The 144,179-nt window shown below is 35.9% G+C and overlaps 9 protein-coding genes across 10 annotated transcripts; 2 read left to right on the top strand and 7 right to left on the bottom strand.

The window, feature by feature from the left end:
- The first annotated feature begins 20,726 nt into the window (after window positions 1-20,726).
- Window positions 20,727-22,343, top strand: LOC141723464 (uncharacterized). Its single transcript, XM_074525282.1, has 4 exons — window positions 20,727-20,930; window positions 21,493-21,553; window positions 21,641-21,794; window positions 21,976-22,343. The coding sequence occupies exons 1-4, from the start codon at window positions 20,775-20,777 to the stop codon at window positions 22,016-22,018; spliced, it is 414 nt and encodes a 137-aa protein (XP_074381383.1). The 5' UTR covers window positions 20,727-20,774; the 3' UTR covers window positions 22,019-22,343.
- A 36-nt stretch (window positions 22,344-22,379) lies between these two features.
- Window positions 22,380-26,726, bottom strand: LOC141723463 (plastidic glucose transporter 4). Its single transcript, XM_074525281.1, has 13 exons — window positions 26,168-26,726; window positions 25,510-25,630; window positions 25,247-25,314; window positions 24,954-25,086; window positions 24,781-24,880; window positions 24,586-24,698; window positions 24,338-24,431; window positions 24,051-24,204; window positions 23,831-23,923; window positions 23,645-23,718; window positions 23,147-23,235; window positions 22,950-23,064; window positions 22,380-22,718 (listed from the first exon to the last, which is right to left on the bottom strand). The coding sequence occupies exons 1-13, from the start codon at window positions 26,355-26,357 to the stop codon at window positions 22,593-22,595; spliced, it is 1,470 nt and encodes a 489-aa protein (XP_074381382.1). The 5' UTR covers window positions 26,358-26,726; the 3' UTR covers window positions 22,380-22,592.
- Window positions 26,727-42,438: 15,712 nt separating this feature from the next.
- LOC141723469 (uncharacterized) lies at window positions 42,439-43,433 on the top strand. Its single transcript, XM_074525287.1, has one exon. The coding sequence runs from the start codon at window positions 42,553-42,555 to the stop codon at window positions 43,177-43,179; it is 627 nt and encodes a 208-aa protein (XP_074381388.1). The 5' UTR covers window positions 42,439-42,552; the 3' UTR covers window positions 43,180-43,433.
- A 184-nt stretch (window positions 43,434-43,617) lies between these two features.
- Window positions 43,618-49,079, bottom strand: LOC141723466 (uncharacterized). The gene is made up of 5 exons (XM_074525283.1): window positions 47,229-49,079; window positions 47,051-47,112; window positions 45,228-46,955; window positions 44,701-44,833; window positions 43,618-44,533 (listed from the first exon to the last, which is right to left on the bottom strand). The coding sequence occupies exons 1-5, from the start codon at window positions 47,362-47,364 to the stop codon at window positions 43,812-43,814; spliced, it is 2,781 nt and encodes a 926-aa protein (XP_074381384.1). The 5' UTR covers window positions 47,365-49,079; the 3' UTR covers window positions 43,618-43,811.
- Window positions 49,080-49,219: 140 nt separating this feature from the next.
- On the bottom strand, window positions 49,220-50,690 carry LOC141723468 (uncharacterized). The gene has a single exon (XM_074525285.1). The coding sequence runs from the start codon at window positions 50,459-50,461 to the stop codon at window positions 49,688-49,690; it is 774 nt and encodes a 257-aa protein (XP_074381386.1). The 5' UTR covers window positions 50,462-50,690; the 3' UTR covers window positions 49,220-49,687.
- A 138-nt stretch (window positions 50,691-50,828) lies between these two features.
- LOC141723467 (DEAD-box ATP-dependent RNA helicase 10) lies at window positions 50,829-58,275 on the bottom strand. Its single transcript, XM_074525284.1, has 14 exons — window positions 58,141-58,275; window positions 57,818-57,958; window positions 56,723-56,846; window positions 56,571-56,640; window positions 56,212-56,274; window positions 55,116-55,190; window positions 54,383-54,502; window positions 52,982-53,023; window positions 52,825-52,899; window positions 52,135-52,281; window positions 51,802-51,939; window positions 51,526-51,637; window positions 51,370-51,458; window positions 50,829-51,139 (listed from the first exon to the last, which is right to left on the bottom strand). The coding sequence occupies exons 2-14, from the start codon at window positions 57,954-57,956 to the stop codon at window positions 51,017-51,019; spliced, it is 1,317 nt and encodes a 438-aa protein (XP_074381385.1). The 5' UTR covers window positions 57,957-57,958; window positions 58,141-58,275; the 3' UTR covers window positions 50,829-51,016.
- A 619-nt stretch (window positions 58,276-58,894) lies between these two features.
- Window positions 58,895-61,263, bottom strand: LOC141659842 (uncharacterized). Its single transcript, XM_074466769.1, has 4 exons — window positions 60,642-61,263; window positions 60,364-60,539; window positions 59,554-59,598; window positions 58,895-59,455 (listed from the first exon to the last, which is right to left on the bottom strand). The coding sequence occupies exons 1-4, from the start codon at window positions 61,261-61,263 to the stop codon at window positions 58,895-58,897; spliced, it is 1,404 nt and encodes a 467-aa protein (XP_074322870.1).
- A 3,718-nt stretch (window positions 61,264-64,981) lies between these two features.
- On the bottom strand, window positions 64,982-71,042 carry LOC141723470 (elongator complex protein 5). 2 transcript variants are annotated; one of them, XM_074525288.1, is made up of 9 exons: window positions 70,762-71,042; window positions 68,635-68,727; window positions 68,392-68,540; window positions 68,183-68,229; window positions 67,386-67,455; window positions 66,543-66,769; window positions 66,355-66,441; window positions 66,012-66,087; window positions 64,982-65,795 (listed from the first exon to the last, which is right to left on the bottom strand). In XM_074525288.1, the coding sequence occupies exons 1-9, from the start codon at window positions 70,926-70,928 to the stop codon at window positions 65,602-65,604; spliced, it is 1,110 nt and encodes a 369-aa protein (XP_074381389.1). In that variant the 5' UTR covers window positions 70,929-71,042; the 3' UTR covers window positions 64,982-65,601. The 2 variants fall into 2 exon arrangements, with proteins under 2 accessions (XP_074381389.1, XP_074381390.1); XM_074525289.1 differs by having other exon boundaries at window positions 66,355-66,455.
- Window positions 71,043-73,368: 2,326 nt separating this feature from the next.
- Window positions 73,369-75,446, bottom strand: LOC141723471 (small ribosomal subunit protein eS7-like). The gene is made up of 6 exons (XM_074525290.1): window positions 75,320-75,446; window positions 74,627-74,711; window positions 74,451-74,524; window positions 74,244-74,364; window positions 73,793-73,975; window positions 73,369-73,709 (listed from the first exon to the last, which is right to left on the bottom strand). Exons 2-6 carry the CDS (start codon window positions 74,699-74,701, stop codon window positions 73,590-73,592), a joined length of 573 nt encoding a protein of 190 aa, XP_074381391.1. The 5' UTR covers window positions 74,702-74,711; window positions 75,320-75,446; the 3' UTR covers window positions 73,369-73,589.
- Between the last annotated feature and the right edge of the window lie 68,733 nt (window positions 75,447-144,179).

Consider the following 144,179-nt stretch of genomic DNA (forward strand, 5'->3'; position numbering starts at 1 on the left):
GTACTCAAAGGTATAGAGAACTGAGTTCTCGATAAGTCAAAAAGACTTATCGACAAGTCATTTTAGAGTTCTCGAGTGAGTCCTCGATAAGTCTATTTACAGACTTCTCGAATGACTTCTCGATAAGCTCTATTATGACTTATCGATAAGACCATGTAGAGTTCTCTAATAGTGTTAATTCACAGAGTTCTCGACAAGGATATTTTGAGACTTATCAATAACTCAGAACTAAATAATTTAATTCAATGAATTATTTTAGACAAATACTTTTGGAAAATTTATTTTGATTTCAATTTGATTCAATTCAAATAAATTAGAATCATTTTTTAGTCCATTTTCGGACAAACTGGGCATTTTATCAGAGTTCTCGATAAATCATTTCTTAGTTCTCGAAAAGAATTAATAAAATGACTTATCAAATGTATCTTTTTCAAATTCAAAATTACTTCTCGATAAGTTTAATATCAAAGGTTTATTTGACTTCTCGATAAGCATTTTACTTTTTCTATAAATACCCAGACTTCTCGATACATACACTGTACTTACACTTTTTCGAGATCTCAAGTGACCTAGCTTTCAGACAAAAGGCGATTTCTCTCTCGTTTTTGCTCCTTTCTCAAAACTTTTTCTTACCCACTACTTCTAAACACTAAAACGGCACAAAACATTGTTAGAGCTATCATTCCAGAGAAGGGAACCAACTTTATTGATTTTCTTGATGCTAACCAAGCCCCTGATAGTTTCAAGGGGTTTGTGAAGTTTCTTTCTGAATCCTATATTGCAGGTGCTTTAACTGCAAGTCCTGTGTTGTATTTGGACGTTCTCCATGAATTTTGGACATCAGCTATAACTAGGATAATTGTTCTAGAGAATGTCACTTCTATGGTAGTCACCTGAACAATTGGAGGCCAAGAAATTGAGTTTTCAGCTGCTGATGTGAATACAGCCCTGGGATTGACAACTGAGAACTATGGAGAGATGCCAACTACAGATGAGCTGAGTGAATTCATGGACTTCATCAATTACAGTGGCTCAATCAACTTGGCAAGCCTGAACAGGACAAACCTTAGGAAGGAATGGTCCTTTGTGTTTGATTCTGTAGTGAGGGCTTTCACCTGCAGAAAAACTGGCTTTGACAATAACTCAAGTGTGGTGCAGAAGCTGGTGTTCTCTATAGCTCACAACATGCATCTGAATGTTGGGGCTCTAATTCTGGAGGAGTTGGCTACCAGGCTTACTATGCCTTTGAAGAATAGAGGTAAAGAAATCTTTTTGCCAGGGTTTATTATGTCTACTTTAGCTCATAAAGTAAATGACATACATTTGTTAGCTGGTATTGATAGTAGTAGAATTGGCAATTGTAAGCAAGTGTCCAAAATAATATTTAGCTCATTTACTACAAAGAATAAGGTGAGTGTAAGTCTTAGAATCACTCCATTTATGTTGGAGAGATTCAGGATTTATCCTTACCCTATGCCAGGCATGAGGGCTCCTCAATTTGCTAGTTCAGCTATGGAACCTGAGCCTGTGGAAGTACAAACACAGGCACACCAACATGGACCTTCCAAAACTGCAGCCCCTTCTTCTAAACCACTAGATGTTAGCAAACCAACCACTTTAGTCTCTCAAAAGACTGAAGTGAGTAAAAAGAAGAGAAAAGAGCCAACCCTTGCTGTTATAAATGACAGTGAAATAGTTCAAACTGAATCAGAGTCACCCTTGGTCAAGAGACCAAAGAAGAGTAAGATACCTGAGTTGACCACTCAAAACACCTCTGTGTCCTCCCAAAAGGGCACAGTTGAACAAATGGGGAGTAAACAGTTACTAGATGCATCCTCTCAATAGGGTGTATCTATTAAAAAAAGCATTCACCCCAATGCATCCTGTACTGAGTCAGCACAACCTGCACCTAGAGTGTATGGTAGAAGAAATAAGTGTTAGGTCACACACACACTGTAGAGGGGGTGAATACAGTGTATAGTACACTCAAATCGAACTTTAAGAACTTAAGTAACAGAAAACAAACTTTATTGAAACAATAAACTCTATTACAGTATGAAACTGTTACCTCTCAGTGATGAACAAATATCACGAGAGCTGCTAGGGTTACAATGAATAATCTTCTCTAATAATGATAACACTTATAGTGTAAACCCTATATCTGTGTTTATATACTACACAGTTACAAGATAATCGCTAATTGATATGGAATATAATTCTGCTTCCTAAAATATATCAATCAGATATCTTTTCTTCCAAGTATTCCATTCTTTACGGAATTCCTTCTTCATGCATATCTCTTCTTATGTTTATCTTGATCTTCTTTCCTTTAATCAGCTACTGTCCTTATCTGATTGTCCTTCAGCACTTAAGTTCTGATATCTATCTTCTGATGATTATCTCCTGATAACATATGTACTAATATCCTTAAGTCCTGACTTCCAGTATAAGTACTGATCAACAGTTAAGTACTGATTTATCCTGTTCAAGTAAAATCTGAAAGCTAAACATAAAATATATTAGCCATGACATTATCAAATATATCTAACAATCTCCCCTAACTTATAAATTAATATAATATACAAGTTTAACAGATATTTGATGATGTCAAAAACATTAAGTACAAATGCATGAGAATTAGACTAGATAACTACAACTTACAGTCCTCAAAGCTTTTACCAATTTCAACTTCTGATAACAACTTCAGTCTGTATAAATATCAGAATTTAAGCAGTTGTAGATCTTCGACTTGGCTTCATCATTTTCTGATCTCTCTGATGTCAGGAGTTGTTCTGAGATAGTTCTTCAACAAACATTTCTCAGCATATCTTAGTTCATCAATCATTCTCCTTTTGACATTTTTAAGCTCTGCAGTATCTTCACCAGTTTGAAAGATTGCAGCTCTGAGATCATTGATCTTTGCTTTTCTCAACTCCTGATCTAGTCTTATGACATAAGCTTTGTCAGACTCTAGATTGAATTCAAGTCCCTTAATACCAAGATATGTTCCGATCTGTGCAGTATTAGGCTTCATATCAACAATATCACCATTGTGATTCTCTGTACTTTGGAACATATATGCTGTCAGACTTAACAGAATAAAGCCTTTTCTGTCTCTGAATCTGTTCTTTTAAGTAGTTTGCAGCAGTCTCTGTTATTCTGTCATCCACTTGAAGTAAGAAAAGTACATGCCCCAATTCTTCAAAATACTTCAATGGAATGGCATTTTGTCTTATATGATAAACCCTACCATCTGTCATGAAATACAACATGATGTATTCTTTCAAGTAGGTATGGTAAACCATCTGTACAGATTCCAGTTGATTCAATCTCTCAGGAGTTGCTCCAATACCTGGTTCACTCAAGGAAGTTGGATCATTGGTAGTGTTGTGTACTCTTCTTTCATCAGCACTTCCCAATCCAGTTTTATCTCTAGCTTCCTTTCCAGTAACTACTCTTGCTTCAAAACCACTTGCAGTAGTCTTCAAAGATTGAGTCTGTTTTGCTTTAGTGAATCCTGGTAGGAGTGTCTTTGATCTATTTTCTAATATCAAGTTAACTTGAGCTCTGTCAGAGGTTACTTGCTTCTTCTGAATATCAGAACTTACAATTTCTTGACTCTGAACAACTTGAGCCATGTCAGAGGTTGTTTTAAGAACTTTTCTTGAAGTCAGAGCAAGATCATCTTTTTCATCAGTAATTTCTTCTTCCTCAGGAGGTACATAAACCTTGATAGGTTCACCAACCTTTTCTTTACCCTTGGATCTTGGATCTATCTGTGGTTGTGATCTAGCCAACGTTGCTTCAGTATGTGTCCTTTCTTTGATCACAATGCCTTTGACTTTTGGAAGTGACTTTTTACCAGAAGCTTCAGATTTAGATGTGACTTTCTCTGATTTAAGTCTGGCTTCTTCTTCCTTTAAACTTTCCAAGTTCATTCCTGGATTTTCTTGAAGAAATAACTGTCTTGACATTTCCTCATCAAGATCTAGAAGTTCATCAGAACTTATCCTTTTACCAGCAATAGAACTTATTCTTTTCCCAGTAACAGAACTTGTCCTGTGACTACCTTGTCTTGATGTAAACCTTCTACCTTGACTATGACCGCTACCCATTCCAGAGTATCCTTGATCATCATTTCCATCATCCTTTCCTTGCAGTGTCTTGTTAGTGTTGCATTTGGACTTAATTACCTTCTCCCCCTTTTTGGCATCAGCAGGTAGTAAAAGAGAGATAAGTAATTCCACTGAGGATTGGATTTCAGTAAGTTGCGATTGCTGAGAAGCTTGATTTGTCAGAATGTCATCAATCTGCGCTTGTTGCTTCTCTTGAGTTTTCTCAATATAAGCAATCCTGTCAATGGTAGGTTGAAAGAACTTTTTCTTATCAATTTTCCAAACTTGTTCTTGTTTGATAAAGTTCTCCTGAATCTTGTGTAGCTCTGCATGAGTAGTTGAATGAAGACCTTGTAGATGTTTAATACTCAATGCAGTGACTCTAAGCTGGGTTTTTAAATCATCAGAATTTAACATTTCATCAGCTTTAGTCAAGTGCTCAGCAAGATGTATTGCAGTTGGAACACATGAAACTGAGTTCCATTCCTTAGTCCACTCCTGACCTGCAGGAGTTTCACTCCAAGGTACTGGTGCATCCCCGATAACAAACTCCTTTACCAGTTCAGCCTTAGGAAGAGTCTGTTGAGGAGTATGTCCTGAAGGACCTGCTTCATCAGCATCTACAGTTGAAGCAGCTTCACCAGTATCTCCAGCATTTGCAGCATCAGAACTTAAAGAATCAGTATCTTCTGATAAGACAACAGTATGAGTAGCAATGGAGGCTTCAGCATCCTCTAATTGCTGATCTGATACTAAGTTCTGATCAACAGCCATATATCCTGATGCTCACATAAAGTCTGATCATCAGTATCTTGATGCAGAGAAGGTGTTGTTGATAACTCTGGAGTTTGAACAGCATCAGTAACAGGTGTTGTGGAAGGATTATTTGCTGTTGGAGCTTCTAAGAGAAATACTTCAGACACAACCAAGTGTTGAACATCAATATCAGCACTTGTGCCTGGATCAACAAGAGACACAGATGGTGAGTTAGCCTTGTCAGATACAGCTTCCAGAGATGGAGTTGATGGAGAAGAAGTGACTGGAGCAAATTCCTTGTCTTGTGAGATCAGAGATTCCTGATCCCCTTCCTTAGCTGCTTCCTCTTCATCATCTGAAACTGGCCTTTGTGCCCTCTGTTTCTTGTACTTCCTTGTTGATTTGGATTCCTTGGGAGTTTCAGGAACTATCATTCGTCTAAGCCTCTTGAGAAGCCTAGAACCCCCAATTTCAGAATCCTTCTGAGAAACCTCTTTCTCAGCTTCAGAAACAACAGGTTCTCTAGAAGAAACCTGTTCCTCAGAATCAGATTCATCTCTCAATACAATCCTCCTTCTCTTTTGAGATGTTGGAGGAACATTTTTTGTCCTCTTTGGCTTGGAAGATGAAGGTTGCACAGTAGGTGCTGAAGATGAAGGTTGAGCAGTCTGTGAAGTGGAGAGATAGGATTTGAGATATGTTCTGAGGGTAGGTTGAGTAGAATGAGAGGTAGGTAATGAGATTGATGGATTTTGGGTGTTTGGAGTTGGTTGGACATCAGAGTAAACAGATCTATAAGTATCAGGATCAGCATTTACCAGGATCTGTTTTACAGACTTAGGAATCTGTAATGGTCTAACCACTTTTTTCTTAGTATCAACATTTACCAGGTCATTAAAGTATCGTTTTGCAACCTTAAAAGGTGGGGTTTGAGTGCTGACTAAATGAGGTTCATCAGTACAGTAAGTGTAAATAAGTTGACAGAATCTAGCAAAATAAACAACATCTCGATCCTCTGTCATCCTATCCCCAATAAAACCAATTATTCCAGTTGCAAAATCAAAATGAGTTTGATGAATAATAGCATACCCTATGTGCTGACTCAGAATTGGGATAGCATCAAAATTTGAACATTTGTTCCCAAAAGCTTTGGTGATGCAATCAAAGAAGAAACTTCATTCTCTTCTAATATTAGCCCGTTTCAATTGTCCAAGTTTCGTCAGACTCTTTTCATATCCCAATTCAGCCATTAACTCCCGAAGGGCTGAGTCCTCTAGAATTGAGAAAGTACAATCTTCTGGAAGATGTAAAGCCCTGCGTACTATACCAGGAGTGACTACAAAGGATGAATCACCCACTTGGAAGATAATACTGGGAGTTCCACATTGACCACCATCATCAAAAAGTCCAGTCCTCCAAAACCTCAGAACTTGTTGGCTTGAAAAGAATTCAGGCTGTGTTAATGCATACCCAACCTCACTATGTGCAAGAAGATCTTGTACAAAGTGCAATTCAGATGGAGCTTCAGTGTGATCAAGAACTGCAGCATAGTTGTTGGGGACAAACTTAGCTCCATCAATGATTAAATCCTTTGGTGCCATGTGAAAAAAATTTGAGATTCAAGTATGCCTATTAGGTGGTTGAGATAATGTCTGTATGAAAAACCAACGTGAGAAAGAAAGAGAAAGAGAGTAAAAGTAAGGAGAGAGATAAAATATAGAGAAAATAAAAGATTAAAGAAATCTTCTCTCTGTTGTATGTATACTCTGAACAAAAATGTTACCGTTGGACACCTGTCAGACATGCAGTAATAACGGACAGTTACTAGGCTCGAGAAAACAGGAATCATTACTTACCCAGTTGCCTAGTTTCAAGGAAAAACCGTTCCATGTATCAAGAGAAACAGTTTTAATTCAAAATTTAAACCGTTAGCACTGATTGAATTATTTTTCACTGCATCATTGATATTCTGAAAATACATCACATGAAAATGACCAAGATAAATTAGGTAAATAAGTGCTGAAAATGAATCAGAACTTAATATAAAACAAAATTTATACGGTCATCAGAATATCAGTCAGGATTTATCAACACAAGATAAAATAACTCAGAGACAAAATCTTGAAGTAAAAACAACTTTCATTAATATATCAAGACAATACATTTATGAAATGGAAATTACATCAATACTTATACAAGATTTTCTCTAAGCTTCTAATCCTAACATCAACAGCCTTAGTCCTAGCTAAGAAGCCTGGCAAAGCTGATGATGAAGAAAAACAGGAAGAAGACGAGATTAAGTCATCTTCTTCTTCCTACTCTCGACAAACAGAATGGCGAGTCGGATGATTCGCTATTGCTGGCGGAGACGATGAAGATGAAGTTCTCTTCGAACGGCCACCAGATCACGTTTGATAACCTTTGGAAATTGAATCCAGAGATTGTGAGGAATGTTGGTGATTGGGTATGGAGTTGGAATTCCATTCAAAAAGACATGAACAGTCTCATCACCATAATTGTAGAACCAGCCAAATTCAGCCATTTGTGATGATAAGTGAAAAACGAGAGTGAGTTTGTGATAAAAGTGTGATGGGAAGGCTGATGTGAAGTGGTTGCTTATATAGGCAAGAGAATGCCAGGAGACGCAAAGAAATTGAATGCTGACAGGTAGACTTAATTCTATCTCGTCTCCCTAGACTTTGAAAAAGAATAACATTCATTGGAAAGAGGAATCATGGTTTAAAACGCACAAGAAACAAGAAACAGTGGACTGTTCAAGGACGAATACCATTAATCCTAATCATAGTGACTATTAATCTTCCACTTCAACATATTCTAGTTCAAACTGAGACTGTTATCAAATTTTTATTCACAGATAAGCCAAGTAAAGGATTAGACTGAGAAATCAGAACTTAGACCTATACCAGAACTTAACAGTCATCAGAACATAATTTCTTAACTCGAAAAAGGAATGCCCATCTTAGTAAATCCTCATACAAGTTCTGAGTTATAGACTTCGGAACGTAATCATCAGAACGTGTAACTAGAACTTGTCCTCAGAATTTGTGCAATAATGACATAATGACTGTTTATCTAAAATAACATAGACCACCACAGAAATTTTCATCATTCAGATGGAGTGATTAGTGTGTGCATTAAGCTAAATAATAGACAAAGAGTAAAGTCTGATTCACTTCAGTACATCTTAGAAATAAGGCATAACTAAAATTTTGCTAAAGAGTTGTCACTGTCCTGAAACCTACTGATGAATGAGTTCATGCTTGAGTCCACCTCAACTATTTTGTGCTAATTTTATGCATCTTTTGATATTCTATTTTACAGTGGCTTCTCAGTGTAAGTGAGTCACGACTGTTTATCAGAATTTATGCTATTATCAGAGTATTTCTCCAGTAATCATAGAGTGTGAAAAGTCACCAAGAAAATATTTTGCTTTTCTAATGCATATCTACTTAATACCAGCAATGCACTTGGGTCGTCCCTTCCACATTTTTACTCTAGATCTCAAAGGAGTACCTGATTTTATTCTTTGATCTTTTTGCTTTTTCTTTTGATAAGTGAGGTTTATCAGCACTTAGTACATTCAGCAGTTTTACTAGTATCAGAACTTCACAGATGAGTAGCATTATTCTAATTTGTGACTTAGTAAAAAGATATACAAAGTAAACTTAACTAAGCTCAATTATCAGAATTTGCTAGTGTCATAGGGTTTCCACTGAAATAATTACTTCTTACATGGAATCATTTATTTATTGAAGACTACTAGGTCAGTATCTAGCACAGTTATCCTCATAGGATTGAATAGGTACTTGAACAGACATATCACTTATCAGAGTTTAGAAACATATATCAGACAACAGTCAGTACTTAAAGACATTTATCAATTAAGCACGGAATACACAATGAGATTAATTCTGTAAATACTGAGCATAAAGTCTGATAACACAGAACAAGACTAAGCAGATTTAGAGAAAGAACTTGAAACCATTCCAAGTTCATTTACCAATCTTGTAAAAGTAGCTTCACACAGTGGTTTTGTGAAGATATCTGCTAGTTGTTGATCTGTGGGAACAAAATGCAATTCCACTGTACCTTCATCCACATGTTCTCTGATGAAGTGGTACCTGATGCTGATGTGCTTTGTCATTGAGTGTTGAACTGGATTACCTGTCATAGCAATAGCACTTTGATTATCACAGTAAATAGGAATTTTGAAATATGTCAACCCATAATCCAGTAACTGATTCTTCATCCAAAGAATCTGTGCACAACAGCTTCCTGCAGCAATATACTCTGCTTCTGCAGTTGATGTGGAAATTGACTTTTGTTTCTTGCTGTACCAAGAAACCAATCTGCCTCCAAGAAATTGGCAGCTTCCACTTGTGCTTTTCCTGTCAATTTTGCAACCTGCAAAATCTGCATCTGAGTAACCTATTAGTTTAAAATCTGATTCTCTAGGATACCATAATCCCAGAGCAGTTGTTCCTTTAAGATACTTAAAGATTCTTTTTACAGCTGTTAAGTGAGGTTCTTTTGGATATGCTTGAAATCTTGCACAAAGACAGGTAGCATACATGATATCAGGTCTACTAGCAATTAGATAGAGTAGAGAGCCAATCATACCTCTGTAGTCAGTAATATCTACTGATTTACCGGTATCCTTATCCAGTTTTGTCACAGTGGCCATTGGAGTGGATGCACTTGAACAATCTTGCATTCCAAATTTCTTCAGCAAGTTTCTGGTGTACTTAGTTTGACAAATAAAAGTGCCTTCTTCATTCTGCTTGACTTGAAGGCCCAGAAAATAGCTAAGTTCCCCCATCATACTCATCTGATACCTTGACTGCATCAGTTTGGCAAACTTCTTGCAAAGTCTGTCATTTGTAGACCCAAAAATGATATCATCAACATAAATCTGGACCAGAAGTAAGTCCTTTCCATGGTTGAGGTAGAACAGTGTTTTGTCTATTGTTCCTCTGTTGAATCCACTTTCCAGAAGAAACTGAGCTAAAGTCTCATACCATGCTCTAGGAGCTTGCTTAAGTCCATAAAGTGCTTTATCAAGCCTGTAGACATAATCTGGATGTTCGGAGTCTACAAAGCCTGGAGGTTGTTCAACATATATCTCCTCCTCCTCCAATTCTCCATTGAGAAAAGCACTTTTCATATCCATTTGAAAGACAGTAAACTTTTTGTGAGCAGCATAAGCCAAGAATATCCTTATGGCTTCTAACCTAGCAACTGGTGCAAATGTTTCATCATAATCAATTCCCTCCTGTTGAGAATATCCTTTTGCAACCAGCCTTGCCTTATTCCTTGTAATTATGCCATCACTGTCAGTTTTGTTTCTGAATACCCACTTTGTACCAACAACAGATCTATTCTTTGGTCTTGGTACTAGGGTCCAGACTTTGTTTCTTTCAAATTCATTCAACTCTTCCTGCATTGCTTGCACCCAATCAGCATCTTGAAGAGCTTCTTCCACTTTCTTTGGCTCAGTCTGAGAGAGAAAAGAATTGTAGAGACATTCATTTGAAGTGCCTGTTCTAGTTCTGACACCTGCATCAGGATTTCCAATTATCAAATCAGGTGTATGTGATTTTGTCCACTTCCTTGCAGATGGAAGGTTTTCTCTAGAACTGGATGCTCCCCCATGATCCATGCTATCTTCATTTTCTGATGCTCCCCCTGAAATTGTGCTCTCTGAGTTGGATTCTTCAGTATTTAGATTTTCAGCACTATCAGAACGTGGCTTATCAGAACTTGACGAATCAGAACTTGAAGAGCCAGATGTTTGTTCTGATGTTTCTTGAGCTGTGGTAGGATCTTGAGTATGCTCCCCCTGCATAGGTGCATCTTCCTTTGACGTAGTCTCCACAGTTTCAATAACATCAGAGTTTAATCCATCAGAGTTTACAGTATCAGGACTTAGACTATCAGGATTTTCTGTATCAGAATTTGAGTCTTCATTTTCAAATCTCAGCTGATCATGGTCAATGAAATCTTCAAGACCAGTAATCTTTTTGTCATCAAAAGAGACATTGATAGATTCCATGACCACTTTTGTTCTCAAATTATAGACTCTGAAGGCTTTTGTGGAAAGTGGATATCCAACAAAGATTCCTTCATCAGCTTTTAGATCAAACTTTGATAGCTGTTCAGGATGAGTCTTGAGAACAAAACACTTACATCCAAATACATGAAAATATTTCAGATTTGGCTTCTTTTTCTTCACCATCTCATATGGTGTTTTTCCATGCTTGTTAATGAGTGTTGCATTTTGAGTAAAACAAGCAGTCTGCACAGCTTCAGCCCAGAAATAGGTTGGAAGCTTTGCTTCTTCAAGCATTGTACGTGCAGCTTCAATGAGAGTTCTATTCTTCCTTTCAACAACTCCATTTTGCTGTGGAGTTCCAGGAGCAGAAAATTCCTGCTTTATTCCATGGCTTTTGCAGAACTCTTCCATTATCAAATTCTTGAACTCAGTGCCATTATCACTCCTTAAAACTTTCACAGAATCTTTGACCATTTTATCCAGATATTTGATATGATCAATCAAGGTTGATGCAGTTTCACTTTTTGTATGCAAGAAATACACCCATGTGTATCTGGTGAACTCATCCACTATGACCAATGCATACTTCTTCTTTGCAATAGACATGACATTTACTGGACCAAATAGATCAACATGTATTAGATGATAAGGCTCAAGAATTGATGATTCAGTCTTGCTGTTGAATGAAGATTTTCTTTGTTTGGCTTTCTGACATGAATCACAAAGGCCAATTTGGAGCAAATACTGTGTTTGGCAATCCTCTCACAAGATCTTTCTTGACCAGTTCATTTATATTGTTGAAATTTAAATGAGAGAGTTTCTTATGCCAATTCCAGCTTTCTTCAATTGATGCTCTACTCATTAGACAGATTGCAGAACCATCAGTACTTGTTGAAAGCTTAGCTTCATAAATGTTACCACGCCTGTATCCTTTCAGAACAACTTTGCCTTTAGATTTACTCACAATTTCACAGTGTTCTTCAAAGAAATCAACATGATAACCTCTGTCACAGATTTGACTTATACTCAGTAGGTTGTGTTTAAGTCCTGAGACTAGAGCTACTTGTTTAATTATGACATTTCCAAGATTGATATTGCCATATCCCAATGTTTTTCCAATGTTGCCATCTCCATAAGAAACACTTGGGTCAGCTTTCTCTACAAAGTCTGATAGCAGGGCCTTATTTCCAGTCATATGTCCTGAACATCCACTGTCCAGAACTAGAATATTTTTCCTGTTGCCCTGCAATCACAAAGACCACTAATTATTAATTTTAAGGACCCAGACTTGCTTGGATCCTTTGGCCTTATTAAGTTTGTTAACATTTGCAGCGGATTTAGCATCAGAGTTTATGTTAACATTTTTCTTATCAGAACTTACACTATCAGACTTTGAATTAGAATTTACACTAGAAGGAACAATGGAAACTTTCTTCAAAGAAGGTTTTATTTGATAATAATCATAGTATAATCATAGTACAAACTATGATATTCCTCACAAGTATAAATGGAATGCCATAAACTACCACAGTGAAAACAAGGATTTTGTGGTTTGTATCTAACAGACTGACTCTTAACTCCTGATTTTGAAGGTAAGGAGTTAATATTCTTATTCTTCCTGCAAAAAGAAGCCAGATGTTTAGAACTTCCACAGTTATGACATGTTTTCCTAGGAGCATCAGGAACAGGTTTATAATCATTGCTTTTATTCACACCTTCCTTTCCATTCCTATTTTTCCTAGGTGATTTTACCTTGTTTGCATTCTTGACATCTTTCAGCTTATGCTTAAGCTGCTTCTTTGTCATTAAGCCTATGTTCACTTCAGCTGTCTTTTCCTGTTTTAGTTTATCAGAAGTTAATTTCTTTGTAACTTCTGATTTTTCATTTTCAGACTTTATAATTACAAACTTAACAGGTTTTAACTTTGGCTTTTGTTTATCAACAGACTTAATTTCTTCAGTTCCTTTATCTTTCTTATCTTCTCCATAACCTAAGCCCTCTTTCCAGTTTCCACTACTTAGCAAATTTTGAGTTGTTTTGCCAGAGTTAGTCCAAGTTCTGATAATCTCTCTTTCCTTTTCTAACTCAGTTTTTAGAGATTCATTTAATTTTAGCACTTCATTCCTAACATAAAAAGCATCATCTCTATCCTTCTGAGTTTGATGGAACATGACTAACTCTTTTTCTAAAAAATCATTCCTTTTCTTAAATGCAAGATTTTCAGAAGTTAATCTTTCACATGTTAAAGTTTGATCTCTATAGCTAACAAACATGGTTTTAAGATATCTTCTCAACTCATTAATATCATCAGTATGAAAAGCATAAGTAGTCTGAGGTACCTTTGTTTCAGCAGCTTCAGAACTGCTCTCAGCACTTTCTTTATCAGCATTTGCCATCAATGCATAGTTTTCCTCACTTTCAGAGTCTGAGGTGTCTGTCCAGCTTTTCTGCTTTGTGACAAGAGCCTTGCCTTTGTCACCCTTTACCTTCTTGCAGTCAGGAGATATGTGGCATTTCTCACCACAGTTATAGCATTTAACATTGGTGTAATCTCCTCTGTCAGACTTTCCTCCTCTGCCTTCAGATCTTCTGAAATTCTTCTTATCAGAACTTATGCCTTTCCTGGAAAACTTCTTTCCCTTCCTGAACTTCCTGTATGCAATCTTTGTGATTCCTTTCACCATAAGAGCACACAGCTTCATCATCTCCTCATCAGCATCAGTCTCAGGCAAGCTTTCAGAATCTGAGTCATCATTACTCTCAGAACTTGATGACTCGGTATCAGACTTTATGAAAAGAGCTTTTCCCTTGTCTTTCTTTGAGGAAGCTGCTTTGGGGAATTCTTCTTCAGCCTTAAGAGCAACTGTCCTTGACTTTCCTCCTTTCCTCTTGCTTCTTTGTTCCATCTCCAGCTCATGAGTCTTGAGCATTCCATAGATTTCGTCAAGAGTTGTTTCATCAAGATTGTAGTTGTCTCTTATTGTCGTTGCCTTCAAATCCCAGCATTCAGGAAGAGCTAACAGGAACTTAAGGTTTGAATCTTCAAGATCATACTCTTTATCAACCAATGACAAATCATTCAAAAGTTTGACAAATCTATCATATAAATCATTCAATGACTCATTAGTCTTTGAGTCAAAGTGTTCATACTCTTGAGTGAGTATTGTCTTCCTGTTCTTCTTAATTGTGTCAGTTCCCTGACTCCTTGTTTCCAGAGCATCCCATATTTCCTTAGCAGTCTTGCAGTTGATTACCCTGTTTGACATTACATTATCAATGGCACTATGCAGTAAGTGTCGTACCTTAGCATCCTTAGCAATTGATGCTATGTCTTCAGCAGTATAATCACTCTTCTCCTTTGGTACGGTCTTTGCTGCTTCACCTGCAACTACAACAGCGAGTTTGGTTGGTTTGTGAGGGCCTTCCTTGATTCTATCAAGGTATTCTGGATCTGTTGCTTCCAGGAACATGGTCATCCTTACCTTCCATATGGGATATTCAGATGGTCTCAGTATGGGAACTCTGATGGTCTCATACCGACTCTGAATTTGTGTCTTTGGTGGTTCCTCAGTTTTGGTAGGCTTAGTTGGAGTTTCTGTGTCCGACATGATTGTGTTTGGATCTTTAACTGTATGTATGTTAACAGATAGGCTCTGATACCAATTGTTAGGTCACACACACACTGTAGAGGGGGTGAATACAGTGTATAGTACACTCAAATCGAACTTTAAGAACTTAAGTAACAGAAAACAAACTTTATTGAAACAATAAACTCTTTTACAGTATGAAACTGTTACCTCTCAGTGATGAACAAATATCACGAGAGCTGCTAGGGTTACAATGAATAATCTTCTCTAATAATGATAACACTTATAGTGTAAACCCTATATCTGTGTTTATATACTACACAGTTACAAGATAATCGCTAATTGATATGGAATATAATTCTGCTTCCTAAAATATATCAATCAGATATCTTTTCTTCCAAGTATTCCATTCTTTACGGAATTCCTTCTTCATGCATATCTCTTCTTATGTTTATCTTGATCTTCTTTCCTTTAATCAACTACTGTCCTTATCTGATTGTCCTTCAGCACTTAAGTTCTGATATCTATCTTCTGATGATTATCTCCTGATAACATATGTATTGATATCCTTAAGTCCTCACTTCCAGTATAAGTAATGATCCACAGTTAAGTACTGATTTATCCTGTTCAAGTAAGATCTGAAAGCTAAACATAAAACATATTAGCCATGACATTATCAAATATATCTAACAATAAGGATGACACACACATTGAGGGCACATCATTTGAAGCTCTCTCATCCATTCAAGGGGAGTTGCCAACACTCACAATTGAGCAAACTTCTCTAATCTCTCAAATTTCTTCATCATATAGAGCACTTGAATCTGATTCTCAAGTGCACCAACACTCAAGTGACATGGTTCATGAAACTGTGATCACCACCCAGAACCAACATCTAGATAGTGAGAGGCTACTAGCTGGGGTAGACCTTGATGACACCATCAAAAATATGGGGGTTTCATCAGTTTTTACTGAAGACCCCATGGTCACTCTTGCACCTTTATGTGCACAATCATCTTCACAGATGAATAGGTTTGAGGGTAGTACTCTTGAGGGAGAGCTATCTAAATCCTCTCCAATTCAATTGGAGGTTCCTCTAGAAGGAACAACTCCCCTCAAAACCCTAGCTGAAATTGCCTTGGTAGTTGAAGTTAGGAGTACAATTGTCAATGACCCTGTTATGGAAGAGGCAAGTTCATCACATTTATGTGACAGTGCTATGCAAGGTGCACAAAGGTTTGAGGCTGGTGTACATGACAGTAACCCAGTCAAATCCTCTCCAATTCCAAAGGAGGTTCCCATTACCTGTGGTGAACAACAAACTGTCAAAATCACATATTTATCTGTGAGTCAAACTGTGACTTCTATCACAGGTGGTAATCTGGACATTTCTCAATAGCCATCCACATCTCAATCCAACCAACCACATGTCATGGCTCAAGTTAGAGCTCTAACCACATTGGTTGAGAGTCAACAGCATGATATTCAGGCCCTAGTAGAGTCCCATAAGCATTTACAAATGCAGAATACAGTTGCTTTGGGAGCCATTATGGGAAAACTCAACATACCACTGCCAGTATTTCCTGAAGATGTAAGACCTGAGATTCCTACTACCCTACTCAGGCCTGTCACCAAGACTAAGGGGGGGATAGATGCAAGGCTAGCATAATCAAAACTCAAAAGTCAAGTACAAGGTCTAGAACAAGAGAGGCTCCTTATGGCTGCCCAAGGTCCAGGAATGACACAAGAGTTTGACAATTTGCTCACTGGACTAAGGAACTCTCTCAACAACAACTTCTTCACTTACAAAAAGACCTTGGAAAAGACTATCAATTACATCAGGGTGCTGCAGCTCCCAGTCAAGGACCAGTTTTTGGAGAAAAGGATAGTGATCAATCTTAATGATTCTGGTGTAGACAGATGTATGCAAGTCAATATCAATTATCTAATATCTAGAAGAGCATCTGAGGTGGATATTTTGATTAACAAGGTCAGGATAATCACCAATGAAGAGAAAATGCTACTAGCAGAGTTGAAGAAGGCTCATGAAGCTGCATTCCCAGAAGCATATCTACATCCAAGCAAAGGGGTGCACTATATATACTCTACAACCAAGCAACTGAAATATTTCCAAGTACCTAAAAACTGTGTCATGGCCAACAGAAGACTGATAATGGTGCTTGAGTCTGGGCTGAAAAGTAAGAAATTGAAGACTAGTGAAGATGAAGCTATGATCAAGATTCTGAGGAGATACATTGATAACCCTGAAGCCAATTTGCCTAAAACTCAAATCAACAAAGATGACTTGGGTGATGATGAGCAGAAGAAAGATGGTCAAAACCCTTCTGGCTCAAACTCAAGTCAATCTAGCAAGGCAATTGGTGAAAAACGTGATAGTGAGAAAGAGAAGGAGAAGAAAAGTGGATCTGAGACTCAAAGGAGGGGTGGTAGGAGACAAAGACAAAAAAATGATACCTCACAACCCCTCCAAACCCTAAATATCCAAATACCAATTGCTAAACCTTCACATTCAACCTCATCAAAAACTGCTCAACCTCAAACCTCTAAGTCTAAATATTTCTACAAGCTCACTGCAAACTCTCTCATCAAAACTCAAATCACTCACAGCCATACTTCTCTGAAAAGACTCAAAACTGTACCTTCATTCAAGCCACCCCATAAAACACACTTCAAAATAGTTGGAATAGGTCCAAAAGAAGCCAAGGTCAAGAGAAGATTCAGAAGATAAAGAAGACAAAGAAGAAGACAACTGATAGCTGAATTTCTCAATAATCATGGATTTGGTAAAAAGGCCATCTGGAACAGATATGATCAAGATGATTTCCAACCTCTAAATGTTGTTGATTCAGATGAAGACTACTTCCAACAGCTAGCTGAAAGAATGGTCAGAGTTTGGGTTGTTAACATCAAAGAAGTTAGAATCTACTACAGTGATGGGTTCTTTGAACAACTTGGAAATAGACTAATGGATTATCTCTCAATTGTTGAACTGAAAAGGGTGATAAGCTTGATGAATGGTAAAGATTCAGCCACTAAGGCATGGAGAACAGTATTGGCAGTGTTTGTGGTTAACAGAGAGGAGATGAGAGATGCGCATAGAGCTTTGCTAGCTGAAAAGAGGAGAAAGTATGAGCATGACATTGATGAGTATATTAGAAGAGTTGAAGGCAGCAGGCAAGAGAAGAATATCAAAGGATGGAAGATTTCTAAATATAAAAGCTGGCTCTTTGTCAAGATACAGGATAGGGATGTTAGCTAGTTATCCTAAGCCAGATTTACTGAAACTAATAGAGGCTCTAACTGACACCACCATCCTAGAAGAATTAGAAATACTTGTGCAGATTAAGAACATAATTGAGAAAGGATCAGAAAGCTCAGTCTTTACTTAATTATTGTAAACTATCAAATGTTCAATGTACAAGTGTTGTATCAGCTTTTGTATTTTTTTTATTTTCATTCTTTAACTTGGGGTTAGTCTTGTTAACAGGCATGAATTTGTGATAAGCAATCTTCTCACAAATTGGGGGAGATTGTTGTGCAAGACATGTCTGTATCATAACAAGACTAAGTCATATCGACAACCCTAAGATTAGTTGTATTGTAACCTTAATCTGTAATTTATACTTGTAACACTTAATGTCTGTAAAATGTAAATGGAGCAGACTGGAGCATTTTTCCCTAAACAGTGTCAAGCCTAAGAATTCTATCTGGAAGAAGATCAACAAGGTCATGCCTCAGAAGAATTATGAAGAAGCTTGGAGTTGAATAATTCTGTTTGGTGAAAAACATTCTAAGTCAAGATCTCTATAAGTCACAGAATTAGTGTTATAGAGAAGTCATTCGAGAACTCAGAAAGACCTATCGAGAACTCAGTAATTGTCTATCGAGAACTCAGGAAATGCTATTGGAGATATCGATAAGTCAGATACCCATTCGAGAACTCAGAGATATCGACAAGTATACATTCATTAGAGAACTCTGAGTTATCGATAATCCAAAGTCCATTAGAGAACTCTGAGTTATCGATAAACCAAAATTCACTAGAGAACTCAGAGTTGTCGATAAGTCAAGTCAACAATGAAGTTTCAGAGATATCGACAAACCAACATGCCTATCGAGATGTCGAGTTCTCTACAGCTTAATTGGAGATCTCGAAGTGAAGAAATTTCTCTAAGTACAGAATTGCAGAACAGTTCAATATCCAAGGTTGCAAATCAACAAACAATTCACACAGCTGGATTGACAAGTCTATAAAAAGCAGCTTGAGAGATGTGCAAGATTAATGGTGAAGATTAACTGAAAAAGGAGAATCAACCAATAGACAGTGGATGAAGATATGCTAATCTAGATATGGAAATCTCACTTTTCCTTTAAATAGAAGTGATTAGTGACAGGTTAGAAAAGTGATTAGCACTTCTTATTGTTCACTATGTAAACCAAACTTAACTATCATATAAAGTTAACTGAGGTCCTTTGTTTAAGATAGGACTGAATAGATTAGAAATTGTATTCTCTCTATCAAGAAATAAGCTAAGTTCTAAACCAAGAACTTAGAGATTTTGTACCAAAACACTGCTTAATTTTTAATATAAAATTAAGTGAGTTTCGAAGATCTTTGTTCTACATATTTGCATTGTTATTTATGTTTAACATCTATTCTACAAAATCATTGATAACAACCAACTGCTAAACTCAAAGTCGATCAAAAAGTAAACATTTAAGCCAAAACACATTCACCCCCCTCTGTGTTGTATTCATATCTAACAGATGATCTTAGTTTTACTCCATCCGTCTCAATTTATATATCATATTTAATTTTTTGTTATCAAATTGACACAAATTTGGCTGAAAATTTTATATTGTATATGATAAAAACAAGTATAAAATTTATATTATTAGAAAGTACATGTAATTTACTTTAATATGTATTTCTCAATTTTTTAAATAATGGAAGTTTGGTGTTAAATTTACTGTTAAATTTAAGTTAAATTCGACGATAACAAATCAAATAAAACGGATAAATAATGACGAAGAGAAAAAGAGGTGTATTTTTAGAACATAAAATCATCATATTTATATAAATATTTTATAAAAAATAAATTGAATCGTCCCTCAACTATCACTGTTTTATTGTTTGGGTCCCTGAACTAAAGATTCTGTATTTCAGGTCATTTAACTTTAATTTTTCCGGTTCAAGTCCTTCCAACGGATGTTAATTTTTGCTAACGTGGCACACGCCTTTTCGCGAGTTCTTGAACTGTTCAGAGAATCGAAGACCAATCGAAGGTGTTAGTGAGCTCCAAATCACAAGTTATAGTAATCAAACTGAAGCCCAAATCAAGGTCTACCGATTTCTAACCTCAGATTTTACGATCGATGTAATTTCAATTATTGTGGCATGATTGTAATGCTCGACGGATTTTTTGAATTTTGACTAAAAATCTTAAGTCGAGTCCATTTTTCGATTTCAGTGATGCAAAAGTGTAAATATATTACTCTCTCAGTCCCGGCCAATTGTTATCGTTTGTGGGAGAGTGTTCGGCACGTATTTTAAGATGAATATAAAGTATAGTTCTATAACTTTTTTTAATTTTTTTTTTCTGAATAAAAATAGAATGTTTAAATTTTTATTCAGAAAAAGAATTTTTTCAAAAAAAATTATAGAACTATACTTTCTGTTCATCTTAAAATGTGTGTCAGACACTATCTTAGAAACGATAATAATTGGGAGGGACGGAGGGAGTAATTGTGTAACTAATGCTATTTTTATTTTATTTTTTTCAAGGTGTTTTAGCCATTCCTGAATTTTTCTCAATTAAAATTTTCCGGTGATCAGATTTTTTCAAATAAGATTTTGACGGCCGTTCAAAATTTTTTTAACGGAGAGGCCTAATCAGGTAAAATTTGAAAATTAAATAATGTGAAAATACGAAATCATTTTTTAGGGTCCAACAATAAAACAGCCATTATCGTGGGATGATTTAATTTATTCTCTCATATTTTATTTGATAACTAAGTTTGGAAAAAAGGGTACAGTAATATTAATAACCCCAAAATTATATGAGTATGTACAAGAGCCCGGTTAGATAGCTCAAACAGTAAAGGTCTTATTCTATGTCATCCCAGATCCTGGGTTTGATCTTGCCTCATTGTCGAGAACCGATACTCATTTATAAGGCTATATGCCAAAATTAGTAAAAAAAAAAATATGAGTCTGTATAATGTATGTCTCCGATTCTAGGGCGTGCACGATGAAGGGGAAAATGGAAGGAGAAGACTCGAGGAGAGAAGCTGCAATTGCATCATCTCCCTCTTTACGTCCCGATTTCAAGCCCAGCAACCCCAAAATCACTCAATCTCAGCTTGCTAAATTTCAAGTAATTACTCAATTGCCCTCCTAATTTTAAGTTTATAATATTTATCAATTACTAGTCATTTCTAAGTAGCAATGCTTAATATGATTAACGTCTGGAATTGAGTTTATTAATTGAGCGCGCTCTCTTGCATAATTGGGGATGTTTTAGGAAATTTAGGTTGCAAAGTGTTTGATATTAGCGTGATATACAGAAATAATGATTGTAAAGATGCAGAAATAAATATGATAAACAATTATGTATTTAATACGTTGTTGCTGTACAGAATTACAGCTGGGCTAAGACATTTTTCGGGTTTTACATTTATCATACTAAGTTTTTCGATACGTTTTAGCTTATTGTTGCAATCAAGAGGTGATAGGAGTTTACTCTTTCTGTTAGAAATCTGACCCTTGGGGGAGGGGCTAGGAGTAATGATGATCAATTACATTTTGGTGTATGTTTCTCGTTTTTAAATAGGGCCGTGTTGTTGTTTTTGGGAAGATTCTGGCAATGCTGTACCGTTTTTTCGGCTAGGGTTTGCTTAAGTTATGTTTTGGCGTCTGAACTCTTTTTTGTGTAATAGGAGCTTCACAGGAGGCGTTTGCAACTAAAATCAAAACCAAAGACTAAGAAAAAATCAAAAGGTTTGTTGTAATTAAATTTTTATTGATTATATTGTACAGTCTATTTTGCATGAATGCTCATATGATTGACGGGGTCGTTTAATTCAGGGAAAGACCACTCTGTCAAAGAAAGTGCAGATGATTTGATTGAGCATTCTTGTGTTTCCATTTCTATAGACGACAATCTCAAGAGTGTTTCCCCGCAGCAACAGGATTTTCGAAAAGAACCAGCAATACAGAAGCACAGGAAGCTACATTGGGGGTAAAAGTTATATTCAAAATATTGTTTTAGCATTCTGGATATTATAATGTTTCAATCTTCCTGAGTTGATTTGCATAACCTTTGTTTCACCAAATCCAGTGCTTAGTATCGTTAAGTCACAATTTATAGTTCATTGTTTGGTTTTCTAATTCTTTTTTCTTTGGTATTGATATTACTGTAGACTTGACACAAAGGAAAGATGGGAGAGGAAATCCAATATGTAGCTCCATCTCCTCTTTGGCGCAATGCAGATTTGCTTGGACATTTGAACACGTTGAAATAGGTCTCTTTTGCCTCCTGGCCCCAGAGCTCTCCCAAAAGTATTACAAGACGGCATTATCAATGTTACCGTTATGTCATGGGGAATCTGGATATACGTATAAATAGAAAGTGGGAGTTGAGTGTTTGAGTACACTGCACTACTGCAGCTATTTGAGTTCAGGAAAATGTAACTTTATCTTGTACATCACCATGGATGTGTATATGTGATGGATTTGATAGTCGTTGGATCCATTTGATTTATGGTCAGTACCATTTTCTACAGCAAAATCTTTTAATATCGAGAGTAAGCAAGCAATTTACACAATCGCCCGCAGCACTTTAAGAATCATTTATTTAATTATATAAATTAATGTTAAATCATGACTACAATTTGGGCCACATATTCAGCAGAGACGAGGAGCCTGGGAGCAAACCAAGGTGCCGCACAACCTGTATGTGTTTGCAGTTTGTGCATCCTAATCATACTGCTGGGTTGAGATCACGTTCAATCTCCTACTAAAATCCAGTCTTTAGCCTCTACAACCTTACGAGGCTATATGCAAGACATCGCACACAGACTGAAGCAAATCCTAGATATGCCTTGCTAATCCCAAACTTGTTTACAACACTCAAGAAGTAGAGGCCTATGACAAAGTTGGATACCTGTTCAAAAGAGGGAGCAAGAAATCATGTATGAGACCTTTTGCACGAGAAATTTAATAATATGCGCTTGATGAGTAAGACGATGGGGGCTGCAACACATAGTACTATTAAGTCGCAGTGCCTTTGGAATGCCATGTATGCCCTTGGATATGTGAAGTGAACTGGTGCAAGTCTATGCACGAATTTGTGTAATAGCAATACCTAGATATTGAAGTTTTTGTGTATACCTACCCAGTGCATGCCTAATGACAAGGCAACTGTTTTTGCTCTAATCCGGGAGGCAAATGTCTCCTCAAGTATTAGAGCAGGTCCAGGACCAGCACCAAGAGAGAAGGACAACACATACCTAAAGCGAAAAAAGGAACAATTTATAACATTTCATAGAAAAAAGGCCTCAAGGAAAGTGATAAAAGCAGTATACAACTCACAGAACAGTCCCAACAACAGAAAGTGTGCTGGAATAGGGCGCGAGAACATCCCAGGAAAAGGAGATTGACAGTAGCAGCACCGAAGCAACCTTCATAAACATTAAGAATTTGCTTAATTTGCGTTGCATTAATACAAGATATCATCTATGGTGTAAAAATCTATAAAAATACGAGACAAGGGTAGTTCATCTCATCTACAGTTTGACAGTTGCTTAAGATACTGAGCCATGACAGTGCATAATATGAGAAAGAGGAACAAAAATTGTGGCAGTGATCATCAATAAAACTCAACCGTCCATTATAGGCTGGAAAAAAAAGGGATTTCCATTACCAATGTATTCAGACTTGTCTTAGTAATATTCATCCTCCACCTGCAGTATTATAAATGAAACACCCTATGTGATATTTTTAGGAGTTCTTAGGCTTAACAAAATTTGTTTGTGCAAGTCTATGAGATACATGCCTACAAGAACGAAATGTAGTTGTACGCTACAATACCATTCCCGCGAAGCTTATCACAAGTAGACTCTTCCTTCCTTGCTTGTCCATCGTAGAAGATGCTACAGTCGTGCCTGCAACATAATTGCAAACCAATCACTTCAACTATTAAAAGATACTATGAACTTGCATAACTAAAAACATTTGATGTCCCAACCAGAGCACTGGCAACATAAGAGACTTTACCAGCACTGCAGAAAACAGAAGCTGAGTAATATACAACAGCGTTTATGCCAGCCAACTGTTTGAACAGGAAGAGTGCAGCACCAATATTGACAACTGCACTGAAAATTGTATCGATCAAAAATCATAATGTTCTATTCTATTATCTAGGACTCTAATTAAGTTCTATTCTATTATTTCCTCCAAGTTTTGATCTGTAACCTTCCATTTTTTGAATTTGTACCTTTCCAGTACCGGCTACTGAATAGATTAGACCAGCTAGCTTCTGGTTTTGTAGAACCTTGATTATAGGCATCCAAATCATTCATAACTTCCGCGACTCTTTCTTTTCCATATAGTGTTTTTACAGCAACTTTTGCTGCAGAAATCTTTCCTTGCTGCAATGTCAAAGGAATGTGAGTCAACATTTCAGTCATCTAAATAGAATCCAGCAAACATGTAAAGACACCTGAATATATCCTTAACATTTCATTTTAAAAGAACACTTGTCGAAACTTTGTAAATAAAAACCTGATAGAGCCAGCGCGGACTTTCTGGAGAAACTGCCATACCTACTGCCAATAGGACAGAAGGGATGGCTGCAATCCCAAACATAGTCCTCCACCTGACCCAAGAAAACAAAGAATCATAATTTTTACATAAGAAGAAATATTTCAATAGCTGGGCTATATCAGTGTTTAATTACATAATGTCTCAACACAATCAGTCAGCTAACAAAATATTTCCTCCCTGAAATTTAAATGTGCATCAGGAAATACCATAGAGGGTTTGACGTTAATGGCACTCCAGCCACCAGTGCTGCAAGAATTCCAACACAAATAAACAGTTGGTTGATTGATCCCATAGTGCTGCGCATTTCACTTGGTGATATCTGACCCCAATATTGACAAATCAATATAAAAATAAAATCATAGATACAATACAACTATAAAATTGTGCTCAGATGTTACGACCTCAGATATGTATAGTGGCACAATGATATATGAGATGCCAATACCAATTCCAGCAAGTAAGCGGCCGATTATCATTGTCTGAACACTCTGAGCCGTGGCACTGGAAAATTAGGACCCATCTATGACTAATGATTAACAATAAGGATAAGATGCACATTAGCGGAAAAACAGACCATAGGAATGCTCCAACTGCAAGCGGGATTGCATCTAATTGAAAGGTCTTTGTTCTGCCAAATTTGTCAGCCAATGCTCGTCCAGTAAATGAGCCAACAGTGGCACCAGCAAGAAGTGCGCTGACAACCCATCCTATTTGTTAAATCACACCATGAATACCGAAATCTTATCCGTTAATAATGATAATTTTACTTGATATATAGCAAATGCTCATATTTGACTTGGAGAGAGCATGTCTTAACAGGACTAATACAGAGAGCATGAATCTCATCAGAACCCAATGGAGACTTACCTTGTAATACATCGTTTTCGGCAATTTTAAGATCCTTGGAAAGGTATTCGAGAGCGCCATTGACTACCCTGAAGTTTATGTACAGGAATTTCTTAGAGAAACTTATGCTCGTTGATTTGAAATCAATAAAATTGGGTTTAAAAATTAACACGAATCAATGAACTCAGGCTATATAGTAAATGTAAACAAACAGTTTGTAGACAACTTATGTTCTTCCAATTTTATTTTTATTTTAGAATCAATAGAAGGTATGGAGTTATTACGCTAAATGATATCCAAATAAAATGGCTCCCAAACAAGCAATACCAACATAAAGCAGTACTGAACCAGCAGATTTTCCATGTAATTTTGTGGGAGCAACATCATCAAATTTTTCCTCTACAACTGGAAATTTGACAACTAGTTAGCCTGCAGCTGGAGAATTCAAGAATCAAACCATAAAAGTAAAATTTTCTGGAAAACAAGAGAAATGTGATTCTCACAGTAACAATATCAAGCGCATTGAAGCACTACATCGGATTCAATCAACAACCATAGAGTGTTACTCCCTCTGTCTCATCCAATTCTATACAGTTTTGTTCGGTGCTCGACACACATTTTAAGGTGAATATAAAGTATACTTCCGTAATTTATTTTTAAAATTTTATTTTTTTGTATTAAAATTTAAACATCAAATTTTTATTCAGAAGAAGAATAATTCAAAACTACTTACGGAACTATACTTTAGAGGAGCATTAAAATGCGTGCCGAGCCCCGTACAATCTAGGGGGACAGAGGGAGTATCTAATAGTCCTAATTCGCCAAACCAAATAAAAAACAAACTGTATCCTGCTCGTGAAGAAAAAATCTATAGTAAAGTAAAAATAAGCATTAAGCAGGTATGAATGATGAACAAGAAGCAGTCGAAAAAAAGGAAGAAACCTGCAGCTTGAGGCTTGATTGATCTGGGCTTGACCCATGCAGTGAACAAACTCGGAACACAGTTAATGTCAGGGCGCATAGAAACTGATTGAAGGCGCAATCCAAGTACAGAGCTTTTCCTACTTGAATCTGCATAAACTCCAACCTCAAACCTCACATTTCTTTTCACATCAACACTTAATGCCTGCATTTTCACAAATTTTCCTGACAAAACACATGCACACTAATATATATATAAACGAATAAATATCATTTACACTAATGAAAACTAACTTGCATGATATGCAACTGATAATTAGGAGCTAGGAACGATTGAAACTAAATTGATTAATTAAGTGAGCAAACATAGGAGTGTCGTGTTCTCGTTCTCGTTAACTCAGCTACCTAGCACGGCCGTACGGGACAGTACAAAAGTGTTGAAGTTAAATATATTTGTAGTTAATATTAGGAACAGGAAAAATACCAAAATGGTATGATAACAAGAGATAGAATGTCAAGCCAATATCTAATTATCCGTCGTTATAATTTTAAGGAAGATGCAAAATTTGATAAAATTCTTCCTCTGCACATATCTTAAAGTTGTAAAAAAATTGTTAATTCTACCGGAAATTCGGACAAACGTACTAAGGTTAAACATTATCCAAAAACTTTTTTTGGGTTGAAAGTCCAACCTTTGTGACAAAAAGTCTATGTAGTGACATGTCTTATATCTCTTTTCCCTTTTAAGCAACTAGGTACCTTTGTTTGCGCGGTTCGCTATCTAGCCAAAAAAATTATTATTTTATTATTTATTACGATTAGCGTTAAATAAATTAGTTTATCATTTTTTTTATGATCTGAATATTTTATTTTTCGATGAAAATTAAGGTGTCGAGTTTAGAAAAATGTCTCTCAAATAATATTGTCACGAATAGTTTTAATATGATGTTAGTTAAATTTTTTGTTGAAAATGTATTTAGCCTCAAATTTTACAATCATGCATTTGATAAATCCATATAATACTTAAACGCACAACAAACATTCTACGATCCAACTTGTACTTATAGTACTAAAGTTTTCTTTTTGGTTCTTGTGTGTATATGAAAATCGAACGCTTAGATGTTACACAATTCATCAATGTTCTTGATTCTTATAATGAAGATAATGATGTTCTGGTAATAAAAATTTACCTACATATTCTTTTATTCTCAAACAGTACTCTAACTTGATAGTAAAAGTTTGTAATATTTATATTTTTTATAATGAATAGATAGACAAATACTTTTCATTTAGTTTAAAATTTTCATATTTTTTATAATGAATAAATAAACAAAAATAATTATTGTGAGAAATAATCATAGAAAAACACTAATACGTTGTATTCCGTAAAAAATATAAATCCCAAATTTTGATCAAAGTGCTTATGCAAGACAATTGACACAACTCCCCTATATTAGGCGTTCGCCCAAAAAAATTGATTTTTTTCATTTTCAACCACAAATACAACTACATAATATCACTTATATCATAAATGAAGATAATATGGTTATTGAGATTGTTTATTCTATTACTTCCTTATAATATAATCAGATGAGATTTTTGCATATATTTCTTTCTCAATATTTTTGAAATTAAAATAAAATCAAAATAATTATTTTTGGGGAAAAATATAAATATTTTAAAATTTTGAATGAAGTTTGTATTATAATATGAAATATTTAAAGGTAAACCAATCTAAAAATATATCATAATTAAGATAATTTATTATATATTTTCTACATTAAAAATGATAAATATATGTATAATTCTTTATATAATTTAAATAAAAAAACATGTATTGTGTGATTTATTAACCCAACTTTTGAATTAAGTAAGATTCAAAAAAATACAGTAACTATGACTTTTTAAATATAATTATTTTCGGAAAAAATATAAATTATTTTAAAATTTTGAATGAAGTTTAGAATATAATATGAAACATTTAAAGATAAACCAAGTCCCGTTTATTTTTATTCTAAAATTTTGTAAATATTTAATACATCTAATTAAGTTTCAATTAAGTTTTGAATGATATGAATCAATTATTAACATTTAAAATCAATTTAAAATGTTTAACCACTGTATTATTAACAAAAATATTTATTTTAAACTATATTCGAATTACCAGGTTTAGAACATGTCTTGATCTATTTTTTTAAAAAAAATCTGACTTTGATGATGAAGCCCCTGGACCAGTCAACTTTGATGGTAGTGGTTTCACTTAGGTTTGGGCCAGTTGAACCTCATGCCTCAGATGTATCCTTGCAGTTTTAGTTATGTAGTCTGCGTAGTTATAGTAGGTCGCTCTAGTCTGCTAGACATAGGTTGTAACTTTAGTTGGTTGTTGAAATGAGACTTGTTGTTGTTTGGTTTTCGGCTTGTGTGCCTTTAATAATATCCCTACTTATAAAAAAATATTTATTGTATTGCAAACTCTTTCATTGTCCAAGCTGCTACAATCAGCTTGATGTCAATACCCCAAAAAAACTCATCTCATATTTCAGTGAATGGTTAAGTATATATCAGTATGGCCATGATTGATCCTGTTGAAAGGAATATGTCCTAAGTCCAATCATGTATTAGGATTTAGGAATAACTTTTATGTAATCTGTTTTGATTTCATTGATATTAATAAAAGACTTGTTTTGTTTTTATTACGGGCTTTATCTATTTAAGTGTTTAAATAAGATATATCATAGTTTAGAGTAAAGCTTTTTATGGATTATGATGAGATCATAATAGTGAGACCTAAAAAGACGATAACTCTAAACTTAAATAGTTCATGGTCATAGGATTACTAACTGGTAATTAATAATCCGAAAAGATCGGTACATACTATGCTTGCTTCATTATGAAGGATGTCTGTTCTCATAGATATTTGTGTGGTGACACTATAGCTAGTATGTAGGTGCTTATTATAGAATAAGTTCACTGAACATTACTCGCACAACTGAACAACTGATGGAGTTCACTCACGTGTCAGCAGTTGTTCACATAGTGATAGTTGTACAAGTATCCTTAGACTTGAGGTCATCATAGTCATCTTGTGTACACTGAACTATGCTTTGGTTTAGTTCTTAGTCTCTAGGGACAATTATTAGGGCTCTTCTGGGTATAGGAATTTGTACACGAAGATAGTGTATGATCAATAAAGGATCTACCCCTTCCAGTGAAGGAAGCGAATGTTCAAGGCTGATCCACTGATGCTAGTTCAGGAATCTCTGGCCAGAGTGAATGAAATTAGAAAGGAGTTTCTAATTTGCATAGAACTACGCATAGTAAATGGTAAGAAAGTGGTTAAATTAGATAGGCTTGACACGAGATTCATGCCTTGTATTTAATCGGGACATTGTAGGGTAGAAGGAGTTTATTGTACGGTAACTATTCACTGAATAGGTTCTTGGTATTCTAAGCAGTGAATTCATATTATCCGGATAGCCGCGATATGCTGAGAAGTATCCCTCACGATGTAGAATAAATGTGATTAATTAATTAATCATATTTAATAAATTAGAGAATTTATATAAATAATGATAAAATAGTTTTATTATTTATTTCTACTACCGGCTTAATATTGAACCTACATGGTCACACCATAAAAAGAGAATGATTTAATGGTGGAGGAATTAATTAATAATGGCTAATAATTATTTATTTGTGAAATAAATAATTAATTGGCAAATTTAATAATTGATTAAATGAGATTTAATTGATTATAAATTAATTAAGAAAAGTTCTTAATATTATTAATTAAGAATTTAATTTTTGGAAATTAAATCAAGAGAGATAATTATTTCTAAAGTGTTTAGAAAAAGGATTAGTAATTAAAAGGTGTTTTAATTATTAATGAGAATAATAAATGGGATAATAATAATAATATTTATGAGAAAATTTCAACTGAAAATTTTGCCTATAAATACACTATTATAGACCCTATTTTATTCTAACCCACACAAAACCCAAAAAGTTTGGAAAACCCAATTCTCTCCACCTTCTTCCTCCTCCTTAACGTCGTTTTCTTGGTGGATACCGGTGGAGTGCTTCACACTTGAGGAGCAACTGCTAAGGATCTCTGATCGTTGTCTCCGAATTATTTTAAGAGGTTAGATTCAATCCCTCGAATTTTTATTCACGATTTATATGCTTTTATTTGGATTTTGTATGTGTAAAAGTGTTTTGTCATGCCCCCGCTGCGTTAAAAATCCAACAATGGTATCAGAGCACAGGTTGTATGCATATAGATCTGTGGTAAAAATTTCAGAATTTTATGTGCTTGTATGAATTAATTATGATTTTTTCAAGTTATATCATGGATTAATTTTGTCTGATGAGAAATCGTTTCTCAGAATAATTTTGATTGTTGATCTGGATTCTACAAGTGTTGTAGATCGTCTGGGTATTTTTTTCATAATTTTAGGATGTATAGATTTTTTATTATGAATTTTTGAAGTTCTTGTAATTAAAATTCGTAATTAAATAAATCTTATATATATATGAATTGTATGTATATATCTGTATCTGCTGTGCTGGTTTGTATTTGCTGTCTGTGATTGCACGGGAGAAAGAGACAGAGAAAGTCAGATCAGGCGGCGGCACGGTTTCCGAGAGAAAAGGCGGCGGCTGCTGCAGAAAATAAAAAATAAAAAATAAAATAAAATAGGGGTGTCATGCATTCCGGGAATGCGTTACACATCTGTGGCGCATTCACGAAATGCGTTACACCCTTTAATGGCTTAAAAGGGGTATAACGCATCACCGGAATGCGTTACAGGGCTTGTAACGTGTTCCTGTAATGCGTTACAGCCCGTCTGTTGATTTTAAAATTGATTTTCTGGGAGTTTCGTAACTCCGTTTTGGACGTGCAATATACCGTTGGATTCGTTTTTCCGAGACGGATCTAATGGAGTGATCAATTTTAGTTTATATAAAAGTTTTGAACTATTTATATTCCATGAAGTGTTTTAAAGCTGTTTTTGATCGTTTGAATTGATTTTAAATGCTTCATGTGATACATAGAGATGTATAATGCTTAGTTCTATGTGCTAGATGATATAACATGACTACCTTGATGTTTATTCATGTTGATATATGTGATATATGCTTATTTTATCATGCGATGATAGATTTAGGTGAACTTAAATGAACATAAGGCGTTTGTTAGACAACCTAGTATAGTGAAATTGTTTCATAACCTTAAGAATAATATTATGAATACAATCATGAGATTCTTGTGTTTATGAAACACGTAATTGAATATGAATTTTTGATATGAGAGAAAGGATGATTCTGTCAACAACAGATTTCTATCTGTAAGAAAGGGTTATTAAGTGACGCCTCTTGACAATGCTCCACCCGATCTGGGAATCATCTGATTATTGATTATTGATTTGAAATATTTAATTTAAAAGGAAGAATCTCTTTATAATACGATTATGATTGTAACGTAATATAATCCCTCTAAAATTAAATAATATCAAGTAGTAATTGGCCAATGATACAACGGGCTTGTGTCGGTCATAGCCTTCCAACATGATAGAAAAGTAGTTCTTATTTTTGAATCATTGTCGGTTCGTGCTACAACCGAGGGCTTTGATTTCGAAATAAGAAATACTTGTCTATTACATAGAGATGTGTACATTGAATAAGAATCTAAAGGTCGGTACGTGCTACAGTCGTGGGCCTTTGGGGACTGATTCAACTGTACGAAATGTTGGGTTAGACTTGATTTAGAATATTGAGTTTGTCGTGCTACAGCCGAGACTTAATTATTCAAGAGGCTAAAGTTTGATTAGGGAATAACATAAGATGTAATTGACAAGAGTTGTCTGCCTATTGAACATTGCATGGCGGTTCGTGCTACAGCCGGGGTTGTGTAATGGAATGTAGGATCCCTATTCCCACTAGCATTATGAATGCTTAATTTTTTCACGTAGGGGGTTGAATAAATTAGGAAAACTAGTGGGAGTCACTTATGAATAAAGACCCGATTCATATAGTGTTTTGAAATGAAATCGAATATTTGCTAAGTGTTGTTATGTGTTTATCATTTACAGATTTACAATATACATTATGTCTTCTGCACTATCACTCAGGAGCATACTAGATGCTCACAAATTGACTGGTCCTAATTATGCTGACTGGCTTCGAAACTTGAGAATTGTTCTCAGGATTGAGAAGCTGGAATACGTGATTGACTCACCTAAGCCTACTGAACCTGTAAGTGATGCACATAATGATAAACATGTTGTGTATCGTAAGTGGATAGATGATGCAAATGTTGCTCAATGCATCATGCTAGCTTCCATGAACATTGAGCTACAGAAGCAACATGAGCATATGGATGCTCACACTATCCTCATGCATCTACAAGAGTTGTATGATGTGGCGGGGAGGACAGCTCGATATGAGATATCGAAGGAGTTGTTCGGTTGTAGGATGTCTGAGGGATCATCTGTGAATGACCATGTACTTAAGATGATCAATTTGATTGAACGTTTTGGACAACTTGGTTTTGCCATGGATGGGGAGCTGAGCCAAGACTTGGTCTTGCAATCGCTTCCGAGTTCGTTCTCGCAGTTTGTTGTGAACTTTCACATGAATAAGTTGGATGTCAACCTGCCTGAACTCCACAACATGTTGAAGACTGCGGAATCGAATTTTCCCCCTAAGAAGAGTTATGTTCTTCTAATTGGTGAAGGTTCCAATCCTAAGAAAAGGAAGAGGAACTCTTCCAAGAAGAAGAAAGTAGGTGAGAAAATTCCGGTTCCACCAAAAGCTGAAGACCCCAAGAGCAAAGTTGTTTGCTTTTACTGTAACAAGGTGGGGCACTGGAAGAGTAACTGCAAGGTTTACCTTGCAGAATTGAAGAAGAAGAAGAAGGGTAGTGAGACTACCGCTTCTGATTCAGGTATGTTCATGATTGAAGTGAATATATCATTAAATTAAATTTCTACTTGGGTATTCGATACCGCCTGTGGTTCTCATATCTGCAATTGTTGCAGGGACCAAGGAGAAGTAGGACTCTTGAGGAAGAGGAGGTGATTCTATTGATGGGAAATGGAGCAAGAGTTGCTGCTGAAGATGTAGAATCATTTCATTTACATATGCCTACGGGCAAGACTATTGTTTTTAAAATAATTGTTATTTTGTTCCCTCGATTGTGAGGAATATTATTCCCATGTTAGACTTGGCTGAATTTTCATTTATTATTGAGAATAATGAATGTTCTATTCTTAGAGATATTATTCTTTATGGACGTGGTGCTTTAAATAATGGTCTGTATATATGTGACATAATTTACTTCAGATTGAACAAACTAATAAAAGAAAAGGGATGATGAAAATCTCACTTTAAAGTGGCATTGCAGTCTCCATTTAGTAGACATGGAGAGAGGGCTGCAAATTTGCTAGGAATGGTACACACAGATGTATGTGGACCAATGTCTAAGCAAGCCATGGGTGGATTTTCATACTTCATTACTTTCATAGATGATAGATCTAGATTCGGATATGTGTTTGATGAAACACAAGTCTGAGGCCTTTGAAAAGTTCAAAGAATAGAAGTATGAAGTGGAGAAACAACCAAATATAGTATTATAACTCTTCGATCAAATCGAGGTGGTGAATACTTTAATGGAGTGTTTCTAGATTATCTCAAAGTAAATGGTATAGTCTCTCAGTGGACTCCTCCAGATTGGTATCTGAAAGGAGAAATCGAACTTTGTTAGACATAGTTCGGTCCATGATGAGCTATGCAAATCTTCCAGTATTCCTATGGGGTTATGCATTGGAAACCTCAGCATATTTACTGAATATGGTGCCTTCCAAAATCTGTTCCTCAAACTTCGTATGAGATATGGAAAGAAAGGAAACCGAGTCTTAAACACGTTAAGATTTGGGGATGTCCAGCTTATGTCAAAAAAAGTTAACCCAGATAAGCTGGAATATCGATCCGGAAAATATAGTTTTGTGGGATATCCTAAAGAGACTTTAGGGTATTACTTTTGCACCGATCATCGGGTGTTTGTCTCCAGACATGCTACCTTCTTGGAAAAGGAGTTTATCCTTGAAGGAAACAGTGGGAGCAAAATTGAACTTGATGAAGTTCAAGAAGCACAAACTACTACGGATCAAGTGGAAACACCTGTTCTGACTGAACAACCTTTTGTGGAACAGCCCATTCATAGATCAGGGAGAGTGTCTCGCCAACCTGAGAGGTAATATGGCCTTGTCATTGAGAATGACAATGAGTTGTCGATCATTAATGATGACGACCCTGTGACCTATAATGAGGCTATGAGTAGTGTTGACTCAGAGAAATGGCATATTGCCATGAAATCCAGAATGGAATCTATGTATACGATATACAAAAGATAGATTATAGCAGATGGCCAGGTGGAGACCTTTAAGGCCAGGCTTTTGGGAAAAGGATTCAAACAAAGGCAATGGATTGACTTTGATGAAACCTTTTACCTGTAGCCCTGTTAAAATCAGTTCGGATTTTGCTTGCGAATGCTGCTTACTACGACTATGTGATCTAACAAATAGCCAGATGGTTTTCTTTTCAAGGGAAATGAAAACCTAGTGTGTAAGCTGCTGCGAACCATATGTGGTTTAAAGCAGGCTTCTCGAAAGATGGAACATTCATTTTGATGAGACAATCAAAGAGTTTGATTTTATCAAAAAAACAAAGATGAACCATGGGTCTACAAAAGGGTTAGTGGGAGCGCGATAACGTTTCTTGTATTGTATTGAATTAGAGTTGACACATATAACAACATAGCAGGCCCACTCACAAAGCTACTTTATGAAAGTCACTTTGATCGTCATAAAGACAAGATGGGTATTAGATACCAGAGTGATTGACTTTAGTACAAGTGGGAGATTGAAAGGAATATGTCCTAAGTCCAATCATGTATTAGGATTTAGGAATAACTTTTATGTAATCTGTTTTGATTTCATTGATATTAATAAAAGACTTGTTTTATTTGTATTACGGGCTTTATCTATTTAAGTGTTTAAATAAGATATACCATAGTTTAGAGTAAAGCTTTTTATGGATTATGATGAGATCATAATAGTGAGACCTAAAAAGATGATAACTCTAAACTTAAATAGTTCTCGGTCATAGGATTACTAATTGGTAATTAATAATCCAAAAAGATCGGTACATACTATGCTTGCTTCATTATGAAGGATGTCTGTTCTCATAGACATTTGTGTGGTGACACTATAGCTAGTATGTAGGTGCTTATTATAGAATAAGTTCACTGAACATGACTCGCACAGCTGAACAACTGATGGAGTTCACTCACGTGTCAGCAGTTGTTCACATAGTGATAGTTGTACAAGTATCCTTAGACTTGAGGTCATCATAGTCATCTTGTGTACACTGAACTATGCTTTGGTTTAGTTCTTAGTCTCCAGGGACAATTATTAGGGCTCTTCTGGGTATAGGAATTTGTACACGAATATAGTGTATGATCAATAAAGGATCTACCCCTTCCAGTGAAGGAAGCGAATGTTCAAGGCTGATCCACTTATGCTAGTTCAGGAATCTCTGGCCAGAGTGAATGAAATTAGAAAGGAGTTTCTAATTTGCATAGAACTACGCATAGTAAATGGTAAGCAAGTGGTTAAATTAGATAGGCTTGACACGAGATTCATACCTTGTATTTAATCGGGACATTGTAGGGTATAAGGAGTTTATTGTACGGTAACTATTCACTGAATAGGTTCTTGGTATTCTAAGCAGTGAATTCATATTATCCGGATAGCCGCGATATGCTGAGAAGTATCCCTCACGATGTAGAATAAATGTGATTAATTAATTAATCATATTTAATAAATTAGAGAATTTATATAAATAATGATAAAATAGTTTTATTATTTATTTCTACTACCGGCTTAATATTGAACCTACAGGGTCACACCATAAAAAGAGAATGATTTAATGGTGGAGGAATTAATTAATAATGGCTAATAATTATTTATTTGTGAAATAAATAATTAATTGGCAAATTCAATAATTGATTAAATGAGATTTAATTGATTATAAATTAATTAAGAAAAGTTCTTAATATTATTAATTAAGAATTTAATTTTTGGAAATTAAATCAAGAGAGAGAATTATTTCTAAAGTGTTTAGAAAAATGATTAGTAATTAAAAGGTGTTTTAATTATTAATGAGAATAATAAATGGGATAATAATAATAATATTTATGGGAAAATTTCAGCTGAAAATTTTGCCTATAAATACACTATTATAGACCCTATTTTATTCTAACCCACACAAAACCCAAAAAGTTTGGAAAACCCAATTCTCTCCACCTCCTTCCTCCTCCTTAACATCGTTTTCTTGGTGGATACCGGTGGAGTGCTTCACACTTGAGGAGCAACTGCTAAGGATCTCTGATCGTTGTCTCCGAATTATTTTAAAAGGTTAGATTCGATCCCTCGAATTTTTATTCACGATTTATATGCTTTTATTTGGATTTTGTATGTGTAAAAGTGTTTTGTCATGCCCCCGCTGCGTTAAAAATCCAACACCTGTAAATGCAACAAATATCAATAAGAGAGAGACATTTTAATCTCATCAAATAGGAAATAGGTCAATTTTACCTACACTCTTAAAAATAATGGTCACCTAACTTTGGAGACTATCAGGTTGTTAGACTGAAATCTCAAACATATCTCGAATGAGTTTTGTAAGAGAGTGATTATGAGTGACAATCCAGTCATTGAAGGCTTGGAAAGATCAGTACATGTAAAATCAACATGGATGTTATTACAAAAATAGTATATATTTCTTTGATTTCTCGTACAAATCTGGCATCTCCACAAACATTATTCAAAACTTTACCTTCAGAAGCCATCTCCGGCATATATTCCACTACTTCAGAAGTGGTAAAAACAACGGATATGTTACTGAGATGTTATTAAAAAAATGGTATATACTTCATTAGAGTGAATGAATGGTTTATATTAGATGCAAGGTCTACAAATTCATCCATACAAAATCTGTCAATGAGATTTGTGTATCAAAAGTTCCAAATCTTCAAAGATCTACCGACTGCAGCTTCAAATACTTCCTCTCTAACAACCAATCCATTAAACAATGAGCTGTAAGGTATTTTCTTGTGACCACATATGCTCGGAGAAATATTGAACATGTATCGTGCTGTAACTCTGCAACTTTATAAAAAGTACTAATTAGATATTTGAATGAAGATATAGTAAGAACAAACCCAACAATATATATACAATTGCGACTTCAAAATGATCAAGGCCAACTTCCCAGCAAACATAGTTTTCTCAATAGATATAAGCTCAATGGTATTCTGGCACTGCTAAACTTTATTTTACATGCCTAATTACCGTCAAGAAGCTGAAAGGGTTCATTGTTATCTACTCAGCCTTCACTACAACCCTTACTCAATTCTATTACAACATTTATCATATTTTTACAAATCAATGATATAACTCTTATTAGTCTCGCACTTCGCGAACCAAACCAAATCATCGCCTATTTAGAAAAAAAATACATAACTTCGAAATCGTCCAACATGAACCTCACTTTATTGTAATATTTTCATAATCACATATATATCTTCAATGATGGTTGAACTATTATAATGATAAAAAAACTCATCCAAACTAAAATTTCACCTCTTAGAAGAATTAATATCTCTTATTGATATCTTTTGATCCTCCACTTAAGTACTTCGTTTAAATTATAAAATATGGCAATTATAGTTAGATTTATGGGATGTCTGATGCCTCTACGTGTTTCTAAGTACTTCACTTTTTGATACATCTTAACTCATTTAAAAGACATGTACGATAAAACAAAATAAACTATTTTGCATCTAAAAAGGAATAATTTACTGCCTAAAGTTTAAAAAATATCATACATTTGTTGCTGCTGAAGGGACTCAGTTTAGTTGATCCTAATATTTTAGTTGATTGTATACTTGAATAGTTATCTTGCAGGAGGTTTTATCCCTCCAAGACCCATTTTAGCTGATAGTGATACTTACTGTAGAATAATCTAGCAATAGAATCAGAAATACATAAATCAACTTTAAAGCAAACCACACATACACCGTATATATCAATCGAAGAGCAGGGTCCAGGGGAAATCTAAAAGAGTATAGTGCTCTTTTTGCAAAGAATCCCAGCTTGAATATGGCAAAAATAGTAGCATTAAAAGCAGTCCAGTAGCATTAAACAGTAGAATTAGTAGTTTGCAGTAAAAGCCAACTGTGATATTAGTATTAATTTTAAACAAAGGTAATCTTAAGTCAAAAAAATGATGTAAGTTTAATTATAGAGGGTTGAGTTCTTATTATTTACAAAAAATAAAATATGAGGGTGCCTATTAAAATTAACTACAGTGTTTTTATTAATATTGTGGCTTATCTCAATTTTCCTTGTTCCAATGGTGAAAATATGAAGAGTGCTTTAAGAGCTTGTTGCAAGAGAATTAAAATCTGAAAATTCCTTATCTATGGTGCATGGAACAATGGTCGAGACAGGTAAGAGACTTAAAATTTGGTTGACATACAAATTTTTATAGTGTGTAGATATATATAGTGCATAGTTATGAGAGAAGCCTGACACCTAGACAGGAGATGCGACTATTAGAAGAACTTAATAAAAAATTCATACATTGTTATACATAAACCCGCTATTAGAAAAATCAAAATAACAGCAGATTATGAATGCCATTGCGTAGATATATACAAACCTCATATGTTGTAGTGCCACCAAAAGTTACAGCCTAATGTAGAGTTACCTTCTATATGACACCATCTGCAGATAAAATACATACAACCCTTGGACCATTTTGAAAAAATTCCCTTATTTTCGATGACATGTATTGAAATCACAGTAAAATAAAGTTTCAGCTATTTTGTTATGACATATGTAATGCTTGATATCGAGAGCATCTAGTTATGCACATGCAACAAAACTGACAATGCTGATAATATTTGGTCATGGATTGTAATTTTTTTTTCTCGCTATTAGCAATTGCAACTTTTAAAACCATCGATAATTTAAATGGAATACTCTCTCGGGCAACGCCTGTCTAATATATGCTAAAAAATCAATCAAAGATAAATCATAAATAAAGTTAAGATGTATAATTGTACCACAAAAAAAAAAATCAATCAACTAATTTATGCAAAAAATACAAATTCAAACATGTACCACTAACAAATACTAAAAATATGTAAAAGAACTATGTTCAAATCTATACATTGACTAAACCATGCATGATAACCTTGACTGATACCGTATTGATGTATTAATCAGCGATTCACACATTAAGCTTCTTTGCTATTTGTGTATAAGATTGAACTAATAGGTACTTGACAGTTCAGTTCAGATTATAAACAAAAGCACATGAAAGAAAATGCTAGCGAATTGATATTTTGCTCAAATTACCAAGACAGTTTATTTCACCAGCAGCATCACGGGTCCATATTAATTCTCAATATGTCTTATATATGTTCACACACCAAAAGATAATTAAAAAAACCAATACTACTTAAACATTCAGACATACATTTCAAGAAAAAACCTACAATATGACATCGTTCGACCCCTATAATAATGAGAATAATGTGAGGAAGACCTTCGTATATCTAGCCAGGCCAAAAAAAATCTTTTGGAGTCCTACTCAGCAGCAAGACCCCCAAGATCTATTCATAATTATCATTATTGAAGCAAGTAGATTTCTTTTTTAAGGTCCTGTAAATCAAAACAAATTAAAGTAAGTAACATATATATTATACACATATACATATATGAACATATATAAACACATAAATACAAAAATTAACCAAACTATCTTTAACCAAACTCCTTCAAAAATGGTCATTCAATTTCATGATGCTTCTGTGAACTTCCATACCAATCTTTGTAAAAGGGATGAAGTAGTAAAATGTAAGAAGTACTCGACATGTATATCGCATAACTATATTTTATATAACCTGAAAAACAGCATCGCACTGATACAAAAGCAGTAGCTCCATCGTTGATGATATATAAAGTACACCATGACTATGCTGCCATTTAGTGAAACACCGATAAGAAAAATAGAAAAGCACAAAATAAATAATCTCCAAACAACTTAATTCTAAAACAATTCATTCCTTTCTTAACAAAGAACAAATACACTAATTTGATCTCAATCTATAACAAATACCAAATACTAACTGATTCATATATTTGCACCATATTTTGACAACAAAATAGTAAGGCAAACACAACTGAAAGATATACACAAATAAAATAATTATTAAAACGTACGTACAACTTCAAAATTAAGGTCTTAACTTTACCCAAATTTTCTATCAATTATCCATACACGTAGAATCAGAATTCAAGAACATGCACCAAAATTATTCGTTGATGATAAAATTTGGTCATATTCACTTTTATTTTCTCATACCAAGAAATCTTTTTTAATTTTAATAATTGTAATTACGTAAACTCACACAAACAAATATTACCAATAAAAAGTGAAGAAGAAGATGGTGCCTTTCTATTTTTTTATGACATTTAACCAAACCCAACAGGTGTCCAGTTCATTCACCAGCACTATAAATTGATTCACTTTCTGCACTAATTAAAGAAAAATAAGTATTGTAATAGAATTAAGTAAATAACGAATTTGAAGGTTTTTCCAAATTAACATATATATAAATAAATACACACACGCACATACCTCAATTAACACTTTTTCAATGATTTAGGGTTCATCATCGTCTCTTATCTGCACAAATCAAAAAAATATGAGTAAACGAATATATACAAACATCAAAGCAGAAAATATGAAAAATTGAGATATATGGGAAAAAACGGAAATCAATTAAAAATAAGATAATGAATTGAAGGCGTGGATGAGTATTATAGAATCAAAAAGATACATAAGAATTCAAATTTTGAATTTTGATTGTGAGCGATGAAAAAATAGGTTGATTTCACGTGTAAATAGGATCGATCAATTAAGATCAGTTGAAATGATAATGGGTTAATGGGTTATAATGGATTTAAATGTAAAAGGTACATGGATATGTGTATAATATAAAGTTTTGTGTATAAAAAATAAAATGGATTATGGGTCATGGGTAAATTTCTGGATAAATCTTATATGCACAATAGTAGTCTTTAAAATTATATAGAATATAGAATCCTGATTAATTATCAAAAAAATATGTTACCTCTAATTTAATCCTAAAATACATGTAATAAAAAAATTAAATTGACTCATAATTTCCCTCTCTCTCAAAATAAGATTTTTGTGAATTGGGCATATCTTATGTTGCCCCAAAGAGAAAGAGTTACTTGCATAAATTATATTACTAATTTTTGTATAAAAACATTAGATTAGTATTAAAGAAAATAACTTTTCTTCTTTGCTCATCAAATATCATGCAAAAAGTTTATATTTTGAGGTACTTTTCACTAGGAAATTAAAGCCAGTCTTGTAACAAAATGGAGTTTGGAGAGTGGGTTATCGATGGGATGTCGGGGCCAGCTATAGTATCGGCGATCATGAAATGACCCGATATCCGTCCTCATAGCAACTAGCAACTAACAACATCAACATCCTCATTTTTATTTACCATCTCCCCCATTGCACTAGAATAATAGGGAAATTGTTAGAGCCCGAAAAGATATTACAAAATTATTCTTTAATGTGTTCTAAATCTTAATATTTCCTCCGTTCTTCTTATTTTTTTATAATTTGTAAAGATTGTCTGGTACGATATTTTAAGGTGTACATAAAATAAATTTTCATAATTTTAAAAAAAATCAGAATAAAAATTTTAAACATACATTTATTATTAAAATTCATAAAATCGTAAAAATAAGTACGGAAACTATATTTTATATGTACTTTAAAATTTAAAATACGTGTCGCACACTTTTTCCGGGACGTAAACAACGGAGAGGATTGGTGGGAGGAATTAAGAACTATCCACGGGATGGGATACTGGAGGAATAATCCGTGATTAATGCTAAACAAAAGAGGATCATTATCATAAAGTAAAAACTTCCAAATATGACCAAATCAAACCCTAAAAAATGATGCCAATTGGAATCTAATGCCTCTTTTCAACCCTTTCCGGATCCAACCCGGACCTACCTTTTTAATTACAACGTTACAATCTCTAAAATACCTTGTATACCCCGCCTCTCTCTCTAAATTATACAAGGACTCTCTCTCTGCTCTGTTTCTATTAGACCGTTGGAACCTCAAAAAACACACTTAAAAACCCTCACTACAATTTATTAAACATCTCTCTCTCTCTCTCTCTCTCTCTCTCTCTCTCTCTCTCTCTCTATTCAACAACAATGGCAGAACTAAAACACCATTATCTCGAACCCCAGTTCAATATGATCGACTCCACATCGCTATTTCTCTCCCAATTCAACTCTGATCAAAACTTGTTACAACTCAAAACAGAATCAATTTTCTTGGAAAGAGGGCCTAATTACAAAGCATACGCTGATCTCCGCGAATCAAAGCTCCGATCAAAGAACAAATCTCCACCATTAGATCAAGAACCTACACTAACTCCACCAAGAAAGCAAGTCAAGTTCCAGGGAAGTCTAATTCCAGGGCCTCCGAGGCGAAAAATATCCTCTGTTTTAGCTCAATCAGTGCCTGATTTTGCATCTGTTATGAGGAAGGAGAATAGGAAGCCAATGATGCCAATGGCACCGGTGATGGAGAAGGCAATGACACCGCCAGCAGCGTCGAGATCCGGGAAAATGTATGGAGTTGGAGCGAGATCATGTGGGAGTAAGTCGGTAAATTCGGGTGAGAAGAGGAATGGTGGAGGCCTAATGGGGAGGAAGAGTTATGCGAGTATGGAGGAGTTGAAAGGGTTGTCGAATGCAGCTGCGAATGCGATTAATAATGGTGGAGAAACCAGAGGAGGGAGGTTTGGGAGGACTATTTTGGGATATAAACGCTAAATCATACTTATCGAATTTATGATCATCTATATATAATTTTTTTTGGGGGGGGTTTGGGGGAGAGGATATGAAGATCGGACTTGAGTTTATTTCAATAGGATAGTTTTTGCTACTTGGCGTATATTTTGTTCTGTATTAGGAGAATGTGATAGACTTATAGGTATTGGCTTGAGTTTGATTGTTAATATTGCAAGATATTTGATTTGATTTTATCTTCTTTTATTGTAATCTCAATAAAATTATGATTTCTTTGATGATTTAAGTATTATGGATGTATTCTTTAGTAAGGTAATTGCTTGAATTGTTTGTAAGTTATAACAGGATCATGGTGATTTTGGTTTCAATGTTTCATGTTAGAGCTAAGCTTTCGCATTAATGTTTGGAACTCAGAAAGTACATTTTCATTTATAGAACAAAACTTCAGCTTTCACAACAATGTTTGAAACTCCAAAGTACATTTTCATATATAGAACAGAACTTCAGCATAATGTCTGTCATAAACGACTGTGAGCTTTAATAACGCTGTAAAAGCAAAATTAGGCAATTACTTGTACATGGACGGGAAATTCCTTTACAGGACTAGATGTATTCACTTGATTAGGCCTAAAGAAAAGAGCGAGGAACAGGTTAGATTACATTACATTAAGAGAGGAATCGGATTTGGCTTGTGTAAAGTCAATTAGCATTTCATCCACTAAAATGTGGAAAATGTCTTCATCAATTGCAGCACCAGTTTCAAATAATTCATTCTCGAAGCATCTTTCAAGGCAACAACTCATCTCCTTCTCTATATGTTCGTCTGTAATCAAGCTAGGCAAGCCTTCCCAACTTATGATCTCCTTGACAATCTCATTAGTCAGCATTTCAGCACTTACGCATAACAGCTTGTTTCTCGGTGTTTTGTTGCCATACTTGAAGCAAGGACCATATCTCATATCCATGTACTCAATAATGCAGTCAAAAAGAAGTCCTTGAAGTGAGGTTCTTTTGGTGTTGAATCTGGCAAAGCTACTACAACTTGTACATAGAACACTTGCAAGAGTGTCTAATTCATCAGGGAGAAAACAGGAGATGAAAAACCTTTTATTCACGTCATAATCATGTTGCATTGAACTCCCGAACAATAGTTCGGTATTTAAAATGACTTCTTTTGCATAGTCGAGCTTGCTTCCTTCAAGTCTAGAGCAAATATTGTCAACCCTGCATAACAACTCAGAAGTACGGTTGAGAAGTTCTGTAACTAGCTCTAGACCAGGCCGTCCTTTGCTTAATGAGATTGCAGGATCTGAATAAGTCTCTGAATGTTGCGGTTTAATGCAGCACAACCCCACTGATCCATCATGATGTTTATACACTGTAATTAGAAGAAATTACCAAAACAAATAAGATATAACTCAATTTGTTAGAAGACATAACAATTCTCACTTCATTGTGGGAACTGCATAAAACTTAACTAACTTCATTGTGGGAACTGCATAAAACTTAACTATCTGAATCCGAAATAAACAATCATTCACTTACCTGAAGTATAATCCGTAAAGCTGAAAAGGTCACTCCCACATGAAATGGGAACTTCAAGAACAGATACCGGGCTCAGACTATTGCTGCTGTCATTTGAGTAGCTTTGCAGATCTCTTATTCTTTTCGGTTTGGGCTGCAAGAGATTAGAAACCAACTTATAATTAAATACGTGCAGAAATTGCTGAAGTACAGTATTTGCTTCATCCAGAGGGAAATATGGCTGATTTTAGATAACAACACATCTTTATTTGCAACTGGTTAAGTGATGGAAACAAGGAAGGTCATGCCAATACATATAGAAAAACTTTTGATTTCCATCTGAAGACTACTTTAAACTTTGGGGAAAATCCCAACTGCAATTTCATCTTAGTTTGATGATTTGAGACTTCTCCTGAATTGTCGGCTGTGATTAGTTTTTCATAAACAGATTTGTAAGGATCAATGTATATGAATTGGCAGGTATGTCAAGCTTAAGGTTATTTCTAGGTTTGGGAATAGGTTCAAAACTGATTGGAAGTAAAACAAACCTGGAACTTCAGTTGTACATTTGGGGTAAGACCAGAGTAGGATGTAGCATTTTTCCCACATGGTCGAACAGCCAGATCATTTGGATACAAAGGCCTTTCACTATTCAAGGCAGATATAAGCTCTTGAATAATTATTGACGATGTTCGCTCTGATGGAGTGCTCCCGAATGCTAACTCATCAATCTCGTGATTGATCAATTCTTTCAGTTTTTCTTCTACAAGGGTACCTAAAGCTAAACTATCTCCTGTCAGCAATAAATTTTTCTCATAGCTAGTATGCCCTGTGATATTGTTGCTGGAAAACACTGCTTCGACCATATCACTTGTTTCTTCAGGGATCTCCACTTTTTGCTTCATAGGGGAACTGAAAATGAAGGAGATAACATCATTGTGCACGTTGACCCTGCCAGCAGCTTTATTACTTTCTAGCTCACAGGCAAATTTGTTTCCGATGCAGACCCGTGATTGAACATTCCCTCCAATTATTTTCTCAATCATTGCATCTGATTTCATATGAATTTGATTTCCAGAACGTACAAAACCTGAACCTTCACCTGTTCTGATGACCTTCAATGATCTCTTTCGAACAGAAGGTACACAATTATCTGTCAAGTCCCTTGTATGCCTCTCTGTCTCATATTCACAGACATCCACTTCAGTAGGCAGATGTAGCTGTCCTCCATCACTAGAACAACGATTCAGGCCAATGGTATACCTGCTCTGGTTGCTCCTCGGGAAATTACTTAACTTTGATCTAGCTGAAATCCTGTCCCTCACCGCAGACACCTTATTTTGCGTTGGAAACTTTTGATTGGACTTTAAACAATTTAAATCCTGTTGGCTCTTGCTCTGTTGGCTTGTCAACTGCCACCGAGTTTGGGCATCCCTTTGAGAAGCCATCCCATGTGATATAACTTCAGTGTAAGATGGTGCATTGTGCATGGCTTGAGCTGCAAAAGCAGTGAATTTTTCTTGATCTTTCTTGAGTACTTTCTCCTTTTCTGACTCGAAGGAGGGCATAGGTGATCTTGGTCTAATTCTGCTTAATCCTTTCGAAGAGTGGTTGATATAATGTGAATTAGGTGGCTGTTCTACCAAATTTTGCCTAGAGTTCACACTATCAAGAAGATTGTCACCCCTACTGAATGACTTGGAAACATCTGTGAAATAAGAACTTTCTAACAAGCTATCTGTCGAAGCTTTGGTTGCCTCAGTTTTGACTGTTTTGGTAAGAGTATGAGGCCTTTTACTACAATCATGTAGAACAAACTTAGCTCTGTTCCTCGATTTTAACCCAGGCTCCAAAATTCTAGTAGCAGCATCAATCAGTGTAGATGCATGTCTCCCAGAGAGACTCATAGAACTCTTAACCGGTGAAGCAAATTTCTGATGATGTTTTTTCGATCTTGACAGAACATTCCTAAATGGTGCAGCCTCAGCTCCAAATCCTGTCACAGCATATCTTCTGCAAGACTCGGTCTTCTGAAGCTTCTGAGGCCTCAATTCATGCTTACTGCCTAAATCTTCGGAATTTCCAGCTGGGCTACCTGATAAACAGTCATTATCTGATACCGAATCACTTTCAGTTTCTAAAGAAGAAGGTATCTTTAGCTTATCCCTCTGCACAGCGGGCATAGAATCCAAACCCATAAGCCTAGCAACTAAACCCGGAGTTAACATGCCATGGTTTTGTCCAGAATCAGGAACCACAATGCTTTTATCAGCAATCTAGCATATGTCATATAAATCAATAAAAAAATTGCAAAACAGGAAAAAAGAGTCACTTAAATATAAGACTGCATAATTTCTGAGTAGATAACTACCAATGGAAACTTGGGCAGCTTGTCATCAGATCCAAACTTCTTCGACGCCAGATTTGTACCAGCTAACACCAAATTAAGCCAGAAGAGTAGAAAACACTAATATCTTCAATTTTCATATTAAATAACAAGAACAGCCAGAAAAATACAGAATTGTAAAAAATTTGAAAGAAACATAAACCTTGGGTAAGCATTTTCTTCTTTCTCGCAAACCTGCGGTTCCAATGAAAAAGCTGAAAGAATACACCAGTGCAGCTACCTGGCTTATGAGATTTCTTCTCTGTAACAGCTACTAAGGAAGACACAGTTTCACTCATTTTCTCCCAAGAAAAAACACAATCTTAAACCCTAATAATGAATAAACGCGGGGGCTCGCACACACACAAACACAAATCCCTTGAGCCCTATGAACACTCATTCACTTCTCAGCTCAAGAAAAGAAAAATACCCAAAATTTCACTTATAATCTATAAAATGAAACCAAAAATTTTCCTCCCCCTCTATAACAATAATGATATCTTCAACTAAAAATACAAACTCTGCTTATAAATTACAAGCAGTAATGTAAACAAACAGTGAGCATTTTGGAATGATGCTGCAACACAGTAAGTATTTGGTATTGATATCACAACAGCAGAGTTTAACGGATGATCTTTACCAAAAATGTTGAGTAAGCATTAAAGCATACATTTCGGTAAATATTTAGTAAGGAACAAAGTAACAGAAACAGTAAGAACTGTACAAAATGACTGCACATTTGTTTGTCACATCAGAAGGGCCATTGTGCTGAGGTTTCAAAGACTGATAAATTTACTGTTAATAAAAGTAAAACAGACTGGTAGTAAATTCATAGAAAGTATACACTGTTTTACTTTTACTAGAAAGAGGAAGATACATGACACCGACACGTGAATTACAATGTACTACCATGTACAGAGCTTAAGCACTGACATTGTAGAGGACCAGACAACTCTCTTTTCCTTCCACTGTGTGTGCATTGTTGCAGGCTTACAGCTGATGAGGCTGTGCCATACTGCCATAGTGCCATGCATGCTCATTGACTACAATACTACATGGGTGTACTAAGGTTACTAATTAGGACTCCAATTAATTTCTCGTGTTAAACCTGTCTGCGGAACATGCTTACAACAATCACTGTCAAAAATTTTGCCATTACAAACAAGATTATCTTTATTTTTCTTTGAAAATAATCAAATGTACAACGAAATTTTGTAAAATAGAATTTAAATTTTTATTAATAAATTTAAAGATACTTATGGTAAATAGCACATACCACCTGACCTGGTCAATAGCAGACTTAACTGTTCCATCCCTTTTGTTTTCTTCTTTGCAATGCACTGATTTACCATGTTAAAATTACTACATACCTTATGGTAAAATTATTATCTTGTTTTTTTATCATAATTTTTTACTCAAATGATTTTTTCTGTAGGTTATAGCTTGTTCTGCTATTTGTTAAGACTTAAGAGTGTTGAAACACAGAATCTGGGTAGTGGGTAGTACATTTGTTGACAAAGTGGAAGAAAAGAATTGTAGAAGTCACATGTGATTAAAGTTTGATGTTTATGCCTCTTAATTGGTCTCCATACACATTACGGTGGATGTTTTTCACCTAATGATCAGCTGTAGACTTGTTCTTTCACATAATAAACAAGGAGAAGTAGTTATCTTATATAGTAACAAATAAGTAGAACATTACATCCAATATTCTCCAAATCTACTGATACGAGAGCCTTGTGTACTAGAAATGACTTTCACACCCTCGGCCTAGCTAGTTGATGCATGGCCGGAGTATAACTCGTAGCATTTCTTTAAATTGACCTAATTAGCGTATTTGTTTTGCATTGATTGTGTCAGTATAGTACAGTACTGGTCTACTCCATTCATGGCATTGATCATTACCCAAGACAAAAATTATCTGAGCTTGAATGTTTGAATAAGTATAATGTGTCAGTTATTGCATATAATCATCCACATAAAGAGTTGTATCAAATCATGTTACGAGTCAATTTGGGGATGCAATTTGTGATATCTAGCATTGCTCATTCTAATATGAACCAATAGGCTTGTGAGTTGTGAGACTATGAAACAACAAACATCTCCTCCAAACTCCCAACAATAAGAAACCAAAAACTAAACCATCAGTCTCCATCTCAGATTCAGATACATAGTATTTCAAATCTTTGCTCACATTACAACAAAACTACTACTATGTCTTTTAGTCTTTCATCTCCAACCAAAAGGAGATGACCAACATGAAAAGTACCACATTTCAAGCACACCATAAGAGAACACAAATAGAATACAAACCTCATCCAAGTCCAATCTATAAAAGCAACAAGGCCACATGGGCAACTTGTTAAAAGTTAACAATCTTATCCAAAAAAACACAATCCAGGGACCATGCATGTCTATTATCTAGACAAACACAATTGAAAAAACACACACACACACACATCAAAAAAGGAAAATTGGAATGTGACATCCATGAAAGGAAATGTTACCCGCCTGTATGTTTGGCCCCTCCCCTGTCCTTTTACTTATTGCGATATTGATCTCGAGTAAAATATCGAATTACCAGAATCAAGCTTCCTAATAATGACTAATTATCATAATTAATCACTTCTTCTTGTTCTTCTCTTTGTTTCCGGAGAAAACTGAGCCTAAACCGAATAGATTGGCAGAGGAGACATTTAACAACGGATTCCCTCCAACACCATTGCCATTGCCATAACCACTCTTTTTTAGCGGATTCTTTTGATGACCGTTAGATGCCGAAATTTTTGACTGTTTTATTGGTACAACTGGTACAGAGTTCTTCTTCTGCGCGTGCTGCTTATGATTTGGATGAGATTCTCTTGGAGAAGATGAAGATTTGTTAGAACTCGAGGCCGAACCAGTTGAATTACTACGCGACAGAAGAGGAATTGGACACAACGTTGGCACGTATCCACTGCCACAATTCAAACTACTGCTCCGCTTGAATTGCCAAAACGAAGATTTTGCAGGCTTTTGTTTCTGATCATGTGATTGTGACACTACTGTTTCATTCGTGTCCTGATCACATTTCGGAACATTAGTTTCTACCGTATAACTGACATGTGGTTGTAGTGGTATCGGCGGAGGCTGTGGTGATGTAGATTGCGGTTCGTGTTTTATGTTTGGATCAATAGGAAGAATTTTACCGTCAGAGAAAAGATCTTCAGCAGAGGATGATTGATCGACATTGCTCTGGCGAATGCAGAAATCGAAATCAACGGATGATGATGATGATGAAACAGGGCGAGATAGGAGACGTAGGTGGTTGATGTCAGATTGAGAGAGATTATGAGAGAATGAAACGCGAGGGCTTGTTGTAGGAGGAGTTTCACTGGAGCAAAGATCAGTAGCCATGTTTCATCTACTTCTCCTGATCCTGTACAGTACAGGGCAATCTTCTTAATAACAAATCTTCTTACAAGTAAAGTTGTAAACTAACTTTACGACACACACTTCCTTGATTTATTCCATTCCCATTTCTCATATTTGTACTCAAAACCGAAAATAATATGAATTTTAAGTCAATAATAGAATTTCTAAACATGACTGAAATTGGAATTTCTTACCCAAAAAATGATCTAAAAATAAAATTAGAATTATAGTTTATATCTGTACAAAAGGAAGAGAATTGTTTACTCCATGCTCTCCAAGCAACCTTCTATTTGTTGTCATTCTATTTCAAACTAAGCATAAATCTTTCAATACCACACGTAAAAGCATATGCAGTAAAAATAAAATTATAATTATTTTCTTGTAATAAAAATCAACTCTCGAGATACTGATTACAAGTTTCATGTAACAAGTCTCTCTTGTTTTGCTCCAGTTATCCCTCTCAAAGAAATTAAATACTACAGTACATCATTAATCTATTTTTAAGATCAAGCAAAATTGGTTTACAAGAAATTTGCACTATTTTCGCTTCGTCTTTTTTGAAGACTTCCCACTCTTGCTCGAACCTATATATTTTTGTATCTCCTCCTCACCATCGTCTCCACCTCGTCTTCTTTTATTCCCTCCTTCCTCCTTAATTTTCTGCAAATGGGAAGAAGAGTGTCACCTGATGACCTCATAACAAGAAATGCAAATTCTAGGCTTTGCACATAGTAGAGACAAAAAAAAACCTATAACTAGAGTTCCACTTATACATAAAATGAAAATGAGGAACAACTGGAAACGGAAGTTTTCGAGATTGCTCAACTCCAGCGAGCACATCATAATAACATTTTAGCACAATAACCATCACAGGTAGAAGAGAATTATACCATTATGGATATTCTTTTGGCTTCAGATACCCGCTCCGACAGTAGATAGACTTCTTCCTCTTGGGCTTCAAATTCAGGTAATTTCTTGCCTGAAGAAAGCTGTCAGCGATAAGCAATAAAACACAGAAAACTACAGTAGACCCACAAGCTACCCACCTATAAGCTTTTCTATCTGTAAATACCACTCCAGCTCATACTGATTTACTAACGAAATTGCAACACCAGATCGTCCAGCACGAGCAGTTCTTCCCACTCGGTGTATATAATCCTGTGATTGATTGCATCATCAAAAATTTTAGTCCAGCACCCCACTGATCTTTGGAAAATAGATGGTCACTTCTTAACAAAAAACTTCCACTACAAATTTGATGCAACTTTAGCTTTAGTGTTGCACATTTTATTAGTCTGTTATTAGTTGTTCAAGTCATTTACCTTGGAGTTTGTTGGAATATCATAATTGATAACCATATCCACAGAAGGAATATCAAGTCCTCTACTAGCAACATCAGTGCAGATGAGAATATTACACTCCCCAGCCTTGAACTTGTTTAAAGATCCAAGTCTTTTTGCCTGTCATGCAAAGTGTGTTAGTTCATCTTAACGTTATTTTACTATAAAAGATGAAAAAAATATCTAAAAAGAGATAACTTCCCCAACCCACCCTTGGGAAAGAGTGAAGGAAAACAACATTGAAAGAACAGCAAGCAAAGGAAGAAAGAGAAAAACACTTGGAATTGCACAAGTTTTTTCATGAAAATAATTTACCTGAGTCATTTGCCCACTAATTGGAATTGCTCTAAAACCAAGATTTCGTAAAACTAAAGCCAGAAATCTTGTTGCTTCACATGTCCGAGTAAAAACCATCGATGTGCACCCAGACATCTCAGTCAGAATGTAGATAAGATAGCAGTCCTGTAACCAATTAGTTCTTTAAAAGCTGAGATCAAAATTTTGGTCCTAACTCTAATATTGTTAATGTACTGCTTAAATCATAAATCAATGAACAGGAAAAAATGTAAATACACAGGGTCTTTTCCCGGCATATTTACCGGAAACTGAAGTCGCAATAGATGCGGGGACAATAAGCCCAGGCTCAATAGTGTAGTTCGTGATAAACAAGACCATAAGCAGACAAATAAGATGCATTATTTACTTTCTGTACTTCAGCTAGATGGGCAATATAGAATCTCTCATACTAGTGTACAAGGACACACACATATACAGCACAAATCTATAACATTACATACATATATATATATATATCATGTGGGTGTTTGGGTATAAAATTCAGTTTTGAACAAGAGTAAATTTTTGTAACGGGTTAGTTTCAAAAAAAACTATTGTAAGCGGTTACGATCCTGGAAGTATTATTGGACACTGAAAATGATAATTAACACATAGATCTGAATATTCAGCAACATTTTTAAAGACAGTGTTAGTAACAGAAGTGAAAACCTTGAACTTGGCAGGAACAAAGCGATACTGCTGCTTCAGCGTATCAACAGTGGAATACTTGGATGCAGCTTCAATCTGAAGTTCAAATTTGATTTAGTAGGTCATTTACATACAAAAGACTATTAAAGAAGATAATTTTTAAAGGAAAATTACATACCTTCACTGGATTCCTAAGACAGGCCCTTTGGAGCTTCTGAACCTGCAAATTCATAGTGTATAATGTCAGAGGGCAATTCCGTGAAGGTTGTTAAATGGTGCTAACAAATAAATGAAAGAGATTTCCAGACAAGTTACAGTAATGTGAAAAACAACTGATAGTCTCAAAATACAATGCAGAGTGATCCCCATCTCTCAAAATTTATTAGATACAACTCAATTCACCTAAAATTAATAAAATCTCGAACATAATTCCAACATATATATGCTCAAGAACAGAGTACTAAAATTTATTTAATGCCAAATATCAATCCAGAGTAAAACATTTCATAAAGATGAGCCTATAGCTCACCTCCTAAGAAATACTAGGCTACCACCAAAGTCCCAGCACAAACTAGAGAAGACCTAAAACCCAATCCCGTATTTTTAATCTACAAATGAGTCCTTGATAGATTATAACAAGTTTAAGAGTCTAAAACCTACGAGAACTCCAAGATCTCACAAAATTAAACCTACTCCTCTTACCCTAAAAAGCCTTATATATAGTTCTTCAGAACCCAATAGCAAAAACTTTCATAAATAATAGGCAGTAATGTGCTTGATACAGTAACCGGTATATGCTCAAATCTGACCGCACAAAATGTTGATATAAGCTCTAATTTCTGCTTAATAGGTAATATACCGAGGCTACTATTAAAACGAGATTTTGTAACATATACTAAGTTCCAAATACTCCTTGCACAAAAAACACGAAGAGCATAACCAACTTGTTCACCTCCTCCTACGATGATAAAGACATTTACAAATTCCAGATAACTAGTAGGAATATATATTCATCTATTACGTAGATCTTAACAAAGATATCATCAGCACTATATCCTCTACAGGTTTTAGCATGTTTGGTTCAGAAGGAGAGATATTATTAGCTACAAAGCCACCAGTCACCACCCTGCATCTGAATTCTGAAGTGGCTAGCCAAAGCCTATAGCCACTTCCCCAATCAAATATACTACTACAACTGTCTTGGTAATCTATTCAAATAAGAGAGCTCCGCTAGGAAAGCCATCCCTCGCCAAACTTCTCTTAAAAAGCACCAAAATCAAGTAAACGACCCCTCTGTTCCAATTAAACAGATTAAGAAAAAGCTACGAACCTCAATAATCATTATGTGGCTAATTATAGCTATGACAATATACCATGAATTCAAGATTAATAATATTTTAAGCAAAAAAATTCATTAAACCACAGAATAGGGCCCTTTTTCCGGACAGATTTAATTTAAAAACTGCATTACTAAATTGAAGAATTAGCTCTGATATCCATATTTAAGAAAAAAAGTAACTTTTTAAGCATGCATAACACTAATAGTTTTCAGAGCAGTATAGGTGCAGCAGGTACGTACTTTTTTTGTCATAGTAGCAGAGTACAAGTATGTTTTTCGCTCCCGAGGTATAGCACTCAAAATATCATCTAGCACCTTCTCAAAATCCTCATTAAGTAACCTGTCTGCCTCATCTAACACCTGAAAACATGCAAAGGAAAAAATTAAGGACACACAGGACAGAACAATATTGTTCAATTTAAAATTGCAATAATTAAATAAAAAAGATATCTTTTTGTGCTATAAGGAGTTCACCTAGAGATACATGGTATTCAACCAACTTCTTTGAGGACACCTAGATCTTAAACTACTGTAATTCAGTGTTTTGGAAGTCTTAGAAGTGATAAAATTCACCAAAGATATTACAATAATGAAGAAACCATTAGCAATAACAGGCATCAAGTGCAGAAGCGAGGAACAAATGTATTAGGCAAGATTTCCATTAGAGTCTTTCTCTATTATGCACAAACACTTCAAATAATTTTCTTTAAATACAGTATTATCACAGAAAACAATTTAGCAAGGTAAATGAAGTGACAGCTAGATGAGTATTTTAATAACTTTTAAGTTATAAGTTAGTATCATGTCATTTCATGATCCACAAGATTTACCTAGTGGCCTACAAATCCTAGACGTTTATGGTACTGAAACACTAGACTTGCAAACTACATTAAAATACCGTATATTTTTATTATATATAATTAAATAAATTAGTGTCCCTCTGAACAAAATTGATGCATGTGAGAATTGTTACCAAGTATTTTAATGTACGAAGTGAGAAACCTTTTGTGTTGGACAAGTGATCCACAAGGCGTCCAGGAGTTGCAACCTGCGATGAAGAATCAACGCGTCACACGATTGATACAACACCATTTATACATTCCTATTGCATATTATTATTTTTTTCAAGCACACTTAGGTATGTCCAATCTACTAGTACTTCGAGATTGATGAAAAAATATTTGATGACTGTACACATTTTATAGAGTATTGGGCATCAATAACTAAAAAAATTATTCTTAGGAGGATATTATCAAGACACCTGCGTGTGGTTGTATCAGTAAAGAGTTCACTACTTTGTAGATTACTTCGGTATTATTACATTATCTTCTCCTCACTAATAGGACCATGATCAACCCTGGATGATTTTTTTTGTGCAAAGCAATTAGAGAGCTTAAGTATTTAGTGTAAAAAGTATACAACTACAAAAGATTGCTGGTTCACACACAGTGAAGAGTGAAGACAATGCCCTCTTTGACTTGATCCTCAACTAGCTTATTAACAATCATGGGATATCACAATTCACGTGTATTTAATGGCAAATCTTAGGAACGCTTACATATTTATCAGGCTTGACAAAAGATGTAATAAAATGAGATCACCGACAATAGGTAATATTACAATACCTAACAAACCTGCATTACTTAGAGAAAGCACATGTCTTGACATAAGATGTTGTAATAAATAAGATGAAAAATAATAGGTAATATAACTATATCTAACAAACCTACATTACTCCTAGAAAGCACATGATCCAGTCCTGAACTCTAAATAATATGCAGATTGCAGAAGATGCATTAGACACTTTACATTATCATCCTAAAATTGACACTGATACACATCTAACAAATAAAATGTTTGGAGAGGATGCCATAGCATCATCCACAGCGTCTCGTTTGTCAAATAATATATTCCTTTTCATTACGATAGTATAATTAACCAGTTGCTCAATTAACATGTTACTAATAAGTAAAGAGTTACAATATATTCCCAAGGTTGCTTATTTTTATCGATTGTACTCTAAAGATAGCAAGTTCGACAAGACCTCAAAGAACAACTTGAAAACTTACAATAATGTGTGGTCGCTTTCCAAGAGAAATGCTCTGTTGCACTTGATCCACCCCTCCAACAAGCTGCATCATTTGTAAGTCAATAACTAGTAAGACCTTTTAGTTTCAAATTTAAGGAAATAATAATAAACTTTCTAAAGAATGGTTTTTATAAGATCAGACTCTTGAAATATAGGTAATAAAAAATGCAGGTGATGTAACTAGGTGGAGGGAATCACACATTACCTAGTTATACAATGGTACGAGTGAAAAAAACACTGCAATTAGCATCTAATAATGGCCAAAAATAACAAGCTTGCAGATGATTTCCGAAAATTGACATGCCACATATAAACACAATCATATATTAAAAGACTCACCACAGTACACTTCACACCAATACCGGAACCCAATGCTTCAAACTGTTCAGCAATCTGGATTGCAAGTTCCCTGGAGTGAAGGCACAACATTGAGTAAAAATATACAGATGCCTCGACCCAAGAGATTTTGACTATCAATTAACATGACGAACCTTGTTGGTGAAAGCACACAGGCGTAGAAGGCTTGTGGATTTTCTAGAAGAGATTGAAGAATGGGAATGGCAAAAGCTCCGGTTTTACCGGATCCAGTTTGGGCAAGCCCAATCAAGTCTTTTCCTAAAAATATAAAAACCCATATTATTGCATCAAACGACTAATGAGTAACAATATCATGAGAAAATCACTAGGCCATCTTCATTTTGAAGAACTATAATTCCCGGACTGTATCCACTCTATCATTTTTTATCCTTAAAAATAAGTCGATGAACCTGTTCATATCAATATGTACTTCATTTCGAGCAGGTGATGTTTAATCTCAATTAATTCCAGACATTACCAATCTCACGGAAATGAAGTATGCGGGAATGAAACTTAGTCTGTGGGATAAGATTACTTAGAAACAAAAAAAATTACAATTTGAATAAACATGTAAAATTAATTAAGAAACTAGTTGCCCCGCGCTAGTTATAGTAGTCTTATCGTTGAACTGATTCGCCATTTCAAGAATAAACACAAATTTTCAAGAGAAACTAGGCAGGAATATAAAAATAAAGTGTTCACTGGAAGATATACATTGCACACTGTGACTGCTTACACTAAAAGAAGTTCAAGTTTACTGTCTTAAAAGTTGTTGAAAATCAAGTATTGCAAAGCCAATAAAACATGCAGAAGGTATAAGAAACTATTAAATGTATTACACGAAAATAATTTGCATTAGAAATAGGTTCTTCTCAAAACATCATTTTTCAATTTATATGACACTTAACTGGCAAGCTCCGGTCACAGTAGAAAGATATAAAAGTTAATACTATCCTGAATGAACTATCCGAGGAACTTAACTTTCTTAAAATTTATATAAAGTTATATAAATTATTACATATTATAAATTTATTTAATTTATTAATGTAATTGGTTCGGTTCGGGTCTTTTTGGTTCGGTATTAAATTTTTCGATTTCGGCTCGGTTTTATTCAATTTTTACCAGGTTCTGTTTCGAGTTAAAGAGGCCAATAGTCCAGAGAATAAAAATCCATAAAACAAACAACGAAACACGCAAAAAATGAAAAACAAAATGACAAGAGTGCAAACCTTCAAGAGCATGAGGCAGTACTAAAGCCTGAATTTTGGAAGGAGTTTTCCAACCGAGATTATCACAAGCCTCGACTAATTGGTCACATACTCCAAGCTCCTTAAAGGAACTCACCTCTGTATCATCTTCCATATTCATATCTATCCCAAAAACACACAATTAAACAAATACACTATTGCAAACACATATGTATCAAATAATAATAAGCAGGCAGGCCCAATTAAAAAATTAAAACCTAGGGTTTACTGTTTTTTCCCAGTATACATATAATTAATAGATACAAAGGCAAAAAACTACTATAAGTAAAAATTAAGGCAATTACCGTGGATTACAAGGCGGCGATTTGAAGAAAAGAGTGTTTGTCGCGGCACAAATGAAAGGGGAGGGTGGCTGCTTCAGATATCAGGGTTTTGTGGATTACTGTACTACCCCAGTTATCGTGTCTACAGGTATCTATGTATATTTTATTTTCGAAAATTACTAAGAAAATCAAAATAAATGATTTATTAAGAATATGCATTTTCAACTTTTTGGTCATTTTTATAGATTCGATCCGAACTTCGGTATCTCGAAAAATATTATTTACATTTTAGAGAACAGGTCATTCGATCTTCGTTTGTCAAAAAAAAATGTTGTTCGGTATTTAAAAACATATATCATATCCCTTTAGGTAAAACATATTTCAGCTTTTAAATTTGAAAATTCGGTACGATATATATTCTTAAAATTGTATTATGAGATACCCAATTTTCAAAAACATATATTAATATATTTAAGTGAGAAAAGGATATTTCACCAATATTTTTTTATCCTACTTTTGAAATGTGATAATGTCGTTACTAGTTTAAAAAATTAAAGACAATTTTAAAAAAATAATCTGGTATGAGCAGAAATTGGTTATGAGACATAATAAAATCTTTAATTTTTTTTTGCACAAATAAAATCTTTAATTTTAAGTTAGCATGTGTTTAGATAATTATATTGTTATGCATAACTTAAAATTATTAAAAAATATATAAATTGTGCATATAATTGATAAATTATTTTCATTTTTTTGTCATAGAAGAATAATTTCATTACTTCAAATCGTTACAAAGAACATGATAAAACTCCGAATGAACATCCTCCATCCGCCAAATACGATCAGTTGATAAATAGTTATACCTCGCTAAATAGTTAGCTACTCTATTTGCATATCGTTTTACAAACCTTAACATTACGTTTTGATTTTGTACTCCTGCTAGAAGTTGTCGACAGTCATCCACTACGCGTCCAAGATATGATAAGCTTGAGTAGCAACTGCGTATCCACTGGACTAGCTCCAGACAATCGGTTTCCACCTCCACATTATGCTGCTTCTTCGTCTTCACCCAGCTGAGAGCTTCTCTAACTCCCATTGCTTTTGCTAAAACTGGTGTTACTGAGCCCTGACAACATCTTGATCTTGCTTTAATCAACTTACCCTCGTGATCTCTAATAACGAAAGTGTGGTTGTACTTGCTTGGATTTTCAAATATCGTTGCGTCGAAATCAACTTTAACTCTGCCAATTGTTGGAGCTCGCCATTGTTTCACACCATCCTCCTGGGTCATGTAACTCATTGAGACGCTAAATGTGTTATCCTGAACAAATTTCCACTGGTTAAAGATAAACATTGCCGAACTATACTAAAAGACTCCATGCCTTTCTGCTTCCACACTATATTGTTTCTGTTCTTCCAGATCATCCAGCTTACCATTGCTATATTATGAGCTTCTATTCTGCTTCTCTGTTCAAACACCTTTCGCAGTCAGTCATAAAATGTGAGAGGAGTACCAGATATAGCTTTCAAGGCTGAAATGCTCCAACATTGTTGAGCAAAAGAACACATGACTAAGGAATGTAGGATCGTTTCTGGACTTGCATTGCAGGTAGGGCACCATTCGTTTACATGGACATGTTTACTGCACAATCTATCCTTGGTAGGAAGGAAATTATTCGAAGCATGCCATAAAAAGTTTTTTACTTTTGGAGGAATTTTTAAATTCCACAGATTCCTCCAAAATCCAGAAGTACTATCCCCTGTGACGTTTTCCTTCATTTCCTGTAAAAACAAGTAGCCTTCCTTAACTAAATATTGACCCAACTTATCTTTCCTCCAATACCAGTTGCCTTTGACTTGGTAGTTCAGAGGAATATTGACAATAAGCTCTGCATGTCGTTGATCGAATACATCTGCAATTAACTCAAAATCCCATTTCTTTTCGCCTGTGATCATCAAAGGCGAGACTGTTTGATTCTCAATAACTGCGTTTCTCGTATGAATATATGGGTCTTGTTCATCTGGAAATCATAATCATGGATCTGCAGTGATGTTTTTACTTTCTCCATTCCCCACACGATATGTTATTCCTTGTTTAACCATACTCTGGGCTGCTAGGACGCTTCTCCGTATATAACTCGGGTTACTACCGAGTTGAGCTTCCAAAAAAGAACTTGCATTGTAATATCTAGCTTTAAGAATACGACTCGCCAATTTGTCTGGGAATTAAATCAATCTACATACCTGCTGAGCGTGGAGAGCGACGTTAAAATCCCTGATGTTGCGAAAGCCCGTTCCTCCTTCATTTTTCCTTGAACGCATTCTGTCCCACGAGATCCAATGAATACCTCTTTCCTTTTTCCCGTCCGATTTCCACCAATACTTACACATAACTCTTTCCAAATCCCTGCAAATTTTAACTGGTAATAAAAACACACTCATGGTGTAATTTGGTAATGTTTGACCAACTGTTTTGATCAAAACCTCTTTAGCCCCCCTTGACAACTATTTTTTATCCCAACCTTCGATTTGATCCTGCAGCTTCTCCTCAATGAAGCCAAACACCACATATTTCTTCCTTGTAATAAGACTAGGCAAACCTAGGTAAGACCTATTCTCATCTGCTTCTACAAACCGCAATTTATCACGTAATTCTTGCTTAAGAGCTGCACCAGAATTTCTGCTAAAAAATACTGAAGATTTGTCTACATTCATCTGCTGACCAGAAGTTGTTTCAAATTTATGAAGCATCTCCTTGACATGATTGTCACTCTCTAGACTTGCTTTGCAGAAAATAAAGCAATCATTCGTAAAAGGAATATGTAATATGGAAGGAGCCCTTTGTGCGACTTTAATGTCGTGTATTAACCCTCTCGATTCATACTTACGGATAAGAGCAGTAAAGCCTTCAATGCATAAGAGAAACAAATAAGAACTTAAAGGATCACCTTGTCTGATGCCCCGAGACGGGGTGATTGAACCAAAATTTCTTCCAGCATGTAAGACTTTGTATTTAACAGAGGAAATGCACGCCATGAACAAATTAACCACTTTATGATCAAAGCCTATTTTATTTAACTCTGCAGCTAAATAATTCCACTCCACCCGATCGTAGGCCTTACTCATGTCTATTTTTAACGCCATCCAACTTTGCTTACCATTCATTTTTCTTTTGAGGAAATGCATCAACTCGTGAGCTACCATGACATTGTCTGTGATGAGTCTACCAGGGATAAAACGTTCGGAGTGTCGGATATAACCAGGTCTATAATTCTCTTCAAGCGATTTGCCAACACTTTTGAGATTACCTTGTAAATCACATTGCAGAGTGATATTGGTCTTATATCCTTCATTATTTGAGGATGTCTCTTTTTTGGAATCAAGGCTATATTGGTATCCACCAGATGATTATCGATTCGACCAGTTTCGAAGAACTGTCTAACAGCTTGCACCACATCAGCATGAACTATTTTCCAAAACTTTTAATAAAAAACCTGGCGTTATTCCATCTGGCCCTGGCTTTTATCCGGATGCATATGAAATAATGCAGTCTTGACTTCTGCTTCTTCCACAAGTTCGAGTAGCATGTCGTTTTGATCTCTGCACATTTTAGTCTCAATGCATTCAATCACTTCTTGCCATTCTGTATGAGACCTGGTAAATAGCTCCGAAAAATAACTCGTCAACACATTTTCCAAACCTGTATTCTAATCCACGAGATGGTCCTGACTGTTTTTTAGACTACAAATTTTATGAACTGCTCGTCTCTTCTTTACTGAGGCATGGAAGAACTTACTATTATTATCACCTTCTCTCAACCACAACTGTTTAGACCGTTGCCTCCAAAATACTTCTTATTGCGCATATACCTCAGACAGCTTCTTTTGTGCTTCTCTATTCACTGAGATTGAATTGCTATCTCTTCTTCCTTTCATAGCCTTTAAGATTCTCTTGCAATTATGAATCCTCTTCTTAAAACTTCCAGTTATTTCCTGGGCCCAGATTGATAGAATACTTGAACACTTCTCAATCTTCCCAAACAGTGTCTTATTTATATTATCTGCCCACACTTCTTCAACAATTTATTGACACATTATTTCGCGAAGCCAAGCGTTCTCAAACCTGAAATGCTTTATCAGAACATCTTTTCTGATTTTATGAAGCTCCAACAGTATGGGACTATGATCTGAAGTTGAAATCTCCAAATTGGTGAGCGTAGCATCAGCAAAAACATCAAGAAAAGGGATATTAACTATAGCTCGATCAAGACGACTCTGAAATCCCGGCACCTCTCTCCCAAGTATAAGGGTAACCTTTTAACTCTATATCAACCAAATTGCAGTCATTCAATACCTCTCTGAACCCTTGAACTAATCTCGTGGAAAAGGTCTGCCTCCTGCCTTATCGCTTTGTGACAACACATTATTAAAGTCTCCAATGAGACACCAAGGAAGGGAATTATTCATTGCTAGAGTACACATCATACTCCAAGTTTCTTGTCTTTTTCTCCTGTCAGGTTCGCCATACACTCCCGTCAATCTATACTCATTCTCACTTTTATTCTTGATCTTTATATCGATATGATTATTGTTAAAGTTGCTTCTTCTTTATACCTCCATAACATAGCGATGCCTCCACTAAGTCCCTGTGTTTCCACCGTTACCATTCCCTCAAGATTTATTGAATTATGTAGTCTTTCTACTGTCTTCTTCTTACAAATAATCTCACTTAAAAACACGAAGTCGGGTTTCTTTTGGAAAATAATTAAGAATTGAAAAGCCCACGGGGTCCCAAACCCGTGGTAATTCCTGCTTAAGGTCGTCATAAAGGCGAGCATCCTCCTGGATACTCGCCCTTAGCTCGTTTTTTGACACATTTTCCTCTATTCGACTTGTATGTTGTTCATCCTCAGTTCCATCACTTATTTCCATAATCACATCTTTATTTCGGCCCATATTATTAAGAGGATTGTACCCATCTCCAGTACGACGCTTTTTTGTACTATATGATAATAAAATCCTTTTTACTATTATCAGCTCCCGTAATTATAGTGATAAACATAGGCTCAACAACCAACTCCTTTCCCGCTCTTGTTTTTCCACTTTGAAATTCCAAAATCCCTTGATTTTCTCTCCCCAAACTACTTTCCTGAATTATTGGAGTAAAATGTGGATCGAGAACCATGGTTTCCTTTCTCACTCCATCGCCCTGCTTCACCGTTTCCGAACTGCCTGCTCCGTCATGCATCTCTGTTCGGAGCCACTTGACCCCTATCGGCTTAACTTGGCCTCTGAGGGGTGCTCTCATCCATGGTCCATAGGGCTTAATGACTTCTTCCTCCGGGATTTCAAATAATTTACTGCAAAATTTCTCCGAATGACCAATAACTCCACAAATAAAACAGAACTGGGGAATATTTTCATATTTAAAGTTTACCCAATTCCACTCATCTCCAGCCATTTTGATTTTCATTCGTCTTTTAATTGGATTATTCAAATTGATGGCTACTCTTATTCTCATATACTCCCTCCACACCCCCTTGAAGTTATTTGGACAACAACTGACGAAATGACCAACAAAGTTTCCGATGTTCTTCAACACTTTTTCTGACATAAAACCCGACCTCAAGTCGTGAATCTGTACCCATAATTCCATTAAGTTTAACTCTACGCATTTTGGATTCTCTCCTTCCTTCAGACACGCCAGCACCAAAGGGCGCCTGTTAAAAGACCAAAAGACCAGGGGCATCCTTCCATTACCCTTTTCACATCTAACTCATGATAAAATTGAAATAGGTATAAGTTTGAATACAACTCATTCATGTAAACACCTTTACCCGGTTTGCATATTGCAGCCATCGTGTGTTGCAATGCAAGAAAATCAACATTCCCTTCAACGATGAATCTTCCCACCACGCAAAGTTTTGGATTAAAACCCTGAATGGTCTGATTATGCTCTTCTTCTCCTTCTGCTATTATCTCATAACCAGCCTCTTCCTCTTCTTCCAGAGTCACCATATTCATGCTTTGAGCCAATATTTCAGGGATAGCCATGATACTCCCTCTGTCCCGTTGATTTCTATACGTTTACTATTTGCACGTATTTCGAGGTCTCTATAAAATATAGTTCCGTAATGTTTTTTTCAAAATTTTTTTTTTTGAATAAAAGTTTAAACATGAAACTTTTTTTCAGAATTTTTTTTTAAAAAAAAAATATTGTGAAATTATGTTTTAAATGAGCATTGAAAAGCGTGCCGAAAAGTAACGTATAGAATTCAATGGGACAGAGGTAGTATTACTAATGATTGTAACCAGAAAATAATGAAAACGAAATGATTGAATGAGAGATTGATACTTAAAGCAAAACCTCAGAATCTGTCAAAAGACAAGACTCCAAACATAACAAAACAAATCAAACCATGTCAGATGACAAGACTTACCGAAGTTCATACTTAGAACTAAACTCCGAAAAATGTATCCATACCAACATTATTATTTTCATTTTAGAATTGAAAAACTTTCAAGACCGCTTGACCTAATAATAATAATAAAAACTTCCAAGTCGCCTGCTAAGACCCGAGACAAACGAATTGCATCTGACGAAGTATGAACTACTCCTATCAAGTACAATTGCTTGGTAAACTCCATTTGCATCTAATGGAATATGAAGTATAATTGCTTGGTGGTGCAAGTTTTCGCTGACATGTTTAAAAGTCAAAATATCAGGTTTCTTCAATAGTATAAGCAACTTTTAAAGTAAAGCAGTAATTGAAGTAGATATAGCTTGTAGATTCCATGCTCTCGGTTTCCGGGGGGAGGGGGTGTTTCTAGTAAGAAACTGTCTGAAAAAACAGAATCAGCACTGATAGTAACTGAAAAACAGTAAAAGGCTAAGTTAAGAAGTTACAATTTGTTACTCACCCCAAACCAAAACAAAACAAATGCCCCACTAATTTAAGCCGTCCCTCACATGGACACGGGACAAAGTTATGATATTACAAATATCTTTACATATGATTAGATACTAGTATTATATATGATATTATAACTTTGCCACCTCTTTATCTAACCACTAATTTTTGATAGAAAACAACAGCAGACATCAAATTAATAGGGAAAAAATACATTTAGAATAAGCAAGCCAGTCCAAAACACATTTTGTTGTAGCTTTTAGAGCTGCCAGAGGTCTTGAGCTCAAACATGGCAGCGGAGTTCTTTTAGAGAGAAGCATGGTCCATAGATCTGATTGACTTCTGTAATGTCTGTTGTCATGGTAGCACTGCTCCAGCTAATTCATACTCTAATAAAGCATCCAGTCGTACAAGCATGTCAACGGAGTTGCAGGGTCTGAATGTATTTTTCAATCACAACGGCAAACGGAAAAGAAGATAACACTGCGCTTGAAGCAATACACCAAGAACCAATTTCTTTAACTACTTCAATGAGTCCAATGTTGTCTGCCTAGCTCCCAAAGCCACACACTTTAGATGTCCAGATCATCGTCAGGGTCCTCATCAGAATCTGGCATTTCATCATCTGAATCACGAAAGTATATAATATCACCTCTTCCAGATGCCATATTAGTTTGAATTTTCTCGACATTTGAAGGTTTTACAGCAAGATTTTCTTCAGTGAGGGATTTACGGCCATCATAAATTTCAATTGATTTTCCCGTTCCTGTAGTGAGTGACAAATTATAGGGGAATTTGGCAAAATATTTTGAAGAAACAAGGATAATTCAGTGTTTTTCTCAGGAAGCAAAATATTATATAACTGGAATATGAAACTATAAGCACATTTAAGACATCAGTAATTTTTTGTAACTTGGTTTATAATAGGCACTTGTTCCAGTTCCAATCTGTGAATACCATTCAAATCAAAATGCAATCTAACCTTGGTGTTCAAATGGAAGTACAACCTTTGCCCTATCATTTTTTTCCTTCTCTGAAAGCTGTAGGTTGAATTGCAGCTGCCAAGAGAATATGTAAATTGTAACAAATATGAAAAAAATGCATTTGCAATATATCTCAAGTGTTCACATCAATCTTTGAGTTTCTGATCAGTTTCATTTATTCTTTATGGCTATCATGTTATGTAGTAATATATGTCTGGATGTGGCACTGTAACATTGCTAAATGCCACCTCATTGCGGTGCCAGTCCATAAAATATAAATAGAGAGAGGGGGTAAATATTTAATTGAATATGCTAATATGTATTACTTATTAGATATCTAACCTTGGGTACAATGCTCTGAGCAACTGCCTCTTCAGATGAGAAAGATTTGAATCTAATGCCCGATTGGTCAACACTGAACTCCTCGCACTGGTAAAAGTATTCTATGATATTAGTCATTAGATGTACTTATCTCAAATCAACAATAGCAACATAAGAACGAGAAACAGAAAACAAAAGCTAAAACATACCACAACTCTAACACGGCCATTTCGGCGCTTTAAACGTGTATTGAACTTCCCTCTATTAAAATTTTGCTCAGTTAATGGAATGTTCTCAGTACTCTCTCTTAGTCCATTCGCTAGTTGAGTCATAGGTTCTATGGTGGCTAGCATAGATGACATATATTCAAGAGCTGCAGAAGTCTTGGATTCATGAAGGTCCTCATGCAATAACCAAAAGACACTAGAGATTTCACCTACACAACAGTAAGAGAAAAATCATTACCAGTGTAACAATATTATTGGTACATTACATTTCCTGTTCTTGATACTTGAAGGGTTGAAATTCAGAACATGGCTTTTTAACAGATTACAAGACTAAGCAGTTTGTGGATGATGGCCTGGGAGAAATGGCTGTCAGTTCCACTGAAAGAATGCTTGCTAAAATCTATTTACAACTGTATGTATAATATTTACATACTGTAACATCACAGAGTTTTAATATGCATGACTCATGCAACAACTTTTAGTCAATATTTCAAAAAATCTATGATAAATCCATCTAAATGAGGAATGAGTGCATCAGAGATGGAAGCATACAGTAGAGCATGTATAACATGACTAGTGAGACAAGTGTTTCAAAACTTATCCCTTTATTCAAGACAACATGAAACAATTTGATTTGTAGTTTATGTTTGGAACAATTTTTAGAAGCTAGTATAAGCTTTGTAGCTTCACCTTATAGAAGCAAATGTAAATAGCTTCACCTTCTAGATGGAGTTAAAGATCCAATAATCAACGAGTCATAACATAATTGTCATTCATGCATGCATACATACATTAAGAACTTACTGAAGAGACTATACAACATACCGTGGCTCCGTAGATTGCTCAAAAATCCAGCAACTGAAGACATCGATGAATGCCTTAGCATCTCACTAATCTGTAGAATAGACAATTAAAAAGTAAGCAATAGACAAATATTATAAAAACACAGATTCAAATTACACTGAGACAAGTCACAGGTTTGTACAAAAGGCCAATCTACTGGCCTGCTTTGATTTACAAAGGTCCAAGAGACGACCTAAGTTCCAACATTGAATTCAGTAATCAATGATCAATCATATAAATTCTTGGATGAGCTGATTTCTATCTTTTGTTGATTTTCACAAAGTTCTTAAGGAAACTTCACATAAAAGTTAAGCTGCTGTGGTCATTATTAAAGATGTTCGAATAATACTACAATTTAGTTAACAACTAGTCAACTACTGAGTATAGGGTATGATGCCAGAGAGGAGGCTTTTTTAGATTATAAAATTAACCCAATGCACAATAATTACACATTGGAAGTTCAAAATGTTTGCTCCTATGAGCTTTGTCCGGCATGGAGTTTTCTGTTTCCCTTGTATGTCAAATTTGACATTTAGCCCACACTATTTGTAATAATTCACAAAGCAATCCAGTCCATTAAAATCAGCCGTCTACCACTAAGTTTGCCAGCTAGTACAGCTGATAATCTGTCTTTATTTTGTTGCAAGCAAAACAGCCAACTAGTGAAACTTCATAGGTAAGCATTATTTGTGCTAAACATACATTTGCAATAGTCAACATTGTCATCAACATTCAAACTAAATAAACAACTTCAAAGGTAACTTATAAATTAGACTTACAGAGTCGATGGCAACCGCAAAACGACATTTTTCATCTCCGATTACCCCTAAAGTCACAAGAACCGAAAGAACAAGTCAAAAGACTATCCATGTAACATACTCACTCCATCCTTTTTTTACAATCATAAGCTCACATAAAGTTTACTCCAAAAAGTAATTATATAGCACTCTATTTATCACCATAGAACTTAATTAAGCAATTACAATACCTTTTCCTAATTCAAAAATCGAAGAGAGCAGCCTATCCAAATTCTTAACATCCTTGCAAAGACTAGAACTAACTGAAGTTGATGGTAAAGAACACGGAATTTGATCTTTCCAACCGAGAGGATCAGTATAACAATCCAACACCCTGAGCCTGAGAATTGAATTAAAACAGGACAAGTCAGAAGTGTAACTCACACATATGTGCATCCACACATACAAGCATTGACAAAATTCAGTAGTCTAACCATTTATGCGAAGAAACCAAGTCGATTCCATTGGCCTTTAATAAATCAGCGTAGAACGACGGACTTTGTGATAGAGTAATCAGTACAAGTGCCCTAAATTTAAAATTTCAGCATAAAGACAAATTCAGAATAAACTTTAGTATACATAAATATAGAAATGGAATGACAACTGCTGGAGTTTAAAGCTTCAACTTTTAGGATTAAGAGAGAGAGAGAGGGAGAGGGAGGGAGAGAGAGAGAGAGAGAGAGAGAGAGAGAGACTAGTAATAAACAATAGCATGAAAACTTATTTGCTAATTTCAGTGCTTGTTTTACAAGGCCATCAAACAACTAGTCCAAGTGAACTTTAATTATGTGATGGGTCCTCTATTAAAACAAGTGGTTTCCATATAAAACTAAGCCTACTATATTAAATCCAGAAAACTCCAATAAAGTGACAGAGCAACGTTGGGAGAAAGGTGCGCGACTCCCCCCCTTTCCCCCTTTTCTTCTTTTAGGTACTAAATCCTAAATAAAAGAATATAAAAATAACGGGTACAATTACACGTAATTCACATTATAAACCACTCCCCGTGTATGTGTGTGTGCATGTGTAAAGGAAAACATGCTTAGAGCCTTAGACAATAATCCGTATTTACGTTTTAGGATAAGAAAGCGATCACCTTTCTACATTATGCAATCAACCTTTTTTCCTTTTTGCTAACTGTACTCAACCTTTCTATCCGTATTACCCCACACATATATAAACACACACATATAAATACACCACTCCTCACTCAGATAACCGAGATTCGAAAAAATAAGTCCAGCAAAATCATTCACCCCTGGGCATATATGATATTACATAGGTAAAGAAGAAGATACAATGATATAGATGGTTTGAGTTTTAAGCTGTAGTTGAGAAAGTTTTTCGCTTAAATCATTCACCCCTGTCACTTAGCCATCTTTCTTTTAGATGGAAAGAAAATCTTTGTGTTACTGAAGTTTGAATCTCGTAAAGATGTTGAGGCCATCTCATAACGAACCAAGAGCATACATATACACATTGACTACTTGTATAATACCAAAGGATGTGATATTTACAGAGAATCTATGTAGACGAGTATAAGCAGTGTGCTGAGGGTCTGTGTACCAGCTTTTGAAATACATATATAGAGAATAAAAAAATCAGATGGTAGTGCATTGCACTAGTGTAGTTCAGAAAGAGAATGACTGTAGACAGTTTTTAATCAGTATCATACGATGATAATCAGTAAAATCTCATTGGATTATGCACCTGAATCCTGATATTAAAAATTGTATAGTTACTTGCTATAGCCTAGATAGTACAATTTATCCTTGTTTTAATATCAAACACCAGAACATCAGAAATGGTTTCATAAGTTGATCTTGCCAGTTGTTTGTCATATTATAGATTAAAAGAGCCAATGCTGAAATGACTAGATAGATGTATTGCATTTAACTGAAATCCATCTGAACTTTTAAGATGGATTTTTATAAGTCCACAAGAATCCACACAAAATCAATGCAATAAAATTCAACAAAAACTCTACGAATTGATATGGAATTAAAAGAAAACAATTGAAATCCAAATGGAATGAATATAATCCATGGATTTAAACAAACCATTAAAATTCGTGTATTATTAATAATCCATTAAAATCCAAGTTCAATACACCCCCTTAAGTTTAAACTTCCAATACAAAAGATAATTGATTCAAACCTTCGATTCGGAAGATGATCGCGTAATTACGAAAGAATACATAGAGAACTACAACAAACGTATTCATCTCCAAGTACGCACATATATATACACAATGATAGAAAGGCATAAGTACCAGAAGAGGTTCTGATTCTCCAGAATTTATATCATCACCATCCATAATCAATACATCTATACACATTCATAAATTACAATTTAAATTCAATCGAATTCATTTATTATATAATAAATAGTGTGTGTATATATACATAGAATTGATTAAAAAGCTAAAAATTGGGGGAAATTGATTTGATATCTGAAACTGATCGAATTGGAAGCAGTGTGTATATACAGAATCAGGAGGTTGAGTAAATTAAAATTGTCAAAACAGAGAGAGAGAGAGAGAGAGGGAGAGAGAGAGAGACCTGGATTGAGATTTTCCCGCCAAAATGAAGGAGGAGAGTTGAGTGAGAACGTGATTGAAGACAATTGGACCGAAAGGAGAGTAGATCGAGTCCTTGATAGTGAGAGCAGCTGCGTGTTCGCCTTCCAGTGCCCCGTCTCGAAGACTTCTGCAGATTGTTTCCGCCATTATTTTGCTGTAATACTAAGCTCAAGTCTTTCAAAACCCTAATTCAGGAGAAAGAGGTTTTATGTTAAAAGATGAAAAGGCGAAGAAAAGGATAGATACGTGCGCGCCGTTGCCTGTTCGGTAAAATTACTTGTAATTTAAAATTTTCATAATCACAAACCTCTTTTTAAAAAATATAGAATATTTTGTTTCAAAAAAAAAATAAAAAAATTATAGAATATTGGCCCCAAATGTCATTTTTGGAGGGTAAATGGCCCTCATTGTCACTTTGTGAATAATTGGCCCCAAATGTCACTCGAAAACGGAGTTTCAGGTGAATTTTTGTTATTATTGAAAAACGCGATTTCGTGTTCTGTTTTTAATTTTTTTTCAAAAAAAAATTGAAAAACTCATTTTGGATCTGCGTTTTGATTTTTTTTTGCGTTTTTACGAAAAGCTCATTTTGAAACGCCGTTTTTATATCCATAAACTCAAGACGAGACTGGGTTTTTTACCGAAAAAATTTCTGAAATTGCGTTTTCAGCAAAAACTCGGTTTGAAACCACGTTTTTCAAGAAAAACACGAAACAAAACTGCGTTTTTCTTTTATTTGAAAAAAATAAAAATAAAAATTGTTATGGAAAAACTCAACACGAGCCTGTGTTTTTCGTCTATTTTTAAAAATTTCACCCGAAACGCCGTTTTCAAGTGACATTTGGGGCCAAAAATTCAAAAAATGACATTGATGGCCTTTTTACTCTAGAAAGTGATATTTGGGGCCAACACCCTATAATATAAGTATTTTTGTTAAAAATTAAGATTACATCTAATTTATAAACGGAAAGATACGTGCCTTTTTCTTAGAAAATAAATTGAGATTTGTCAAACGGGCTCTCGTTAGTTTGACAAAGGGGAATTGTACATTTCTCAAAAATAAGATTTGTAAAACGGACTTTTACTATGGACGACGAGTACGGGAACACATTTCAGCATTATATAAAGAGCATAGTGCTAATAACTTAAGAAGTAAGGATACTGGTGCGGGGATGCGGGTGTGTAGTGCGGGGATACAGGGATTCTGCAAAAAAAATGGGGATTTGAGTACGGGGGATATGCGGCACATATACTAATATTATAAAAATATACTTGCTGCTATGAATAATGAAATTTACTAACAAAATTAGTATATTTTATGCAAATTAGATCAAATACATGATATAAGAATCTAAAACACAAGAATTTAAACTAAAATCACTTTTGTTGGTAGTACAAATATTAAAAATGAAGAATTTTAGTTGAGATTTTTGAGCATCCGAGTATCACCAAGAATCCAAGTATCCTATACGGGGTGCGTGGGATACGGGGATTCGTCGGATAACCAAAGAATCCCGGCTTTCATGCTAATAACTAAGGGAAAGTGCAGAATGCTAATACGTTTGATGCGGTTTTATGATAATTTCGATTTTTAAAATTGAAATTGAAATCATTTTGGTTTCAAGTTTCTCTATTCGTTTATGATCAACTTGGTTTTGATATCAAACGCACAAAACATATATGAGTAGATTTTTTTTTTCCTTAAAAAACACTTTGTTGAAATGAAATGAAAAATTACATGGATGAATTTGTTTTGGTTCTTTCAGAATAAGCAAAATTTTAATTAAAAAATTACTAAAGTCTAACATAACATTCGGAAACAAACACAGAAGTAACAAAGACAAGTTCGTTCCGGGTGATTTTGGTCAACAAGACTGCATCTACATTCTAATTAGAACAAAAACAATTCTGCAACTTCACTATGGAACAAAGAAAAACAAAGGTAATAGGAGTAACATCTTTGTGTTGCCAGCCTGCAACTGCAATGTTAAATTATATATATTGGCATACAACTAGTCCAGGGATTTATCCAAGTCTCAGGCATATCCCAACCGGAACCGGACAATTAGAAATAATTAGATTTTTTTATTTTACTGTTCAGAATTAATCGGTTTTAAGAAACCGAATTCGATTTCAAGTGTTTACCACAGAGCAAGGTATTTTCGGCTTTTCGCCATTCAGCAAACCTAGTTGATAGCAGAACTGCTACATCTTATACAACATATGATGACATGCTTATCTCATGCTCATTGTGTATTTCACATTAAACATCCAAGCAGTTCAAATTTCATAAAGAGCTTTGTGAACATACAATACAAAACATAAGGTTGAACCAGCTTTCAGGAAGCAACTTACGGATCAGTGCAAATATGCACCAAGCCAAAACCCAAGCTATGAACACACCCAACAAATTTACCATTAAAATCATTTTGTTCCTGTTTTGTCCCTTTACAGGAGAAAACCAAGAAATCCTAAAGTAAACTGACGGGAACCACAGAAATTTCCTTAAAGAGAAACTTCCAAGCCAAACACCAGATTCTATGCTAGAAGTCTAAAACCAGTAAGAACTACAATAACACTTCTAGTATGCAGAAATAACAAATTTAATTTGCATGGGAATTCACAACCAACAAAATATAGAATATGGTTCAAGATAATATCTAAAAGGATATTAAACCCAAATTGTACTGCATTCCCTAAGCATGAGAGGATCAATGATCCAAATCTCTTGGTCAAAATTTGAAAATAGAAAGTATTGCAATTACATAAATCTTTAACAGATAAAACTGCAAACTAGAAACATAAATTTTAAGCTTCAGTTATGGGGTACTCAAACACAACATCCTTTCCAGAAAGCTTCCTGTAAACTCCAGCAAATGTCTCCAGCTTGTACTCGGTGTCGTTGCGTGCCTTTGGGTCCAAGTAGATCTGGCATACATAAAATAGAAATTTAAGAATACGTAGATAAAAATTTGATATACAATCTAACTATAGAAAGATAGTTCACAAACCTTGATGATTTTTGAACCATCAAGTCTGTATCTGATACGCTTTCCAACAATCTCTGCAGGATGAACAACATCCTCAAGCATGGCATCATGCACAGCTGTAAGTGTACGGGAGCGTGGCCTCTGAGCAGCAGAGCCCTTCTTTGGCGGGCGCAAAATTCTTCTGGTGGCAATAACTACCACATCCTGTCCAATTTTCATACAAATTAGTTTGCATGTCACTAAGAGCAATAAATGAAACAGAATCACAGGACATGAAACAAGGAAAGTCTGGTTCTTGAAAAAGATAGATAATGTAATTACACAACTTTATAATCCAATCTCAATCGAATGCTTACATACTAAACCTATCACCACCATCTGTTTTTTTTCTCAAATTATATAAACCTCCATCCTTACTGTTTCCTTGTCAAGAATTGAAATTTGTGAAAGTTGAAACAAATATAAAAAATACCTTTCCACTGAATTTCTTCTCCAGTTCTCTGACGAGCTTGAGATGAATCTTGCGGAAAGCTTTCCTCAACCTGTAAGGCACATGGATCACAACAGCTTTGCGATTTGCAATATCGATTTGGCTGCAAGAACATTTGAAGCATATTATTAGACCTGAAGGACAAACCTTGGAAGAAATTTAAACAATACATATTGCATAATAGCTTACGCAGCAGAGTTAATGTAGAGATCTTTCAAATCACTTTTAAGATCCTGGTTTGTGTTTTCCAAGTCAAACAATGCCTGATAACACATTCAAAACAGAGATAATGATAATGAGAAAAGACCCTGTTTCCATATGCTGCAAAACAACTAAAACATCGGACAGAGCTATAAACACATCACCTGGGCAACAGAATCCTCAAACTCAGTTGGTTCAAGCCCGTTGTCCTTTGAAATCTTCTTTTTCGAGGTATACATTTTGACAGCTCTAACCAATACCATAAACATTATTAATAATGTAAAATTGGTAACAGAATCTCATATCAGCACAACAAACAGCTTATCAATAACAAAATATAAGTGAAACTAGCTGTAAAACAATAAGCACTTAAGAATAACAAAATTCTCGAACAATTGCCACCGTTTAATCCAGCTATAATTCTACGATGCCAAGCCAGGTAACACCAAATGCAAGTACGAAACTCATCATTTTATTATAACTCATTACATATAGAAACTTAGATTCACCCAACATATCTACACTATCGCTCACCAATTATAAAAATTACACATATACACCTAAATTAATCTAATAACAAATTTAATTATCCCAAATACAAACATAACAAACACACAAACGCATACACATTAGATGTGAACAATACAACAATAACAGAGCCAACAATATAACACACAAAGATTTTATCTCTCATTATCACATATAATAATCAACATAATCAAGAATTCAAGAAAACACAAGTATAAAATGAACACATAATTGTATATGTAAACATAAGAAGTACAAATTGAAGAAACTAAAGAGAACCCATTTGAAAAGAAAGGAAAATAAGAAGGCCCGTTAAGTTAGATTCACACCTTTCTGCGAAGCGGCCGATGAACGAGAAAACCCTAGGAGCTTTAGCCTCGGAGGTTGCAGAGAGTGATAAAAGATTGGGGTAAGTAGGGTTTTAAATCACGAGTGTGCATCAAGCCCTAATAATATGGACGGCTGAGATGACGTTTATAATTGGGCTTGTTACTTAATAAGGCCGGCCCAGAATAACATTGGGCCTGTTTTATTTTATTTTCTCCGAGTTCAAGGCCTGTTATTTATTTATTTATTTATTTTCTTTTTGAAAAAGGCCGGCTTTTTATTACGCTATAGATTTTAATTTATTTTAAGGTCAACACTCAACATTATCATCATAATCTCTTACTTCTCTTATCTATTATCTCTTCTCTTCTCTTTACTATATATTAAAGCACAACAAAAAGGGCAAAAAATTCCACAAATTCCACAAAAATCCCCGTAAAAAGACTAGTTTAGCCCTAATAATCATGAATTAACAGAAATGCCACTCAAATAAATTTCATCGTCATATCGTGGAGGGGTTTTATTACAGAAGTTTATAGGTTCTATAACTCATACAAAGAGACGGAGTCCCAACCTGAAATTGCAATTCAATCATTTATTCACTTGATCCCCTTAGCTGGCTAACATGTAATCGCTCATTCACTTCATCTTCCCTCGAAATTCTGTTTTGTAGGTATGAGATCATCCATTTATCATCTTCGTATGTTATATAATTATCCTTATTTCAGCCTATACAACTGTGACTCATTGTCATTGTTGTAGTGTTTGCATTAGTTTTAGCAGATTATTGTAACTGGTATAGAGATGGCACGTATTTGCTTGCCTATTGTAATTTTGTGGTTCATTATATATACCCTATATTGGCACATTGAAGTCTTACTGGTAGACAAAAATCGTGTTTAAAGTTCTGTCATATGAAATTCATGGGTACTATCAACATAAAAATTTAATTTTCAGATTATTAGTTTATATCCTAATTTTTATGGAATCAGTCTTTTAAAGTCTTGTCTAGGGGTAACATTAGTGTTTGCTTTTTATAATATTGTTTGAGAACTAACTCACATCGTTAATCTCTTGGGTATTTTTTGTTCCTCATATGCTGTAAACATGTATAATTGAAACAGAGGCAAGAAAGTCCAAGGACATGGCATTACTATTGAAGTGGCATTGTTGTTTTGGTTATTAATTTTTTAAAATATAGTAATGTTATTAATGTCTTTTTCTTCTCGATTTATATTTTAAAAACTATATACTATCAAATGAATCATTATAAGTTCTCTTGCTAACTGACAACAATATATATTTGGAGTCACGTCTTCTTATTTTATAGGCATTGTTGAATAATAAAATTTACTCCGAAGAATATATATCCAATAGTTGATGTCCTTTCATCTTCATGGAGCATCCACGTAAATTTTAGATTTTGACCCACTAAATTGCCCCTTAATGTTTAGTGTTCTGCTCTCATAAATGAATTGGATTCTCTGATCTTGTACTATAGTATAATTTTTTTGATGAGATTAATACTTGCATTTCTGTATTCTTTATTTCACAAATACTTACCGTTGGTCCCATTATTTTGCTAATTTGCTAACAGAAAATAATAGCATACAGCCCTGGACTTCTCAATGTTGCTACCTAGTTTAGCTGCCTAACTTAGGTTAATTGACCCCTAATTAGTGAATATTTGTGCCTTTAAACTTAATATAATGAGCATATTTAATATTGTACGTAATCATTTGGGAAAACTTTATTCCCCGGGAAGTTTAAATTAGTCCCTGAAAAATTAAAATGCATTAGAAGTAGCGTATAGGTCTTAGGATCGAAAAGGCGTTCCAATTGATTATGTTGTAATCTGCACATTCTTTTATGAACTCCACTAAACCGAGCCTGCACAGTGTACATTTATGCACTTCTCCTCTATCCTTATTGTTTTTAGATGAATATGAGGCTCATTTGGGCAAGAATCACTAAACCAGTTGCACTTCTCAGTGTAAGCCAATTTGCAGACAAATGCTTTGAAGTTTTATTCAACAAAGAAGAATGCACGTTATCAGCAAGAAAACTGGTGAAGTTACTCTGGAAGAAGCAAAGAAGGAAGCTTATTTGTTGCATACCTGGCTCAACAAATAAGGATGAAAATTGTTGCTTATACACCAAGGCATCAGAAAAACAAAACAAGCTATGGCATAAGAAGTTGTCTCACTTGAATTTCAAGGCAATCAACACCTTAGTCAAGAAGGAGCTAGTAAGAGACATGCCTAATCTCAAGTTGAAGTCTGTGAAGCTTTTCATAAAGGAAAAATGAAAAGATCAAGTCACAAGTCAAAAACTGTAAATTCCATAAGTGCACAATTGTAACTTATTCACATGGACTTGTTTGGTCCAGTAAATGTCTTGTCTATTTTAAGAAACAAATATGCACTTGCGATGGTGGATGATTTCTCAAGATACACTTGAGTAGAGTTCATGCACTCTAAAGATAAAACTCCACACATCATAATTGAGCAAATAAAAAAGATAGAAAAACAGGCTGAAGAACATAGTTGTGTAAAGAGATTGAGGAGTGATAGTGGAACAAAATTCAGGAATGCAACATTGAGTGAATTCTGCAAAAGCAAAGGCATTGTTCAAGAATTCTCAGTTGCTAGAACACCTCAACAAAGTGGAGTAGTTGAAAGAAAGAATAGAACATTAGTTGAAGCTACTAGAATAATGTTGCAAGATGCCAAGTTGCCAACAAGGTTTTGGGAAGAAGCTATTAACACTGCATGCTACACTCAAAACAGATATCTCATTAACCAGGCCCATGGTAAATCACCCTAATCAATCTTGTCTAAGAGAAAGCCTAATGTAAAGCATCTTCATGTGTTTGGAAGCAAGTGTTACATTTTAAAAGACAACTCTGAATATGTGGGAAAATTTGACTCAAAGGTTTTTGAAGCAATTTTTCTGGGATATTCATTGGAAAGAACAGCCTACAAGGTCTATGTGATTGATCAAAAGAAGATTATGGAAAACACATATGTGACTTTTGAGGATGACAAATGTCCAGGCTTGAAATGCCTTGATAAAAATGAAGTTGAAGCCCCTGCATTTGAAAATCTCAACACTGAAAGTGATTCTGATGGAGAAGATGAAGTTAATGCACAACATATGATAAATGAAGAAACTACTGAACAGGAAAATCATGGGAATGGAAGCTCATCTCCAACACCTGAATTTGATAGTACAAACTCAGGGAGAGAAAGAGAAGATGGTTCTACTAGTCATACCAATTATGAAGAAAATGATGAAGGCACAAGTCAACAAACTCACACAAGGAAGTGGGATAGAAGTCACACCAGAGAAGCAATTATTGGTGATCCTACAGCTAGTGTGAGAACTAGAAGTGCAACTGCTAATGAGTGCCTACATGCATGCTTTCTGTCTCAAGTAGAGCCTAAGAAAACTGAAGAAGCTCTACTGGATCCTGATTGGATATCTTCCATGCAGGAAGAGCTGAATCAGTTTGAAAGGAACAAAGTTTGGGAGTTAGTTCATGCACCAAAGAATGGAAGCATAATTGGAACAAAATGGGTGTTCAGGAATAAGATGGATGAAAATGGTGTAGTTACCATAAACAAGGCAAGGTTGGTTGCAAAAGGCTACTCACAAGAAGAAAGAATTGACTATAATGAAGCTTTTGCTCCAGTTGCAAGACTTGAAGCAATAAGATTTTTCTAGCATTTGCTGCACATTCAAATTTCAAAGTGTATCAAATGGATGTCAAGAGTGTCTTCCTAAATGGTGAGCTAGAAGAAGAGGTTTATGTGCAACAGCCATCTGGATTTGAATATCCAGAATTTCCAGATTTCGTGTACAAGTTACTCAAGCTTCTATATGGACTAAAGCAGGCACCTAGAGCTTGGTATGAATCATTGTCAGAATTCCTACTTAACATGGTTACTAGAGGTACTATAGATAAAACTCTCTTCTACAAGAAACATGGTGAAGATATGATCCTAGTTCAGATTTATGTGGATGATACCATCTTTGGTTCTACAAATGAAAAGCTTTTCCAAATATTCTCCAGGCTTATGCAGAGTGAATATGAAATGAGCATGATGGGAGAATTAAGTTACTTTCTTGGACTTCAAGTTAGTCAAAGAAGTGATGGAATCTTCATCAGCCAAACTAAATATGTTAAAGATCTATTGAAGAAGTTTTGAATGGTTGATTGTTCACCTGCATCTATACCAATGTCTATTACAACAAAGTTGGATGAAGATAAAAAGGGCAAAAGTGTAGATATTTCAAGCTATAGAGGGATGATTGGATCATTTCTTTATTTAACTGCAAGTAGACCATACATCATGTTTGCTACATGTTTGTGTGCAAGATTTCAAGTCAATCCTAAAGAATCACATTTGATGGCTGTGAAGAGAATTTTCAGATACTTGAAGGGGACTCCAAACTTGGGATTGTGATATCCTAAGGAAACTGGTTTTGAAAATGTTGGTTACACAGATGCAGATTTTGTTGGATGCAGGGTTGACAGAAAGAGTACTAGTGGAAACTGTCAATTTCTTGGACAAAGACTTGTATTCTGGTATAACAACAAACAACAATCTGTATCAACTTCTACAGCAGAGGATGAATACATAGCTGCAGGAAGTTGTTGTGCTCAAGTGCTTTGGATTAGAAATCAGCTAATGGATTATGGCCTAGTGTTACACAAAATTCCTATAATGTGTGACAATACTAGTGCTATATCTATAGTGGCTAATCCAGTTAATCATTCTAGAACAAAACACATTGATGTAAGGTACCATTTTATTAGAGAACATGCTACAAATGGTACCAGAGTGCTTATTTTTGTTCCAACAGAAAAACAGTTAGCCGACATTTTTACTAAGCCTTTGGCTAAAGCAACTTTCACTAGACTTGTAGGTGAAATTGGAATGCTTAATTCTTCATCTTAAGGCAAGAACTCAACTAATGTTTTGCAGCAGATTAATTTCTAATAAATCAACATTTATTTGATTTAATTGGAAATTAACTGAAATATGAACTATACATATTTCAGAAATCTCTGCATATTTAATTTTCAAAATTTAGCTTGGAATTTCTCAAATTCTAAGCTCAGTTGTCAATTTACAACTTTATATGTAAAATTAACACAAGGCAGAATTACAGTGATCAAAAGTATATAGAGAACTGAGTTCTCGATAAGTCTGACTGACTTATCGACAAGTCATTTTAAGACTTCTCGAGTGAGTTCTCGATAAGTCAATTTACTAACTTCTCGAGTGACTTCTCGATAAGCTTTATTATGACTTATCGATAAGTCCTTGTAGAGTTCTATAGCAGTGTTGACTCACAGAGTTCTCTACAAGTATAATTTTTAGACTTATCAATAACTCAGAACTGAAATAATTTAATTTAATGAATTATTTTGGTGAAATACTTTTGGCATATTTATTCTGATTTTATTTTGATTTATTCAAATAAAAGTTGGAATTAATTCAGTCCATTCTGGACAAACTGAGTATTTATTTGACATCCCGATAAGCTTATTTTTAGTTCTCTAAAAGAATTAATAAAATGACTTATCGATATGTTTTTCACTTCTTAAATTGACTGCTCGATAAGTATATTCCAAACGTTTATTTTTGACTTCTCGATAAGTCATCTGCTTTTACTATAAATACCCAGACATCTCGAAACATATACATACTTCAACTTTCGAGATCTCAAGTGACCTAGCTTTTCAATCCAAAACCGATTTCTCTCTCATTTTCACTCATTTCTCACAAATTTCTTTTACCCACTAAATTTCATACTTATAACAATGGCAGCCAACAATATTGTTCCTTTCATCCCCAAGGAGACTAACTTTCTTGCATTTCTGGATACAAACCAAGCACCTAAGATTTTCCAATATTTTGTCAAGTTCCTATCTGAGACCTATTTGGCAGGTGCTCAGGTGCTCTTACTGCTAATCCTGTGTTGTATTTGGATGTGTTAGGGGACTTTTGGAACATAACTACAACAAGGACAATTGTTCATGAGAATCAGGCTGCAACAATTATGATAAACTACATAATTAAGGGACAACATGTGGAGATCTCTGAAAATGATGTTAATCTGGCATTGGGCATTCCTACTGACAAGCTGATGGAGGCTCCAACTTAGGATGAGCTGTATGAGTTCATGGACTTCATCAATTATTCTGAGAAGATCAATCTGGCCAGTATGAACAAGCAACATCTAAGGAGGGAATGGTCCTTTCTGTTTGACTCAGAGATAAGAGAATTCACTTGCAGGAAGTCAGGATTTGACAACATCTCAAGTGTTTTCCAGAAACCGGTGTACTCAATGGCCCACAACAAACAGATTAATGTAGGACACTATATACTGAAGGAATTGAGAAATAAGCTAACATTGCCATTGGAGTCAAGAGGTAAGGAAATCTTTCTACCTAGATTTATTATGCCAGCTTTAAACTATAAAGTTAATGACATGCATATACTAGAAGGAGTAAATAGGTCACTAATTGGCAACTGTAAGCAAATAGCCAAAATTCTATTTGGATCACTTCTTACTAAGAATAAGGTTCTAGTGAGTCTTAAATTAACATATTTCATGATTGAAAGATTTAAGATCTACCCTTATTTTATGACAGACATGAGAACCAGCGCAAGTCAACTTCATACAACAATGATTCCTGAGCTTGTGGAAGCACAAACACATGCACACCCACAGGAACCTACCCATGTTGAGCCTGTTTCTTCAAAACCATTAGCATCTAGGAAACCGGTAACTTTAACAGTTATGAATAAGAGTGGTGAGGAACAAACAGAAGCTGAGTCACCAATGGTCAAGAGAAGAAAGAAGAGTAAGAAATTTGAGCTGACCACGCAAACCACCTTTGTGTCATCCCAAAAGGATGTAGTTATAAAAATGGGGATAAAACAGACTCTAGATACATCCTCTCAACAGGGTGTGTCTATTGAAAAGAGCATTCACCCTAATGCATCCTGTATAGAGTATGCACAACCTGCACTTGATCAAATCTAAGTGTATGGCAGAAGAAATAAGGATGGCACACACAGTGAGGGCACATATTTGAAGTTCCCTCATCCATTCAGGGGGAGCTGCCAACACTCACTTCTGCGCAATTAACTTCTAATCTCACAAATTTCTTCTCCACCGACAGCACTTGAATCCAATTCTCAAGTGCAAGCTAAATCAAGTGACTTGGTTCAAGAAACCTTGCTCACCACCCAAACACTATAATCAGATGGTGGGAGGTACTAGATGGGGTAGACCTTGATGACACCATCAAAACCATTAGAGATTCATCATTTTTCACTGAAGACCCCATGGATGTCATAAATGCATCTTCATGTGCAAATCAACCTTCACAGACTGTTAGGTTTGAGGGTAGTACTCCTGATGGGGAGCTATCTAAAATCTCTCCAATTCAATTGGAGGTTCCTGTACGTGGAACAACTCCCCTCAAAATCCTAGCAGAAATTACATTAACAGTTGATGCTAGGAGTACAATTGCCAATGACCCTGCTATGAGAGAGTCAAGTTTATCACATTGATGTGACAGTGCTTTGCAAGAAGCACAAGGGTTTGAGATTGGCGCACATGACAGTAACCCAGTCAAATCCCCTCCAATTCAATTGGAGGTACCCACTACATGTGAGGAACAACAACTTGTCATAACCACAGAGCAAACTGTGAGTAAAATTGTGACTTTTGTCACCGGTGGTTCTGATCAACCCTCAACCTCACAACCTCAACAACAACACATTCTCTCTCAATGGCTGCAAGAATCTGACTCTCAACCTATATCTGTAGATGATCTTCTAGTTGATCAGATTTCTGGATTAACAAACATCTCACAACATCTACTGACTTCTGACATGAGCAATCAAGACTATAAAGCCATTATGCTCACATACAATGAAGATGTTGAACAACAAAAGGAGAAGATTATGAATGATGCAGAAACAAATGGGAATGTGGATGCATGGCTATTTAAAGACTTTGTATTAGAAATGGATAAGGTCTTAGCTAGATTTATAGATGAATATGTCACTATTATTGGAAGCAATGCCAAGGCCTTGACTCCACAGGATGTCTATGATGCAGTCACTGAGGTCTACAAAACTCAACTCAAAGCTTTTCACCTATTTGGTAAAGCACCGGAACTCAAGTTGACTGGTCATGAAGACAAGATAAAGAAGCTTGTGAAGGATAAAATGGATGAGATTATACCATCTCAAGTACAAATCACCTCCAAGTTCAAGCATTTTTCTGATCAAATTTCAAGAATGGATCTTACCTCCATTGAAACAGAAGTCAAAAATCTCAAAAAATCCTTCACTGCTCTTCATGCAGTTATCCGACAACAATCACTCATTCAAATGACATTAAGGTCAAGCTGAAACAACTTCACCAAAGCAGATATGAGCCTTCAACCCTGCTCATGGATGGCATCAAACAGGCTATAGAAGCAACCTTTGGCTCCTCAACATCTACAAGCTCTTATCAGTCTGGCTCCACCTCCACAAATCTTCAAATCCAATCTCTTCAACAACAAGTCTCAGACTTGCAGGATTCAAATATCTCTCTTACTGCTCAGGTTCAAACCTTGACTTCTCTAGACCAAAGTCAACAATCAGATATCCAGACCCTGGTGGACTCTCACAAGCATCTCCAAATGTAAAATTCAGTAGCTTTGGGGGCCATCATGGGGAAGCTCAATATACCACTGCCCTCTCTACCTAAAAAAATTAGGCCAGAAATTCCAACTCCCCTACTTATGCCTGTTCTGTTCTCAAGACTAAGGGGGAGATTGGGGCTAGGATTCAACAATCCAGGGTTGCTAAATCTAAAGCTAAACAGTCTATTCAAATTGGTCAAAGCTCAAGTGCTCAAATTGATGTTGGAAAGGAAAGACTTCAAAGGGTTGCAGAAGGACCCAATCAAGATAAGGAATTTAATGACCTTCTTGCAGCACTGAGAGTGTCTCTTCAAAACAACTATATGACATACAAGAAAGCTTTGAATAGAAACATAAATTTCATAAGGGCAGTGTGTTAGTACGAAAACACGCGCTAATATTCACGCAAGTATACGCGTTCGCAAGTAATATATAATTAATTCTAGTTATTTCTCATAGGGACTAGTTTAAGTTAACTTTAATCAATGTATCTATGCAACAATGGTACAATTATTATCCAATGCTAAGACGATTAACAAATTGGGATTGTTTTAACTATACTTAACTTAGAGATTATACCAAAGAATATTAACTAAGAGAATTAAATAGAGTTGAATACTATATGACACAAACATGAGATTCTAACTTCATTAAATACTTCATTCAATAGCCTTTTCATTCTTTACCTTAGCATGTAATGCTGATGATACTAATCAGATAACACGAAACTGATAAACGCCAACTTTCGTTGTACGAATACCATACTACCAGACATCCACAAAAGAGATAGAAGCTGAATAGACACCAATTATATTGAGACCCTATATGTCTATAAAATTTGACAACATAACGGTTTAACGCACAAGTTATCTATCGTGATTACATAGGGCAAGTAAGATGGTTAAAATTACCTACGAATCATGCATAACAAATACATGAATCTATGCTAGCATGGCAAGTTCTAAACTCTTAAATTCACTTTTGCTTCATTAAAGATTAACACACTATCTTATAAGTTCGCGACGCTCATAAGAAGAATAAGCACAACCAATACTAGGATATCATATAATCACCACACACTAAGGCATCGAAACGAATTAGCTAAAGAAATCCATATATAAATCCGCTAGAACCCCACGATAAAAATTAGCCCATAATCGGACTCATCATCAATGTGGGTTCCGATGAAAGCATGGTATAACAAACATAGTCTTTATAAACGAATAATAAACCAAGTACGAAACAATAGTATAGTTCACGAATAAGAAAACTAGCATTCAAAGTTACAACGTAAAATAATGAATCACAAGAATAAACTAGATCCTCTTCGCCTTGGTTGAATTGTGTTCTACGGTCTTTTTACGCCTTTTTCTTAAGCTCTGGTACGTCTTGTTATAAAAAACGAACATAAGTTATGTTTAAATAGCAGCCTATGCAGATTGAAAGTCCATCAATCAGAATCACAAGAGAATCAGGATTCTTTTATCTCGACCTGGCGCGGCCGCGCTGAGTTTCTGCTCTTTGGGCGCGGCCGCGCACTATCACAGCGCGGGCAAGCTGACTCTCTGTAGAAATTTCCTGACTCCTTCCTTTCTTGCTGATTTGAGTTGATCTTTCACGAGCTTTTATTCCGGACACTATCCTAACATCAAATTAGCATAAAAATAATGTTAATCCAGCTATATTCCTGATAAATGCCTGAAATACAAAAACACTACAAAAATACGTTAAAAACACTAACAACTTGAGTATAAAACATCAATTCAAAGCTTTACGAAGCGTTATAAAGTGTCATAAATGCCACTCAACATACCCCCAAACTTGAATCGATGCTTGTCCTCAAGCATAAACAGACTCAAAGAACAAGAAATAAAAATGCATGAATGCAACTATATGAATGCAACAATCCCCATAGAATAACTAAACCAACCAACAAGCAACATCTCAACAAATGCAGTTATTCGCACAAAGATCAATCAAGCCCCACAAATCAAATTACAAGCCGGAAACGTGCGTGTGTGCAAATGCTTACAGATATACCATCGCAACTAGATCAATAATCATGACCCACTACTCATCAAGGCAATCACAAGATTATAAATAGAATAAAAAGTTAGACTCAAAATGACTTATAACACTTCAATTCTTATGTCGGAGTTTTACACGGATTCATGCTTTTATTCACAATACAAATACAACACAAATATGCTTATTTGACCGTGTAATGAGTGAGGTCCACAAAAGACTTATACAATAATATCCATGTAACGAGCGTTAGGTTAGTGGATCCCAGACTATGGAAAGCCTTAGGTAACTAGGCATAAAGTCCCCTAAGATCTTAATAACTCGAGTATTAAAGAGCCCACTCGTGATCAATTATGCATAAACACATATATTTTTTTTTCTTTTTCTCTTTTTTTTTCTTTTTTTTCCTTTTGAACGAGTGCGTTTTGCTCCATCTCGCTCAACCCTAGACTACTCATATAAATATGATCCGGCTACTAGCCATTTGAAACCTAGCCATAACAACTAGCAATGAAATCTAATTTTCTCCAATTTTTAAATATCCATGTTATTTTATCATTAAGAGAATATCCTGAATTTTAAATATAAACAAGCGATTAAACCTCGATAAATAAATAAACCATGACCATGATCTAGCCCTCAAGCAACCTATAAGTGTTGGGTCCCAATGTGTTTGTAGAAGGGGGGTTGAATACAAACGTTACCAAATAATCGAATAAAATGCGGAATAAAAAAATGTGAAACAAAATTCAAGTTAAATAAAAATATTATTAAACTTGAAATGTGTTACAACAACTGTATCGATTACAAGGTATTAATCTCAAATCAATTATCACAAATCTAGAATAAATTCGACATGAACTTTTTCTATTTTCGCAATAATTAGAATCAAATGCTAAAAGCGATTTGAGATTAAGTTCTAGGGATTTTAATCCGCTAGATTGATATACAAGAACAAGATAAATAATTCTAGTGGTTTGGATTTAACATTAACAAACTAGAAATTGATCTTGAATTTCTGCAGATGAAGAATAATATGTTTCAGAGGCGGCTGCACTTTTTGTTCTTGTATTTTTTTCGGATGGATGATTGACTTCTGTTGCTTCTGTTGTTTAAATAATAAAACAACCATCTGATTTGTTGGCAAGACAATCCTTTTAGCTCAGCAAGACAATCCATTGAACTAGCAAGACAATCCATTGAGCTAGCAAGACTTTCGGTGAGACTATTGATTGAACTAGCAAGACAATCAGAATGAACTAGCATGACAATCAGAATGAACTAGCAAGACAATCCTTCTCCTAGTGTAACTTTCGGTGAGACTATTGAAAATGGCCTAGCATGACAATCGGTATGACAATCCTGATTGTCATGCTAGTTCATTTTCAATTGTCTTGCTGATTTAATGCAGATTTTAATCCAATTTAAATTCTGAAAATTCCTAAAATTAATTCAGAATTAATTAATCAATTAATTCAATTAATAAATAAATTATTCTTCGCAGATATAATTTATTTTCTTAATTAAATTAGATGACTTAATTAATTAATAGAGAATTAATTCTAGTCTTCAACAACACCCATCCTTCTGCAGATCTTCTGAAAATCACTGAAAATTATGAATCAATTCCACCACTTCAATGTTGACACTCGATGTACTGTCTGGTTCATGAGTGACTAACTTCCATGACGTTTCTTCATGTCTTGACTTTGACACTTTGATTTTCTTCAGATTAAATCCTTGTAATTAATGATACTCTGACGAGATCTCTGTCACTTGATTAAATCCACGATCTTGATTTATATCACTGAGGCATGATCAACTTCTTGAACTTCTTCCAGTGAATTAACTCCTCGAGTCTGTAGATGAACCTTGTTTCTGAATCCTTTGACAGATATTACTTTGCGAGATCTCTCTGACGGTCGATCCACTATTTACTTATTATATTCTTATTTGAGTTGAGTTGAATCCTCGAATATACAAATAGGCTATGACATATGACTTACAATCTCCCCCTATTTGTTTGTTAGACAATAACACACAAATACCTAGAGGATAACTCAACTAACAAATAAGAAAAAGATATAAACATACATGCAAAGTAAATAGTAGAAAAGTTCTGGATGACATTTAACATTTTCCAGATTCCAAGTAGATGTTCCTCTAGACTGAACATATCTTCAAGTAGTTCCATCTTCATTTGTACAACCACATTTCCTGTTGAGAAGCCCATATCTCTTGCTTCTCCCCCTATGAGAATCAACTGATTAAAGAAGATCACCTTCGTTTTACCACCTCTCCCGTACAATAGGATCCGCAGATAAAAACCAATGGTACTCCCCTAACAGCTTCTTCCCTTATCAGAAAATCACCTTGTGTTTACCACCTCTCCCGTACAATAGGATCCGTAGTTACAAACAACAATGGTGTGGTGTAGTGTACATTTTTTTCTTTTTCTTCCTCCCTGCTATTTCTCCCCCTTAGTTGAGGAATCCTCCAAACTATTACTTAAGCTTTTATCTCCCCCTTAAAGAAGGAATGTATGCTGTCGTCTGAAGGAGTTCTCATATTTCACTTGGTTGGAAAAGAAATAACAGGTGTTTCTCTTTCTTCCTCACTGTGAGTGTGTGATTCTGTTTAGTGTACCTCACATGTGTTTCACTCTTCTCTCCACTCGTGTTTACACTCATTCTCACAAGTGTATCACTCTTCTCTCATAGCTCCATAATCCAGCTGTACCTACAAGGAAAATCACCTTAGCCATCCTTAAGGAGGTCACAGGTGGTGCAATGGGAGTTCACAAATCCCCATCCTTGTTAAACTCGTCAGATAAATCTGAGTCATAATTTACAAGTTGCTAGTTTCCCTTTTAGGGTTCCAGATTTGAATTCTGGGAAGGTAAACAATGATCCAACAAATTTAGCATAAGGATCAAAGTTCCCTTCTAATGTCTGTGAAGACATTTCCTTGTGACTTATCAGGTAATATCTGAATCATTGTCAACAAGTTGCCGATCTGCGCCTATGTCAGATCCACTATCCGCAGATGCATCCAGGGGATTTAAGCCTGGGGAGGTAGACACTGACCACTGACATATGGCTTTTGGATCAGTATCCTCTCCTAACACCTGTAAAGGCAATTGGTCCACTAACGAACCTTGAACAATCGAATCTGACCTTAAAATGGTCGAAACTCTTGTTTCCGTCAACTCATCCTTTGTGTGTGTAACCTCTCCTTGTGCATCAAGAATTGATTATGTTTGAAGTGGTGACACTACATCGGATACCTTGGCCGACATGCAAAATTCAATAGATGCACCCTGTTGAGAGAATGAATCTAGTAACTGATTTTGTGCCTTTTCAACCATTACATCTTTTTGAGAAGATGTATGGGGGTTAGCAGTTGTCTCGGTTTAAATACTACTCATCTATGTAGGAGACAGAGCTACTGGGTTGACTACAGAACCTTCCTTATGTGGTGCACTAAGGCACTATCTCCCTCACGCTCATTCATATTACATTTAGTGGTAAGAGAGTGTTGGTTGGTTCTGTTTTTGTGTTTGTCTTTACAGTCTGGGATAGACGTTGTGGGTTTTCAACCTCATGACTGTCAATGAAAGAAAGTCAATGGAGACTGAACCTGTATCATAGAACATATGGTAATAGAGAGAAAATGATTTACAATAGTGATTTCAAAAGATTTTACATGAAATAAGAAATCACTAATGTAGAAAGAAGTTTGATTTTGTTTTTCAATATGAATGAGTTTTTGATAAAACATTGATCACTTAGGGTAAAGTCTAAGTAATTCTCATTCATGTCAAAAGCTTACAAATATCTGCAACATAATGTTAACAAGATATCATTGACCGATACTTGTCAAGTACTTTAGATACTAATTGTTATGTTGCATTATCAATATACCACTGCACATATAAAACAATATGATTGTGCTTAGTGATAAGAGAGTTATAAATATGACGACTCTACTTATTCATATAAAATTGTAACTGCAGTTAGAGTGCCATACCATATCCTTGACGATTGCTTGAGCAGTATACTAGTTCATACCAACCAAACAGGAGTACACTTGTACACATCTTACTAGAGTTCAATTCCAAGTGTAATGTGCAGCAGGTGCTTGATATGTCGTAATATTCCCAAGTCTCGTCACTGGTGCTATATGTTGGATACTGCTTCCTGATAATAACCTAGCACAATATGCAAAAATTTAACTGATAACATATCCAGCTTACAAACAGCCATATCCCTCAGATACACCTTTGCTGTTATCTCCAAAGGCAATCAGGGGGCCAGCTTTCTCAATCCACATTTGATAGCAGGGCTCTATCTCCGGTCATATGTCTTGATGATCCACTGTCAAGAATCCACACTACCGGTTACACCTGTATACTACCCTGCACTTCAAATGGATTAGACCTTCTTCGGAACCCAAACTTGGTTGGGCCCGGCATACTTGTAGAACTGTCCTTTGTCAGGCAAAACAACATTTTTAATTTTAATTGCCTCAACTTTCTCAATGACTGAACATTTGACCTTGTAAACAGCGTTAACAAATTTCTGTTTAAGCTTAGGCACAAATGTCTCCTTTCTAGCCTTAGAAGGACTAGCAGTCTTAGACCTATCATGCTTCTTGTTATTCACATGCTGACGAGGAGTAGTCTTATCATTAGACACATGCTTACCATTAAAATAAGCATACATCATATTAAAAGCACAAGACATACAATTAGCAACACCACATGCTTTATGAGAGTGATTAACAGCAGGCAATTTATGCATGGTAGACATGGCATTATTGTTATCCAACTCATGTGTGTCTGAGTTAGTCTCAGTTGCTTTCACAACTTTGACTGGAACTTTCGACTCACTTGACTTGGAAACAATCTTCTCATAAGCATGATCTTCAGCACGTATTTCTTCTTGAATAACAGAAGAGGTCGCATCAAATGGTTCAGCAATTGATGCTTTATAGAGGGGTTCATCAACACCCTTAAGCACATGTGGTACTTCCCTCCCTTTAGCACAGACATGGGGAGGGGAGTTTATGCCTAATTCTCCAATAGCAGCATTGTAATCATAACCTATTCCAGATGTTTGATTAACAGCTTGCTTACTGTAGAACTCTTTAGCCTTCGAACAAGAATTGAAGTAGGCTCTAACCTTAGTCTCAAGACCGGTGATCTTGTCTTTGAGAATAGTTTCGAGTTTTCTATAACAGTCAACTCTATTCTCTAGAAAAGATACCTGTTCTTTTAATTTGTCTTGATTAATGTGCACAAGTCTTAATTCATTGACCTCTTTCTCAAGGTCTGTGATCTGTAAACTTAACAGTTCATTATCACGACGTGCACAATCTAAGTTACCTCTTAGATGATAAACCATTTCAGCATCAGAAAGTTTTACCTCTATTCTTGACGATGAAGCTTTTCCATCAATAGCCATAAGAGCAAGATTTCCTTCATCTTCATCTTCACTGTCAGTATCATCCCAGCTTCTTCCCTTTGCCAGATAAGCCCTTTCAGAGTTCTTTCTTACTTGCTTTGGCTTTCTACATTCTGTGGCAAAGTGTCCCAACTCATTGCAGTTATAGCATCTGATGGTGCTCCGATCAACCATCCCTGTTTTGTATCCACCACTGCTGGTGTTAGAGGATGAAGATCCACCTTTCTGGAATTTGTTGTAGTTGGACTTGTACTTCAGCTTGGGATTCCTCCTGAATCTGACATGGGAGAATCTCTTGACAATTTGGGCCATTGATTCATCTTCCAATTGCTCCAGCTCTTCCAAGGAATAAAAATCATCACTTGATTGATTTGTAGTAGGAGGATCATATTCTGCTACTAACTCATTTTCCTCACCCTTGGAAAACTGTACCATTCTTTCTAACTGTTGAGATTGTTGTTGTTGTTGACCTTCAGCTACAAGTGCAGTAGATGTGCTGACCATTCTATCCTTCCCGTAGACTTCCTTCTGTTGAATCTGCTCCAACTCATAGGTTTTTAACACTCCATAGAGCCTGTCCAAAGAAATCTCACTCAGATCTCTAGCTTCTCTAATGGCAGTGATTCTATGTTCAAGATGAGCTGGCAGTGTTAAAAGGAACTTTTTGTTGACCTCCCTGATTGAATAATACTTTCCATTGATGTTCAGGTTGTTGATCAACGCATTGTACCTCTCAAACACTTCAGTAATTCCTTCTCCTGGATTTGATTTGAAATGTTCATATTCAGAGGTTAGGATTTCCAACTTGTTCTCCCTAACTTCCTCTGTGCCTTCATTAATCACTTCAATAGTTTCCCACATGTGTTTGGAATTTTTACAGTTCATCACATGTCTGTTCATCAAGGGATCAAGGGAATCAATTAATATTAATTGAAGGCTGGCATCCAAGGAGGCTTCTTCCTTCTCAGCAGGAGTAAAATCTTCAGGCTCTTTTGGATAGGTTCTAGCTTCAGTAGTCACCACACCATCTATTATTACCTCCGGTTCAATAACCATCGGAGTTTTTATACCCTTCTTTAACAAGTTTGAATATTTGGGATTTGCAACTTGTAAAAATAATAGCATCTTCTTCTTCCACATGATATAATTCTCTTTATCAAATTGTGGAATTTTAACGGTTCCAACTTTATGTGAAGTCATTATGAATTTTTGAATAAATAAAAATTCAAGGAGTTGAAAAATCACAAAAGTCTAGGATCTTGATTTGTTCGTTAATCAGAAGCTCTGATACCAATTGTTGGGTCCCAATGTGTTTGTAGAAGGGGGGTTGAATACAAACGTTACCAAATAATCGAATAAAATGCGGAATAAAAAAATGTGAAACAAAATTCAAGTTAAATAAAAATATTATTAAACTTGAAATGTGTTACAACAACTGTATCGATTACAAGGTATTAATCTCAAATCAATTATCACAAATCTAGAATAAATTCGACATGAACTTTTTCTATTTTCGCAATAATTAGAATCAAATGCTAAAAGCGATTTGAGATTAAGTTCTAGGGATTTTAATCCGCTAGATTGATATACAAGAACAAGATAAATAATTCTAGTGGTTTGGATTTAACATTAACAAACTAGAAATTGATCTTGAATTTCTGCAGATGAAGAATAATATGTTTCAGAGGCGGCTGCACTTTTTGTTCTTGTATTTTTTTCGGATGGATGATTGACTTCTGTTGCTTCTGTTGTTTAAATAATAAAACAACCATCTGATTTGTTGGCAAGACAATCCTTTTAGCTCAGCAAGACAATCCATTGAACTAGCAAGACAATCCATTGAGCTAGCAAGACTTTCGGTGAGACTATTGATTGAACTAGCAAGACAATCAGAATGAACTAGCATGACAATCAGAATGAACTAGCAAGACAATCCTTCTCCTAGTGTAACTTTCGGTGAGACTATTGAAAATGGCCTAGCATGACAATCGGTATGACAATCCTGATTGTCATGCTAGTTCATTTTCAATTGTCTTGCTGATTTAATGCAGATTTTAATCCAATTTAAATTCTGAAAATTCCTAAAATTAATTCAGAATTAATTAATCAATTAATTCAATTAATAAATAAATTATTCTTCGCAGATATAATTTATTTTCTTAATTAAATTAGATGACTTAATTAATTAATAGAGAATTAATTCTAGTCTTCAACAACACCCATCCTTCTGCAGATCTTCTGAAAATCACTGAAAATTATGAATCAATTCCACCACTTCAATGTTGACACTCGATGTACTGTCTGGTTCATGAGTGACTAACTTCCATGACGTTTCTTCATGTCTTGACTTTGACACTTTGATTTTCTTCAGATTAAATCCTTGTAATTAATGATACTCTGACGAGATCTCTGTCACTTGATTAAATCCACGATCTTGATTTATATCACTGAGGCATGATCAACTTCTTGAACTTCTTCCAGTGAATTAACTCCTCGAGTCTGTAGATGAACCTTGTTTCTGAATCCTTTGACAGATATTACTTTGCGAGATCTCTCTGACGGTCGATCCACTATTTACTTATTATATTCTTATTTGAGTTGAGTTGAATCCTCGAATATACAAATAGGCTATGACATATGACTTACAATAAGACTTAATGAAATACAATTATCTCTAGCATGCAAATCAACTCAATAGGACTTAACTTCACTAACTACGACATCACTATACTAGCATCAATATCACAAATCAATCAGAAAAATCATCGAAGGGATCATGTTATTATGCAAATGCATGAAACTATATGAACAAACTATCATGCAAAAATAAAAAAACTACTACATGGAAAATATGCAACTATTATATGAACTAAACTAGCATGAATATGCAAACTATATGCGACTCACACAAAATACATAATCCTTAACTACTACCCCCAAACTTAAAATATCCACTGTCCTCATTGAAGGTAATAGCAAGGAATCAGGCATACCTAATCAGAATCAGGGTCATCACCCTTAACAGGTGGAGTGTCAGGAGTGTCTGGAGGCGGATACACAAAATCCACACCGAATACTGGCCATTGGATGTCACCTCATGTGGCTCTGAAAGCAGTCCCCAACGCCTGGGTAAGGTCCTGTGCAAAGCGACTATGGATGTCATGCATTGCATCCATCCTCCTAGCGAAACATCTATATTGCGTCGTACTCAAACCAGCACTGCCATGTGCTTCCTCCTGCTGTGATCCCGAAAGACCGGCCTCCTCTCCCAACTAAGCTCTCCTTGCTGCTCGACGGGCCTGTGAAGAACCACCAGCATACGTCTGATCAGTTGATCTTCTACCTGGCAGATGATCATAAGAATATCCAAGCCCCTTAGGATCGGGCTTCCCACTATACCACTCCTGCATACTCAACAATGTAGAACTGTCGATAGGAGCACTGGGAAGCTACAACTGCTCAAGTGTGGGCCAACAAACACCAACTGTCACACACAACTTCGTCACAATGGACGCGTAGGGTATCGAACCCGTAATACTCCCTCTCAAAAACCGCATAATACCCTGATGGATAACCATCCAAGATCCACATAGTCTCCCTGAAAAATCCCCCACAACAAATGAGCACACTCCACAGTAATCTCATGCACGTGAGAAGATGGCATGATGTTAGCACAAATAAAAGAATTACATGCACATGCAAACATGTTCATGCACGGGGCAGAGAAAGTGGCATACTCGTTCGTACCCTTCTTGAACCTCCAATGAGTATCGGGAATACATAGGGTAACAACAATCAAATCCAAGTCAAACTCCTCTAGAGTTTTCTCATTCCGGTTCTCCTGTTCCTCCCTCCTCTCGGGCTGCTCAATCACCCTACGAATCGCCTCAGCACTGTACTCCACCGCCATCCCCCTAACCATAATGAAACCATTCTTCTCCACCTTAGCATTAGCATAAAACTCACGCACCACACTCATGGGCACAACAGTGGGTGCCTCGCAAAAAGCAACCAAGCCCATCTCCAACAACTTACCATATTTCCCTGATGGCAGAAAACCACACTCCTTGGCTATAGGCTTCGAAAGCAGCCTCGTGCACTCCACCTCAGCCTCGGGAGTTAAAAACTGTGGCCTCACACCACCCGCACTCGAAGAATCAGTGGTGGTGATGCTAACTTGGGTTTGTTGTCTTTTTGGTGCCATTGAGATTGAATAAGTTTGAGAAAACAGAAGTTTATAAGAGAGATTTGTGTGTTTGAGAGTTTGAGAAGTGATGGAGAAGATTGTGAATAAGTGTATGTATATATAGGAGTTTGGGAAAGAATTAGTTATGGAAAAGGAGTGGGAATTGATTTTGGGAATAATGAGAGTAATGGAAATTAAATTGAAGAGGGAAATATGGGATGTGGAAGAGTAAAAATCGGGTTTGAATTGATTTTGGAATAAAGTCCCCAATTTCTCTTATTTTATGTTTTTTTTTTCTGAACCTGGACCCCAGCGCGGGCGCGCGCTACTTCGGCGCGGGCGCACCGAACTTCTGCCAATTCAGCGCGGCCGTGCGCTAGGTCAGCGCGGCCGCCCCGCTCTTCAGCGCAGGCGCACCGTGCTACTGTAGTTGGCACATAATTTTTCTATTATTTTGATTTTTTTTCTTTTTTCTTTTTTCTTCCTGCTTCCTCTATCTACTAATGTACAACAAACTTGGATTTCCTCCCAAGAAGTGCTTGGTTTACGTCGTTAGCTTGACGTAGAATATCGAGATCAATGAGATAATAAAACGGTACTAACCACCTCACTGTTTTCCGTATCCCCATAGTAGTGCTTCAACCTCTGACCATTTACTTTGAATACTAGGCCTGGATCATTCTCAAAAATCTCCGTAACTCCATGCGGAAACACAGTTTTTATTACGAAAGGCCCGGACCACCTCGACTTCAATTTCCCAGGAAAAAGACGGAGACGAGAGTTAAATAACAAGACTTGTCCCATGCTTACCACTTTATAGATAAGATATATGATTCCTGCATCCAGCCACTTTAGAATTTCTTTCTTCACCGCTTCTTTCATGATAGGATTAAGTCTTCGCAGTTGCTCAACTGTCGACTTGCTACCTTCCTCTAGCAGAATTTTATGCATGCAGTACGAAGGGCTAATCCCTTTTATATTTGCTATAGTCCATCTGACGGCCGATTTGAATTCTCTCAAGATCCTCAAGAGCTTATCCTCATCACTACCTGAAAGGTCAGATGCAATAATAACAGGAAAAGTAGATGCATCACCTAAAAAAACATACCGTGTTCAGGCAATGGTTTAAGCTCCAAAGTAGGTGCTTCCTCAATAGATGGTTTGAGCTTTCCCTCAGCATTCTTGAGATCAGTATTACTAAAAGATTCAAATGACATGTCTAGCTTCCGCTTCCAAGGAAAAGCATTAAGATATTGTAGTTGCTCATTGCCTTCCTTATCTTCACCGTCAAATTCCCCCAATAAGGCTTTTTCTAAGGCATCAGACCTTAGCACATGATCAAGTTCCGAAGTTACCGCAGAATCAATCAAATCCACCTTGAAGCACTGCTCATCTTCTGTAGGGAATTTCATCGCATTGAATATATTGAATGTTACATCCTGATCTTGCACCCTCATAGTAAGTTCACCTTTTTGCACATCTATCAAGGTACGACCTGTAGCCAAGAAAGGTCTTCCCAAGATTATGGAAATCTTCTTATTTTCCTCTAAATTTAGAATGACAAAGTCTGCAGGAAAGATGAGCTTGTCCACCTTTACTAACACGTCATCCACGATACCTCGTGGGCATGTAATCGAACGATCAACCAATTGTAGAGACATATAGGTGGGTTTCGGATCAGGCAAATTCAGCTTTTTGAAGATAGACAAAGACATCAGATTGATGCCTGCTCTCAAATCGCAAAGGTACTTGTCGAATGACAACTTGCCAATGGTGCAGGGAATGGTGAAGCTGCCTGGATCCTTAAGCTTTGGAGGTAATTTTTGTTGCAGCACGACACTGCATTCTTCCGTCAGAGCAACGATATCAAGATCGTCCAATTTCACCTTTCTTGAGAGAATACCTTTCATGAATTTAGCATAACTGGGCATTTTCTCCAGAGCCTCAGCGAAAGGTATGTTGATGTGAAGTTTCTTGAACACCTCCACAAACTTACCGAATTGCTTATCCAGCTTTTGTTTTTGCAATCGCTTAGGAAAAGGTGGTGGAGGATATAGCTATTTCTCCCCTGTATTACCCTCAGGCGAGTGTGTTCAACAGTAGTCTTCATTGGTTCCCCCTATATCTCCTTTTGCTTCTCTTCTTCATCTACAACTTCAACTTCTCCATCTTTTGCTTTTTCAGCTTCAGCAACTTTTCCAGACCTTAAGGTGACAGCCTTGACTTGCTCATTAGCTTCCTTCCTGCCTGGCACTTCAGTATCGCTGGGAAGTGTGCCGGGTTGACGATTGAGTAAGGCATTGGTTATTTGACCGATTTGATTCTCCAAGGTCTTGATAGAAACAAACTGACTTTTGCATAACAGCTTTAGCTCCTCGAAATCAGCAGTAGAAGGTGGAGCAACACCTTCTTGTTGAGGATATGATTGCCTTTGAGCATATTGCTGAGGTTGCTAGAATCCAGGTGAATTAAACTGTGTTAGATATATTTGATAATGTCATGGCTAATATGATTTATGTTTAGATTTTAGATCTTACTTAACAGGACAAATCAATACTTAACCATTAATCAGTACTTATACTGGAAGTCAGGACTTAAGGATATCAATACTTATATTATCAGGAGATAATCATCAGAAGTTAGATATCAGAACTTAAGTGTTGAAGGACGTTCAGATAAGGACAGTAGCTAATTAAAGAAAAGAAGATCGAGATAAACATAAGAAGAGATATGTATGAAGTAGGAGTTCCGTGAAGAATGGAATACTTGGAAGAAAAGATATCTGATCGATATATTTTAGGAAGCAGAATTATATTCCATATCAATTAGCGTTTATCTTGTAACTGTGTAGTATATAAACACAGACATATGGTTTACACTATAAGTGTTATAATATTCAAGAAGATTATTCATTGTAACCCTAGCAGCTCTCGTGATATTTGTTCATCACTGAGAGGTAACAGTTCCATACTGTAACAGAGTTTATTGTTTCAATAAAGTTTGTTTTCTGTTACTTAAGATATTAAAGTTCGATTTGATTGTATTATACACTGTATTCACCCCCTCTACAGTGTGTGTGACCTAACAAGTGGCATCAGAGATAATCTGTTAACACACATACAGTTAAAGATCCAAACACAATCATGTCTGACACAGAAACTCCAACTAAGCCTACAAAAACTGAAGAACCTCCAAAGACACAAATTCAAAGTCGGTATGAGACTATCAGAGTTCCCATACTGAGACCATCTGAATATCCCATATGGAAGGTAAGGATGACCATGTTCCTGGAAGCAACAGATCCAGAATACCTTGATAGAATTAAGGAAGGGCCTCACAAACCAACCAAGCTCGCAGTTGCAGTTGCAGGTGAAGCAGCAAAGACCGTACCAAAGGAGAAGAGTGATTATACTGCTGAAGATATAGCATCAATTGCGAAGGATGCTAAGGTACGACATTTACTGCATAGTGCCATTGATAATGTAATGTCAAACAGGGTAATCAACTGCAAGACTGCTAAGGAGATATGGGATGCTCTGGAAACAAGGTGTCAGGGAACTGATACAATTAAGAAGAACAGGAAGACAATACTCACTCAAGAGTATGAACATTATGACTCAAAGACTAATGAGTCATTGAATGATTTATATGATAGATTTGTCAAACTTTTGAATGATTTGTCATTGGTTGATAAAGAGTATGATCTTGAAGATTCAAACCTTAAATTCCTGTTAGCTCTTCCTGAATGCTGGGATTTGAAGGCAACGATAATAAGAGACAACTACAATCTTGATGAAACAACTCTTGATAAAATCTATGGAATGCTCAAGACTCATGAACTTGAGATGGAACAAAGAAGCAAGAGGAAAGGAGGAAAGTCAATGACAGTTGCTCTTAAGGCTGAAGAAGAATCCCCCAAAGCAGCTTCCTCAAGGAAAGACAAGGGTAAAGCTCTTTTCATAAAGTCTGATACGGAGTCATCAAGTTCTGAAAGTGATGATGACTCAGATTCTGAAAGCTTGCCTGAGACTGATGCTGATGAGGAGATGATGAAGCTGTGTGCTCTTATGGTGAAAGGAATCACAAAGATTGCATACAGGAAGTTCAGGAAGGGAAAGAAGTTTTTCAGGAAAGGCATAAGTTCTGATAAGAAGAATTTCAGAAGATCTGAAGGCAGAGGAGGAAAGTCTGACAGAGGAGATTATACCAATGTTAAATGCTATAACTGTGGTGAGAAAGGCCACATATCTCCTGATTGCAAGAAGGTAAAGGGTGACAAAGGCAAGGCTCTTGTCACAAAGTAGAAAAGCTGGACAGACACCTCAGACTCTGAAAGTGAGGAGAACTATGCATTGATGGCAAATGCTGATAAAAAAAGTGCTGAGAGCAGTTCTGAAGCTGCTGAAACAAAGGTACCCCAGACTACTTATGCTTTTCATACTGATGATATTAATGAGTTGAGAAGATATCTTAAAACCATGTTTGTTAGTTATAGAGATCAAATTTTAACATGTGAAAGATTATCTTATGAAAATCTTGATTTTAAGAAAAGAAATGATTTCTTAGAAAAAGAGTTAGTCATGTTCCATCAAACTCAGAAGGATAGAGATGATGTTTTTTATGTTAGGGATGAAGTGCTAAAAATGAATGAATCTCTAAAAACTGAGTTAGAAAAGGAAAGAGAGATTATCAGGACTTGGACTAACTCTGGCAAAACAACTCAAAATTTGCTAAGTAGTGGAAACTGGAAAGAGGGCTTAGGTTATGGAGAGGATAAGAATGATAAAGGAACTGAAGAAATTAAGCCTGTTGTTAAGCAAAAGTCAAAGTTAAAACCTGTTAAGTTTGAACTGTAAAGTCTGAAAATGAGAAATCAGAAGTTAAAGAGAAATTAACTTCTGACAAACTAAAACAGGAAAAGACAGCTGAAGTAAACATAGGCTTAATGACAAAGAAGCAGCTTAAGCATAAGCTGAAAGATGTTAAGAATGTAAACAAGGTAAAATCACCTAGGAAAAATAGGAATGGAAAGGAAGGTGTGAATAAAAGCAATGATTATAAACCTGTTCCTGGTGCTCCTAGGAAAACATGTCATAACTGTGGAAGTTCTAACCATCTGGCTTCTTTTTGCAGGAAGAATAAGAATATTAACTCCTTACCTTCAAAATCAGGAGTTAAGAGTCAGTCTGTTAGATACAAACCACAAAATCCTTGTTTTCATTGTGGTAGTTTATGACATTCCATTTATACTTGTAAGGAATATCATAGTTTGTACTATGATTATTATCAAATAAAACCTTCTTTGAAGAAAGTTTCCATTGTTCCTTCTAGTGTAAATTCTGATTCAAAGTCTGATAGTGTAAGTTCTGATAAGAAAAATGTTAACATAAACTCTGATGCTAAATCCGCTGCAAATGTTAACAAACTTAATAAGGCCAAAGGATCCAAGCAAGTCTGGGTCCTTAAAACTAATAATTAGTGGTCTTTGTGATTGCAGGACAACAGGAAAAATATTCTAGTTCTGGACAGTGGATGTTCAGGACATATGACTAGAAATAAGGCCCTGCTATCAGACTTTGTGGAGAAAGCTGGCCCAAGTGTTTCTTATGGAGATGGAAACATTGGAAAAACATTGGGATATGGCAATATCAATCTTGGGAATGTCATAATTAAAGAAGTAGCTCTGGTCTCAGGACTTAAACACAATCTGCTGAGTATAAGTCAAATCTGTGACAGAGGTTATCATGTTGATTTCTTTGAAGAACACTGTGAAATTGTGAGTAAATCTAAAGGCAAAGTTGTTCTGAAAGGATACAGGCGTGGTAACATTTATGAAGCTAAGCTTTCAACAAGTACTAATGGTTCTGCAATTTGTCTGATGAGTAGAGCATCAATTGAAGAAAGCTGGAATTGGCACAAGAAACTCTCTCACTTAAATTTCAACAATATAAATGAACTGGTCAAGAAAGATCTTGTGAGAGGACTGCCAAAGTCAGTATTTGCTCCTAATGGCCTTTGTGATTCTTGTCAGAAAGCCAAACAAAGAAAATCTTCATTTAAGAGCAAGACTGAATCATCAATTCTTGAGCCTTATCATCTACTACATGTTAATCTATTTGGTCCAGTGAATGTCATGTCTATTGCAAAGAAGAAATATGCGTTGGTCATAGTGGATGAGTTCACCAGATACACATGGGTGTATTTCTTGCACACAAAAAGTGAAACTGCATCTATCTTGATTAATCATGTCAAATATCTGGATAAATTGGTCAAAGATTCTGTGAAAATCTTAAGGAGTGATAATGGCACTGAGTTCAAGAATTTGATAATGGAAGAGTTCTGCAAAAACCATGGAATAAAGCAGGAATTTTCTGCTCCTGGAACTCCACAGCAAAATGGAGTTGTTGAAAGGAAGAATAGAACTCTCATTGAAGCTGCACGTACAATGCTTGAAGAAGCAAAGCTTCCAACCTATTTCTGGGCTGAAGCTGTGCAGACTGCTTGTTTTACTCAAAATGCAACACTTATTAACAAGCATGGAAAAATACCATATGAGACAGTGAAGAAAAAGAAGCCAAATATGAAGTACTTTCATGTATTTGGATGCAAGTGTTTTGTTCTCAAGACTCATCCTGAACAGCTATCCAAGTTTGATCTAAAAGCTGATGAAGGAATCTTTGTTGGATATCTACTTTCCACAAAAGCCTTCAGAGTCTATAATTTGAGAACAAAAGTGGTCATGGAATCTATCAATGTCTCTTTTGATGACAAGAAGATTACTGGTCTTGAAGATTTCATTGACGATGATCAGCTGAGATTTGAAAATAAAGACTCAAATTCTGATACTGAAAATCCTGACAGTCTAAGTCCTGATACCGTAAACTCTGATGGATTAAACTCTGATATTATTGAAACTGTGATGACTACGTCAAAGGAAGATGCACCTATGCAGGGGGAGCATACTCAAGATCTTACCACATCTCAAGAAACATCAGAACATACATCTGGCTCTTCAAGTTCTGATTCGTCAAGTTCTGATAAGCCAAGTTCTGATAGTGCTGAAAATCTAAATTCTGAAGAATCCAACTTAGAGAGCATAGTTTCAGGGGGAGCATCCAGTTCTAGAGAAAACCTTCCATCTGCAAGGAAGTGGACAAAATCACATACACCTGATTTGATAATTGGAAATCCTGATGCAGGTGTCAGAACTAGAACATGTACTTCAAATGAATGTCTTTACAATTCTTTTCTCTCTCAGACTGAGCCAAAGAAAGTGGAAGAAGCTCTTCAAGATGCTAATTGGGTGCAAGCAATGCAGGAAGAGTTAAATGAATTTGAAAGAAATAATGTCTGGACCCTAGTGCCAAGACCAAAGAATAGATCTGTTGTTGGTACAAAGTGGGTATTCAGAAATAAAACTGACAGTGATGGCATAATTACAAGGAATAAGGCAAGGCTGGTTGCAAAAGGATATTCTCAACATGAGGGAATTGATTATGATGAAACATTTGCACCAGTTGCTAGGTTAGAAGCCATAAGGATATTTTTGGCTTATGCTGCTCACAAAAAGTTTACTGTCTTTCAAATGGATGTGAAAAGTGCTTTTCTCAATGGAGAATTGGAGGAGGAAGTATATGTTGAACAACCTCCAGACTTTGTAGATTCCAAACATCCAGATTATGTCTACAGGCTTGAAAAAGCACTTTATGGACTTAAGCAAGCTCCTAGAGCATGGTATGAGACTTTAGCTCAGTTTCTTCTGAAAAGTGGATTTAATAGAGGAACAATAGACAAAACATTGTTCTACCTCAACCATGGAAAGGACTTACTTCTGGTCCAGATTTATGTTGATGATATCATTTTTGGGTCTACAAATGACAGACTTTGTAAAAAGTTTGCCAAACTGATGCAGTCAAGATATCAGATGAGTATGATGGGGGAACTTAGCTATTTTCTGGGCCTTCAAGTCAAGCAGAATGAAGAAGGCACTTTTATTTGTCAAACTAAGTACACCAGAAACTTGCTGAAGAAATTTGGAATGCAAGATTGTTCAAGTGCATCCACTCCCATGGCCACTGCAACAAAACTGGATAAGGATACTGGTAAATCAGTAGATATTACTGATTACAGAGGTATGATTGGCTCTCTACTCTATCTAACTGCTAGTAGACCTGATATCATGTATGCTACCTGTCTTTGTGCAAGATTTCAAGCAGATCCAAGAGAACCTCACTTAACAGCTGTGAAAAGAATTTTTAAGTATCTTAAAGGAACAGCTGATCTGGGATTGTGGTATCCTAGAGAATCAGATTTTAAACTAATAGGTTACTCAGATGCAGATTTTGCAGGTTGCAAAATTGACAGGAAAAGCACAAGTGGAAGCTGCCAATTCCTTGGAGGCAGATTGGTTTCTTGGTTCAGCAAGAAATAAAAGTCAATTTCCACATCAACTGCAGAAGCAGAGTATATTGCTGCAGGAAGCTGTTGTGCACAGATTCTTTGGATTAAGAATCAGTTACTGGATTATGGGTTAACATATTTCAAAATCCCTATTTACTATGATAATCAAAGTGCTATTGCTATGACAGGTAATCCAGTTCAACACTCTATGACAAAGCACATCAGCATCAGGTACCACTTCATAAGGAAACATGTGGATGAAGGTACAGTGGAATTGCACTTTGTTCCAACAGATCAACAACTAGCAGATATCTTCACAAAACCATTGTGTGAAGCCACTTTTACAAGATTGGTAAATGAACTTGGAATGGTTTCAGGTTCTTTTTCTAAATCTGCCTAGTTTTGTTCTGATGCATCAGACTTTATGATCAGTATTTACAGAATGTAATCTCTTTGTGTATTCTCTGATTAATTGAAATATGCGTTTAAGTACTGATTGTTGTCTGATATATGTTTCTAAACTCTGATAAGTGATATGTCTGTTTAAGTAACTATTCAATCCTATGAGGATAATTATGCTGGATACTGACCTAGTAGTCTTCAATAAACAAATGATCCCATGTAAGAAGTAATTATTTCTGTGGAAATCTTATGACACAAGCAAATTCTGATAATTGAGCTTAGTTGAGTTTACTTTGTTTATCTTATTACTAAGTCGCAAATTAGAATAATGTTACTCATCTGTTAAGTTCTGATACTAGTAAAACTGCTGAATGTACTAAGTGTTGATAAACCTCACTTATCAAAAGAAAAAGTAAAAGGATCAAAGAATAGAATCAGGTACTCCTTTGAGATCTAGAGTAAAAATATGGAAGGGACGACCCAAGTGCATTGCTGGTATTAAGTAAATATGCATTAGAAAAGCAAAATATTTTCTTGGTGACTTTTCACACTCTATGATTACTGGAGAAATATTCTGATAATAGCATGAATTCTGATAAGCAGTCGTGACTCACTTACACTGAGAAGCCACTGTAAAATAGAATTTAAAAAGATGCATAAAATTAGCACAAAACAGTTGAGGTGGACTCAAGCATGAACTCATTCATCAGTAGGTTTCAGGATAATGACAGCTCTTTAGCAAAATTTTAGTTATGCCTTATTTCTAAGATGTACTGAAGTGAATCAGACTTTACTCTTTGTCTGCTATTTAGCTTGATGCACACACTAATCACTCCATCTGAATGATGAAAATTACTGTGGTGGTCTATGTTGTTTTAGATAAACAGTCATTGTGTCATTTTGCACTAATTCTGAGGACAAGTTCTGGTTGCATATTCTGAAGATTAAGTTCTGAAGAGTATAACTCAGAATTTGTATGAGGATTTACTCAGATAGGCATTCCTTTTTCGAATTAAGAAATTATATTCTGATGACTGTTAAGTTCTGATATAAGTCTAAGTTCTGATATTACAGTCTAAATTCTTTACTTGACTTATCTGTGGATAAAATTTGATAACAGTCTCGGTTCAAACTAGAATATGTTGAAGTGGAAGATTAATAGTCACTATGGTTAAGGTTAATGGTATTCGTACTTGAACAGTCCACTTTTACTTGTTTCTTGTGCGTATTAAACCATGTTTTCTCTTTCCAATGAATGTTATTCTTTTTCCAAGTCTGGGGAGACGAGGTAGAATTAATTCTACCTGTCAGCATTAAATTCCTTTGCGTCTCCTGGCATTCACTTGCCTATATAAGCAACCACTTCACATCAGCCTTCCCATCAAATTCTTTCTCACAAACTTACCTTCATACTTTTTCTTTCAAAAACACAATGGTCAGATACAACATGTTTTTGAATTACCAAACATTTAATATGGAGCTAAGCTGTGCTGAATGGCAGCAGGAATGGCACGTCACGGCCATTCCTGAGGAGATATGGGACTCTGTCCCACAGGAGATACTGACCCACCTCCTGTTCTTCTATATGGATTACCATCGCCATCTGGAGCGATTGGAGGAGGAAAGGCTGGAAGCTCTTCGCCAGCAAGAGCGAATCATCCGACTCGCCATTCTGTTTGTCGAGAGTAGGAAGAAGAAATGATTTATTTTCTTCTTCCTGTTTTTCTTCATCATCAGCCTTGCCCTGCTTCTTGAGCTAGAACAAAGGCTGTTGACGTTAGGTTTAGTAGCTTAGGAAAATCTTGTACAAGTGCTGATGTAATTTCAATTTCATGAATGTATTCACTTGATATATTAATGAAATTTGTTTTTGTTTCAAGATTTTGTCTTTGAGATACTTTGTAATGCATTGATAAATCCTGATAGATATTCATATTCTGATGATCATATAAATTCTGTTTTAATTTAAGTTCTGATTTTCCTTTATCAGTACTTACTCATATGATTTATCTTGGTCATTTTCACTTGATTTCTTTTCAGAATATTAATGTTGCAGTGAAAATTAATTAAATAAGTGGGAACGGTTTCAATTTTGAATTAAAACTGTTTCACCTTGATTAATGGAATATCTGGGTAAGTGGAACGGTTTTTTCCTTGAAAAAAGGCAAGTGGGCAAGTAATGATTACTGTTTTCTCGCGCGAATTGGGGGATCTAGACTTCTCAAAAGGCTTAGAAGAATGACAATTCCTGAAACTCCCAAGGAATCCAAATCAACAAAGAGATACAAGAAATAGAGGGCAAAAAGGCCAGTTTCAGATGATGAAGAGGAAGCAGCTAAGGAAGGGGATCAGGAATCTCTGATCTCACAAGACAAGGAATTTGCTACAGTCATTTCTTCTCCATCAACTCCATCTAAGGAAGCTGTTTCTGAAAAGGCTAACACACCATCTGTGTCTCCAGTTGATCCAGGCACAAGTGCTGATATTGATGTTCAAAACTTGGTTGTGCCTGAATTAATTCTCTTAGAAGCTCCAACATCAACTAATCCTTCAATAACACCTATTACTGATGCTGTTCAAACTCCAGAGTTATCTATAACACCTTCTCTGCATCAAAATGCTGATGATCAGACTTTAGGTGAGCATCAGGATATGGCTGTTGATCAGAACTTAGAACCAGATCAGCAATTAGAGGATGCTGAAGCCTCCATTGCTACACACACTGTTGTCTTATCAGAAGATACTGATTCTATAAGTTCTGATGCTGCAAATGCTGGAGATACTGGTGATGCTGCTCCAACTGCAGATGCTGATGAAGCAGGTCCTTCAGGACATGCTCCTCAACAAACTATTCTTAGGTCTGAACTTATTAAGAAGGTTGTTACCCGAGAAACACCAGTGCCATGGAGTGAAACTCCTGCAGGACGGGAGTGGACTAAGGAATGGAACTCAGTTTCATGTGTTCCAAATGATATTCATCTTGCTGAGCACTTGACTAAAGCTGATAAAATGTTAAATTCTGATGATTTCAAAACCCAGCTTAGAGTCACTGCATTGAGTACTAAGCATCTACAAGGTCTTCATTCAACTACTCGTGCAGAGCTACACAAGATTCAGGAAGAATTTATTAAGCAAGGAGAAGTTTGGAAAATTGATAAGAAAAAGTTCTTCCAACCTACCTTTGACAGGATTGCTTCTATTGAGAAGACTCAAGATCATCAACCAGCTCAGATTGGTGATATTCTGAAAAATCAAGCTTCTCAGCAATCACAACTTAATGAAATCCAATCTTCAGTGGAATTGCTTGTCTCTCTTCTATTACCTGCTGATGCCAAAAAGGGGGAGAAAGTAATTAAGTCCAAATGCAAGACTGACAAGACACTGAAAGGGAAGGATGATGGAAAAGATGATCAAGGAAGCTCTGGAATGGGTAGAGGTCATAGTCAAGGTAGAAGATTCACATCAAGACAAGCTGAAATCACAAGTCACAGGACAAGTTCTGATACTGGGAAAAGAATAAGTTCTGCTACTGGTAAAAGGATAGGTTCTGATGAACTTTTAGATCTTGATGAGGAAATGTCAAGACAGTTATTTCTTCAGGAAAATCCAGGAATGGACTTGGAGAGTTTAATGGAAGAAGAAGCCGGACTTAAATCAGAGAAAGTTGCATCTAAATCTGAAGCTTCTGGTAAAAAGCCACTTCCAAAACTCAAAGGCATTGTGATCAAAGAAAGGACACATACTGAAGCAACATTGGCTAAATCACAATCGCAGATAGATCCAAGATCCAAGGGTAAAGAAAAGGTTGGTGAACCTATCAAGGTTTATGTGCCTCCCGAGAATGAAAAAATTACTGATGAAAAGGATGATCTTGCTCTGACTTCAAGAAAAGTTCTTAAAACAACCTCTGACATGGCTCAAGTTGTTCAGAGTCAAGAAATTGTAAGTTCTGATATTCAGAAGAAGCAAGTAACCTCTGACATAGCTCAAGTTAACTTGATATCAGAAGATAGACTAAAGACACTCCTACCAGGATTCACTAAAGCAAAACAGACTCAACCTTTGAAGACTACTGCAAGTGGTTTTGAAGCTAGAGTAGTTACTGGAAAGGAAGCAAGAGATAAAACTGGATTGGGAAGTGCTAATGAAAGAAGAATACATAACACTACTAATGATCCAACTTCCTTGAGTGAACCAGGTATTGGAGCAACTCCTGAGAGATTGAATCAACTAGAATCTGTACAAATGGTTTACCATATCTACTTCAAAGAATACATCTTGTTGTATTTCATGACAGATGGTAGGGTTTATCATATAAGACAAAATGCCATTCCATTGAAGTATTTTGAAGAATTGGAGCATGTACTATTCTTACTTCAAGTGGATGACAGATTGACAGAGACTGCTGCAAACTATTTGAAGGATCAGATTCAGAGACAGAAAAGGCTTTATTCTGTTAAGTCTGACAGCACATACGTTCCAAAGTACAGAGATCACAAGGGTGATATAGTTGAAATGAAGTCCAATTCTGCTCAAATTATAACTACCTTTCTAGGGTACAGGGCTGTGGAATTCAATCTTGAGTCTGATAAAGCTTATTTGATCAGACTGGATCAGGATATAAGAAAAGCAAAGATCAATGATCTCAGAGCTGCAATCTTTCAAATTGGTGAAGATTCTGCAGAGCTTAAAGATGCCAAAAGGAGAATGATTGATGAACTTAGATATGCTCAGAGATGTTTGTTGAAGAACTATCTCAGAACAACTCCTGACATCAGAGAGATCAGATAATGAAGCCAAATCAAAGATCTACAACTGCTTAAATTCTGATATTTGTACAGACTGAAGTTATTATCAGAAGTTAAATATTGGTAAAGCTTTAAGGACTGTAAGTTGTAGTTATCTAGTCTAATTCTCATGCATTTGTACTTAATGTTTTTGACATCATCAAATATCTGTTAAACTTATATATTATGCTAATTTACAAGTTGGGGGAGATTGTTAGATATATTTGATAATGTCATGGCTAATATGATTTATGTTTAGATTTCAGATCTTACTTAACAAGACAAATCAGTACTTAACCATTAATCAGTACTTATACTGGAAGTCAGGACTTAAGGATATCAGTACTTATATTATCAGGTGATAATCATCAGAAGTTAGATATCAGAACTTAAGTGCTGAAGGACGTTCAGATAAGGACAGTAGCTGATTAAAAAAAAGAAGATCGAGATAAACATAAGAAGAGATATGCATGAAGAAGGAGTTCCGTGAAGAATGGAATACTTGGAAGAAAAGATATCTGATTGATATATTTTAGGAAGCAGAATTATATTCCATATCAATTAGCGTTTATCTTGTAACTGTGTAGTAAATAAACACAGACATAGGGTTTACACTATAAGTGTTATAATATTCAAGAAGATTATTCATTGTAACCCTAGCAGCTCTCGTGATATTTGTTCATCACTGAGAGGTAACAGTTCCATACTGTAACAGAGTTTATTGTTTCAATAAAGTTTGTTTTCTGTTACTTAAGATATTAAAGTTCGATTTGATTGTATTATACACTGTATTCACCCCCTCTACAGTGTGTGTGACCTAACAAACTGTTTACATACAGCTTGCTGATATGGTTGCTGAACAACATTCTGAGTATTGGTCCAGCTGAAATTGGGATGATTTCTGTTATTAGGATGATAAGTAGCTGGCACAGGCTGCTGCGGTCGCTGATAATTGTTCACATACTGAACAGATTCATTAACAAGAGAACACTGATCTGTAGCATAAGAGCCTGCACAAAGCTCACAGACAATAGCTATCTGATTGACTCCATAGTTGGCTAAAGAATCGACCTTCATAGACAGCGATTGGAGCTGCGCCGCAATAGCTGTAGTTGTATCAACTTCCAGAATACCTGCTACCTTCCCAGTCATCATCCTTTGAGTTGGGTTTTGATACTCGTTTACAACCATAGTTTCAATGAGATTATAGGCCCCAGTATAGCTTTTGGCCCACAAGGCGCCTCCAGAAGCTGCATCGAACATAGGCCGAGATTGGGCCCCCAAACCATTGTAGAACCCAGTGATCACCATCCAGTCAGGCATACTATGATGTGGACACTTTCTCAACATCTCCTTATAGTGCTCCCAAGCTTCGCACATGGATTCTGTTGGTTGCTGAGCAAACTGAGTAAGAGCACTCCTCATAGCTGCAGTCTTGGCCATTGGACAGAACTTCACCAGAAACTTTTGCGCAAGATCTTCCCAAGTAGTGATGGACCCAACTGGTAAAGAATGTAACCAGTCCTTAGCTTTATCCCTCAGAGAGAATGGGAAAAGCCTCAGTGTGATAGCCTCATCAGTTCACCATTATATTTGAAAATACTGCAGATCTCGACAAAATTCCTAATGTGCATGTTGGGATCTTCAGTCGCAACACCTCCGAAAGAAACAGAATTCTGCACCATCTGAATAGTGCCCGGCTTGATTTTGAAAGTATTGGCCTGAATAGCCGGATGAATGATGCTTGACTGAATGTCATCAATTTTAGGTCGAGAAAAGTCCATAAGAGCTAGATCTGCTGGAACTATACGATCACTCATTGTTACAGGTTCTTTCTTTTCACTCTCTTTATCTGAATCTTCAAAATCTATCTTCTCCGGAATGTCAAGAACTGAATCTGTCTCCTCAGCTGTATCTAGAGTCCTCTTGCGAGTGCGAGAACGTGTTTGCATAAACGCTCACTAGAGTACCTGAAATACAACCGGAAATAGTAAGTAACAAGTCTTAATCAATGAGTCCTAATGACCACTGATGGCAAGTACATAAACTAAACAAATTAACACCGAGTCCTCGGCAGTGGCGCCAAAAACTTGTTAGGCACAAAGCATGCACTAATAATTCACGCAAGTATACGCGTTCTCAAGTAATATAGAATGATTTTTAGTTCGTTCCCACAGAGACTCTGATTAATTATATTTAATTAACACTTACTCACCAATGTATGATTACTTCTCAATGTCAAGACAATAACACTTAAGGTTGATTAACTAATTATTAACTACGAGAATTAAACACCTAAATTAACACTTGAATTAATAATATTAAACACACATGAGATCATAACTTCATTACTACTTTATTCAATAGTAATTGTTATTACCCTTAGCATGTAACGATGATGATATTAATCGAACTATACGAAACTGATAAACGCCAAATTTTGTTGCACATATACCATTCTACCAAGCATCCACAATTAAGATAGATGTTGAATATGCATCAATTATGTTGAGACCCTATATGTCTACGGAATTTGATAACATAACAATTTAAGCACAAGTTATTCATTATGATTACACAGGATAAGTAAAACGGTTAAAGTTACCCACTAATCATGCATACAATATATGATGTTAGGTCACACACACTGTAGAAGGGGGTTGAATACAGTGTATACTACAATCAAATCGAATTAAGAACACAAGTATGAAACACATAATAATCTTATTAATAAAATAGTATAGCAATGGAACCGTTCTCTCTCAGTGATGAACAAATATCATGAGAGCTGTTAGGGTTATAATGAATAATATTCTCGATTATAATAACACGTCTAGTGCAAACCCTATGCTATGTTTATATATCACACAGTTACAAGATAATCTTCTAATTGATATCGAATATAAGTCTGCATCCTAAAATATATCAATTAGTTATCTTTTCCTCCAAGTCTTATATTCTTCATACAATTCTTCTCCATGCATATCTCTTCTTGTGTTAATCTCAATCTTCTTTTCCTTCAATCAGCCGCCTTCCTTATCTGAAATTCTTCTTAAGTCCTGATATTATCTCCTGATGAATATCTTTTGATATCTTAAGTTCTGATAACTTAAGTTCAGATATCTTAAGTTCTGACTTCAGTATAAGTACTGATTTCCAGTTAAGTCCTGATTTGTCCTGTTAGTCAAGATCTGAAAACTAAACACAAATCATTATTAGACATGACATCACAAATATCTCTAACAATCTCCCCCAACTTGTAAATTAGCATAATATACAAGTTCAATAGATTTTTGATGATGTCAAAAACATTAAGTACAAATGCATATGAGAATTCGACTAGATAACTACAACTCACAGTCCTTGTAGCTTTTACCATCCTTAAATTCTGATATCAGCTTTAGCTTGTATATCCTTCAAAATTTAAAAGTTGTAGTTCTTGACTTGGCTTCAGTTTGTGATCTCTTGAATGTCAGGAGTTGTTTAGAGATAGTTCTTCAAAAGAGTTCTCTCAGCATATTCAAGTTCATTTATCATCCTCCTTTTAGCATCTTTAAGTTCAACTGTATCTTCTCCTGTCTGACAGATAGCAACCCTGAGATCATTAATCTTTGCTTTCCTTATTTCCTGATCCAATCTGATCAGATAAGCTTTATCAGACTCCAGATTAAATTCAACACCCTTAATACCCAGAAAAGTGGTGATCTTGGCGGTATTAGGCTTCATCTCAACTAATTCACCATTGTGAGCTCTGTACTTTGGATAGTATGGTCTGTCAGACTTTACAGAGTAAAGTTTCTTCTGCCTTTGAATATCAAATTTTAAGTAATTGGCAGCACCATTTGTTGACCCGTTCTTCACTTGAAGTAGAAATAAAACATGTTGCAGTTCTTCATAATACTTCAATCGAATTGCATTCTTTCTTATCTGGAATACTCTCCCATCTGTCATAAAATAAAGCATTATATCTTCTTTCAGCTTGGAATTGTAAACTATCTGTACAGACTCTAATTGATTTAGTCTTTCTGGAGTTGTCCCTACTCCTGGTTCAGAAAGAGATGTAGGATCTAAGGTAGAGTTGTTTACTCTCTTCTCATCAGCATTACCCAGTCCTGTTTTATCTCTAGCTTCCTTCCCTTGGAGCAATCTACCCTTAAAAACATTTGTTGAAGTCTTCATAGATTGAGCAGATTTTTGAGCTTTAGTAAACCCAGGTAGTAGAATTTTTGAAGGTTTAACATGAGCAATGTCAGAGGTTTCCTTTTCTTCTGATGTCAAGACAACTTGAGCTCTGTTAGAGGTTGCTTGAATATTGTTTTTCTTCTTCAAAATCAGAGTTGCATCTTCATCAAATTTTGCTTCCAGATCCATAGTTGGCATATATATCTTTACGGGTTCATCAACTTTTGCCTTACCCTTGAATCTAGGATCAACTTCCACCTGTGATTTGGACTTGGCCTTAGATGCCTCATTATCAGTCCTCTCTTTGATCACAATGCCCTTAGGCTTAGGTGGTTTCTTTGCAATGACTTGAGCTTTAGACTTTGACTTAGATTTATCATTTTCAGCTTTCAGTCTAATCTCTTCTTCCTTCAGACTTTCAATATCCATGCCTGGATTGTCCTTTAGGAACAACCTTTTGGAGATATCTTCATCAAGTTTCAGAGTTTGTTCATCAGAACTCATCCTTTTACCAGTATCAGAACTTGTTCTTCTCCCAGCATCAAAACTTGTTCTTTGACTTGTAGTTCTAGCTTTTCTTGATAAAGAACCCCTGCCTTGACTTAGACCTTTACTCTTTTCAGAGTTTCCCTGGTCTTCATTATCATCATCATCCTTACCCTTCAGTGGTTGATCAGTTTTGCATTTGGACTTAATCACTTTCTCCCCCTTTTTGGCATCATTTGGTAGAAGCAGGGAGACAAGCAATTCCACAGAGTTTTGGATTTCATTGAGTTGGTCTTGTTGAGCAGCTTGATTCTTTAAAATATCAGATAGTTGAGCTTACTGCTGTTCCTTAGTCTTTTCTACATACCCAATGCGGTCAAAGGCTGGCTTAAAAAACCTTTTCTTGTCCAATTTAACATTCAAGTCTTGCTGAATAAGTGTTTCTTGAATTTTGTTCATCTTGGCTTGAGTTATTGAGTGTTGACCTTGAAGGTTCCTGGTACTCAATGCAGTAACTCTGAGCTGTGCTTTGAAGTCATCATTCATCAGCATCTCATCAGCTTTAGCCAGGTGCTCAGCAAAAATATTTGCAGTAGGAACAAAATCAACTTTGTTCCACTCTTTGATCCATTCCCTTCCTCTATTAGTTTCACTCCAAGGTACTAGTGCATCCTCTCTCACAAACTTTTTAATCAATTCAGCTTTATCAACTGTTTGTAGAGGTGCATGTCCTGAAGGACCAGTTGCATCAGCATTTTCATTTGTAGCAGCTTCACCAGTATTTTCAACATTCATTTCAATAGAACTTGCAGAATCTTCAGTATCACCATCTTGTGATAGAATAACTGTATATGAAGCAATAGAAGATTCATCTGCATTGACATCATCATCTAGCAGTGGAGTTGTTGGTGGAGTTTACTGAGGGATGGTTGGAGCTTCCAAGTACAGAACCTCAGGCACATTCAAGTTGTGAATATCTATTTCAGCACTTGTACTTGGAGTATTAGCATGTACTTGATCAATGATAGGAGACACATGAGGTGTAGGCATGTATTCTTGAGTATCCTCTGGCTCTTGAATAGGAGATTTGTGAGTTTCAGTAAAGTCTGGTTCAGTAGTGAGAAGAGATTCAATCACACTTGGGTCTTTTGAGATCAGAGATTCCTGACCTCCTTCCTCAGCTGCTGCTTTCATTCCTACATCAGAGATTGAGGATTCTACAGACCTCCTTGATCTTTGCTTTTTAAGTCTCTTAGCTGATGGAGAGACTCTGGGAGCTTCATCATCAGAGTTTAGCTTTCGAAGCCTTTTTAGGGGCCTAGAACTTCCAGTTTCTTGAGCTTTCTGAGAAGAGACCTTCTCAGCTACTTCAGCAACAGGTTTTGATGGTTTAACCTGTACCTCATCATCAGACTCATCTCTTAAAATCATCTTCCTTCTTTTCTGCTGTGACTGAGGTACTGTCTTAGTCCTCTTTGCTCTAGAAGGAGAATGATTCACTTGATTATGTGCTGATGGTTGGTTGGCATGTTTTGATGTGAGTGTTTATTGAGTGACAGTAGTAGGTGCTGATGGCCAATTTGTTGTGTCAGGATAGGAATGGCATCAAAATTTGAGCACTTGTTGGCAAACATCTTCGTGATGCAATCGAAGAAGAAGCTCCATTCCTTTCAAATATGTAGGCGTTTGAGTTGACCGAACTTAGCCAAACTCTGTTCATACCCAAGATTAGCCATCATTTGCTGTAGCAATGGCTCCTCAACAGCAGAACTGAATTGACAGTTTTCAGGTAGGTGTAGAGCTTTTCGAACTGTTGCCGGAGTAACAACATACTCAACCTCCTTTGCTGTAAACACGATGCTTGGAGTCCCATGCTTACCACCATCATCATAAAGTCCTGTACGCCAAAACGTCAGAACTTGAGTTCCAGATAAATAGGATGGCTGCGTCAAACCGAACCCAATTTCACTATGTGATTAGAAATCCTGAATAAAATGAAGTTCCGAAGGAGCTTCACTCTTAGTGAGAATGGCAGCATAGTTGTTGGGGACGAACTTAGCTCCATTAAAGATTATATCCTTGGGTGCCATTAAAAATGAGTGAGAATTTAAAGTGCCTGAAAGGTGTTTGATAAAATGACTGTATAGAAAACTGTCAGAGAATATGAGAAAATAAGAAAGAGAAAGAGAGTATAGAAAGAAATGTAAGTAAAAGATTTTTTTAAAATCTTTTATCTCTTTTACTTAGACGCTCCATTTGACAGCAGTTATTGAGAAGTTGAACAGACTATACACCTGTCAGCCATGCAGTAATTAAGACAAAAGTTAATGGGCACGAGAAATAAGTAATGATTACTATGCACATGCAGTTTTTCAAAAAAAAAATTGTTCCCACTAAACAAATGATTATTACTGTCTTTATCTCACATAAACCAATATTCTGATACAATATAACCGTTCAAGTATTGACCTAAAAATAAATCAAGGAAATAAATATTGCCACGTCAGCATCAGAACTTGATTATTATCATAATTTAAAAGTCATCAGAATATGGCTCCTTTACTCAAAAAGTGAATGTTTATTTCTGTAATTCTTCACGCAAATACTGATATGGTTTCAGCATAACTTAATCATCAGAACTTCCATCAGAACTTGTCCTCAGAATTTTTGCAACTGACACTTAAACTGTTCATCTAAAACAACATTGATCACCACAGTAATTTTCATCATTCATATGGAGTGTAAGTGTGTGCATTAAGCTAAATATCAGACAAAGAGTAAAGTCTGATTCACTTCAGTACATCTTAGAAATAAGGTATAACTAAGAACTGTGCTCAAAAGCTATCATTAGTCTGAAGTCTACTATAGAATGAGTTCATGCATGAATCCACCTCAACTGTTTTGTGATCATTTTATGCATCTTTTAAAATTCCTTTTTATAGTGGTTTCTCAGTGTAAGTGAGTCACGACTGCTTATCAGAATTATGCTATTATCAGAGTATTTCTCCAGTAATCAGAGAATGTGAAAAGTCACCAAGAAAATTTTATTTTGTTTTTCTAATGCATATTACTTAATACCAGCAATGCACTTGGATCTTTTCTTCCACATACATTTTTCTCTAGATCTCAAAGGAGTGCCTGATATTTATTTTTTTTCTTTACTTTTTCTTTTGATAAGTGAGGCTTATCAGCACTTAGTACATCCATGAGATTTACCAACATCAGAACTTAACATATAAGAAGCATTATCCTAGTTTTTGACTTAGTAATAAGATACACAAAGTAAACCTAACCAAGCTCAATATCAGAATTTGCTTGTGTTAAAAGATTTCCACATAAACAATTACTTCAAATATGGGATCTTTAGTATATTAGAGACTACTAGGTCAGCATCTAGCACAGTTATCCTCATTGGATTGAATAGTCACACAAACATTCATATCACTATCAGAGTTTAGAAATTTATATCAGACAACAATCAGCACTTAGGTAAATTTTAATTGAAGCACTGTTAGTCCCTTAACAATTCAACAAGAATTACAGAAGGGGGGTTGAATGAAATTCTTGAAACTTTTTTCTTGAATAAAATTGTTCTAACTTATATATATATATCAATGTGAATTCATTTGCAGAGTGTGGAATAATAACTTCAAAAGAATCAAAACACAAGTAATTAAAAACACAAGTCTTTAAAAACTTTCTGGTGGATTTGAATGTATACACCAGAGATATATAATATATATCAAGAGAACTCTATGTAGAAAAATGCTCATAGCTGCTTAAAATGTAGAACAACTAAGAATGCAGAGAAATGCTAAGAATACAGCTTACAAAATGTTTCTCTCTTGGTTGCTTAGTTAGTTATACTATTTGCTGCTTCTTGGTTTATATATCACCAAGATTACAAAGTACTAAGACAGGATAATAAAACAAAAACTATCAAGTCTAATACTATGCTACTTCATTACTCTATTCCAACATCTTTGAATATCTTCATAATAGCATGGAAATGGCAATGCTTCTTTGTTCTCTAAAACCCAGTTGAATAGGCTTCCACATTCCATTTGCATACACTAGAAGCATGTGACTGTGTTGTCACTGTCAACAGATGTTTGAATTCTTTATCCGTCGGGTTCATGATCATCCGTCGAGTTATCTAGTTGATCATCCATCAAATGGCATTGTTATTTATCCATCGGGTAGCAATCTGACACTTGACTTCATTTCATTTATGCAGGATTACAAGACATCATCTATGTACAATTAATCAACCTATTCTGCATATCTAGATAAAGTCAACATGACTTGAGTACTACTTACAGAATCTAAACAATGGTGTATGCAGAAATATGCTACAGACTTATTGTTACATAAGCTACTCACTCTACGGATAATAAATCATCATCCGTCGGGATTATAATGAGTCATCCGCCAGGACTATAATCCTTATCCGTCGAGTGCTCCAATTTTCACTAAGTAAAATCTACCAAGGTGTTTTGTTAATGAAATCATCAAGTTCACAACATATACACAACAATCTCCCCCAATTTATGTCTACTGGAATTGTAGCCATAAATTAAGAGAAACTTGATGATAATAAAACACCCTAAAAATACAACTTTGAAAGCAGATAGATAAAACTGTAAAGTGCTTCAATTATCAAAATGTACAAAGTTTAGCTCATAGTTATTTTCAAGGTGCTCCTCTAGCCTGAGCAGATTTATCTAGTTCCTTGAAGGTCTGGATCTCTTTCCAAGTTTTCTGTTGTTTTTTGATTTTGGAGCTGCCTGTGGAATTCCAGTTCATCAGATTCTGAGAGATTTAGCTTTTCTTGCATCTCTAAGAGAGTCTCATTGCTAGAGATGCTCAATTGGTCTTCTATTCTGAAAAATCTTCTCACTCCTTTGTCATCCATGAACTCCATCAGCCAGTAGGGCCTTATATGCACTCTTCTCCCTGTGTAAGGGATAATTAGAGTCTTTGGGAGTGCATGTTTAGCTCTAAAACTCCTCAGTTCTTCAATCTTCTTTAGAACCAATCTTCTTGCAGTTACATTGGACCCAAAATTCTTCTTGAAAGATGAATAAACCTTAATCAGTACAGCTTGGCTTTCTTGAAGGATCCTGTGAAGTGGCCATTGAATCTCCTTTCCTCCCTTGTACTTGAAAACTAGCCTTTCAGGTAGGTTTCTGTATGCATTAATTCCCCTCACTTCTTCTAGTTCATCTAGATAGAGATTTAGATCAGAGAATTCCTTGATGTCACACAAGTACATGTAATCTCCTTTATTGACTTTAGATTGAGCTTTGACTAGAGATTTAGATTTGAGAGGTGACAGCTTCACTTTCTTGACTGCTCTTGACTTTATTCTCTTTGGCTTGCTAAGGATTGGTAAATTGAAGTCAGGAATTGGTAGGCTTTACCAATCTATTGGTTCATTCTTAGGCACAATAGGTTCACCATGAATGTTTCTATAAGGATCCACCACCTTGATGTCTTCAAATACCACAGTGGGTTTTGATGCTTGAGTTGTAGTTGAAGTGGATTCCTTAGAAAACTGATCCTTCAATTCCTTATCAACAAATCCACTTTCCTTTTGGTTCTTTTGGCCAATTCCTTGTGTCTTGGAGATTTCTTCTGTTCTGATTGAACATGCTTCTGTGGATCTTGAGATTCAGTGATTCCAGATGGCTGAGAAGGAATCTGTTGTGTTGGTTTCACAGCTTGTAGTTTGGCCAAGATAGCAACTTGTTCTTTCTTTTGCTTAGCCTTTTTGGAATCTAGAATAACTTGCTTCTTTTCCTGCTTCAATCTTGCATTTTCTTCTCTCTTTGCTTGAGAAATTGAGGATGTCCAACCACCACGCAGATTTCTTTCCCATTCCTGAAAACTTTAGCAATTCTTCTCTTCAAAGCTGAATCAGCTGGATCCTTGTAGAAGGCAATTGACCTTGACAGAAGCTTCTTCTTATCAGGTTTAGGTGTCTCATACACTGTATCCAAAGGGTTTTTTAATGATGATTTTGGATAGTTCACCCTTGGCGTCAGAATAATGTCAGCTTTTGGAGATTTGATGCAGGATGGTTGTCCTCTTTTCAGATAGTTCATGCTCATTTCATTCACAGAGATCTGTTTGACTTCAGAGTGATGAATGGCTGACTTTACTGGCTCCTTTACTAGCCCAAACTTCCTTTGTATGTCCTCATCAATTTTCTCCCAGTTGATTGGCTTCAACTGCTCCTTTTCAGCTTCTCTTAAATTAGCTGTTGCTGTATTGATAAGATCTATACTATTTGTTACTGGTGGCTTGGTGAAAGTAATTGCGGGCACAAGTACTTTACTGATTTGAATTTGAAGCTTCTCCCCCTCACTTGGTCCTTTCTCCCCCTTTTTGTTATCATCAAGTTGAGTAGAGGAAGAGGTTTGAGCAGCCACCAGTAAATCTGTCTGTTGGGCTTGATGAAGATGAATGGTTGTTAGAGATGCTTCCATAGCTGACATTCTTGTATCCAAAGCATTTATCTTTGTTGCAATATCAGAAATTTTCCTTAGTTGCCTCTTGATGTCAAGCACTGTGGCTTTTGGAAGCTTAGAATCCATTTTGTCTGAAATGGCCTTCTTCATCTTATCAATATCACCTTTGATGGTGTTAACATATCTAGCATGTTGGAAGCCTTGAATCTGTTGCAGTTGCAGAGAAGCAAGATGTGCTTGAAGGAGCTTCTTGGTGTTGGCATTTGTAGAGGTTTGAAGAGCAGTATTTGTCTGATTGATTAGTTGAATCAGGGTTGTCTTGAAGTAGTACTCATCATAGTGCTTTGAAAATGCCCATGATGGCATTCCTGATCTTGAACTTGAACCTACTTCTCCCCTATGTCCAATGTCTCTTCTTCACTATCTCCACCTTCATCACCAAAGAAATCTGCTGAACCACCAGTCTCATAATCCACATCACCAGTTGTAGAAGGCAAAGCTGTGATGGTATCCTTAGCTCTTAGCATTGACTGAATGGTATGCATTAGATTGAGCATCCTTTCTGCATCGTCATTGCCCTGTTCAGCTAGAAGTTGATAAGCTTAAACAGGGTGAGTAAATGCCTCAGCATCAAGGGAGATCTATAACAGCTTGAGGTTACTGAGATAGTCCCTCCCAGTCTACATCCTGGACATTCATTAACTCACTAGCAATGACATCTATCCTTATAGCTCCTGTACCTGCATTTCTCTTGTGTTCTCTCTTTTGTTGCATCAGGGTCTCACCCTGGCTCCCCACCCTCACACCCTCACCTTCACCATCTAAGGTGGGACTCCTCTCACTTTCTTTTGCCAATCCTGAAGAAATGGATTGCATATTTTCACTCTTTTGCTCTCCTTTTTCCTGGAAGCAACCCAGACTCTCACTCATAGCACTCTCTGCCATCAATCCTAAGAGTGACTGTACAACCACTAATTCTTCTACACTAGAAATAAATAAAGTCTGAAGCTGTGCAGAGACACTCGATGGATGATTAATATCCATCGGGTTAGTGGTTTTGTTATCCGACGGATAACTGTTGTTAAGCTTATCCGTCGGGATACAATCACTATTTGACGGATGAGCAATATCCATCGAGAGAGTAGAAGTGAATGAACTTGGAATAGAAACTATTGTGGACTCTGTGCTGATTGATGATATTTTGGGCACAGATGATTCAACAGTTCCTGAAAGAATTGGCAAGTGAGCCAACAAATCATCTAAAAGATGATGCTTACTTGCATTAGATTTTGGCTTCCCCAATAAAGTTAAAGAAGGGGAATCAGGAATTGATGTGTTGATCATATCCACATCCAGAGAGTTTGTGGGATAATTTGGAGTATGAGGTGCTTCTATTACTAGAGATTTTGGCTGTGACTCCACATTTATTGGAGCCACATCAAGCTGAATTTGAGAAGGTGCAGTGACTGTGTTTTTAGCACCAGTTTGCACACTGTGTGTACCATGTGCATCCCCAAGGGTTTTGGATCTCTTCTTTCTGGAATAAGTTTGGGGTGAGCTTGTGTCCCTTACCCTCTTGGCCTGTGCTCTTGGTTGAGAGCTTGTTCAATAGTTACATCCTTTTGGGAGGATGCAACTAGAAGTGAGCTTTTATCCTTTTTAAGCACTGCAGTTTGTTGGGAAACTGCAGTGTGGCTAGGCCGGGAACCACTCAACTCTCCATCCTTATTCTTAGTATTTCTTTTATGTTCACCCTTTCCCTCACCTACCTTGCCCACCTTCACACTCCCCTATTTGGTTTTAGTGGATTTTGCAACTGGCATCTTTTGAGAGATACCAGAGGGGGCTTTCTTTGATTTGGATTTTGAAATTGTTGTTGGTTTGGTAGCTTGGGTAGGCAACTGTTGGGTCATTGACACAGTTTCCATAGCTACACTAGAACTCAAAGAAACTAGTGAGGTTGGAATAGTAGTAGGGATAGATGAACTTACCTCACTTACCTGAGGTGCATCCATTACAGGGAAATAGAAAAGTGGCACTTCTCTGTGATGATTTGCCCTGTTCAAATCTTCAATGATTCTTCTCTCTTGAACCCAACAATCTAATTTATTGTTAGGGTTCTCATGCACAATTCCCTCAGAGAGGTGGTTAGCTAACATCATAAAGAATCTAGCATAATAAATATTTTTGCCTCTCTTATTTAGCTCTCCTAATTTAAAACCCAACTCAAACAGAACAAGGTCACTAAAATTAAAGTACTTATCTGTAACTAGCATGTAGAGCATGTTAAGAATGGAAATATTAACAGAACCAAAATTACTGATTTTCCCAGAAAAGACCTTGGTCACTATATCACACATGAAACTCCATTCCTTCCTAAGACCCAATCTCCTAATGTCACTCAACTTAGAGGTAGAAAGAACATAGTTCATGGAATTAAGCATATTAACTATATCAGTGTCTGTGTGTGGTGAGGTCACATTATCATCAGGAATTTTGAAACATGCTTTGATAACATCACTATTAATACATAATTCCTTACCTTTAATAGTGAGTGTGATGGTCTTATCTGTTGAGTTGTATGTAGCTGTGGTACATATTTCTTCAACAACTTCACAAAAGATAGTAGGTGATTCCAGCATGGCATAACTAAGCTTGCAGTTCTTCATAAAATCCATCATTTTGTGGTAGTCACCAGATTGCTGAATTCCCTTGTTTACTAAAGCCGTGAAGTTATTCTTCTCATAAATGAACCCAGTTTGAGACATAATCTTGATAACATGTGCCATTGTTAGAGAATAAGAGCTTGCAGAGAGAGAGTAAGTGCTTTGAAGGAGGAAGAAATTGAAGCAGGTGATTTGAGAATGATAAATGAAAAGTAATGGAAATGAATTTACCTTTTATACTATCTCAAAAATAACTGTCAAAAATAATAAAGTAAAATAAAGTAACCAATGAAAATTGCCCAAAATAGCCGTTTAAAAATAAACTGTAAAAATTCCACCCATTATCCGTTGTGTTATGCTTACAAACTGTAAGTATACTCGATGGATAATGTTCAGGAAATCAACGGCTAAGATTAAGACAATTCGACGGATGAGGATAAACTGTTATCCGTCGAGTTATAAAATATTCCAGAAAAATAATTGATTTTTATTAGCAGATAGTATTCCGACGGATGATCAAATTCGATGGATAACGATCATACGTCGAGATGTAAATTTTGACTTAGCCAAAATTTCATCCAAGACTGAAAAATTAATTAAATTTCTGGCTTCATTACAACTTGCAAATTATCTCATAAAGATTTAAGAATAATTGATCATACCTAACTCACTTACCAACCTTGAAAAGGTGGATTCATCCAGTGGCTTGGTAAAAATATCTGCATGCTGCTTCTCACTTGGAACAAAATTTAGTTCCACAGTACTATTCATTACATGTTCCCTTATGAAGTGGTACTTGATTTCTATGTGCTTTGTCCTTGAATGTTGTACTAGATTTTCAGTGATGACAATTGCACTTGTGTTATCACAGAAAATAGGAATCCTTTCAACTTGCAAACCATAGTCTAGCAATTGATTTTTCATCCAAAAAATCTATGCACAACAACTGTCAGCAGCAATATATTCAGCTTCAACTGTAGAAGTAGAAACTGAATTTTGCTTTTTACTGAACCAGGACACAAGCTTGTCTCCTAGAAATTGACAGGTTCCTGTTGTACTTTTTCTATCAATTCTACAACTTGCATAGTCTACATCTGAGTAACCAATTAGATCAAAACCAGAATCTCTAGGATACCAAATGCCAAGTTTTGGTGTTCCCTTGAGATATCTGAAAATTCTCTTAATAGCTACTAAGTGAGATTCTCTAGGGTCAGCCTGAAATCTAGCACACAAATATGTAGCAAATATTATATCTGGCCTACTAGCTGTTAAGTACAAAAGTGAGCCAACATGCCCCTATAACTTGAAATATCCACAGACTTTTCAGTAGTGTTTAATTCAAGCTTAGTTGCAGTAGCCATGGGAGTTTTTGCAGATGTGCAATCCATTAGATCAAACTTCTTTAAAAGATCAAAATTGTATTTAGTTTGACTAATAAATATTCCATCACTAACTTGCTTAACTTGTAAACCAAGAAAGTAAGTTAGTTCTCCCATCATACTCATTTCATACTTACTTTGCATCAATTTGGCAAACTTTTTACAAAGTTTCTCATCTGTAGAGCCAAAAATAATGTCATCTACATAAATATGAACAAGTATGCTAGAGCCATTAACATTTCTAAAGAATAAAGTTTTATCTACAGTACCTCTTGTGAAGCGATTTTCCAAAAGGAACTTTGATAAAGTGTCATACCAGGCTCTAGGTGCTTGCTTTAGTCCATAAAGTGCTTTCAAAAGATAATAGACATGTTCTGGAAAATTTGGATCTTCAAAACCAGGAGGTTGACTGACATATACTTCCTCCTCCAAATCTCCATTAAGAATGGCACTTTTGAGATCCATTTGATAGACCTTGAAATTGTCATGGGATGCATAGGCTAAGAAAATTCTGATGGCTTCAAGTCTTGCAACAGGAGCAAATGTTTCATCAAAATCTATTCCTTCTTGTTGATAATATCCCTTAGCAACCAATCTAGCTTTGTTCCTGACTACTATGCCATTTTCATCCATTTTGTTTTTGAATACCCATTTGGTGTCTATTGGATTCTTTCCTTTAGGCTTGGGCACCAGCTTCCATACATTATTCCTCTCAAATTGGTTTAGCTCCCCAACTTTCATACATTATTCCTCTCTGTTAGGTCACACACACATACTGTAGAGGGGGTGAATACAGTGTATAGTACAGTCAAATCGAACTTTAAGAACTTAAGTAACAGAAAACAAACTTTATTGAAATAATAAACTCTGTTACAGTATGGAACTGTTACCTCTCAGTGATGAACAAATACCACGAGAGCTGCTAGGGTTACAATGAATAATCTTCTCTAATAATGATAACACTTATAGTGTAAACCCTATATCTGTGTTTATATACTACACAGTTACAAGATAATCGCTAATTGATATGGAATATAATTCTGCTTCCTAAAATATATCAATCAGATATCTTTTCTTCCAAGTATTCCATTCTTCATGGAATTCCTTCTTCATGCATATCTCTTCTTATGTTTATCTTGATCTTCTTTCCTTTAATCAGCTACTGTCCTTATCTGATCGTCCTTCAACACTTAAGTTCTGATATCTATCTTCTGACGATTATCTCCTGATAACATATGTACTGATATCCTTAAGTCCTGACTTCCAGTATAAGTACTGATCAACAGTTAAGTACTGATTTATCCTGTTCAAGTAAGATCTGAAAGCTAAACATAAAACATATTAGCCATGACATTATCAAATATATCTAACAATCTCCCCCAACTTGTAAATTAACATAATATACAAGTTTAACAGATATTTGATGATGTCAAAAACATTAAGTACAAATGTATGAGAATTAGACTAGATAACTACAACTTACAGTCCTTAAAGCTTTTACCAATTTCAACTTCTGATAACAACTTCAGTCTGTATAAATATCAGAATTTAAGCAGTTGTAGATCTTCGACTTGGCTTCATCATTTTCTGATCTCTCTGATGTCAGGAGTTGTTCTGAGATAGTTCTTCAACAAACATTTCTCAGCATATCTGAGTTCATCAATCATTCTCCTTTTGACATCTTTAAGCTCTGCAGTATCTTCACCAGTTTGAAAGATTACAGCTCTGAGATCATTGATCTTTGCTTTTCTCAACTCCTGATCTAGTCTTATGACATAAGCTTTGTCAGACTCTAGATTGAATTCAAGTCCCTTAATACCAAGATATGTTCTGATCTGTGCAGTATTAGGCTTCATATCAACAATATCACCATTGTGATCTCTGTACTTTGGAACATATATGCTGTCAGACTTAACAGAATAAAGCCTTTTCTGTCTCTGAATCTGTTCTTTTAAGTAGTTTGCAGCAGTCTCTGTTATTCTGTCATCCACTTGAAGTAAGAAAAGTACATGCTCCAATTCTTCAAAATACTTCAATGGAATGGCATTTTGTCTTATATGATAAACCCTACCATCTGTCATGAAATACAACATGATGTATTCTTTCAAGTAGGTATGGTAAACCATCTGTACAGATTCCAGTTGATTCAATCTCTCAGGAGTTGCTCCAATACCTGGTTCACTCAAGGAAGTTGGATCATTGGTAGTATTGTGTACTCTTCTTTCATCAGCACTTCCCAATCCAGTTTTATCTCTAGCTTTCTTTCCAGTAACTACTCTTGCTTCAAAACCACTTGCAGTAGTCTTCAAAGATTGAGTCTGTTTTGCTTTAGTGAATCCTGGTAGGAGTGTCTTTGATCTATTTTCTGATATCAAGTTAACTTGAGCTCTGTCAGAGGTTACTTGCTTCTTCTGAATATCAGAACTTACAATTTCTTGACTCTGAACAACTTGAGCCATGTCAGAGGTTGTTTTAAGAACTTTTCTTGAAGTCAGAGCAAGATCATCTTTTTCATCAGTAATTTCTTCTTCCTCAGGAGGTACATAAACCTTGATAGGTTCACCAACCTTTTCTTTACCCTTGGATCTTGGATCTATCTGTGGTTGTGATCTAGCCAACGTTGCTTCAGTATGTGTCCTTTCTTTGATCACAATGCCTTTGAGTTTTGAAAGTGACTTTTTACCAGAAGCTTCAGATTTAGATGTGACTTTCTCTGATTTAAGTCTGGCTTCTTCTTCCTTTAAACTTTCCAAGTCCATTCCTGGATTTTCTTGAAGAAATAATTGTCTTGACATTTCCTCATCAAGATCTAGAAGTTCATCAGAACTTATCCTTTTACCACCAGCAGAACTTATTCTTTTCCCAGTATCAGAACTTGTCCTGTGACTAGCTTGTCTTGATGTAAACCTTCTACCTTGACTATGACCGCTACCCATTCCAGAGTATCCTTGATCATCATTTCCATCATCCTTTCCGTGCAGTGTCTTGTTAGTGTTGCATTTGAACTTAATTACCTTCCCCCCCTTTTTGGCATCAGCAGGTAGTAAAAGAGAGATAAGTAATTCCACTGAGGATTGGATTTCAGTAAGTTGTGATTGCTGAGAAGCTTGATTTGTCAGAATGTTATCAATCTGAACTTGTTGTTTCTCTTGAGTTTTCTCAATATAAGCAATCCTGTCAATGGTAGGTTGAAAGAACTTTTTCTTATCAATTTTCCAAACTTGTTCTTGTTTGATAAAGTTATCCTGAATCTTGTGTAGCTCTGCATGAGTAGTTGAATGAAGACCTTGTAGATGTTTAATACTCAATGCAGTGACTCTAAGCTGGGTTTTTAAATCATCAGAATTTAACATTTCATCAGCTTTAGTCAAGTGCTCAGCAAGATGTATTGCAGTTGGAACACATGAAAATGAGTTCCATTCCTTAGTCCACTCCTGACCTGCAGGAGTTTCACTCCAAGGTACTGGTACATCCCCGATAACAAACTTCTTTACCAGTTCAGACTTTGGAAGAGTCTGGTGAGGAGTATGTCCTGAAGGACCTGCTTCATCAGCATCTACAGTTGGAGCAGCATCACCAGTATCTCCATCATTTGCAGCATCAGAACTTAAAGAATCAGTATCTTCTGATAAGACAACAGTGTGAGTAGCAATGGAGGCTTCAACATCCTCTAATTGCTGATCTGATACTAAGTTCTGATCAACAGCCATATCCTGATGCTCACCTAAAGTCTGATCATCAGCATCTTGATGCAGAGAAGGTGTTGTTGATAACTCTGGAGTTTGAACATCATCAGTAACAGGTGTTGTGGAAGGATTATTTGCTGTTGGAGCTTCTAAGAGAAATACTTCAGACACAACCAAGTGTTGAACATCAATATCAGCACTTGTGCCTGGATCAACAAGAGACACAGATGGTGAGTTAGCCTTGTCAGATACAGCTTCCTGAGATGGAGTTGATGGAGAAGAAGTGATTGGAACAAATTCCTTGTCTTGTGAGATCAGAGATTCCTGATCCCCTTCCTTAGCTGCTTCTTCTTCATCATCTGAAACTGGCCTTTGTGCCCTCTGTTTCTTGTACTTCCTTGTTGATTTGTATTCCGTGGGAGTTTCAGGAACTATCATTCGTCTAAGCCTCTTGAGAAGCCTAGAACCCCCAATTTCAGAATCCTTCTGAGAAACCTCTTTCTCAGCTTCAGAAACAACAGGTTCTCTAGAAGAAACCTGTTCCTCAGAATCAGATTCATCTCTCAATACAATCCTCCTTCTCTTTTGAGATGTTTGAGGAATATTCTTTGTCCTCTTTGGCTTGGAAGATGAAGGCTTCACAGTAGGTGCTGAAGATGAAGGTTGAGCAGTCTGTGAAGTGGAGAGATGGGATTTGAGATATGTTCTGAGGGTAGGTTGAGTAGAGTGAGAGGTAGGTACTGAGGTTGATGGATTTTGGGTGTTTGGAGTTGGTTGGACATCAGAGTAAACAGATCTATAAGTATCAGGATCAGCATTTACCAGGATCTGTTTTACAGACTTAGGAATCTGTAATGGTCTAACCACTTTTTTCTTAGTATCAGCATTTACCAGGTCATTAAAGTATCATTTTGCAACCTTAAAAGGTGGGGTTTGAGTGCTGACTAAATGAGGTTCATCAGTACAGTAAGTGTAAATAAGTTGACAGAATCTAGCAAAATAAACAACATCTCGATCCTCTGTCATCCTATCCCCAATAAAACCAATTATTCCAGTTGCAAAATCAAAATGAGTTTGATGAATAATAGCATACCCTATGTGCTGACTCAGAATTGGGATAGCATCAAAATTTGAACATTTGTTCCCAAAAGCTTTGGTGATGCAATCAAAGAAGAAACTCCATTCTCTTCTGATATTAGCCCGTTTCAACTGTCCAAGTTTCGTCAGACTCTTTTCATATCCCAATTCAGCCATTAACTCCCGAAGGGCTGAGTCCTCTGGAATTGAGAAAGTACAATCTTCTGGAAGATGTAAAGCCCTGCGTACTGTACCAGGAGTGACTACAAAGGATGAATCACCCACTTGGAAGATAATACTGGGAGTTCCACGTTGACCACCATCATCAAAAAGTCCAGTCCTCCAAAACCTCAGAACTTGTTGGCTTGAAAAGAATTCAGGCTGTGTTAATGCATACCCAACCTCACTATGTGTAAGAAGATCTTGCACAAAGTGCAATTCAGATGGAGCTTCAGTGTGATCAAGAACTGCAGCATAGTTGTTGGGGACAAACTTAGCTCCATCAATAATTAAATCCTTTGGTGCCATGTGAAAAAAATGAGATTCAAGTATGTCTGTTAGGTGTTTGAGATAATGTCTATATGAAGAAAATAAAATATGAAGAAAATAAGAGAGTAAAATTAAGGAGAGAGATAAAATATGAAGAAAATAAAAGATTAAAGAAATCTTCTCTCTGTTGTATTTATACTCTGAACAAAAATGTTACCGTTGGACACCTGTCAGACATGCAGTAATAACGGACAGTTACTGGGCTCGAGAAAACAGGAATCATTACTTACCCATTTGCCTAGTTTCAAGGAAAAACCGTTCCTTTTATCAAGAGAAATAGTTTTAATTCAAAATTTAAACCGTTAGCACTGATTGAATTATTTTTCACTGCATCATTGATATTCTGAAAATACATCACATGAAAATGACCAAGAAAAATTAGATAAGTAAGTGCTGAAAATGAATCAGAACTTAATATAAAACAAAATTTATATGGTCATCAGAATATCAATTAGGATTTATCAACACAAGATAAAATAACTCAGAGACAAAATCTTGAAGTAAAAACATCTTTCAATAATATATCAAGACAATACATTTATGAAATGGAAAGTACATCAATACTTATACAAGATTTTCCCTAAGCTTCTAATCCTAACATCAACAGCCTTAGTCCTAGCTAAGAAGCCTGACAAAGCTGATGATGAAGAAAAACAGGAAGAAGACGAGATTAAGTCATCTTCTTCTTCCTACTCTCGATAAACAGAATGGCGAGTCGGATGATTCGCTCTTGCTGGCAGAGAGCTTCCAGCCTTTCCTCCTCCAATCGCTCCAGATGGCGATGGTAGTCCATATAGAAGAACAGAAGGTGTGTCAGTACCTCCTGTGGGACAGAGTCCCATATCTCCTCAGGAATGGCTGTGACATGCCATTCCTGCTGCCACTCGGCACAACTTAGCTCCATATTGAAGTTTTGGTAGTTCAAAAACATGTTGTATCTGACCATTGTGTTTTTGAAAGAAGAAGTATGAAGATAAGTGTGTGAGAAGAATTTGATGGAAAGACTGAAGTGAAGTGGTTGCTTATATAGGAAAGAGAATGCCAGGAGACGCAAAGAAATTGAATGCTGACAGGTAGAATTAATTCTACCTCGTCTCCCTAGACTTTGAAAAAGAATAACATTCATTGGAAAGAGGAATCATGGTTTTAAAACGCACAAGAAACAAGAAACAGTGGACTGTTCAAGGACGAATACCATTAATCCTAATCATAGTGACTATTAATCTTCCACTTCAACATATTCTAGTTCGAACTGAGACTGTTATCAAATTTTATTCACAGATAAGCCAAGTAAAGGATTAGACTGAGAAATCAGAACTTAGACCTATACCAGAACTTAACAGTCATCAGAACATAATTTCTTAACTCAAAAAAGGAATGCCCATCTTAGTAAATCCTCATACAAGTTCTGAGTTATAGACTTCAGAACTTAATCATCAGAACGTGTAACTAGAACTTGTCCTCAGAATTTGTGCAATAATGACACAATGACTGTTTATCTAAAATAACATAGACCACCACAGAAATTTTCATCATTCAGATGGAGTGATTAGTGTGTGCATTAAGCTAAATAACAGACAAAGAGTAAAGTCTGATTCACTTCAGTACATCTTAGAAATAAAGCATAACTAAAATTTTGCTAAAGAGCTGTCATTGTCCTGAAACCTACTGATGAATGAGTTCATGCTTGAGTCCACCTCAACTGTGTTGTGCTAATTTTATGCATCTTTTGAAATTCTATTTTACAGTGGCTTCTCAGTGTAAGTGAGTCACGATTGTTTATCAGAATTTATGCTATTATCAGAGTATTTCTCCAGTAATCATAGAGTGTGAAAAGTCACCAAGAAAATATTTTGCTTTTCTACTGCATATCTACTTAATACCAGCAATGCACTTGGGTCGTCCCTTCCACATTTTTACTCTAGATCTCAAAGGAGTACCTGATTTTATTCTTTGACTTTTTTTGCTTTTTCTTTTGATAAGTGAGGTTTATCAGCACTTAGTACATTCAGCAGTTTTACTAGTATCAGAACTTAACAGATGAGTAGCATTATTCTAATTTGTGACTTAGTAATAAGATATACAAAGTAAACTTAACTGAGCTCAATTATCAGAATTTGCTAGTGTCATAGGGTTTCCACTGAAATAATTACTTCTTACATGGAATCATTTGTTTATTGAAGACTACTAGGTCAGTATCTAGCACAGTTATCCTCTTAGGATTGAATAGGTACTTGAACAGACATATCACTTATCAGAGTTTAGAAACATATATCAGACAACAGTCAGTACTTAAAGACATTTATCAATTAAGCACAAAATACACAATGAGATTAATTCTGTAAATACTGAGCATAAAGTCTGATAACACAGAACAAGACTAAGCAGATTTAGAGAAAGAACCTGAAACCATTCCAAGTTCATTTACCAATCTTGTAAAAGTAGCTTCACACAGTGGTTTTGTGAAGATATCGGCTAGTTGTTGATCTGTGGGAACAAAATGCAATTCCAATGTTCCTTCATCCACATGTTCCCTGATGAAGTGGTACCTGATGCTGATGTGCTTTGTCATTGAGTGTTGAACTGGATTACCTGGCATAGCAATAGCACTTTGATTATCACAGTAAATAGGGATTTTGAAATATGTTAACCCATAATCTAGTAACTGATTCTTCATCCAAAGAATCTGTGCACAACAGCTTCCTGCAGCAATATACTCTGCTTCTGTAGTTGATGTGGAAATTGACTTTTGTTTCTTGCTGTACCAAGAAACCAATCTGCCTCCAAGAAATTGGCAGCTTCCACTTGTGCTTTTCCTGTCAATTTTGCAACCTGCAAAATCTGCATCTCTGTAGTCAGTAATATCTACTGATTTACCGGTATCCTTATCCAATTTTGTCGCAGTGGCCATTGGAGTGGATGCACTTGAACAATCTTACATTCCAAATTTCTTCAGCAAGTTTCTGGTGTACTTGGTTTGACAAATAAAAGTGCCTTCCTCATTCTGCTTGACTTGAAGGCCCAAAAAAAAAACTAAGTTTCCCCATCATACTCATCTGATATCTTGATTGCATTAGTTTGGCAAACTTTTTGCAAAGTTTGTCATTTATAGATCCAAAAATGATATCATCAACATAAATCTGGACCAGAAGTAAGTCCTTTCCATGGTTGAGGTAGAATAGTATTTTGTCTATTATCCCTCTGTTGAATCCACTTTCCAGAAGAAACTGAGCTAAAGTCTCATACCATGCACTAGGAGCTTGCTTAAGTCCATAAAGTGCTTTATCAAGCCTGTAGACATAATCTGGATGTTTGGTATCTACAAAACCTGGAGGTTGTTCAACATATACCTCCTCCTCCAATTCTCCATTGAGAAAAGCACTTTTCATATCCATTTTAAAGACAGTAAACTTTTTGTGAGCAGCATAAGCCAAGAATATCCTTATGGCTTCTAACCTAGCAACTGGTGCAAATGTTTCATCATAATCAATTCCCTCCTGTTGAGAATATCCTTTTGCAACCAGCCTTGCCTTATTTCTTGTAATTATGCCATCACTGTCAGTTTTGTTTCTGAATACCCACTTTGTACCAACAACAGATCTATTCTTTGGTCTTGGCACTAGGGTCCAGACTTTGTTTCTTTCAAATTCATTCAACTCTTCCTGCATTGCTTGCACCCAATCAGCATCTTGAAGAGCTTCTTCCACTTTCTTTGGCTCAGTCTGAGAGAGAAAAGAATTGTAAAAACATTCATTTGAAGTACCTGTTCTAGTTCTGACACCTGCATCAGGATTTCCAATTATCAGATCAGGTGTATGTGATTTTGTCCACTTCCTTGCAGATGGAAGGTTTTCTCTAGAACTGGATGCTCCCCCATGATACATGCTATCTTCATTTTCATTTTCTGATGCTCCCCCTGAAACTATGCTCTCTGAGTTGGAGTCTTCAGTATTTAAATTTTCAGCACTATCAGAACTTGGCTTATCAGAACTTGACAAATCAGAATTTGAAGAGCCAGATGTATGTTCTGATGTTTCTTGAGCTGTGGTAGGATCTTGAGTATGCTCCCCCTGCATCGGTGCATCTTCCCTTGGCGTAGCCACCATAGTTTCAATAACATCAGAGTTTATTCCATCAGAGTTTACAGTATCAGGACTTAGACTTTCAGGATTTTCAGTATCAGAATTTGAGTCTTCATTTTCAAATCTCAGCTGATCATGGTCAATGAAATCTTCAAGACCAGTAATCTTTTTGTCATCAAAAGAGACATTGATAGATTCCATGACCACTTTTGTTCTCAAATTATAGACTCTGAAGGCTTTTGTGGAAAGTGGATATCCAACAAAGATTCCTTCATCAGCTTTTACATCAAACTTTGATAGCTGTTCAGGATGAGTCTTGAGAACAAAACACTTGCATCCAAATACATGAAAATATTTCAGATTTGGCTTCTTTTTCTTCACCATCTCATATGGTGTTTTTCCATGCTTGTTAATGAGTGTTGCATTTTGAGTAAAACAAGCAGTCTGCACAGCTTCAGCCCAGAAATAGGTTGGAAGCTTTGCTTCTTCAAGCATTGTACGTGCAGCTTCAATGAGAGTTCTATTCTTCCTTTCAACAACTCCATTTTGCTGTGGAGTTCCAGGAGCAGAAAATTCCTGCTTTATTCCATGGCTTTTGCAGAACTCTTCCATTATCAAATTCTTGAACTCAGTGCCATTATCACTTCTTAAAACTTTCACAGAATCTTTGACCAGTTTATCCCCAGATGTTTGATATGATCAATCAAGGTTGATGCAGTTTCACTTTTTGTATGCAAGAAATACACCCATGTGTATCTGGTGAACTCATCCACTATGACCAACGCATACTTCTTCTTTGCAATAGACATGACATTTACTGGACCAAATAGATCAACATGTATTAGATGATAAGGCTCAAGAATTGATGATTCAGTCTTGCTCTTGAATGAAGATTTTCTTTGTTTGGCTTTCTGACATGAATCACAAAGACCATCAGGATCAAATACTGTGTTTGGCAATCCTCTCACAAGATCTTTCTTGACCAGTTCATTTATATTGTTGAAATTTAAATGAGAGAGTTTCTTATGCCAATTCCAGCTTTCTTCAATTGATGCTCTACTCATTAGACAGATTGCAGAACCATCAGTACTTGTTGAAAGCTTAGCTTCATAAATGTTACCATGCCTGTATCCTTTCAGAACAACTTTGCCTTTAGATTACTCACAATTTCACAGTGTTCTTCAAAGAAATCAACATGATAACCTCTGTCACAGATTTGACTTATACTCAGTAGGTTGTGTTTAAGTCCTGAGACTAGAGCTACTTGTTTAATTATGACATTTCCAAGATTGATATTGCCATATCCCAATGTTTTTCCAATGTTGCCATCTCCATAAGAAATACTTGGGCCAGCTTTCTCCACAAAGTCTGATAGCAGGGCCTTATTTCCAGTCATATGTCCTGAACATCCACTGTCCAGAACTAGAATATTTTTCCTGTTGCCCTGCAATCACAAAGACCACTAATTATTAGTTTTAAGGACCCAGACTTGCTTGGATCCTTTGGCCTTATTAAGTTTGTTAACATTTGCAGCGGATTTAGCATCAGAGTTTATGTTAACATTTTTCTTATCAGAACTTACACTATCAGACTTTGAATCAGAATTTACACTAGAAGGAACAATGGAAACTTTCTTCAAAGAAGGTTTTATTTGATAATAATCATAGTACAAACTATGATATTCCTTACAAGTATAAATGGAATGCCATAAACTACCACAATGAAAACAAGCATTTTGTGGTTTGTATCTAACAGACTGACTCTTAACTCCTGATTTTGAAGGTAAGGAGTTAATATTCTTATTCTTCCTGCAAAAAGAAGCCAGATGGTTAGAACTTCCACAATTATGACATGTTTTCCTAGGAGCATCAGGAACAGGTTTATAATCATTACTTTTATTCACACCTTCCTTTCCATTCCTATTTTTCCTAGGTGATTTTACCTTGTTTGCATTCTTGACATCTTTCAGCTTATGCTTAAGCTGCTTCTTTGTCATTAAGCATATGTTCACTTCAGCTGTCTTTTCCTGTTTTAGTTTATCAGAAGTTAATTTCTTTGTAACTTCTGATTTTTCATTTTCAGACTTTACAGTTACAAACTTAACAGGTTTTAACTTTGGCTTTTGTTTATCAACAGACTTAATTTCTTCAGTTCCTTTATCTTTCTTATCTTCTCCATAACCTAAGTCCTCTTTCCAGTTTCCACTACTTAGCAAATTTTGAGTTATTTTGCCAGAGTTAGTCCAAGTCCTGATAATCTATCTTTCCTTTTCTAACTCAGTTTTTAGAGATTCATTTAATTTTAGCACTTCATTCCTAACATAAAAAGCATCATCTCTATCCTTCTGAGTTTGATGGAACATGACTAACTCTTTTTCTAAGAAATCATTTCTTTTCTTAAATGCAAGATTTTCAGAAGTTAATCTTTCACATGTTAAAGTTTGATCTCTATAGCTAACAAACATGGTTTTAAGATATCTTCTCAACTCATTAATATCATTAGTATGAAAAGCATAAGTAGTCTGAGGTACCTTTGTTTCAGCAGCTTCAGAACTGCTCTCAGCACTTTCTTTATCAGCATTTGCCATCAATGCATAGTTTTCCTCACTTTCAGAGTCTGAGGTGTCTGTCCAGCTTTTCTGCTTTGTGACAAGAGCCTTGCCTTTGTCACCCTTTACCTTCTTGCAGTCAGGAGATATATGGCCTTTCTCACCACAGTTATAGCATTTAACATTGGTGTAATCTCCTCTGTCAGACTTTCCTCCTCTGCCTTCAGATCTTCTGAAATTCTTCTTATCAGAACTTATGCCTTTCCTGGAAAACTTCTTTCCCTTCCTGAACTTCCTGTATGCAATCTTTGTGATTCCTTTCACCATAAAAGCACACAGTTTCATCATCTCCTCATCAGCATCAGTCTCAGGCAAGCTTTCAGAATCTGAGTCATCATCACTCTCAGAACTTGATGACTCCGTATCAGACTTTATGAAAAGAGCTTTACCCTTGTCTTTCTTTGAGGAAGCTGCTTTGGGGAATTCTTCTTCAGCCTTAAGAGCAACTGTCCTTGACTTTCCTCCTTTCCTCTTGCTTCTTTGTTCCATCTCCAGCTCATGAGTCTTGAGCATTCCATAGATTTCGTCAAGAGTTGTTTCATCAAGATTGTAGTTGTCTCTTATTGTCGTTGCCTTCAAATCCCAGCATTCAGGAAGAGCTAACAGGAACTTAAGGTTTAAAACTTCAAGATCATACTCTTTATCAACCAATGACAAATCATTCAAAAGTTTGACAAATCTATCATATAAATCATTCAATGACTCATTAGTCTTTGAGTTAAAGTGTTCATACTCTTGAGTGAGTATTGTCTTCCTGTTCTTCTTAATTGTGTCAGTTCCCTGACACCTTATTTCCAGAGCATCCCATATCTCCTTAGTAGTCTTGCAGTTGATTACCCTGTTTGACATTACATTATCAATGGCACTATGCAGTAAGTGTCGTACCTTAGCATCCTTAGCAATTGATGCTATGTCTTCAGTAGTATAATCACTCTTCTCCTTTGGTACGGTCTTTGCTGCTTCACCTGCAACTGCAACAGCGAGTTTGGTTGGTTTGTGAGGGCCTTCCTTGATTCTATCAAGGTATTCTGGATCTGTTGCTTCCAGGAACATGGTCATCCTTACCTTCCATATGGGATATTCAGATGGTCTCAGTATGGGAACTCTGATGGTCTCATACCGACTCTGAATTTGTGTCTTTGGTGGTTCCTCAGTTTTGGTAGGCTTAGTTGGAGTTTCTGTGTCCGACATGATTGTGTTTGGATCTTTAACTGTATGTATGTTAACAGATAGGCTCTGATACCAATTGTTAGGTCACACACACACTGTAGAGGTGGTGAATACAGTGTATAGTACACTCAAATCGAACTTTAAGAACTTAAGTAACAGAAAACAAACTTTATTGAAACAATAAACTCTGTTACAGTATGGAACTGTTACCTCTCAGTGATGAACAAATACCACGAGATCTACTAGGGTTACAATGAATAATCTTCTCTAATAATGATAACACTTATAGTGTAAACCCTATATCTGTGTTTATATACTACACAGTTACAAGATAATCGCTAATTAATATGGAATATAATTCTGCTTCCTAAAATATATCAATCAGATATCTTTTCTTCCAAGTATTCCATTCTTCACGGAATTCCTTCTTCATGCATATCTCTTCTTATGTTTATCTTGATCTTCTTTCCTTTAATCAGCTACTGTCCTTATCTGATCGTCCTTCAGCACTTAAGTTCTGATATCTATCTTCTGACGATTATCTCCTGATAACATATGTACTGATATCCTTAAGTCCTGACTTCCAGTATAAGTACTGATCAACAGTTAAGTACTGATTTATCCTGTTCAAGTAAGATCTGAAAGCTAAACATAAAATATATTAGCCATGACATTATCAAATATATCTAACACTCTCAAATTGGTTTAGCTCCTCCAGCATAGCTAATATCCAATCAGGATCCAATAAAGCTTCTTCTACCTTCTTTGGTTCTTCCTTGGAAAGAAAGCTGTTGTATAGACATTCTTCTTGAGTTGCTCTCCTGGTTTGAACTCTAGAAGAAACATCACCAATGATGAGCTCAAAGGGGTGATCCTTTGTCCATTTCCTTTGTTGAGGTAGATTAGCTCTAGATGAAGAGGCCTCATTATTGTCTTGATGTGTGATTGAGTTTTGTTTATTAGAAACTCCCCCTGATTTTGTGGATCTTTGATTTGAAAAAGAGGAACTTTCTATAGGTGATCTATTTTGATTTTCAGCTTCTTTTGATAACCCGATGGATGGTGAATTTTGAGTTCCGACGGATAAAGCTGGTTGTCTACTGACAGATGACGCAGATTGTCTCCCGATGCATGAAGCATTTTACAACTCAACAGATGTTGAATTTTATGCTTCATTAGTAGTAGATTTTTCTGCATTATCCTTTGATACTGTTTTTTGATCACTTTCATCATCACTGTCATCACTAACCATCTCCACATTGTCAAATTTGAGGCTCTCATGGTAATCTCCATCTTTCAGTCCTTCAATCTTTTTATCATCAAACACAACATGTATTGATTCCACAATAATGTTGGTTCTTAGATTGTAGACTCTATATGCTTTTACCAACAGCATATCCAACAAAAATTCCTTCATCTGCTTTAGCATCAAACTTCCCATTTTGATCAGTTTGATTTCTCAATATATAGCATTTGCAGCCAAAGACATGAAGAAAATTTAGATTTGACTTCTTGTTCTTGAACAATTGATAGGGAGTCATGCATCTTGCCTGATTAACTAGGAAATATTCTGAGTGTAGCATGCAGTGTTTACAGCTTCAGCCCAAAAATATGTTGGCAATTTGGATTCTTCAAGCATTGTTCTGGCAGCTTCAATAAGTGATATGTTCTTTCTTTCCACTACTCCATTTTGTTGTGGAGTTCTTGCTGCTGGAAATTCATGCAAGATTCCATTCTCTTCACAGAATGCTTTCATGACAGAATTCTTGAACTCAGTTCCATTATCACTCCTGATTCTTCTAACTTTGAAATCTGGATGGTTATTGACTTTCCTTATGTGATTGATGATGATTTCACTAGCCTCATCTTTAGATTTTAGGAAATATGTCCAAGAGAACTTTGAGAAATCATCTACAATTACTAGGCAATATCTTTTTCTTGAAATAGACAACACATTGACTGGTCCAAACAAATCCATGTGTAGCAGTTGCAAAGGTTCTTCAATTGTTGAATCAAGTTTCTTTCTGAATGATGCTTTGATATGCTTTCCCTTTTGGTAGGCATCACACAATCCATCCTTAGAAAACTCCACTAGAGGAATGCCTCTAAACAGTTCCTTCTTTACTAGCTCATTCATGGTCTTGAAGTTTAAATGGGATAGTTTTTTGTGCCATAACCAACTTTCATCCTGACTTGCTTTGCTGAGAAGACAAGTAACAGATTCTACATTTGATGAGTTGAAGTCAGCTAGGTACACATTTCTTTTTCTCATACCAGTGAGAACTACTTTGTTGCTCCTCTTGTTAGTCACAACACAGGCTTCTAAGTTGAAGGTTACTGAATTGCCTTTATCACAAAGCTGGCTGATACTCAACAAATTATGCTTGAACCATCCACTAAGGCAACCTACTCAATGATGACATTGTCTTTTGAAATCAAGCCATATCCCACAGTATAACCCTTGCTGTCATCTCCAAAAGTAATACTTGGGCCAGCTCTTGCCTTGAACTCTGTGAACATGGTATAATCACCAGTCATGTGTCTTGAACAACCACTATCCAAGTACCATAGATTCTTTCTGTTTCCCTGCACATATCAAAATCAAATCAAGTTGATTTTGGTACCCAAGTTCCCTTGGGTCCTGCCTTGTTAGCTTTCTTTTTCTATTTCTTAGGCTTTATCTCATTTGACTTGGGGATATCAGATTCATCCTTAGTCATTTGAGTTGAGCCTCTGAAACCATTCATCATAACAGAATTATCATGCATACTTTGATTAATAGGGAATGGCATGTTATTTGTGAACATGTTATTCCAATAAGGCATGCTAAATGGCATTTATGGCATACTAAATGCAGCATAATAAGGATTACGTGCAAATGGCATGTTAGCAAACTGTGCATTCATATTATGTGTAGACATGGCATTCATAGGCATGGGAGGCATGGCATTCATGTTGGGAAAGTGTGGTGGTATAGATATGGAAGTAGGCATGACAGATTTGCAATTAACAGACAAATAATTTACACTACCATACTTGACACAGATTTTTCTTGGAGCATATTTATCAGGTGTGTAGTTATTGTGTTTGTTAATCCCTACTTTACCATTTCTATTATTTTTCTTTTTAGTCTTTGTTTTAACCTCAATCTTTTCAAGTCTGTCACTCAATTACTTGACAGTCATATGACCAACATTAGCCTTTTTCCCTTTCTTAACTTGACTCGATTCTCCTGAAACAAAATTCTTGGAAACTGATCCATACTTTTCATTTAACTTAACGAGTTTGGCTTTACTGATAGCCTTACTCACAGTCGACGAATGAGGATTTACATCACTCGACGAATAACCCTTTTTGTTATCCGACGGATGACCCTCATCATCCGTCGAGTCTACATCTGTTAGTACTCCTTCCACCAAATTTGGATCTAACTTCTCCTTGTTCTTCTTCCAGGCTGCATCACAAAGGACTCGATCCCTTGAACTTTGGTGATTTGAGCATGAACATCTCTAGATGTTTTGCATGCCTTAATCACCTCTTGTTCATGTTCAAGCTGCTTCTTTAAAATTTCTTCTTTCTTCAAGGACTCAGTTAATTCCTCCTTGGCAATCTTACACTCAATTCTTAATTTTTCAAAATCAATGAATTGAGACTCTAGCACATTATTCCTCTCACTTAAAAATAAATTATTTTCATTGATTTTAGAATTTTCTTTAGTATGAGACTTAAGTGTAACACGCAAATGATATAACTCTGTAGACATGTCATTTATAGTATCATTACACTCAGCTTTAGATAAATGTGCAAGGTTTGTAGTAATTACCTGATTAATTGAAGAACTTGTCTCTGTTTCATCAGACTTGGCCATTAGGGCTAGATTGACATAGCTGACATCTTCATCTTCATCCAGACCATCTGCTGCCCAATCATTTTTTTGTGTAATGAAAGCCCTTTCCTTTTGTTTGAGCAACTCAAAGTATTTCTGTTTATAATCCATAGGCTCAAACTTCTTTTTGTTGGAATCTGACTTTCTACACTCACTGGCAAAGTGCCCTGCCAAGCCACATTTGAAACATTTGAATTTTGATTTATCCACCATATTTCTATTTGGCTTGGCTGCTCCAAAGTTCTTCTTGAACTTGAGCTTGGCAAATCTTTTGGAAAGAAATTCTAGATGTTCATCAATGTCCTCCATGTCATCTTGGCTCAAAGAATCTTCATTTTCAGCTACCAGCCCCTTGTCCTTGTTTTCACAGACCCTTGAAGTTGATTCAACAACTTCCATCTTCATCTCCTTTTCTTTTTCTAGCTCAACAACTAGTGTAATGGATCCTCATTTCTTCTTTCCTCTCTCCATCCTCTCATCTTGCTCTATTTCAAGCTCATAAGTCTTCAGGATGCCATACAGTCTCTCCAAAGTAAACTTCATATAATCTTGAGAGTTTCTTAATGAGACTGTCATTGGTTTCCATTCCTTTGGAAGAGATCTAAGGAATTTCAGATTGGAGTCTTTTGTCTGATAGACCCTTCCATGCAACTTCAGAACATTTAGTAGTTTTTGAAACCTACTAAAGATGTCAGTGAGAGACTCACTTTCTTCACTGTGAAAATGCTCATTTTGCTGAATCAGTAGTTGCATCTTGTTTTCTCTAACTTGCTCAGTGCCATCACAGATAATCTGTATAGTATCCCAAACATCCTTGGCAGTTTTGTAATTGATGATGTTGTCAAACATATCACCATCAACTCCATTGAACAGAATATTTATGGCCTTCTTATCTTTCCTGACTTGTTCAATATCAGGATCAGACCATTCGTGCCTTGGCTTGGGGACTGATGGCTCATTTCCAGTTACAGCTCTCATAGGTACATGAGGGCCTCTTTCTATGAAATCTACATAGGCCTCATCTTGAGAAAGTAAATGAAGATGCATCTTTACCTTCCAGTGATGGTAATTATCTTTATCTAGAAAAAGAATCTTGACTTCAACATCCTTCTTGTTCATCTTGCTGTTTTGTTGATCTTTAAACTCTTTGTATATCAAGAACCTGGCTCTGATACCAATTGTTAGTCCCTTAACAATTCAACAAGAATTACAGAAGGAGGGTTGAATGGAATTCTTGAAACTTTTTTCTTGAATAAAATTGTTCTAACTTATATATATATATATATATATCAGTGTGAATTGATTTGCAGAGTGCGGAATAATAACTTCAAAAGAATCAAAACACAAGTAATTAAAAACACAAGTTTTTAAAAACTTTCTGGTGGATTTGAATGTATCCACCAGAGATATATAATATATATAGAGAGAACTCTGTGTAGCAAAATGCTCACAGCTGCTTACAAATATAGAACAACTAAGAATGCAGAGAAATGCTAAGAATACAGCTTACAAAATGTTTCTCTCTTGGTTGCTTAGTTAGTTATACTATTTGCTGCTTCTTGGTTTATATATCACCAAGATTACAAAGTAATAAGACAGAATAATAAAACAAAAACTATCATGTCTAATACTATGCTACTTCATTACTCTATTCCAGCATCTTTGAATATCTTCATAATAGCATGGAAATGGCAATGCTTCTTTGTTCTCTAAAACCCAGTTGAATAAGCTTCCACATTCCATTTGCATACACTCGATATGTGACTGTGTTGTCACTATCAACAAATGTTTGAATTCTTTATCCGTCGGGTTCATGATCATCTGTCGAGTTATCTAGTTGATCATCCGTCGAATGGCATTATTGTTTATCCGTCGGGTAGCAATCTGGCGCTTGACTTCATTTCATTTATGCAGGATTACAAGACATCATCTATGTATAATTAATCAACCTATTCTGCATATCTAGATAAAGTCAACATGACTTGAGTACTACTTACAGAATCTAAACAATGGTGTATGCAGAAATGTGCTACAGACTTATTGTTACATAAGCTACTCACTCAACGGATAATAAATCATCATTCGTCGGGATTATTTTGAGTCATCCGTCGGGACTATAATCCTTATCCGTCGAGTGCTCCAATTTTCACTAAGTAAAATCTACCCAGGTATTTTGTTAATGAAATCATCAAGTTCACAACATATACACAACAAACACAGATTACATAAAGATAGTAATATCTGTAAATACTGATTATAAAGTATGATGTATCAGAACATAAACTAAACAGATTTAGAGAAAGAACCTGAAACCATTCCAAGTTCATTTACCAATCTTGTAAAAGTAGCTTCACATAGTGGTTTTGTGAAGATATCTGCTAGTTGTTGATCTGTTAGAACAAAATGCAATTCCACTGTACCTTCCATCACATGCTCCCTTATGAAGTGGTACCTAATGCGGATGTGCTTTGTCATTGAGTGCTGAACTGGATTACCTGTCATAGCAATAGCACTTTAATTATCACAGTAAATGGGTATTTTAGAATATGTTAACCCATAATCCAGTAACTGATTCTTCATCCAAAGAATTTGTGCATAACAGCTTCTTGCAGCAATGTACTCCGCCCCTGC

Source organism: Apium graveolens, chromosome 5 (assembly GCF_009905375.1).
Source record: "Apium graveolens cultivar Ventura chromosome 5, ASM990537v1, whole genome shotgun sequence".
Classification (NCBI taxonomy): Eukaryota; Viridiplantae; Streptophyta; class Magnoliopsida; order Apiales; family Apiaceae; genus Apium; species Apium graveolens.

Bases quoted from the DNA above. Each gene is read 5' to 3' on its own strand.
- LOC141723471 (XM_074525290.1), bottom strand. From the start codon at position 74,701: ATGTATACCTCGAAAAAGAAGATTTCAAAGGACAACGGGCTTGAACCA. The intron at 74,525-74,626 runs GTGATGTGTTTA...ATGTGTTATCAG, and splicing joins TTGAGGATTCTGTTGCCCAG to GCATTGTTTGACTTGGAAAA. The intron at 73,710-73,792 runs GTTTGTGAACTA...TATGTATGCCAG, and splicing joins ATGGTTCAAAAATCATCAAG to ATCTACTTGGACCCAAAGGC.
- LOC141723468 (XM_074525285.1), bottom strand. From the start codon at position 50,461: ATGGCTACTGATCTTTGCTCCAGTGAAACTCCTCCTACAACAAGCCCT.
- LOC141723467 (XM_074525284.1), bottom strand. From the start codon at position 57,956: ATGAATATGGAAGATGATACAGAGGTGAGTTCCTTTAAGGAGCTTGGA. The intron at 56,275-56,570 runs GTGAGTCTTTTA...CAAATGATGCAG, and splicing joins TTGGTGTGAAGTGTACTGTG to CTTGTTGGAGGGGTGGATCA. The intron at 53,024-54,382 runs GTACGTACCTGC...ATGAATTTGCAG, and splicing joins CTGCTACTATGACAAAAAAA to GTTCAGAAGCTCCAAAGGGC.
- LOC141723469 (XM_074525287.1), top strand. From the start codon at position 42,553: ATGGCAGAACTAAAACACCATTATCTCGAACCCCAGTTCAATATGATC.
- LOC141723464 (XM_074525282.1), top strand. From the start codon at position 20,775: ATGTATGTCTCCGATTCTAGGGCGTGCACGATGAAGGGGAAAATGGAA. The intron at 21,554-21,640 runs GTTTGTTGTAAT...CGTTTAATTCAG, and splicing joins GACTAAGAAAAAATCAAAAG to GGAAAGACCACTCTGTCAAA. The intron at 21,795-21,975 runs GTAAAAGTTATA...ATATTACTGTAG, and splicing joins CACAGGAAGCTACATTGGGG to ACTTGACACAAAGGAAAGAT.
- LOC141723466 (XM_074525283.1), bottom strand. From the start codon at position 47,364: ATGAGTGAAACTGTGTCTTCCTTAGTAGCTGTTACAGAGAAGAAATCT. The intron at 47,113-47,228 runs GTTTATGTTTCT...ATTTGGTGTTAG, and splicing joins GAAGAAAATGCTTACCCAAG to CTGGTACAAATCTGGCGTCG. The intron at 44,534-44,700 runs GTAAGTGAATGA...TTCTAATTACAG, and splicing joins CTTTACGGATTATACTTCAG to TGTATAAACATCATGATGGA.
- LOC141723463 (XM_074525281.1), bottom strand. From the start codon at position 26,357: ATGCAGGCATTAAGTGTTGATGTGAAAAGAAATGTGAGGTTTGAGGTT. The intron at 25,631-26,167 runs GTTTCTTCCTTT...TCAAATTTCCAG, and splicing joins AATCAAGCCTCAAGCTGCAG to TTGTAGAGGAAAAATTTGAT. The intron at 22,719-22,949 runs GTAGGTATACAC...TCTTTTGAACAG, and splicing joins TGTCATTAGGCATGCACTGG to GTATCCAACTTTGTCATAGG.
- LOC141723470 (XM_074525288.1), bottom strand. From the start codon at position 70,928: ATGGCGGAAACAATCTGCAGAAGTCTTCGAGACGGGGCACTGGAAGGC. The intron at 68,230-68,391 runs GTATTGTAATTG...TTGTGACTTTAG, and splicing joins GATTTTTGAATTAGGAAAAG to GGGTAATCGGAGATGAAAAA. The intron at 67,456-68,182 runs GTAAGTCTAATT...TCTATTCTACAG, and splicing joins TTGCGGTTGCCATCGACTCT to ATTAGTGAGATGCTAAGGCA.
- LOC141659842 (XM_074466769.1), bottom strand. From the start codon at position 61,263: ATGGCGTTAAAAATAGACATGAGTAAGGCCTACGATCGGGTGGAGTGG. The intron at 60,540-60,641 runs GTTGGGATAAAA...TTTTATTACCAG, and splicing joins GCTGCAGGATCAAATCGAAG to TTAAAATTTGCAGGGATTTG. The intron at 59,456-59,553 runs GTAAGCTGGATG...ATCTTTAACCAG, and splicing joins AAGCTCATAATATAGCAATG to TGGAAATTTGTTCAGGATAA.